General features: G+C 46.4%; 8 protein-coding genes across 10 annotated transcripts; 1 reads left to right on the top strand and 7 right to left on the bottom strand.

The window, feature by feature from the left end:
* Positions 1–1,700: 1,700 nt before the first annotated feature.
* Positions 1,701–10,208, bottom strand: LOC129338688 (sulfotransferase 1C2-like). The gene is made up of 8 exons (XM_054993106.1): positions 10,048–10,208; positions 9,727–9,901; positions 9,447–9,587; positions 8,851–8,948; positions 7,860–7,986; positions 5,855–5,949; positions 5,477–5,657; positions 1,701–1,938 (listed from the first exon to the last, which is right to left on the bottom strand). The coding sequence occupies exons 2-8, from the start codon at positions 9,896–9,898 to the stop codon at positions 1,826–1,828; spliced, it is 927 nt and encodes a 308-aa protein (XP_054849081.1). The 5' UTR covers positions 9,899–9,901; positions 10,048–10,208; the 3' UTR covers positions 1,701–1,825.
* Positions 10,209–13,268: 3,060 nt separating this feature from the next.
* LOC129338686 (sulfotransferase 1C2-like) lies at positions 13,269–19,652 on the bottom strand. Its single transcript, XM_054993105.1, has 8 exons — positions 19,554–19,652; positions 18,956–19,130; positions 18,725–18,847; positions 18,546–18,643; positions 16,871–16,997; positions 16,171–16,265; positions 15,786–15,966; positions 13,269–13,723 (listed from the first exon to the last, which is right to left on the bottom strand). The coding sequence occupies exons 1-8, from the start codon at positions 19,581–19,583 to the stop codon at positions 13,611–13,613; spliced, it is 942 nt and encodes a 313-aa protein (XP_054849080.1). The 5' UTR covers positions 19,584–19,652; the 3' UTR covers positions 13,269–13,610.
* A 3,910-nt stretch (positions 19,653–23,562) lies between these two features.
* LOC129338973 (sulfotransferase 1B1-like) lies at positions 23,563–39,568 on the bottom strand. The gene is made up of 7 exons (XM_054993552.1): positions 39,339–39,568; positions 37,246–37,374; positions 37,051–37,148; positions 36,838–36,964; positions 36,524–36,618; positions 26,340–26,520; positions 23,563–25,680 (listed from the first exon to the last, which is right to left on the bottom strand). The coding sequence occupies exons 1-7, from the start codon at positions 39,517–39,519 to the stop codon at positions 25,568–25,570; spliced, it is 924 nt and encodes a 307-aa protein (XP_054849527.1). The 5' UTR covers positions 39,520–39,568; the 3' UTR covers positions 23,563–25,567.
* A 2,131-nt stretch (positions 39,569–41,699) lies between these two features.
* LOC129338359 (sulfotransferase 1B1-like) lies at positions 41,700–48,889 on the bottom strand. Its single transcript, XM_054992510.1, has 7 exons — positions 48,578–48,889; positions 46,755–46,883; positions 46,572–46,669; positions 46,350–46,476; positions 45,965–46,059; positions 43,973–44,153; positions 41,700–41,917 (listed from the first exon to the last, which is right to left on the bottom strand). The coding sequence occupies exons 1-7, from the start codon at positions 48,753–48,755 to the stop codon at positions 41,805–41,807; spliced, it is 921 nt and encodes a 306-aa protein (XP_054848485.1). The 5' UTR covers positions 48,756–48,889; the 3' UTR covers positions 41,700–41,804.
* A 1,594-nt stretch (positions 48,890–50,483) lies between these two features.
* On the bottom strand, positions 50,484–62,147 carry LOC129338357 (sulfotransferase 1B1-like). Of its 3 annotated transcripts, XM_054992508.1 has the most exons (8): positions 62,064–62,147; positions 58,854–59,469; positions 57,632–57,760; positions 57,450–57,547; positions 57,240–57,366; positions 56,914–57,008; positions 52,957–53,137; positions 50,492–51,136 (listed from the first exon to the last, which is right to left on the bottom strand). In XM_054992508.1, exons 2-8 carry the CDS (start codon positions 59,032–59,034, stop codon positions 51,024–51,026), a joined length of 924 nt encoding a protein of 307 aa, XP_054848483.1. In that variant the 5' UTR covers positions 59,035–59,469; positions 62,064–62,147; the 3' UTR covers positions 50,492–51,023. The 3 variants fall into 3 exon arrangements, with proteins under 3 accessions (XP_054848482.1, XP_054848481.1, XP_054848483.1); XM_054992507.1 differs by having other exon boundaries at positions 50,484–51,136; positions 57,450–57,760; positions 58,854–59,466; XM_054992506.1 differs by having other exon boundaries at positions 50,484–51,136; positions 57,450–57,760.
* LOC129338358 (sulfotransferase 1 family member D1-like) lies at positions 60,391–69,737 on the bottom strand. Its single transcript, XM_054992509.1, has 7 exons — positions 69,353–69,737; positions 67,403–67,531; positions 67,214–67,311; positions 66,983–67,109; positions 66,695–66,789; positions 64,140–64,320; positions 60,391–63,206 (listed from the first exon to the last, which is right to left on the bottom strand). Exons 1-7 carry the CDS (start codon positions 69,531–69,533, stop codon positions 63,094–63,096), a joined length of 924 nt encoding a protein of 307 aa, XP_054848484.1. The 5' UTR covers positions 69,534–69,737; the 3' UTR covers positions 60,391–63,093.
* A 4,767-nt stretch (positions 69,738–74,504) lies between these two features.
* On the bottom strand, positions 74,505–81,630 carry LOC129338577 (sulfotransferase 1 family member D1-like). The gene is made up of 7 exons (XM_054992918.1): positions 81,413–81,630; positions 79,776–79,904; positions 79,587–79,684; positions 79,362–79,488; positions 79,077–79,171; positions 76,401–76,581; positions 74,505–74,712 (listed from the first exon to the last, which is right to left on the bottom strand). Exons 1-7 carry the CDS (start codon positions 81,591–81,593, stop codon positions 74,600–74,602), a joined length of 924 nt encoding a protein of 307 aa, XP_054848893.1. The 5' UTR covers positions 81,594–81,630; the 3' UTR covers positions 74,505–74,599.
* Positions 81,631–88,553: 6,923 nt separating this feature from the next.
* LOC129340618 (phosphatidylinositol transfer protein beta isoform-like) lies at positions 88,554–102,740 on the top strand. The gene is made up of 12 exons (XM_054995514.1): positions 88,554–88,632; positions 90,875–90,905; positions 91,082–91,227; positions 91,316–91,407; positions 93,415–93,422; positions 93,699–93,773; positions 95,754–95,837; positions 97,405–97,482; positions 97,741–97,851; positions 98,113–98,235; positions 100,369–100,461; positions 101,749–102,740. The coding sequence occupies exons 1-11, from the start codon at positions 88,613–88,615 to the stop codon at positions 100,414–100,416; spliced, it is 816 nt and encodes a 271-aa protein (XP_054851489.1). The 5' UTR covers positions 88,554–88,612; the 3' UTR covers positions 100,417–100,461; positions 101,749–102,740.
* The last annotated feature ends 37,675 nt before the right edge of the window (positions 102,741–140,415 follow it).

The raw sequence follows: 140,415 nt of genomic DNA on the forward strand, positions 1-140,415 counted from the left end.
AGACATAAGAGAGAGTTGAAGAGATGAAGGTGAAGGAAACACTGGCCGATTCCCCCTGGAGATAGGAAAAGCCACCCTTGCTCTGGAAGGAGCAGGGAGCAGAAGGGAGCAGGCAAGGTCTGCAAATTGCATCCTTGAGGCACTTGTTGCTGTTCCTGCCCCCACCTTTTCTTCATGCAGTTGCCTGGTATGAATCACTGTGCCAGCACAGCACCACGATGGTTTGGACCAGGGGTCTGCACATTGAGGCTGGGCTTGGTAGCTAACTGCTGTTTTCTCTTGGTGGGGGAAAGTGCCATCGAGTTGCAGGCAACATATGGTGACCCTGTAGGGTTTCCAAGACAAGAGACATTCAGAAGTGGCTTGCCATTGCCTGCCTCTTTGTAGCAACTCAGATGGGCATTTCCTATCCTAGCACCAACCATGGCCGATCCTGCTTAGCTTCTGAGATCTGATGAGATCGGGCTAGCTTGGGCTATCCAGGTCAGGGCACTGTTTTCTATTCAAATAGACAAAAGGGGTAAGAAGTTCAGAGCAAGCTGACACAGGTGGATGTATGAATTGTCACATTTACAACTCTATTTGTTACAGTGCAACCCTAAGCAGAGTTGCACCCTTCTAAGTTCCTTCAAGTAAATGGCTTTAGAAAAGTGAATCTCTGCTTAGGATAGCACCATTAGTTTGTTACTGCTGGGTAAGAAAAAAAAATCCTGTTTGGTCTCTCAAGAAACGCTGCTCTCTCACTAGAGGCATTACATATATTGAGTAGGACCCAACACTAAATTTTCACTTGTGTTTGAGCTCTTGCGCAGCGGAAATGCAAGAAAAAGACCACTGTAGCCACTTGTGCTAAATCAAACTGATTGCATTACTGCTTGTGCTAGATCTTGCGCAACCAATTTCTGGGCCTTATAATATAAAAAGGGAGGAAAGTGCTACGTGTTGTACAAGATCTTGCACAAGTGGAACTGCCCTAAGTCTGTTTATGTTTCTGCTTGTGCATCCTTGGATCCAAGCCATTGCCTTTCTCTTGTCACCTCTGGAGAACTAGTTTGGTGATTATTTCCAAAACCAGCACAGAATAAAGAAGTTATGATATGAGAGGGGCATGAAGCCTCTCTCAGGAACAAACAACATGACAGAGGTGAGGCTGAAGACTTTTCTGCAAACATAGCGGTAGGCCTACGTCTAAGCACATTGTAAGGGGAGTACAATTTAAAATATCCATGGGATCAAGCAACCAAGGGCTGCTGAATCCTTGTTACCCATCTCTCCATAACCTCCGCCTCCACATTTTCTTGTGAAGGTGACACAGTTGCCTGAACAGTGTTTGTATGTTTTCCCCAATTGGGCATAGATTGTACCTAGTGAGACTGTTTGAAGATGAAGAGAAAAGTCAGGAGGAAAGCCTTAACTCCCCTGGGAATGGGTGTGTGTAGATGCTGTTCTGGCACTGCTTGCTGCTGCCGCTGCTGCTGTGACAGGAGTGTGTTTTTGTGCCCCTCTGTGGATGCAGCCCTTGATACAGAGTTTTTTGGAGGATAAAATGGCTGCATATATTACACTAAAGTTTTTGGGCAGAAAAGTATATAGTTTAAGAAACGTGTTTATTAAGAAACGGGCAATAAAATGAAGATAGTGAGCAAGCCTGTTTGTCTCATTAAAATCAATTTGCAAATAAAAAGACAAAACACAATCCATTATAAAGCCACGCCCACAATTTTTTGATGCAGCTGAGACTTTGTAACTTATTTTATTGAACGCAGATTCAGTCACAGTCCTGGCATGTTTGGTGAAAGTTTCCATGAGGGACACAGAGATGCATTTATAGCTGCGTGCGGAAGGTCAAGCTGGTACCCTCCAGTTCTCGAGCACAGACTTTGTCCATGTGTTCACTCTGAGCCACGGTGAAGTGTACCTTCCAGTCTCCCACAGTGCCTGCAGGAATTGAAAACAAACCAAGGAGGAAAAGTCACTGAATGTGTCTACTGTGTTCCTTTCCTACTTTTCAAATCCCGTTAACTTCAACTTCCCTGTCTTCAGAGAGAAACCTGTTCCTTGCAAGCTGGTCTGCGGAAACATCCTCCTCCCACAGAAAAACCTGGCATGCAATCCAGTCAGGCCTTCTCAGCAGCCTAGAGAGACCCAAGCCACTAACAGCTTTTGAAGCCCACTTTTTGCCATGAGGTCACATCCACCTTATGGCAACCCCTGCTGGAGTTTTTAAGGCAAGAGACGTTCAGATGTGGTTTGCCATTACCTGCCTCTGCATAGACTTCCTTGGTGGTCTCCCGTCAAAGTACTAACCATTGCTGACCTTTTTTAAGCTTCCAAGCTCTGATGAGATCAGACTAGCCTGGGCTATCCAAGTCAGGGTATTTGAACCCCCTAGCTGTAGTAAAAATTGCAACCTGTGCTGTACATAAAACGAGTACAAAAGCAGGTTTGGGAAACCAGCAGCAGGGCTGAGGAAAACTTGAAAAGGAGACAACTGCTAGATGGTATCATGTGGAAGCCCCCAAAAGAACCACTACGGTTTGGGAGAGATTGTGGAGGAAGCCTTCTGTGGGAAAGCAGCCAATGTTAACTAGTAGAGTCTAGTCGCCCCTTTAAGACTAACCAACTTTATTGTAGCATAAGCTTTCGAGAGCCACAGCTCTCTTCATCAGATACAACTGATGAAGAGACCTGTGGCAGCATCTGACGAAGAGAGCTGTGATTCTTGAAAGCTTACGCTACAATAAAGTTGGTTAGTCTTAAAGGTGCTACTGGACTCTACTATTTTGCTACTACATACAAACAAGGCTAACTCCTCTGGATCTAATGTCAACTAGTGCACAATGTAAGGCAATGTCTCTCAATTATGAACTCTGTCGGTGCAGAGACAGACCACCCTGAGAAGCTTCCAAGGGACCCACGGGCTTCCTGCAACACTCTTTTGAAAAGCAGAGCTTCAAAAAACAACATAGGCCATGGGATTCAAATCCCATCTCTGGTACATATTCATTGTCTGTCCTTGAGCACATCACTGGCCATTTCCACACGGCTTACCTTATTCTGCAAAATAGCGAAATCTCGTGATAGGACGCTGTGGCCGTTTCCACACGGTCAAAAATCCCGCGAGTCAGGCGCAATGAATCGCTTGTCCACAACCCCACGATTACCCTCCTCATTGCGCCTTCTTCCGCATCGTGCCGCATCGTTCCGCTCACAACAGCCCATACAGGCATTAGAAACTGCAGGGCAGTGGGCGGAGTCCGCCCCCACCATGGTGGACATCGGGCAGCTTGGCCGCCCCCTGTTTCCGCCTTTTTTTTTTGTTTGAGAGCTGAGTTTTGTGTAAGTTCGGGATTTCAATAGATAAATCTGACGCTCCTCCCATGACAGCTTGTGATAGGACTGCTAGTTTGCCCGTGAAAATCTCTCGGGGGCTATTGGTTACACTGGTTTATGGGCAAAAGAATTTCCTGAAGGACTATACTTTCCAAAATGCGTTGCTGAGAAATTGAAATTGACTTGAATCGCACACACAATCTGTCCACTCCGAAAAGTGGTTGCTCTGCCCCAGCCCCCCGAAGCGGGTCGAAGGAGTGGGTGTGGAGGGGGGGGAATGAGAGGGGTGTGGGATGCGACTCAGCCGGCAAGGGCTCAAAGCGCATCACTCAGAAACCCGCGATCTGAAGCCCCCGATTGAAAACTCGCAACTGCGCAAACCATTTCTTTCAAAAGAAAAAACACCGCCAGACTACAGACTGGCATTATGCTACAGTTTACCAGGGCACAAGATAGACAGCAAAGTGTTCATATGGGCTGCATACACACCAGTATTAAATCTAGGGTGTATCTAGCGCCCCAATCATTTCAGAGTTGAATGAAACCCACATTTGACTGGCAAACCCTTTGAAACATTGCAGCAGCGAAAATAGCTTTAACTTTTTTAAAAAATTACCCAGCCATGTCAGCTGTGCACCCACAATTTGCGATGCCCGCCAGGATTGCCAAAACGTGGGTCCAACACATAATATTGCGCCGTTCACCCATTGAAATTATGCAACTGCACAAAACGCACCTTTTAAAAAAAATTAGTTGGGCTGCCTGGCGGTGGGAACAAAAATGGAAAAGGGGGGGGTGGGCTTCCTCAATGGTGGAATGTTCCCAAAAGTTAGGAATCGTCATCAGAAGTTCTCATGGACTGCTCAAAAATCGGAATGACGCAGAATACACAGAGGCGGAACAAGACAGGTAATGTCGGGTATTGGCGGGTTTTGATGGGTTTTGGAGTGAAAGTATGTGAGAGTTTCTCACTAAAACTGGACGGTGTGGAAACGGCCATCACGTGAGAAGACCCTGGCCATTTCCAGATGGCTTACCTGGCTCCGGAACATTGCGCCATCTTGTGGGGAAAACGTGAAATATCGCGTTTTCTTGAGCGAGTTTTGTGCGACGTCATGCTAAACTCGCGCGAGAAAACACGATATTTCGCATTTTCCCCACAAGATGGCGCAACGTTCTGGAGCCAGGTAAGCCGTCTGGAAACGGCCCTTGTTATTGCGTGAGAAGACGCGCTAACAGTGTCTTCTCGCGAGATTTTGCTATTTTGCAGAATAAGGTAAGCTGTGTGGAAACGGCCACTATCTCTTGGCCTCAGTTCTTTAACCATAGACTGGGATTGAGATGGTGCAAGTGAAGCTTCTGTGGAAAGGGGTAGTGATCTCACTCTGGTAGGGTTAGCAGCTCCAGGGTGGGAAATTCCTGGAGATTTGGGGGGTGAACCATGGGAGGGGTGGGGTTTGGCACGGGGAGGGACCTCCGTTTGGTTTAATGCCATAGAATCCACCCACTGAAGATGCCATTTCCTCCAGGAGAAACTGATCTCTGTTGCCTGGAAATTAGTTGTAATTCTGGGATACCTCCAGCCACCTCCTGGAGGTTAGGAACCCGACACACTGGCCTTATAAGGACTCTGGAATAGGACATCTTTGACTCACTCTGACTCCAAACTGTAAGAACAAAGGAGTTGTTTCTTCTGAGCACTTCAGTGGTTTGAATTCCACCCCTGACATGAGCTCTGCAGGTGGCCTTGGGTCAGCCACTCCGCTCAGCCCCAGCTCCCCAGCTGTACTGTAGGGATAATAATTACATTGACTTTATTTACCATTCTGAGTGGGCACTGTCTAGAAGAGTGGTATATAAGTTGTTTTGATTAACTACCTTCTTCCCAAATTGTACTAGAGGCCCACACAAGTCTGAGACCCATCAGCATGAGCATACACATATACTTTCCCTCTGTTCCTGTCCCAAACCCAATAGACCCACAAGGCAGGGCGTATTGAGGGTTCCCCCCCAGTAGGAATACTGAATTGACTTACCTGGAAATGTGGCGACAACATCATGTGAGAATGCTTACAACAGCTGTACTACAGGACCCTTCTAACCCTATTAGAACTGTGGCTGGAACTCAGCCTCTGGCCCCTACCTTTTCTCATGAACGGTAATATGGATTGGTCCAAGATGAAAGAAGGCAGGGTGCTGTAGTTAGCCATTGGGTTTGTTTTCATGCTCTCAAATGTTGTGTGTTGTACAATCTGATTCAAAAGCGGATCTGGAAGCGTTACACCCAGGAACTGAGATACTTTATGGATTTCCCGGGCTAGATCCTAAGAAAAGAGAAAAGACAATTGACAGTGAAGGTTGTGGCTCTTTTTAAATGGGATCCTTCCACAAAAATGCCCATTTCCTCCTTTATTTATGTGTGTGCTTCTGTGAGAAGAGTCATTTCTTAAGAGTATTTCTAGCAGCACAGTTCCTTTGCAACAAAAAGGACTACCTCGAATGATGCAGGTCAGTAGCTCACCTCTTTCATATCTTCATAAAAAAGGTACAGAATTGGGTGACGGTCCTTGGCTTCCCACCAACCACGGACATGGTCAAACCAAGACCCCCAGGCAACTGCAAGGAGATGCAAGGTAGACAATAAACAATGGCTGCAGAATTCCTTCTGCATCTCTTGCCTAGTACAGCGTGTAAGTTTTGTATGGTTGGAAAGAAAATAATGAATTTTTCATTTTACCAAGCTGGTCCATTTCTTATAGTCAGAGTAAGATTTATGAACAGATTTAAGTAAACTACAATTTAGGGCTTCAGATTATAAGCATCCTTTAAATGCAAAAAAAGTTACTAAAAATTACTTAATTACTATTTTTAGTAATCCTTTGCGTGCTGCCTCATCACCTTTTGACTCAACCAAAATAGGGTAGACAACCCGGTTAGTAGGATAGAGCGAAACACAACTTACCAGGAATCTAGCAATATATATCAATTATATTTAAGTGCAAAATGCAAGTGCAAATACAGTGTAAACAGTGTTCAAGAAAATAAATATTCCAGTTAAGATACAAATCCGTCAATGTCCTCATATAGTCCACAATGGGAGATCCGTGGAAGGGGAGGTGGATTTCAAAATGGAAAATAAATATCCGGGGTGATGCATAAATAGTTTAAAAGTCATAGTCCATGCATGATGAAACCATTATTGCCGATGGGCAAATATGTGCATGTGGGTCCGTTTCATCAATTGAATGTATACTGGATCCGGGAGTGTGTTGGACCGGGAATTATTGCTTTCCACGAGATATATGCCTATGAGGAAGTGCCTTTTGGCACGAAACAGGACTTGGAACATCAGTGCACATATTTGCCCGTCGGCAATAATGGTTTCATCATGCATGGACTATGACTTTTAAACTATTTATGCATCACCCCGGATATTCTCCATTTTGAAATCCACCTCCCCTTCCACGGATCTCCCATTGTGGACTACATGCGGACATTGACGGATTTGTATCTTAACTGGAATATTTATTTTCTTGAACACTGTCATCACCTTTTGAGCAGGTTAACAAGAATGTGGATAAGGGGGAAATCTGGTAGACCTTATATACTTGGACGTCCAAAAGGCTTTTGATGAGATTCCTCAACAAAGACACTTGAGTAAGCTTAGCAGTCACGGGATAAGAGGATGAGTCCTTTTATGGATTAAAATTTAGGTAAACCACAGGAAGCAGAGAGTAGGAATAAATGGACAGTTGTTGCAATGGAGGGAAATAAGCAATGGGGTCCCACAAGAATTGGGGCCAGTGCTATTTTATTTGTTCATAAATGATCTAGAGCTGGGGTTGAGCAGTATGGTGGTCAAGTCTGCAGATACCAAATTATCCAGGATGGTGAAAAGCAAAGTGGATTGTGAAGAGCTACAGGAGGATCTGTCTAAATTGGGTGAGCAGGTAACAATATGGCAAATTAATTTGTTTTCTTAAACTTGACAGTCTTAGGGCCTCAACATATCTGAATCCATCCCAGTTTACAGTATCCTACTAATCCTTGTCCCCTTGTACTAATAGATATAGTGGGAGACCTCTCGATGATTCTCCCTCTTCTCGCCAGTGCCTGAAAAGCCAGTGGGAGAAAAATGGGAAGAAATGAGGGGTATGTGCCAGCATTGCACCACTGCATGATACCACTTCTGGCAAAAATGGAGGTGACATCATGATGTTACAGGGGACACTCTAGACAGCACCCAAAAAGTTATGGTTTAACCATAGAGTTTGGGGTGATAACTACAGCATCTCCTGCAAGGGTATCGCATCACTTCTGGGTTCTGTTGGAAGTGACCTTGAGCTGGCGTGACATCAGCATGCTTCTCTTCACCCTCAAAATCCTCCTGAAGCAGGCAACCCTGTGTAGTAGCCTAGTACTCATTTTCAGAGCTGGAGACTGAACTGAGCTGTCAGTCCTGGCCTTCTCCCCTAAACCAGTCACTGTCTCTTCTCTCCTGTTTTTGAGTTCCATTCTCTACTCACCCTTCCCAGCAATGAAATTCTCCAGAAACTGGTCCCAGTTTCCTGGTTCTGGCATCATAGTACTAATGCGATGGAAATGGAAATATGAGACCAAGTTGTCCTTGGCGTTCCTGGCCACATAAATGATCTGCAGAAACAAGGCAAAAAAACAAGGGAGTACAAGAGCTCTAAGTCCTTTGCCTTCCCCAAATGCCAGCAAAAAGATTACCTTCCCCCTTGTTGTAGGAAAACGGAAGGGTTAAAAACATATCTGGAATCCATAAGCTTTTACCTAGCTAGCCCATTTAGGCTTGCCACATCCCAGATGTGTCCTCCTGGAATTACAGCTGATCTCCAGACTACAGTGAGGTCAGTTCCCCTGCTGAGCTCTGTCGCCTCCCCAAAATCAGCCCTCCTAGGCTCCATCCTCAACTCTCCAGGAATTTCATAACCCAGAGTTGGCAACCGTAAAACCACTACTCAGGTATATGAGGGTGAAGACTGAATCAAATTAAGCTGTCCATATACTCATAGTACTCTCTAGTAAGACTTCACATGTTCCAGACTGCAGTCCTGAATATTCAAACATATGTTCTCAGACTGGGCTCCGGTTGCAAAGCCTGGCCTGGCAACCATTGGGAGATTGGGAGCATGGGGACATGGGAGAACATCAGCCAATGACATGATGTCACTCCCAGGAAGCCAGGGTGTGATGTCACAGCTTTCTAGGTATTGACCAAAACTCTGTGGTAAAACCATAGAATTTTCCACAATTGCTAAAAAGAACTGATGTCTCTTCTGGAGAAAACCTGAAAGTGGCACCCATCCTCTAGGAATTGTTGAAAACTCTATGGCTTTACCATAGAGTTTTGGCTAATTCCTAAGGATGTCACAGCGTCTGCTATTTTTAATTTTATTTTTCTTCCAGCATCCTCACCTCCCAACTTGGGGGGCTGGCAGCTCTAAACTTGACCTTGATTCATATTAAGGCTTCCCTTTAAGCTGCTTTTACCTTGCAATTTTGTTCCCAGAAGGAAGGAGGAATAAGCTGAACTGGGAGGTGAGTTTTGAGCATGCGTGGAGAGGACATTGCCTCTGCCTCTTCCAAGCCTGAAAGACAAGGGGACACATTCAGCCTTGCACTAAAAAATCCTTCAGCTACCATTATTATGAGACATTCTCTTAATACATCTTTACCAAGTTTTCCCTGGGAACCCAACATTCCATTTATCTTACTGTTTTTAGGAATTTGGAGCTTGGTTTCGATAAATGCGTCTTTGTTCAAAAGAGAAATTTAAGTGTTGAGTTTGTAGTAGAATTTCACTTTACAGATGCTCAGAGTGGCAAGCAGTGTCTCCCCAAATACTCCTGTCCTCCTGCTACAGCACCACCCTGTGCAAGAGCTGAAGTTACAAAATGGATCTTAAAGCACCTGCACAAACAGAAAACTACACAGAGAAATTCCTCTTTTGAAAGAGAATAAGAGGAATCAATGGCTCTGTCTAAATCATGAATTTTGGAAAAAGAAATCCCACTCCCTGTAACTATTCTTCCTTCAGCCTAAAGAGATACAGATCTTTTTTCCCTGAAGCAAGACCATCTTCTTACCAGAGGGTAAGACATGTTCCAGAGGCTTTGGAAGGAACATGTCTATGAAGGGCATGCGTTTGTGCGTTGGGGCCCGAGCACATTTCTGTGCGTCACCTCCATGCTGAATCATGTCCACAATTTCCTGGATCCAGGTGGTCCCTGGAGGGATGAGAAGGTGGGGGAAGCAGCAGGCAGATACCAGTATTCAGAGACCCACAAGCTTCTGCAGCCCCTTAGCCATGTTGAAATCTCTCCTCATCTTTGCCAAAATCCCTCCATCTCCTGCAACTCTCTTTACCTGCTTTGGGATAAGTACAGATGAGAAGATCATCGGGCCGAGCTTTGAAGTCCCATAAGCTACCCCACTCCTCTGCAATCGCACTGATCAAAGGGACTCCCTCAACCTCCACCAGCAATGAACGCTTGATGAACTTTGGATCCAATGTTTCCAGCCCAACTCCGAGCTCCATCACCTGGCAGGGCAGGAAAACAGAAAGATTATTGCTTGTGACAGTTTTAACTGGACTTTCAGAATTATGAACTCCTTGTGCCCTTTATTCCTGAGCAAATTGTACTCTTGACATCACCTAGGGGCAGAGCAAAAAGCATGTCCACCTACCAGTGTCACTCTCCTGTCCGATGGTCAGGACGGAGTTCTTTCTTGTCTCTCTCTTACTTTGTAAGGTTCCTTGATGGCCCAGAAACTGCAGAGGAAGTGTGTGCTTAGAAAAAAAGCACCAGGGCGTGTGTTTTTCAGCCTGACATTTCTTGTAGAGCAAAGCTTGGGCATGTCTCCAGAACCGTCCCCCACTGACATCACTGGCTAAGTTTTCTAATTGGTGAAACCTCAATGGGACACAGGAATGTTTGTTTAACGATATTGTGTGATAGTTGCTGCCAGAGAACTTTGATTTCTTCTGTACATACTTTTAATGCTTAAAGTTAAAAGCAGGAGTCCTGGAGGAAAGTTTGACCTTTGACTCACCTTAGACCAAGATAATAAGGGCAGAACAAGACCTTTGGTTCAAATAAGAGTCAGGAGACTCAGCAATGTAACCATTTGGGTGCCAAAACAGCTAGCAAGTTTCAAAAGAGATTGAGATCCAGTCCCACCTCTTGTGTGTGTTTGGATGACGTGTGTTGTGCACCTGCAAAGGCAAGTTCTGCCTTTGCTGTTGTACTGACACACAAATCTGGCAGTGATTGGAGTGAAAGCTGATTGTCAGACTGCAGTGCTGCTTTGGGGAGTGTTGTCTTCTTTGATTGTGGGATGAGAGACAGACAAAAGAGCCAGCCCAGCAGCTCTGTGCGCAGCCCTGCTCTGAGAATGACAGGATTTGCACCGGGGTGGGTACAAGCCCAAGTCAATCAGTGCTGTACAAATCTCGCTTCCTGCTCCAAACTAGCATAGGTTCCCGTTGAGCTTAATGCAGGCTGGATGATGTGCTTCCTCAGCAAGCTCATCTGTGTACATCATAACATAAGGAGTCCTTTATTTTGGCAGCTGTGTAAAGCAGGATAGGACAACTGCATGCAGCATGCCTCTAGTCCCCCAGTGGTATTATATGCGTGTAAGTGCCTGTGGAGAAGTGCCCCGCCTCACTTAGGCACAATTGGCAGCCTGTGGAGTCTATGCATGCAGGAAGCGTATGTGCCGAGGTTTATTCCCACCTTTGGGAATACTTGAAAAAGCAGCATTCCCGATCATGTGAATAGAGCCTATATGACACGCTTTATATGTGTGTGTAGACTGCATGCCCATGCGTGTGAAGATACAGTGACATTGCAGCTGTGCTGTGCGTTGGGATGTCTTCTATCCTTTACAGGAGCTTCTGGGATCTCTAAAATATTAATATAGAGTGTGTTCATAGAAAGGAGTGCTTCTGAGGAGAGAGCGCTTCTCCCTGCAACTTCAGGCCCTCTGATCCCTCAGGGGAAATTGTGTCTTTTTTCCTTATAAGGAATACCCCAGCTCTTTAACTCCCTCTCGTGGACTAAGGGTTACACTTGCTCATAAGCAGAGGACAGGGCTGGCATGCTCATACCCACTCCTTTGAAAGGGAGTTCACCCAGCAGTGTGGACATTTCCATTGCACTGTGCATTCTGGCAGAGAACAGCTTGGAATACAAAATCACAGTGATTTCTGTGACAAACTCCCTCTCATTCGGAGAGCCCCTGGCAAGCAGTTGGGGTTCGCTTGGCTTCCATGTGCTGATGTGGGACACAGCCTGTGGACAATATTGGCCCGAGATAGGAGAAACCAGTGTTCAAATCCTTGTTCAGCAATTTTTCTTTTCTGAACGACTCGCATTTTGAAGAGAGCTCCTTAAAGATAAACAATGTGCTTTCTGAGACTGGAAATACACCTTGTGAATTACCTGAGGACGCTGGAGTACAGGATTTTTTGCCTGGTCCTCAATTCACATGCAGGCTCTCTCTTGCTCGGTGAATGTGAATGCTGCTTTCACAGGAGCTCCCTTTGTGTGATTGCATCTGCGAGTGAGACCGGAGGGCAAAGCACCAATACAACTCTGTTTTCACTGTGAGAACCAGTACTGTTGGCTCCTTTGACTTGTCAATTTGCATTTCTTTAAGGTCTGAGGAAGTGTCAAGATCTACATTTCAATGAATAGAAACTGGGATACTTTTAGCAGTTGAGGAGGAACTGATATCAAACCCATGAATGTATTTACAAGGAGCAAATTGAACTGTGACTGTGCGAGCAAGTGCATGGAAAGTTGGAGGGGGGACACATGAAATGAGGTTCACTTGAGCGTCCCTAGTAATACGTATTTCCACCCATAGTTAGACTGGAGCTGGCGAGATCCCAACGATGAAGCTCACTGAGGCCTGTCACTCAGTCTAGCCTACCTCACAATCTTGTCGTGAAGCTAAAATGGAAGTGGTACAATATAAGCCACCCTGAACTCTCTAGAGGAGGGGCAGGAACAGAAAAACAATGCCCCTCAGTCTCCCTAGACACAATTGGGGCAGGCCTTCTTTTGAAAACACAGGTCTACTGCTTTTGAGCACAGTTTGGGACTTAAATAACTTTAAAATCTCTTAAGAACTATTTCTGCTCCACAAGCTGGGCTACTTCCACATAAGGTTTTTTGCCCACATGGAATACAGGAAACCCCCACAGGAAATGTGAATGTCCCTGTGATGTTGGGCTCATTCTTAGCATAACGCATGATGTTGCCAAGACTTTTCTCCTTTAATTTGGGAGGGGGGAGCAGAAATCAAACCTATTTCTCTCCAGATTAAAGTGGAAAATTTAGAATGGCTGGAGAGTGTGTCCATGTGGACGCTCCCTCCATCACCACTACGTGGTAGGAGAGAACAGAGTAAACTCTTTCAACATATGCACGCTTAGCCATTTAACCATCATTTCTTGCCAAGCCTCTCTGTATTACTACAACTCAGCTCAGCAGGGAAAGGAATAGTGAAGAGAAAAAGGGGAGGGTGTTTCCTAGTCACTGACGCACCTGAAGTTTTGCATAGGCACAAGGGAAAGTAAGATGCAGCCTGGGAATGGGTGCATGTGTGGATGCTGTTCCTGTCTTTTCCAGCTCTGTTCACTGCTGCTGTGGAAGAGGCACATTTCTGGAGGATGGCCCAGACAGAGGATAAAATGGCCACCGAGCTCCTTGGACAGAAATGCTTATGATTTAAGAACTGATCAATTTAACAAATGGGCATGGGAAATGGGAATACTATCGAGCGAGCCCCTTTGTTTCATTAACATTGTTTCATTATTTTGCAAGTGAAAATACAAAAGCAATCAGTTTTTAAAAAGCCCCTCCCACACACACACAAAATTTAACGTGGCTCCTCCATACTTGTGGCTTCATAATTTATTTTTTTGAATGTAGGCCGCATCTATAGTGCTGGTGTAACTGATTGTTATCTGTGTCCACTGAACAGACTAAAGATTTTATCTTAAACCCTGAACAGCTTTCAGGCCTTAGATTAAGACCTGAGACAGCTTCACTCCTTTAAGGAGGCTGCTTGTTATTACAAAATTATTTATAGGGTTGTTCTAGAAAAAAATACAAGCAAAATTCATACAGAGTTCACCAGAATACGTATGTATCACTGAACATAATGTGCTGTAATGCATATTTCTGTGACACTGGCATGTTTCGGTGAAAATTTCCATGAGGGACATGGAAATGTGTTTACAGCTGCGTGCGGAAGGTCAGGTTGCTGCCCTCCAGTTCTCGGGCACAGACTTCATCTAGGCACTCACTTTGAGCCACTGTGAAATGTTCCTTCCAGTCTCCCACAGTGCCTGCAGGAAGTAAAAACAAACCCAGAAAAGAAAGTCAGCGAATGTGACTCCTGTGTTCCTTTCCTGCTCTTCAAATCCAGTGAATTTCAAACTTCATGTCTTCAGAGAGAACCCTGTTCCAGCGTGGAATCCCAGTTGCACTGCAGAGGATTCTGGGCTACATTCATGACCAAACAAACTTTTCCACCATTTCTGATTTTCTCACTGTGAAGTTTCAGGCTGCTAGGAACCCCAAGACTCCCTGCAATTATTCAAAAAACCGTGTTCTAAACAGGCACATCCCAAAATGGATCTCTCACAGTTTTTTGGCAGCCTCTTAGGCTATCTTGAATATTAGGAAAGGGTTACCGGGGAGTAGGAGGCGGGCTTTGAGTGGAAATACATGTTGTGAATTTCCTGGGGATGCTCAAGTGCAGGATTTTATTTGTGGTCCTCAATTTACATGTAGGCTGATCTTGCTCAGCGCATATGAATACTGCTTTCACAGGAGCTCCATTTGTGTGATTGCATCTGCAAGTGAGTCCAGAGAGCAAAGCACCAAATCAGCTCTGTTTTCGCTGCAAGAACAAGTACTGTTGGCTCCTTTGACTTGTCAATTTGCATTTCTTTAAGGTGTGAGGAAGTGTCAAGATCTGCATTTCAATGAATGGAGGTGGGGGGAACTGAGATACTTTTAGCAGTTGAGGAGGAACTGATATTGAACGTGTGAGTGTATTCACACAGAACAAATTGAAGTGTGACTGTGTGAGCGAGAGCATGGAAAGTTGGAGGGTGGCCATGTGAAATAAGTTTCACTTGAGCATCCCTAAGTAGTTAGTAACATGTATCTCCAGCCTTAGCCAATGGGTAACAGGGACAGCTGTCTGGGCCCCATGCTGGGTGGGTCCCAGACCACCCATAGCCCCATACTCCCTGAAGAAATAGCACAAAGAAGAGGAGCAGCCTCTTGCCACCACTTGTGCCTGCCTGGTTGGGCTGACTTCCAGCAATGGCTCTAGGTTTTCCCCAGAAGTGATTTCATGCAGTTGCTGACAGAGCCCCCCCAATGTCCCCAACCCCTGGTCTCTCACTGGTTGCTAGGCCTTGCCTGGCAATTCTCCGTTCCTTGCTACCTGAGCCTCAGGTAGTGTGAGGAATCAGTGGCAAATCCACAGCAGTAAGGGCTTCAGGTAGGGTTGCCAGTCTGCAGGTGGTGGCTGGAGATCTTCCGGAATTACCATTGGTCTCCAAGTTACAATAATCAGTTCCCCTGGAGAAAATGGCTGGCTTGGAAGGTGGATTATATAGCATTATACCCAGCTGAGGTTCCTCCCCTCCCCAAACCCTACCCATCCCAGGCTCCACCCCTCAAAATCTCCAGGAATTTCCCAACATGGACCTGGCAGCCCTAGCTTCAGGACAGAAGCTGGCTTCAGGCAGGTGAGAGTTCCAAGCACTGCACAGAGCTCCCCTCTCCAGTACAGACTCCAAAGTCTGCCACAGATATGCATACAGGACACAGAGAATTCTGTGAACAGAGATTCACATGGAGGCCTGACTCAGATCAAAAATATGGCACAAAGAGAAGGGGATTTAAATCCTTCCCTGAAAAGCCCCTTGAGATCATCTATTCACACCATACTGAGGTGTTTATCCCCATCAGTATGATTCTCCAAATAGTTGCTCCATGAGGATGTTTCTGGTCAGGAAAATGGAGTACAGGAAGACTTAATTCTCCTTCCTTTGTTCTTTGCTCCCAATCCCAACCTGAGTCCTCTGCACCTGCTTTTTAAAAGGGGGGGGCACTGGAAAGTTGGAATTCTGAATGTCATGGTTGGTTTGGCTCTTTGTTGGTCCAAAGAATGGTATGGCTCCATTACTGCTTGCTTGCTTGCTTGCTTGCTTGCTTATTAAACGTCTAAAAAACGTATCAGTTATGCAGGTAGCTGTGTATCACTGCTAAACTTTATGCCACTCTTTTGAACATGGCCATACCCCTCTCACTTTTATCACTAGGCCCAAAAGTCCCATAAGGCTCTTGCCGTATTAGAATCAGGGCTGGAACACAGCCATCAGCGCTCACCTTTCCTCATGAACGTTGACACGGTTGGATCCATGAAAGAAGGAGGTATGGTGCTGTAATTAGCCATTGGATTGGTTTTCATGTTGTCAAATGTTGTGTGCTGCACAATCCGGTTCAGGACTGGTTCTGGGAGCTCTATGCCCAGGAATTCGGCCACCTTCCGGATTTCACGGGCTAGATCCTATCAAAGGAGAGAGGTAGGATGGTTGAAGGGGAAGGATTGCACTTTTTCTGACTGGGATACTGCCATAAATTTCTTTTCTTTCTTGTTTGAGGTACTGCCATGAGAAAAGCTCAGAGCTATTGCATGAAGCCTTTCCAGAATATTTCCTTTGTTGTTGAAATACATATCTTGGGGGGGGGGGGCTGTACATCAATTACTCACCTCTTTCATGTCTTCATAAAAGAGATACAGAACCGGATGTCGGTCCTTGGCTTCCCACCAACCTTTGACATGGTCAAACCAAGAGCCCCAACAGACTGCAAAAAGATCCAGAACTGGAATGAATCACGCAATCCTGATTTGTCTTCTTGTTTTCTTCCTACTGCATGCTCTGACCCTCAATAGCATGAAACTTTTCAGGACTGGAAAGACAATTGTGAAAGCCTCGAAGGACAATTATTCCCCACAGCACATCATTCTTATACCTCCCCACCCCGCCAGAAACTGAACCCTGGAATCCTGGTTCTCTACCCTTGACCTGAAAGAGCCCTGTGGCACAGAGTGGTAAGCTGCAGTACTGCAGCCCAAGCTCTGCTCATGACCTGAGTTCAATCCCGGCGGAAGCTGGGTTCAGGTAGCTGGCTCAAGGTTGACTCAGCCTTCCATCCTTCCGAGGTCGATAAAATGAGTACCCAGTTTCTTGGGGGTAAAGTGTAGAGGACTGGGGAAGGCAATGGCAAACCACCCCGTAACAAAAAGTCTGCCAAGAAAACGTCGTGATGTGACATCACCCCATGGGTCAGTAATGACTCAGTGCTTGCACAGGGGACTGACTACCTTTTCCTTACCTACCCTTGACCTAATAGGTACCTTAGTGCAGTGCCTCTCTGTTTTCCTACTTCCAATTCAAGCTTCCACTCACCCTTCCCAGCAATGAAATTCTCTAGAAATTGGTCCCAGGTTCCTGGCTCTGGCATCTCCTGGTCCATGCGGTGGAAGTGGAAGTAGGAGACTGCATTGTCCTTGACATTCCTGGCCACATAAATTATCTGAAGAAATAAAGCAGAAAGAAAAGATAATCCAGCAGTCCTAACATCTAGCCTTTCGTTTTCTACCACTTCAGTCAGCAAGATTCTCTTCCCTTTAATTTTCGCAGAACTTAATTCCCCAAGTTTAAAAAAATAAAAGTGTAGAACCTGGGAGACCCAGGTTCAAATCCCTGCTCTGCCATGGAAGCTCACTGGAGACCTTGGTCCAGTCACTCACTCTTAGCCTTACCTACCTCAGAGGTTGATTGTGGTGCGGATAAATCCAAGGAGGGGAGAATGATATTGTAAGTCAGTTTAAGTCCCCATTAGGGAGAAAGACAGGGTATCAATCAATCAATCAATCAATCAATCAATCACCACACAGCCAAGTGGCCCTGATGTGCATATACTTAAATGTGAGAATCTAGACCACTTGTCTACAAAAAAGAAAGTTCTGCAAACTTGGGGAAATCTCCAGGTTTGCAGAAAAAATCTGAAAACTTGGGGAAAATATATTTTAAAAAACCTAAAACAATAAAGTGTTGTCTGCACTTGAGTGCCTACCTCTTCCCTCTCCTCTGTTGAGGCAGCAGAGAGTGCGGTGGCCTGCAGGCCAGGCTAATTGCCAGTGGTGGCAGCATAGATGTGGGTGGCCTGGGAAAGTTTCTAGGTGGCCAGTCAAAGGCATCCCACTTCAGCTTCCTGCTTGCCACCAGATACAATTAAGAAGGCTGGAGGGGACAGGCAGAGACAGCGCCAGGAATTGGGGCAAGTGGAGGCAACTCTGCCGCAACCGCCTTCTCCAACCTCTCTGTCAGTCAGAAGGCCACAAGTGGTGGGGAGCAACCATGACTTGCCTGGTGGGGGAAGGGGAGCCTGAAATTTCCTGTCCTGTCCCAGGAAGGGAGCCCAAGTCATTGGGCCTGGAAGAAGCTTTGCCTTGGAGTCCTCTGGTCCTTCATTGTGCCCTAGACCAAGGCGCATGTAGAGGTGGCAGAGTTGGCCAGCAGGTAGGACAGGAGCAACCGGGTTGTGGGGGAGGTCTGGGGAGGAGCCCCGCCCCAGTGAAGCATTAATCAGGGGCTGTTTCCACACTACTCACCTTCATCCGGAACACTGCGGAACGTCGCGAAAAAAACTTGGAAGATAGCGTCTTCTCGCGTGAGTTTTGCACAATGTCACGCAAAACTCGTGCGAGAAGATGCTATCTTCTGTGTTTTTTTCGCAACGTTCCGCAGCGTTCCGGATGAAGGTGAGTAGTGTGGAAATGGCCAGGGTGTAGAAAATTGGGGCAGGTAAGGAAAGCCAGCAGTGATAGAGGGGCACAGGAAACCTGGTGAGACTTCCTATATATCTCCCCCACAATTTTTGCACCCCCAAGTAAGTAAGTAAGTAAATTCTGGTAACCTCAAACCTGGCCATGTCAGGTGAGGGATTGCCACGGCCTTCTGCTCATCCGAAGAGACATTCTGTCTATGATGATATTATAAGCTGAAATAGTTAATGTTGGAACTTTGTCTGACATTAAATCATGCCCACATAGTACTCTCCCAGCCCATTTGTCCTGACCTTGCAATTCTGTTCCCAGAAGGAAGGAGGCAGAAGCTGAACCGGAAGGTGAGATTTGAGTGTGCGTGGAGAAGGCATTGCCTCTGCCTCTTTCAAGCCTGAATCATCAGAAAGGAGGAAACATTCAGTGTGGTGCGCAGAAAATTTACCCCCTCCTCACAATTCTGTGCCCTACTCACCTGACAGGACGGGATGAATCATCTCTATAAAGGGTATTCGATTATAGATAGGAGCCTGATCACATTTCTGGGGATCCCCTTCAGACTGAACCATGGCCACAATTTCCTGAAGCCATGTGGTCCCTGGTAAAGGAAAGAGGGAAGAGGCATGGAGATCTTCCATTTCCCTGAATCCATAACCCTCCTCCTGCCTTTTTCCAGGTCCTTCAGTTCTCCTGTTCTCCAGCCTACCTGCTTTTGGGTAAGTGCAGATAAGAAGATCATCAGGCTTGGCTTGAAAATCCCATATGGAACCCCAAATTTCTGAAATTTCGGTGAACAAAGGGACTCCCATAACATCCACTAGTTCGGTGCGCTGGATAGACTTGGGGTCCAAATCTTTCATTCTAGATCCAAGATCCATTATCTGGCAAGGAAACAGATGGGGTAATATAAGAATCTTATGCCCCATCCCATAAATAGTGAGCATTCCTTCTGTTGCCTTCTACTGACATTGTAGTAACAGGCTGTGTCCACCACCTTCCAGTTTCGCTCCCCACTTGGATTCTGGCTCAGAGTTCCTTTCTCAGAGTTCTCTCTCTCATACTTCCTGGGGCTTTCTGCCTCATTCAAGAAATTTGTTGGATGTAAGTATGAACAGAGTGTGTTTTTTCCTCATTCAGGATCCTTACAGGCTAGAGCTGGGAATAATGGCAGCAATTTCCCTGCAAGTCCCCGTATCATTTTTCTAAACTGCTAATCCTCTGTGAGAAGGTAGGTGTAAAGATATTTTGTGACAGCTTGATCTTGATTCCCATCCCATTTTTCTTTAATCCCTTAAAGCATTTACCTTTGCGGCGTGCCCAGGTGTCCTGGCCATCTGTTTTGATGCAATATGACTTTTGTCCCACCATATACTGCATAGTGGAGCAAAAGTAAAACACCCAGTTTCCTTTAACGTAATGGTTTATTTATTAACACTGAAACTTCAGGGCAGATAGCTTGGCTTGAAAAAGGAGACAGAACAATACTTAATTAAAAGCTGTTTCTTGTCCATGAGGCCCAGGATTGTCCTGGCCTCGTTCACAGGACCAGCATTCCTGCAGTTTCCTAGCAAGGAATTGAAACGGTGTCCCTCCTACTTTCCTTCCTGAAATGAGTCCTCCTGGGTTAGCCTCTTAAAGAAGCAACAACAAGGATAGGGCTTATGTTTGATGTCCTTGGATGGTTCAAAGCAGAGCCAGGAACTCTGAATAACCCCATCTACCAGTGGAGTACAAACATTTGGGAACAATTCCAACTTGCCAAATTGAAAAGGTATTTGGGACATAATCTTACCTTTCATACTTGCTGCAGTGTAATGGCTAAGGGCCAAGCTACAAGTGATGCCAGACACATGTTTTTAAACGTGTCCAGGATGCAATGTTACCTGGGAACTGTAGTTGAAAACAGTGTTATGTTCCTACAGGAAGGCAGGGGAGGGGGAGAGCTTTTCAAAGATAAAGACACAACCACGTGGGATCGCTATGGAACTTTTCAATTCTTTTCTTGTAATCTCTATGGAGAGATGAACTTCCAGCTCTTCCCCACCCCTGCTTCTTCAAACTAGGGACAGGGTCCTGTATTCCTCTCTCAAGCTACGAATCAGGACATCCTTGATGGTAATAAGGTTAATGCAACAATTAAGGGGAGAAGAAGGATGTTTGCTGAGTAAAGTTTACTTCTAAACAAACGGAATAAAAAGACCCTTGTTAAAAGATCCTTGCCCTCGGGGTGTGCATACTGCTAGATTTTTAGGGAGAGTATTATGTGGAGTCCCCATTTCAATTCTGCTTGCTTTTCAGTGAGGGAAAAGAGTGGCTCAGCAAGCAATGCAACAAGATCATTGTATGGAGCTAGGTCAGAGAAAGGGTACAGGAGAAAGGGTCAAACACTTTCCCCTCATACCTCCTTACTTATCTTTACAACTGGGTAGTGTGGGTGTATTACAGTGCCTTTCCTCCAAACAGCTCACAAACAGATCTCAGCAGGGGAGTGGTGTAGTTAGATCCTTCTAAGTCATCTGAAATCAATGGGCTTAGAAGGATGTAGCTCTGTTTGGGAAGGCATTGCCAGGACAAAAAATTCCAGGGTCCGAGGAAGTTGGGCAAGGTGCCACTGGGGTATGGTAGCGGCATACCTGTTCTAATCAAACATATTATGCATGTTCTTCTGAACAAGGTAGGAGGCAAGAGGAGCTTTTGTCTTGAGGCCTCTGGTGTTCCTTGGCAGACCTACGCCTCAGTAATCTTTCTTTACCTTCCACTGTATAAGGTGGGTAAGTATTGTCATCCTGCTATGGGACGGGCCCACAAGCCCTTCCCTTTTCCTTCTGATTGGCCCCCCAAAGAGTTCAGAAGAACGCCACAGCTACCGTATTTTCTTGGTGGCGCACCCCTTCTCCTCACTCCCTAAGGTCCCAGTTCCAAAGTGGGTAACCACCAACTGCCACTAATGACTCTAAGAAGTATCTCCAGCCATAACAGGGTGTACATATAGCACTTTGTACTTCTATTGCCACTTAGAGGCCCCGCCTACTCACTGCTACTTCTGCTAGCAAGTGCAGGGGTGATCACAACTTTGCACTTGACTGTCTTGCTCAGGGGAAGGAGAGTTTCTCTGCTGTCCCCCCCTCCTAGTACCACACTTCAGGTAGCAAGCCCAAGGAGGTGTTTCATTTTTCCATACATGGGAGTTTACCACAGGAGTGTTTTCCTGTTAGTTCTGGCTCAGACTGCTTTGACTTATCCCGAATTCCACACCATTTTTTTTGCCTTTAATTTTCACTTCCATCCCCCCCCGCCCCCCCCCCCCCAACTTGGGTTTCTTTCAGTTCTTTTTGAGACTGCTTTTATCCTGATCTTCTGGAAGCTAATTTTGAGTGGATTTTTTTCTTTGAGTGTAATATTTATTTCGGTTTTGTTTGTCCCGCCCACTCTCACCCTCCTCCAACTCACTTTTCAACAACTGGACATTCGTCATTGGTGAACCACTCTTCCCCCCTCACCTTCCTTCCCTCCTCTCATGGTTTTGTTTTATTTATTTTTTTCAATAATAACTTTCATATTCCTATACTGCCCTGCCCTGGAACAAAATTTGGCAGATAACTCCAAGAAACTTTTACAAATTGAGTCTAGATGGATATTTCACCTTAAGACTTTAGTGCCACATGGGCTTAATAATGAATTAGACCTGTCTTGCTTTATTGGTCATTAGAACAGGAGCAGTTGTTAGCTGTGCATGCGACCTCTGATAAATGCGGTGTGTCTCCCTGCAAAACTTAAACAGCAATTAAATGGTTAAATAAGAGATGGTAGGCAGTTGAGTCACATACCACACACCCCTTTGCTACTTGGTAGAGCACAGAGGGAGCTGAAGCGCAGGCGACCAATGTGTGAGTAGTTTATTTGGGAGATGATTATGAATTATGTAAACAGTTATGTAAACATATGTGTACCCACTCAGACCACCAGATATTTGCCTGGAGATGAAGATTTTCGAAACGGGAATTTGATAAAGTTGCTCTGCATCACCATCCCGTCGGCAAATGGCCCAAAAGCATTAGAACCCCTCTTCTGAGGACTGGTGTTTGTCTATACCGGAGGTCACAGCTCTGCGCTCCTCATGCTCTAGTGATGGACTCTGTTTACAAAATTAGTTCATGAAAATTACAAACTGTATTGGATGACTTTGTATTGTGTGGCTTGTGGATATTTGTAAAATTTGAATATTTATTCTGTATTTATTAGCACATTATTTATTAACACTATTGCACTCTGGCACTTTAATATATATAAAAAGTGTAAATTATTGCCTTGAGCATTTATTGTTTTTCCCGGTCTGCATTTGTTCTAGTCAGTTGGTACCGGTGAACTCCCGTGTTTTGTTTCTGGCTGTAGATCTCAGAAGCTAAGCAGGGTTGGTCTTGGTTAGTAATTGGATGGGAGACCTCCAACGAAGACTAGGGTTGCAGAGGCAGGCAATGGCAAACCACCTCTGTTAGTCTTTTGCCATGAAAACCCTGCCGGGGTTGCCATAAATAAGTAAACTATGGGAGCAATCCTAAGCAGGTCTACTCAGAAGTAAGTCCCATGTTATTGAATGGGGCTTACTCCCAGGAAAGCATCCATAGGATTGCAGCCTATGACACACACACATATCAATCTACCATTTTACTAATAGAAGCAGCAGATTCTCTGAATTCTTAGCTTTCCTTTTTTTAAAAACTCTCTAGTTCCTTCCATTGCAGAGATACGTCTTTTCCCTTATATCTTCACAAGGAAAGAGACTAGAGACTTACCTTTTGAAAAATGAAATCTGGAAATTGTTACTATAGTGATATGCAAATGATGACTTTTTAAAAAATTGCAAAAGCCCTGGTGGCCCAGGGGAGGGCAGGTGGCCACTTCTGGCACCCAAAATAGCAGCACAGTTTGAAAAGCACGTAGCTACTCCTGCTCCGGGCTCCATCTCAGCAGAGATCGTTTTGCCTCACTGATGCTGGCCCCAGACTACTGACTCTGAGTAAGGCAGGGCAGGTTCTCTGGTTTGAACTGCGGGGGGCGGGAGGCGCTTAAGTATGAGTGGAGTAATACAGATGAAAAGCTTGGTCCCAATGCTTCCACTTTGCAGCCGGGTTACCTTGCAACATAAATGGAGGTGGAGGGTGAAAAAAATCCATGTCCATCACTTTTGACACCATGTAATGTCATTGTATCAGCTCAGATCATAAAAGATACTCATGAATTCACTCAGACATCCCACATAGTAAATAATTCAGTTTATTGGCATTAAAAAAATGTTCCAAACAAACAGCCACTCCCAAACTCCAAAAACGCCAACAACCATCTTCATCATGTTTTCATTTTAAAAAAATCAGTCCTTATATTGATAGAGTGATATACTCATGCACAAAAAAAAAGCGGGGGGGGGGGGCTGAGGATGTCACTGATGATGACAGCACCCTCCCTTGAAAATCTTGATGACTTAAGTCATGTGAAGAACAAAATAAACCACAACTCTTAAAATTCTGAGAGAGGGCAGACATGTGGAATAACCATACCCAAACTGATCCCAGTGCTTGAGGACTGACTGCTAAGAAAATCAGAATAAGTCAAGTGTGTAGAAAATCCCTTAGAACATTTAAAATATAAGTAAGTTTAATAAATGAATGAAAGTATACACATGTTCTAGTCTGTTCAAGCAATTTGAAAAGAAAAGGAGAAAACATGCAGCCTTCTGTCCCCGTAACAGGCACTTCCTAAATGATGCAGAATATTAGAACAGGCAAGCTTTACTTGAAGTTGCAGTAAGGTAGACTTAATCATTACCTAGCCCTCCAGGTTGGGACTAGAGATGGGCACGAACAGCAATATGAACTAAAAAAAAAGCCACAAACAGCCCAATCAGCTGTTCCCGGACAAGCTGTCCCTGAGGCCCCATTCTAAATGAACAGGCAGTCGTTGCAAGCCTCTTTCGTTGCTGTTCGTCAAGCAAGCCAGTCTGGCACCTGCAATCAATTCCCTTGGCAACTGGAGGCAGAGACTGCCTGAACTCTGTCTGAACTCCTGCTGTTGCCCTGGAAACCCCAATCTAAGCCCAATTTAGCTTGATAGGCAGGTCTTCCTTTCAAGTATGGAGCTCCAAATTTGTTACAAGGAAGCAAAGAGCAGGGGCGGGGGGCTCCCAGCTCTGGTTTTGCAGACGGTGAGGGAGAGACAGTTGCTGTTGGCATTTTGAGAGAGAGACAGGGAGAGTGCATTGGAGCTTGAAATTTCTTTGTGTGTGGTGGGATAGGGATCTACCTCTTCAAGTTCCAGGGCTGCTGCCAGGCTCTAGGCCAAGCTATTATTGCCAAGCTATTATTTATTATTGGTACATTTCCTGCTGCCTGCTCAGGTAGGGTTTCTGGCAGTGGTGTGGTAGGGATCTTGATTGCTGGAGGAGAGCCTGCTGGCCCCTACGAACAACGAACATGTTCGTGAACAGGTCATGAACGTCAATGTTCGTTGTTCATTGTTCGTGGGTGGCAATGAACAACGAACACCATGTTTGTTTTTTGTTCGTGCCCATGTCTAGTTGGGACTCCCCTCCATCATTCCCTTGCCTTGTAGACAAGATGGAATCCCTTGGTAAAAGTGTAGTACATCATGGATTGTGTACATCTGAAGAACTGTCCAAAATGGAAGAGACACCTTTCCCCCGTGTCCAGAGTTTTTATAACCTCTTTTCCCCCTCTCCCTTTTGGGATGGCCCTGCAAAGGAAGAGTTTTCCTCCTATCACTTTAGTTTTCTCACCTTTTTGACTCTGTGTGTGACTTACTAGCAGGGGATGGAGTAGTAAGACATTAACATAAGTAAGAGCGTGAGTGCTCTGTGCTAGGAGTTCAAGGGCTCCTGCCTCCAACCACTCTTCCCTCTGCCCTCTATCATTCTGCAGCAGGGTTCCTGTCTATGGGCAGAGAGCAGCCACAATATTTGAAGCATGGGGATTCATTTTTGGTCGGACGCTGTTTCTCCACATATTCCAATACATACTGCAGGTCAGGTGCGGCTGAGAAACAATTTAAAGGTATGCTTAAGGTTGCCTAGCAAGTTCAGGGTTCCGCTAAGATGAATTCATGGTAGACTTCAAGGTCACGGCGCTGTACCAAGATACCCTGTATTTCAGAATCAGAACTCATTTTTTAAAAATCACTGTTCCAATGTACACAAGACATTTCATGTTTTTAAAAGTACCTGCATCTCTCTTAACAAAAGTGCAAAGTGAGGAGAAACATCTTTGCCCTGGACAGAAAAAATCCCTGAAGAGGTAAGTTTCTGAGCCTATAATACATCTCTGAAACGCAGGGTTGTTCCTTCCATCTTTCGCTGGTAATCAGCATCAAACGCCTCTCTTTGAGCCACCGTAAAATAATTCTTCCAGTCACCAACTTCACCTGGGGAGAGGGGGCGGGGGATGCAAGAGAGGAAGAGGAAAGAGCTGAGGATTATGGGTAACTGCAGAATCCCTTTGTCAATGCTTTGGTGATGAATGTCACTACAGCCCCCTTGTTGCTAGAAAGCAGGGTGGCTAACCATTCTCTGTTATAGACAACTCTATTTTGTGTGTCGTCCAAAGGATATGGGGTTTGCCCTTTACTTGGAATGGGTTCCGGTTCAGGATAGTGATAAGAGTGGCACCATATTGCCAAGAGGAGGATTGCCAAAGAGCCAGTTTGGTGTAGTGGTTAAGAGCACGGGACTCTAATCTGGAGAGCCGGGTTTGATTCCCCACTCCTCCACTTGAAGCTAGCTGGGTGACCTTGGACTAGTCACAGCTCTCTGGAGCTCTCTCAGCCCCACCCACCTCACAGGGTGTTTTGTTGTGGGGATAATGATAACATACTTTGTAAACCGCTCTGAGTGGGTGTTGAGTCATTCTGAAGGGCGGTATATAAATCTAATATTATTATTATTATAAAAGGGAATATGAGGACTTCTAAGGCTTACTCCCGTGGCTGAATGTAAGTCATATCCTCTGTTTGAAAGATTACCTTGCTGGAAGGTAGTGGGGGAGGATAAGCAGCTGCCAGGAGGACCCGTGTCATTCAATTACCTTTTCTCATAAAGGAACTTTTTGTCCTATCCAAGAAGGTGCTGGGGAGAGTGTCATAATTTGCCATCGGATTGTCCTTCATGATCTGGAAGGAGGTATGGTGGGCAATCTTCTGAACAATGTCTTCAGACAGTTCTACCTCCAGGAAATCCTTCACTCGCCGGATTTCATGTGCCAGGTCCTGTTGGAGACCCATTTGGTGTCAGGTCCAGTGTATATCTAAACTGTACTGACTCCATTTTCTAATGCTTCTAGTGTTTAAGTGCTTTCTTCCCAGGTGCACCAGTTCCCAGGCAGCATTCCCACCGGAGGAGACTGTTTTGTCTAACACCGTTCCACCAAGCATTGGCCTTGAAGAGAGCAGCTTCCCAGGACTGAGCGATGTTGTTTTGAGAACTGTGGGGGGAGGCTAATCCAGATGGGTATTGTTACTCTGTACCTTATGCTTGCCCTTCATTGGTAACAATGATCATGTACCATCCTGAGTCTCCTATTCAGGACAGTGGACTGTAATGGACCTTTTCTGCAGTAAAGTTTCCTTTCTCAAACAATGGACTTGTGTTTGCTTCTAAAGGGAATTCTGTAGTGAGAGCCTTATTTAGCCACAGTCTGACATTTTGTTACCAATCATGTCTGAGTCGGGCCCATCGGAATCCAAGGTTGTCCCGGACAGGGATCCTTTGTTTGATCCGTATGCGTCTCCCGACAATCAACCAGTACCAGCCCAAGACTCCCAGGAGCTGGGAGCAACCGGGAACGGGACCGGAGCCTCCACTTCCACCCCGCCTCTCATCGATCTCGGTGCTGAAGGGGCAAGGCCGAAGGCGACCGCTCTCCCCTTGATCTCGGTACCCACCCCGTCGGAGTGGGGAGCCAGACCCCGGGAAACGAGAGAGCGCCGGGCCGGTGGACTCCATCCACGAGTTTCGATGGAAGGGCGCCGAAGCCTAGACACCGTCCCTGAGCTAGACAGCAGCCAACCATGGCGATATTGGAACAGGACGCTCGAGCAGACGGAGGGGGACACGTCCCACCGCGGCGCCCTGAGTTGGGATTATTCCGAACTTGCTCCGTGGAAAGAGCCAACGGAAGTTCCTGAACAAAGTTGGGAGCAGCTGCAAGGTCGCACCCATGCTGTAGATACCGGCATCTCGGCAGTGACGGGCCTGGCCAAGGGTATTCTAGCAGCGAGATCGCGAGTCGTTCAGGGAGACCCTCCGCCTTGGGGCCCCTTTTCCCCGGTGAGTGCAACGATTGAAGGTTCCGTGAGGGAGCAACCGGGGCCAAGTCGAATGCAACAGTTAGAAGCTAAACTGATGGATATGGAAGAAAGTTTGGCTCATGCCATTCATCTAATCTCAGCAATGGGAGCAGGAGAGAGACTGTCCCCAGAAGAGATGGCGGTGCAGATAGCTACACTCCAAAGTGTCATCTCCTATCCGGTGGAGGGAGTCCAGCAACAGTCGTCACCTACGGGAGAGGGGGACGCCTGCCCTGGCGAATCGGGAGAACAACCCAAGGAATTTCCCAAACTGCACGAAATTCCACCGAGAGGGGATAACCCGGTTGAGCCACCCGGAGAAACTCCCACCGAACCTCCTAACTCGGGAGGGGATTTACCGCCAGACGAGACTCCAGTTGAGCGGCCTACGGAAGGGGAGGAAAAGCCAAGTGGGACACCGGTGATACCCCCTCATACTTCTCCAATAACGGTCCGGCCGGACCAATCGGGAGAACACCCGGCTCCATCCGAGGCGGGAGCCCCTCGTCAACCGCGGGAAACTGTTCCCATCGGGCAAACTTCAGGGGACAGTCTACCAGCGCCACGAGGCCAGCCTTTGCTTCCCAGAATAACGACGCCTGGAGGGGCAAGCCCGCGCGGCCTTCCACCCATCCGGCCTTCGCCGCTGCGGCCCCTCCCGCCTCGACCGCAGCTCACACCGTTGCAGCAGCCACAGGACCAGCCCGTCTTACCACCCCCGAATCAACCGGGAAGGCCCGCACCACTACGACATCTCCAACCCCCTCCTCCGCGGCCGACCCCCACTCAACCACACCAGCCTCCTCCACCTCGACAGTTACCGCCGACGCCTCCCGTGTTACCAGCCAGACCAAGACTGCCACCACCTGCTCGCCCACCACTGCAGCCTCCGGCCCAACCGAGACCACCCCCGGCAGCCCAACCATGGCAACCTCTGCCAGCACCGCCGGTGTTGCCGCCGCCAGTACAACCGCCACCGTTGCCCCAACCGGGGCCCCAGTTACCTCCTCCCGCGCCCCAGGCGCAATTAAGACTGCCAATGGACTTCTACCCAGCGCCTGCTCCGAGACAAGAACTCCCGATGGGCTGGGTGAAACTGGAAGCCACTTTCGATGGGGATCCCTCCAAACTAGGATTTTTCCTGGTGCAAGTGGTACAATTTTTCAACCGGTGGGGACACCTCTTCGGCAGCGAGGCCAGTCAAATTGAACATCTTGGATCCCGCTTACAAGGCAAGGCAGCGGACTGGTATGTAGGACTATACAATGTTGGGGCCCCAGAACTCGATACTCTCCAGGGGTTGGTGGATGCTATCCGAGCGCAATATGAAGACCCCTTAGAGGAAACCAGGGCCAGAACAGAATTGCAAGCCATTAAACAAGGCAGCATGTCAGCAAGAGACTATGTCACAAAATTCCGGCAATTGGCAGCCAAGTGCCCTAGGTGTGAGGAGTCCACCAAGATTATTCTGTTCAAGCAAGGACTAAACCCGAGACTTTTGGACAGAGCCCTTATGCAGGACAATCCCCCTACGTTGTTAGGTTGGATTCAACTTGCATGCGAAGTGGAGAACCGCATTCTGGAAGTCCGTTTGGTTGAACAACAACAACAAACGGGACAGAGAAGACCATTGACTTTACAGAAGGGAGGACGGGGAACTGGCTACGCCACCCGTGGAGCGAGAGATGCTAGATGGCAACAAGGGCTGTGTTTGCAATGCGGACAAGCAGGTCACTTTGCAGCACAATGCCCCTACCGGCCTGTGCAAAGACCTCCGCTTCAACTACGGCGTCCAACCCTTGCTCCGTTTCCTACTCTCCAACGCCCAATTCCCGCGCCACGAGCAAATAGAGGCCGCGGCGCTTCCCAAAGGCCTGCCTCAGAGAGAGGGCTGGAAGCGGAAGAAGTTATGGAATACGACCCCGCTTCCCCAACCGCAGAAGTCAATCCAGAAAGCCCCCAGTCGGGAAACGAGATGGATCTGTCGTAAAAGGGCCCAAACGACAGATCCGCCCCAAGCCAGTCCCTGCACGGAACCGGCCACCTGGGTCCATCTTATTCATGCCAGTGACTCTAATCAACCCAGAGAGACAAATGCATATTCGGGTGCAAGCCCTTATCGACTCGGGCTGTTCGAGAGACATCATCGCCCCAGCTTTAGTCAATGGACTGGTCTTACCAACTCGGGAATTACAAAATCCAGTAATCTTTGAACAAATGGACGGCACCAATATGAACCCTGTCACAACTGAGACCATCCCAGTGATCACAGGCATGGGACAACATTGGGAAAAGAGGTCTTTTGTCATCAGCTCTACTGCCAAGTACCCGTTAATTCTAGGCAGCGTGGCTATGTGATCACAATCCCTACATAGACTGGGCACAAGGATGTATCACCTTCAGTCATGCCAACTGTAAAAATCACCGTTGGAACCAAAACTGGGGCGATGATCCAACTCATACTGAAAAGGCCCTTCTCACTCAAGAAGAAGTCAACCAAATACCCGAACCGTATTGGCCTTTTCTAAATGCTTTTTCTGAGGAGGAAGCTGATACTCTACCCCCGCACCGACGAACGGATTGCGCGGTGGAAATTTTACCCGGAGCCTCACTGCCCAAAGGACGACTCTATCCCATGAGTCTCCATGAACGAGAAGAGCTCCGGAAATTCATCGACACCAACCTCCAACGAGGGTTCATCCGCCCAGCCAATAGTCCCCACGCCGCTCCGGTCCTCTTCGTGAAAAAGAAGGATGGGGGACTCCGACTGTGCACAGATTTCCGAGGACTGAATGCAGTGTCCACCAACAACGCCTATCCTATACCACTCATCCGAGACCTTCTCAACGTCGTGGCTCAAGGTAAGATCTTTACGAAATTAGATCTAAAAGATGCTTACTTCCACGTTCGTATCAAAGCAGGGGATGAGTGGAAAACCGCGTTTAATACGCCCCTCGGACAATATGAATACCTTGTTATGCCTTTTGGATTGACGGGAGCCCCGTCTGTATTCATGTCCATGATAAACGAAGTTCTACATGAATTTTTGTACAAAGGGGTGGTGGTGTACCTTGATGATGTTTTAATTTATTCAGACACCGAGGAAGAACATATTCAAATGGTACAAAAGGTCCTGGCCACCTTGATGAATAATAAACTGCCCATCAAGTTGTCCAAATGTGAATTCCATAAAACCGAACTCACTTACCTTGGGTATTGCATCTCCCCAGAGGGTTTAAAAATGGATCCAGCCAAAATACAAGCGATCCAAGAGTGGCAAACACCCACCACCCGTAAAGAACTGCAATCCTTCCTGGGTTTTGCCAACTTCTACAGAGACTTTATAGCAAATTTCGCCCAAATCACGCTCCCCTTAACAGAACTGCTGAAAACAAAAGATAAAGGGGACCAAGCTAAAAGACCCTCCTCCAAACTACAATGGACCCCCGATTGCCAAACTGCTTTCGAATGCCTAAAAAAGCAATTTGTAACGGAACCCATCCTCTCCCACCCCAACGAACAATCCCCTTTCATAGTGCAAGTCGACGCCAGCGATACGGCAATAGGGGGAGTTTTACTGCAGAAGGGGGAGGATGGAAGATTGCGGCCTTGTGCGTTCTTGTCTAGAAAGTTTTCGGAGGCGGAAAGGAATTGGAATGTGTGGGAGAAGGAGGCTTTTGCAGTAAAAGCAGCTCTTACTAACTGGAGGCATTGGCTGGAGGGGGCGCGATACCCTTTCGAGGTCTGGACAGATCATAAAAATCTGGAGGCCCTCCGAAGCCCACGCAGACTGAATGCCAAGCAATTGCGATGGGCGGAATTCTTTTCCAAATTCAACTTCACTCTAAATTATCTCCCGGGCAAAACTAACTTTTTGGCGGACGCCCTATCGCGCATGCCCCAACATAAGAGCAAACGGGAGGAGACTATCGACACGGTCTTCTCGCCTACGCAACTTGGGGGCGTGGTAACTACTCGCAGTCGTGCCAAGCCGCCCCTCCCGGCCAACCAAGAGTGGAAATCGAAACTTAAAACTGAAGTGGAAAGGGAGGGGGATAAAGCTCCGCGAAACAAACTGACCCAATCCCCACAAGGGGATTGGCTAGCGGGGAACAAGTTTTATGTCCCTGACAGCCTCAGGCTGGAGGTCTTGCAACGCTGTCATGATGCTCCCACTGCTGGTCATTATGGGTATTTGAAAACATTGCACCTAGTCCAAAGGCAATTCTGGTGGCCGGGCATGCGCAAAGACATTTCCCAATATGTTAGTTCCTGCCCCGTTTGCCTCAGCGCCAAAACCAGAAAAGGAAAACCTCCGGGTCTCCTGCAACCATTGGAAACGCCAAACAGACCTTGGGAAATAATATCTATGGACTTTATCACTGATCTACCTATTTCAAAAGGACATAATTGTATTTTAGTCGTGGTAGATCTGTTCTCCAAACAAGCTCATTTTATTCCCTGTACTGCTATACCCTCCGCTCGGAAACTAGCGGATTTGTTTTTGAAACACATCGTAAAATTACATTCTTTTCCGTCCAAGGTGATTTCGGATCGCGGCGGACAGTTCGTTGCCAACTTCTGGCGGGAGCTTTTGAAAATGTTGAATATTGAGCAAGGAATCAGTTCAAGCCACCACCCACAAACCGACGGACAATCCGAAAAAACAAACCAAATACTAGAACAGTTCCTTCGTTGCTACATTAATTTTCAACAAGATAATTGGGTGGACCTTCTCCCTCTAGCCGAATTCTCATATAACAACAGTGTACACGCTTCAACCGGAGAGGCCCCTTTCAAAATTGTCTATGGAGCTCACTTCAATCCCTTCCCGTTGGACGCTCCCCCTCTCCATTCCTCTAAATTGCCAGATGTATCTTCATGGTGGGGGGAGGCGGCGCAACAGTGGACTCTTATTAAGAAACACCTTGAAAAAGCCAAACTGGATTACAAAAAATACGCAGATCGCCATCGTGTGGCCGAATGGGATTTACAACCTGGAGATCATGTGTATATTTCCACAAAGAACCTGAAACTAGCTCAAACAAGCCGCAAACTCGCTCTAAAATTTCTGGGACCTTTTCCTGTGCGCAAAATAATAAATAAAGTGACTGTTGCTGTAACTTTGCCCAAGAACTTGCGCCATGTTCATGACACGTTCCATGTCAGTCTTTTAAAGAGAGCTCCCACCGATGACAAATGGCACATCAGAGCTCCACCCATTCCAACTTTAATTGACGATCAAATACACTATGAGGTACAACAAATTTTGGACTCTAAACTTAAGCGAAATCAGCTTTTTTACCTCATTAGATGGAAGGACTTTGATTCTGGTTACGATGAATGGGTGAACTCTGCACATGTTCATGCTCCTAGATTAACCAAAGCTTTTCATACTCGCTACCCATATAAGCCAGGGGGGGATCTGTTTTAAGGGGGGCAGAATGTCAGGTCCAGTGTATATCTAAACTGTACTGACTCCATTTTCTAATGCTTCTAGTGTTTAAGTGCTTTCTTCCCAGGTGCACCAGTTCCCAGGCAGCATTCCCACCGGAGGAGACTGTTTTGTCTAACACCGTTCCACCAAGCATTGGCCTTGAAGAGAGCAGCTTCCCAGGACTGAGCGATGTTGTTTTGAGAACTGTGGGGGGAGGCTAATCCAGATGGGTATTGTTACTCTGTACCTTATGCTTGCCCTTCATTGGTAACAATGATCATGTACCATCCTGAGTCTCCTATTCAGGACAGTGGACTATAATGGACCTTTTCTGCAGTAAAGTTTCCTTTCTCAAACAATGGACTTGTGTTTGCTTCTAAAGGGAATTCTGTAGTGAGAGCCTTATTTAGCCACAGTCTGACATTTGGGATGGCATTGCCAAGAGAGAGGACAGGATACTTTGAGAACAGAATAAGAACTGACTAGGAAGCACAGATCATGCAAATTTGTGACAGATTAATAAAAGATGCGGTATGATTAAAAGAGAAAAACATATCAAGCACATTGATCTATTTATATATAACTAAATGGGTTTGATGACTATGGAAAGGCAGTGCTACAGCCAGTCAAAGCAGTGTTGGTGATTCAGGCTGTATCCACACAGTGAAGATTCTCCATTTCTCTGTCATCACTGCTGTGAATTCAGAGGCACTATCAATGAAGTATCCAACCACAGGAGTTTTGCGCACCCTTTCCTCCATCAGCTACAATTTCATGTCATAATGATCTATTTCCATTGTCTCCGAGTTCCTCTGAATTCCCTCAGCTTTCATAAGTAAAAGAAAAAGTAAATCTCTAGTCCTTTTTGTTGTGGACAGAAGTGCTAAACTACACCAAATCAACTATACCCAACGGACAAAATATTCAAAATGGATCTTTAATTGGAAAACTGTTGTAACTGTGGGTGTATTTGCAGATCCATCTGTACTCTTTTACATGCCCATGACCTGGCCATGCTGATCCATACTTTTGTAATGGTGCATTGGACTACTGTAACATACTTAGCATGGGGCCACCCTTAATGGCAATTCAGAAACTACAAACAGTATGAATGCAGCAACCTGATTGCAATTCAGGACAGAGGGGGTTAGCTAATATGAGCACATTACACCTTGCAGAATCAGCTACACTAGTTGCCAGAAAAAGGTTGTAACAGAGATCAGTTTCATTGGGGGAAATCAAAAAGAGTCTAGTACTACCTTTAAGACTAACCAACTTTACTGTAGCATAAGCTTTCGAGAATCACAGTTGGTTAGTCTTAAAGGTGCTACTGGACTCTTTTCAATTTTGGTACTACAGACTAACACGGCTAACTCCTCTGGATCTATGACCACTGGGGGAAATGGCTGCTTTAGCAGGTGGACTCCACAAAGCATTACCCTCTGCTCAGATCCATCCCCTCCCCAGACCCTGCCTTCTTCAGGCTCCACCTCCAAGTCTCCAGGAATTTCCCAACCCAGAGTTGGCAACTCCCTGTTTCTGAGCTCCATTTTAAGGGGCTACTTCTCACTTTGCACCAGTTAAAGATCATTAAAGCAGTTACTTGCCTATTTCCCCCTATCTCCAGGCTGTGCATTCCTCCACTGCTGAGATCTGGGATTTCTCAACTGTGGCTCCTACTTTGTGCAACAGATTACCAGAGGAAGTAAGGAAGATTTCATTCTTGCAGATGTTCAGAAAGAGGTTCAAGGTGGTTTTATTTTCTAGGGCTTTTAACGGATGGCTGTTTTGTTGAATTGTATTATTGGGTGCATTAACTGGAAGGGAATTTGGGGGATTCATTTGGTTTGGGATATTTTTAGTGTAGAGTTTTATAGTATTTGGATTCAAGCTGCCTTGAGTCTCTTTGTGGGGGAAAAAGATGGGATGTCACTATTTTAAATGAATCAGATAATATCCACATTGTTTATACAAACAGGTATTTATGGTCGACCTATTGTTCTGTTTTTGTTATATTAAATATTGCTATTGTTGATGCTGTCTGCACTACACAAACTGTTTTTTGTTCTAATTGCCAGCTTTCTTCTTGCTGCTATTATAAATATGAACACAATCTGCCTAGAGTGAGCCCCTTTCTGCTTGAAGTTCCTGGGAGAATGCAAGAAACTACGGCTGGATACTTTGGAGAGCAGAATTAGAGGGCCTTTACAATCCTCCCATATTTCTACAATTCTGCTGACATCTATTACACATCCCTTTGTGTCTCAAACGTGCCTATTTTGAAGTTGTCCCTCACATTTCTTGACCTGGAGAAATTATTGAGGGCACATCGAGAGATAAATAACTCTTGTGGGCACTCTCATTAAATCACATGGCCAAATTTCGGCTTTTAAAACAGGTTCAGGGAATACTCTGCTGAATTTATAGTAAATCCTTTCCCTTTTTTGTCTCCCATATGGAGGACCATGACCCTTTTCAAGCCGCTCCGAGTCTGGCACACCACGCATGATTCTCTCAATGCACATGTACAACATTCCATTTTACTAGGGCAGTACATTTATTTTCCAGCTTCAGGAACACATACTCCCAAAAAATCTGGATTTCCAGCTACATGTACTGAAGTTGGGGAAAAAGTATGTTGCCTATGCACACAAAATGACAAATATATGTATATATTCAGAAAATCTCATGTAATGTGCCCTCCTGGTATATAAGGTAGGAGTGCCACAGTTGTAATGACTGAAAAGAGTTTTTGTAATTCAGCACAGAAAGCCTACAGAGTTGGGAAAACACATCTCAGGAGGCATCTCCCACCCTGCCCGTCCTTTCAAGTTGGAAAAAATGGTGCAAGAGGAAGAGTCAGGAGCCCCTCCTCCCCCTGCACCTCAGTCCCAAATAGAATTGGGACCCCATAGCAATTTTAGAGGGAGTTTTCCATGACACTGTTGTATTGCCGCCCATCTCCATCAAAAACACGTGACAAACATTGTGTCTAGTTCGGCCCTAATAAAGGAGTTCCCAGATTGATCCTAGTGGAATTTTTTAGAAAATAATGTAGCACTTCTAGGCAAGGATTCTGCTTAAAAGTGTCCGCCCTCCCCTACCCGCCAGCAAAAAAAAATCCTGCACAATTGACCCCCTAGCTTGACTTTCACCCCAGTCACAGGCAGGTTAATATTCCCTGTCCACTCATGTAGCTCAATTCTATTCATTCCTCAGACAATTGTTGACTCTTTTCCGCACTCCTGTTCCTAGAAAATTTTGAAATGTGTTACTCAACAACTCTCCAACTTTTAAATAACCAAACAAGCATCTTTAGCAGAAATCATTACGATATTAAATACAAATCTTGATTATGGGTGACTTGCTTATTACAATAGCGCAGCCACAGTGAAGAAGGAAATCCAGAACCTATGTATTGCTTAATTTTGCATGAAAAGCAGTACCAACATCTCTTAAAATGAATGAACAAATAACCTGACTCACTTCTTTCATGTCCTCATAGAAAACGTACAGGATGCGGTGGTTTGCTCTCTCATCCCAGCAACGCCGAACATGATCGTACCAAGAGCCCCATGCAACTGAGTAATGAAGAAGATGAGATGGCACAAAAAATAGGTACCTCGCTCCCTGAACCCATTATACCTCCTCCATTTCCAGAGAGTTTGGGAATCCCTAATTCAATATATTTTGTCTCAAATATAAACCATTAGACCCGCCGTGAATCTAGCATGTTCCTTGTTTATCCACAATATCGAGGTGTTAAGCAAGAGTTGAGTATTCCCTGCCCTAGAACTGACCTTTGCCCTCCATGAATTTCTTAACATAACCATCCCAGGGCCCTGGATCTGGCTGTGTCCGGTTCATCAGATCATAGAAGTAATAGGAAACCAGGTTATCCTTGGCATTACGAGCAACATAAATAATCTGTAAGAGTCAAAAGACAGGCCTTTAATGTGGCTGCTGATCGTCAGCACCGACCATGTGATGAGGCACACAGTAGCATCACTTACTTTGCAATTCTTTTCCAAAAAGGATTTAGGAAGAAGCTGAAAGGGCAAGTGGCTTTTGATCACACGAGGAGATGGTGCATTCACCAGCCTATCGACCCCTGGGGAGAGCAGTAGAACCAGAAATGAGGTGGAAGCGTTAGCCTGGCGTCTGTATGTTAAAGCTAAAGTCAGAATGCCCGAGTTCTCTGCGCTCACCTGAAGGCACAGGGGGTGGGGAACAGATTTCTAGGCATGGGATACGGACGTATACGGGTGCCCGCCGAGCTTTTTCCACATCACCAGTAGCAAAAATCAAATCAACAATCTCTTGCATCCAGGTGGTACCTGAAGGTACAGAGAGAGAGAGAGAGAGAACAGCAGAGCTTTTTTTGAGCAGGAACAAGGTGGAATGGAGTTCCGGCACCTCTTGAAAATGGTCGCATGGCTGGTGGCCCCGCCCTCTGATTTCCAGACAGAGGGGAGTTAAACTCCCCTTTGTCTGGAGATCAGGGGGTGGGGCCACCAGCCATGTGACCATTTTCTCCGAGAGCAACCCACTAAGTTCTACCACCTTTTTCCCAGAAAAAAAGCCCTGGAGAACAGATTTATAAATGACCAATGACTTTGACTGCAAAAAGAAAAGCTGTACTTAAGACATCCTTATGCAGAAAATGATGATTAATAATTGATAGATGAATACTGCTGCAACCAAAAGTTAAGAGGAAGTAAATAATTAGACCGTATCACAAAACAGCAAAAAGAAGACTGAAGGGGAGAGGCAGATTCTTTGCTGAACGTAACTTACTGACAAGTGAACTTACGCTAGGGGCTTGTCCACGAGGAAGGCTCTGCTAGATTTTTAAGAGGAATATAGAACTATATTATGTGTCATATGAAACTCCTGTTTCTAAACTGATAACTGATTGCAAATGGGAAACACAAAAGCCGTCCAGGATACTAATATCTAGTGGCCATCACAGCCCCATTTTATCCTACACTTCTATTAACATTTCAAGAGTAGGTACAAAACAACACTGCCATGCACTGTATTTCTGTAAAACAATGGACTGTTTAGCATATTTGCATATTTAGCATATTTACCTCCAAGCTGTGCATTCCTCCACTACCAAGATCTGGGATTTCTCAACTGTGGCTCCTACTCTGTGCAACAGATTACCAGAGGAGGTAAGGAAGATTTCGTTCTTGCAGATGTTCAGAAAGAGGTTCAAGGTGGTTTTATTTTCTAGGGCTTTTAACAGATGGCTGGTTTGTTGAATTGTATTATTGGAGATGGCTGTGTTTTGTTGAATCGTATTACAGTAGAGTTGCCAGGTGTCCAGTTTTCCCCCAGACCGTCTGGTTTTTTATCGGATTGTCTGGGGGAGAAAGCGATTAAAATACTGGACATATAAATGTCTGGTATTTTTGTGCGTGGAGGAGGAGTGGCTGGCCGCTGGCCTGCAGGAGCTGGCAGCAGCACCCAAAGGCCTTCCTGTGGTGCTTCCCCCTCCTTGCTGCTCTCCTGAGGGAGAGGCTGGTGGGCCCACCCAGCCTCCTATGCTGCCTGTGCCACCTCACCACTGTTTCCAGCCCCCTCCCCTGCCTGAGCGCCAGAGGAGTGACCAGCCAGCCAAGCCGCCTTCTGTGTGCCTGGGAAGTGACAGGCCCGCTTACTTGGCCTCCTGAGCAGCAGGGGGGTGGCCACCGATGACATCACTCTGGAATGATGTCATCACACTGGGCCTGGGAGTCCATCTAAAGCACATGCGTGAAAAACTCCAGAGTCCAGTTTACTTTTTAATGCGATCTGGCAGCCCCAATTTGTAGTTTGGTGCCTTACATTTCTATGAAACTCAAAAACAGGAGGGCTGCTAGTAGGCTATTTGAATGCAGAAACTTGCCTTGGCAAAAAATTTAGACATACATTAGTACATTTTCTATAGATTATGGTCTAGAAACATTTCTAGGATTATATATTAGAGGACTAGGAATATTCACCAAAAGTACAAATGGTGGGGCAGCAGCCCTATCTTACCTATCTACATTTTCATCACCGGTCTTTCCACTAAGAAGCTCAGGGTGGTATTCAAAGATATCTCCCCCTTCATCTGATCTTCAAAACAACCCTGCAAGGTAGGTTATACTAAGAGAGGAAGGAGTCGATTGTCATCCACTGAGTTTTCTGTCTGTATGGCTTTAGAAGCTAAGTCTCCCTGGCCCTGGTCTAATATTCTAACCACTATACTCCACTGGCTCCCAACCTTATTAACAACACAACTTCCATTCCATAGACCCTATTGATGTCTCACCTGATTTGGGGTAGGTCGAGATGAGCAAGTCATCCACTCGTGCTTCAAAATTTTCAATAGGAGCCCATTGATGAGCAATGGGTTCCATCAATGGGATCCCATAAACTGGCACCAGTGGAAACCTCTGGAACAGCCCCTTGAATTCATGTAGAGCTTCGTTGTAGTCCTTCTGGCTAGCCATGGTGTCCCCTTCAGGATGTAAGAACAGTGTAACAGGCCAGTAACAGCAGCGTGATCCTTCCCAGAGGAAGCAGAGACCTCCCCAGTTCTTAAATTTTGGTGTATCTTCTAAGGTGATTTTCTTGGAAAGCCTTCACCCCTCCCCCACCCCCCAATTTTAGATGTAAGCACTTCAAAGCCCACCGATCACTGTACTGGTTAACTACGATTTCATCACACAGTCAAGTCAAACCCTGTTTAAGCTTTGACAAGGCCTTTACGCAATTATTGATTTATTAACCATGTACCCTGCCCTTCTTCTTGGGGAATTCAAGGTGGAGTTCATGGAGTCCCATGCAGTCTCTTATCCATGTACTGATTCAGACCCAGCTGCAGAAAGGTTGCTATATTACCAGTATGTGAATTCAGACCAAGATCTGGGATATGCTCTTTCACCTATACTTCTAGAGCGGAGAAAAGCTCCACAAACAGCAAATGTTTGGTTTCCAGTCTCAAGATTTTACTCTTGATAAAAGCTAAAAACAAAACAAAACCTTGAACCGCAGTAGGAAAACTGCAAAGCACAAAAATGCAAACACCTAAGAAAATAAGCTAAACCGAAGCAGAAGTATTCTTTGGGGGAAACCACTCTGCCATGAGAAGATGTGCAAAAGTAAAGTAAGCTCTCATCAAACATGAAGTTAATGGCTGTTAAATGCCAGGCAAAAAGAAGTACAAAGACAAGAAGAAATATTTAAAATTACTGTGGGTTGGTGTAGATGAAGCAGAGCTCTCTGTGCATGCATGTGCTTTTGCACTACCGCACTATGTGGTATTTTTAAAAATGCAAGATGATCATCCAGCTTTATAATTCTGTGATTGCATAATAATTCAAAAGTCTTTCCAGTTAAATAATTGGGATGATAATAGCAACCCCAGCAGTAACACTTGTCATTATAATTTTAAACATACGGAAGCTTAAAGAACAAGCACTGCCAGGGATATTGCATCCATCAAATACTTCCAACATTCCCTTTCCCACTGCATAATGACCTTTTCAAATGACATCACTGTGTGCAGCAAGCAACAGGTGCAAACTGATTTTGACCCCTTAAGCGGTTAATTGCTCAGGCCAGGACTGCTAATCATAATGGTTAACAACTGCTAATCAGGCAATACAAATCTCCTTGTATAACAAATAATCTTAGGAGAATAAGAGACCTTTTGTCTGCCTTTCCTGGGACCTGCATTAGCAATTTTTATAAGTCCTTTTAAATATAATTTAATCATTTTAATGTATGTGTAGCTCTGTAGTCAATGAAAAGCTTTTCAAATGGATTAACCATTTAATCGACGAAATGCTGCAGTCGTAGCATTAAAAGCGTTTTTTTAATGGTGTTTTGAGATGGTTGCAAAGAGGTTTCTGGCTGGCAGAAGCACTTTGTAATAACTACACTACTAGAACAGACCTTTTCCCTGAGTCCTCCTGGGTCCAGCTATCAAGTAAGTTGTTGTGAGCTCTGCGCTAGTCTGATGTCTGTTTGTGCACTGAGGGCCAAGCTACTCATGACGAATGACACTTGAACGGCAAGTGGATTGAGTGGAGGGCAAGTGAACAGGGAGAAATACACTTGCCGTTCAAGTGTCATTCGTCACGTGTAGCTTGGCCCTCAGATGCAACAGCACCTAGCTCGACTTAGGAATTTTCCAAAACAATAATTTCATTTTCTTCTCCTCCTTCCTCATTAAGTTAGTTTCCAGCTGACCAGGAAAAAAACATCTGGCCTATTCTTATTCCTTCAAAAGCAACTTGCCTTTCAGGAATCATGAGGTGAGATAATACAGGTTCAGCTTATGTGTGAGACTTGTGTGCTTCCAAGTCTCTTCCAACTTGTGGCAAAACTTTGAATTAACAACCTCTAAAACATCTTATCATGAACAACCTTGCTCAGGTCTTGCTAACTGGAGATCGTGGCTTCTTTTATTGAGTTAATCCATCTCATGTTGGGTTCAGCTGATAACTGCTGATAAAGGTACCAGAGCAGAGCCTCGGACCGAAGTTGCCAACCCTATTTTACATGCGTTTACTTTTCTTGTACTATTTAGGCTCCAACCCTTCTATTTTAGGCTCCCAACTTTCACTCACTCCTCTTAGAACTCCTTTTTATCATTTTCCCAGTGCATCCAAGACATTTCACACTCTGTTTTCAAAAACACCCATATTTATTGTAATAAAGCCACAAAGCAAGGGGAAACATTTGGGTCCTTCACAGAAAAAGTCCAAAGAGGTTATTTTTTGAGTTCATACTATAATACATCTCTGAAATGCAAGGTTGTTCCTTCCATCTTGAGCAGGTAATCGGCATCAAAGGCTTCTTTTTGAGCTACTGTAAAATAATTTTTCCAGTCGCCAACTTCACCTGAAGGAAGGGGGATGCAGAAGAGGGAAATGAAAGAGCAGAGGATTGTGAGTAACTGGAAAATCCTAATGAGGAGAAACCCGAGAAGTTCTCTAACCACCTTGTACACCTTGTAGGTGTTCCTCTCTCCACCAACTCTGGGAGGTAGTGTGGCTGCCCATTCTGCAGCCATGGAGGAATATGTTGTTGGTTAACCCATCTCAAGAAATGAGATTTCTTGAGATGGGTTCATTTTGCACAGCCCTTTGAAAACAAAGTAGCAGGGAACAGCCCTTTGGAAACAAAGTGTCAGGGAACAGCCCTTTGGAAACAAAGTGGCAGGGAACTAGTTTCCAAAGGGCTGTGCAAAACGCTTGGTTTTTATTCCCTTTGACAAAGCCTGAAACATGCCTGGGAGGGAGGGGAAAGCAGCTATTTAATTCTTTCCTGGCTTTTAAAGCCAGGAGGAAAGTGCAGTAATGTTACAATGTTGCCATGTTACCATGTTACAACATTGCAACACTTTCTTGCCTTTTAAAAAAAGAGGCAGAGAGAGTGTGCATACCCCAAAGGAGGAAGGGAAAACCAGCCATTTAGCCCTTTCTTGGCTTTTAAAGCCAGCAGGGAATAAGCAAACTCCTGCAAACATGAGAAGCAGAACAGCTGGCAGGCAGCAGCAGGGAAAGGGGCATTTAAACCCTGAATCAGCTGCTTGTCAGGGGTGAAATGCCCCTTTCTGTGCCGCTGTGTAGCAGCAGGGAAAGGGGCATTTCAACCCCCATCAGTTGTTTGTTGGGGATCTCCCTGATAACCAGGTGACCCAAGCCCATCTCTGGTTGCCTAGGAAACTGATTTATTGGTGCCAGGCTGTCTGCAGTGACAAACCGAAAATGAACCAGCCTAAAGTTCGTCTGGGTTCGTGAGAAATGGGCTCTGAGGAACTGCTGGATCGCGAACCATGAACCAGCCCAGTTCATGACGAACTTTGGTTCGTATTTCAATTCTTGCTCATCTCTCATCATGACTAGTAACCATTGATAGCCCCCTTCTCTGCGAATTTGTCCCCTTCCCTTTTAATACCTCCCAAATTGGCAGCCATCAACACATCCTGTGGCAGCAAGTTCTTACCCACTCTGTGAAGAAGTATTTCCTTTTGTCTGACTTGAGTCTCCCATCCCTCAGCTTCAGTGGATGATCCTTGGATTCTACTATTATAAGAAAAGCTTCTCTCTGTCCACTCTCTCCACACCATGCATAATTTTATAGGCCTCTATCATGTCTCCCTTTTTTTCTACGCTAAACAGCCCTAAGTGTTTTACAGCAGTTGCTTTAGTCCTCTGGTCATTTTGGTGGCTCTTTTCTACACCTTTTCAAGCTCTACAAGAATCTTTTTCAGGTATGGTGACCAGTAATATACAGAATATTACAAGCATGGTCTCACCATAGATTTGTATAAGGACAGTATGATAGTGGCAGTCAGGACAGTCATTTCGTAGAAAAAGAGCTGGAGGAACTCATTAGCATATGTCATGCCCCTTGACATCATTGGAAGTGTGTCATTAACATAACTGATTTGCATATGCCACACTCTCTGACATCACCTATCCTTGCTGTTTTGGACCCAATCCTGGCCATTCTGGGCTGAAATTGGGCCCAAAATTGCAAAAAGTGACTGAAAATGGCCCCAAAGTGGCCCAAAATGGTCAGAATTGGGCCGCTGCTGAGCAGGAGAGTGATCCACCACCCATCAGACACCTGATCTGGGCCGTTTCAGCCCCAATCCAGGCTGAAACGGGCCCAACATGGCTGAGAGTCAGGTGGGTGGGGGCACCTGACATGTGACCTCTTTGGGGAACTGCCGGAACTGTGTTCCTGCGCGTTCCCCCTTGAAATGAGCCCCGGTGGCAGTTTTATTCGCTTCCTTTTCTAATTCTGATCAGCTTGGAATTTTCCTTTTTCACAGCGGCCAGACACAGTGTTGCTATTATCCTGTTTTGGAAATGAACCTACTGGAAGAGAACACCAGCAGCTGGAAACAATCTTTCCTGGGTTTCTCAGAGGGCTTGCATCATTTACCTTTCCTCATAAAGGAACTTTTTGTCCTGTCAAAGATGATGCTGGGAACACTGTCATAATTTGCCATTGGATTGTCCTTCATGACCTGGAAGGAGGTGTGATGAGCAATTTTCTGAATAATGTCCTCAGGCAAGTCAACCTCCAGGAAATCCTTTACACGCCTGATCTCACGGGCCAGGTCCTGGTGGAGAAAGGAAGCATGTAGTACATTAAAGCCTGACTGGTTTTTTTGTAACGTTAGCCTTTTTTGGCTAGAGCTTATCTGATAAAAATGATGCAATAACAACATTCGATTTATATACCGCCCTTCAGGATGACTTAACGCCCACTCAGAGCAGTTTACAAAGTATGCTATAATTATCCTAACAACAAACACCCTGTGAGGTGGATGGGGCTGAGAGCTCCCAGAAGCTGTGACTGACCCAAGGTCACCCACCTGGCTTCAAGTGGAGGAGTGAGGAATCAAACCTGGTTCTCCAGATTAGAGTCCTGCACTCTTAACCACTACACCAAACTGGCTCATCTTTATTGGTTCATCTTTAAATTGTCACCAAGTTCCTGTTTAAATAAGGCAATGTAGAAAGTTGCCCAATGCCACAAGAAGTGTGGTCACCAGGAAAGAAGTAGGAAATGGACCCTTTCAGAGCAGTCTAGAAAATTACTAGCCTACACAGGATTTTACTCACGCGTATGGATACCAATGCTTGAATGAAAAAAAGACCAATTCTCTTAGAGAACTTTCACAGCCTGGATACTTAAAGATGCAACTTAAAGTTACCACGGGTGATTGATCAGATGAGTGGCTAGTTCTATGCATGAAGAGAGCAGAATCCACCCTCCAAAGCAGTCATTTCCTCTAGGGAACTGATCTCCGTCACTTGGAGATCAGTTGTAAATCTGGGAGATCTCAAGGCACCACCTGGGGATTAGCAATCCTAGGTCAGACCCATGGATGACAATGCCATTTTAGAGGTGAAATTTCTGTTCAGCTGCAGAAGCCTGCTAGCAACAATAGCTGCATGCAATCCCGCATGTGCAAAGTAAACAAACATTTTTAAGGGGAACAGGCACTTTTCGTCTATGAAGATGAAAGTGCCCAACCTCCCCTCCAACCCCTCTTTTTTGGACTGTTTGGAGGTTTTCCTGTGATCTCACAACCAAACGTAAGCACTTGTGGATACCGCATGTGGAGTATGAGTTGTCCGGGCAACTAAGAGCCAAGCTACAAGTGACACCCGACACAGGTTGGACACTTGTCAGCTTCCCTCAAGTTTTGATGGGAAATGTAGGCATCCTGGTCTTACAGCTGTAATGGAGAGCCAAGCTATAAAACCAGGACGCCTACATTTCCCATCAAAACTTGAGGGAAGCTGGCAAGTGTCCAACCTGTGTCAGGCGTCACTTGTAGCTTGGCTCTCAGCAAAACACAGACCTAAAGCAGGAAAAGGGCAGGAACAACGGACTGTGCAGAAACGGCCAGAGTATCAAATTGTGGCATGGGAAAGAAGGGAAAGTGTTTGTTTTTTCATTTCTCAGAGCAAATTAAAACAAATATGATTGTGTCTATATACATTCTTCCCCATGCCACTTTTCCCCTCCACTTATTTATTTTACTTCACTTGTTTTCTACATTTCTCCCCAACGGGGTCCTTAAGCAGCTTTACCTACTTCATTCTCCTTTCCTCCATTTTATCCTTACCATGTGAGTTAGGTTAGGCTGAGAGTGTGTGACTGGCCCAAAGTCACCCAAAAACCTTCCAAGGAGAGTAGAGATTCAAACTTGGTCTCCCGGATCCTAGTCCTACATTCTAACCATTACACTACTTGTTCTTTCTCCTGTAGTAGAAATCAAGACTGTAAGATGTTTGAGGACAGCTCCCCCCCCTTTTGCTTAGGATACTCCTTAAAATGATGCTTTACAACAAGGATGGAAATGAAGGGCTTGTGTACTCTTCTAAATAGTCTCTAACAAGTTACAGTGCTCAGACTAACCTCTTTCATGTCCTCATAGAAGAGATAGAGAATACGGTGGTTTTCTCTTTCATCCCAGTAGCGCCGAACGTGGTCATACCAAGATCCCCATGGAACTGAGTGGTGAATAAGGCATGGTTAAAATCCTAAGGGATGCATCCAGCCAGCTTTTGCGTTGAATCCTACCCGATTCGTCCTCTTACTATAGTTCCCATCCAACGTGGTATTTGCCCCTGAGACCATTATACCTCCTCTTGTTACAGTGAATGCTGCAGTTACGGTGGCCAGTATTTTCCCTCTAGCCATGGATGGGGTCTCCTAACTTATTTTTGGCTTTATTCACAATACATGAATGTTAAACAAGGGTTGATTCCTCAAGATTTGGAGACGGTGCCCTGGAACTGACCTGTGCCTGACATGAATTTTTTAACATAGCCATCCCATGGCCCTGGGTCTGGCTGCATCAAATGCATCTGGTCAAAGAAGAAATAGGAGACCAAGTTGTCTTTGGCATTGCGAGCGACGTAGATAATCTGTAAGGACCAAGAGAAAACCTTATATAGTGCTATGGATCAGGACTGAGGAGGGTGGGTTGGGGCAGGGGGTAGACAATACAGCCATGCTTTACCTTGCAATTCTTTTCCAAAAAGCTTTTAGGAAGAAGTTGGAATGGTAAGTGAGTTTTCATCACACGAGGAGATGGTGCATTCACTAGTTTATCAACCCCTGGGGGAGAACCAGGAAAAAAAATTGAGGAGTTAATCTAGAAGCAAGGCAAGACTGGAGGCAACAAGTAGTTCTCTGGACTTACCTGAAGGCAAAGGTGGTGGAACACAGATTTCTAAAAATGGGATTCGGACTTGTGTTGGGGCCCGCCGAGCTTTTTCTGTGTCGCCACCAACAAGAATAAGATCAACAATCTCCTGCATCCATGTGGTACCTGAAGGTACAGAGGGAAAGACATCATAAGCAGCCAACAGTTAAGTCTGTCAACTTTTCACCTAGCATAGGGATGGACAGTTCATCCACTATATCAATGGGTAAAGTTAGAACAACATCCAAAGAGTTAGTACAACCATCATATGACACACCCACCAAAATGTCACAGTTGAAAATATGGACATTATACCCCCATCCAAGGATGATTGCCTTCTTGTTATTTCACATATGTCATAAGCATTTTTCCCCCTGTAACTGCTGATTAAAGTTTTCTTTAACACGCACATGCACACGCACGCACACAGATACACAAAGTTACACTTTTCTTTGGTATACGTTGTTCCATCACAGCTTCCTTTTAAAAACAAAAACAAAAAGTTCTCTGATGTGTTTAATCTGTACAATGAATCTAATTGCTGTTGTTATTTGAATAGCTGCAGGATTTGAATCCAATAGCACCGTAGAGACCAACAAAATTTTCAGAGTCAAAATTTCAAGAGTCATTGCTCCCTTCTTTAGATACCAACTTTTAGAAAAGCAGGAACTAAACACATTTAGTAACTTTGCTATCCAGATAACCCTGACCTGATAGCCCAGGGGAGCCTGATCTCATCAGATCTTGGAAGCTAAGCTGGGTTGGCCTCGGCTAGTAATTGGATGGGAGACTTCCAGTGAAGACCAGGGCTGCAGAGGCAGGCAGTGGCAAATCATCTCTGTTAGGGCGAAGCCACAAGTGACGAATGACACTTGAACGGCAAGCGTATTTCTCCCTGTTCACTTGCGCTCCACTCAATCCACTTGCTGTTCGAGTGTCATTTGTCACTTGTAGCTTGGCCCTCAGTCTCTTGCCATGAAAACTCCACCAAGGGTCACCAGAAGACACCTATAACTTGACAGTAGTCTCTACTCTTTACTACTATACAGATAGGCAATCCCCTCCCTGCAAAAAAGAGGACCTCTCCAGATTCAGTGAAGAGGGTTGAGAACTCAAATATAGAAACTTGAACCAAAAAAAACCCCTCCCTCCAAAAAATGTGTCTGACAGCCAAAATCCAGACAAAATTGGGATTTATTAGGGGCAGGGACTATAAAACATACCAGGAACATTTGGAAACAGGAACATTTGGAGCATTTAGTATTATGGTTTTATTATATGGTGATATGGTGGTATTATACAGTGTTGCCACCAGGGGAGAAGTTTGGGGCTCCAGTCTAAACAGGTGAACCCCAAAAGTAAGCTGTAGATTCACATTTCAAGGAGACATTGTCATCTGCAGGGGGACATAAGACCATAAGGAGCTGGATCTAAAATTACCTAATTACAACATTAATTATATCACATGGATATATAAGGAGATTGCTATGGTGTTATAATATGGGGGGGGGGGATCTAATGGCCATAATAGCCCTGTATTATGTCACACCTCTAATTTTTTGAGCAGTTACAACAAACAAACCAATAGTTCCATTCCATGTGTTCCAGCCTTCTTGAAAACATACTTGCCAGTCCGCTTTCCTTCCAAATTTAAAAACAAAACTCAACACCTACAGCTTACAGATAAAAAATATGGACGTAGTCTCTAGTAAGTTTAGTATGGATGACTGACAGAGCTCCAGACATGCTCACAAACATTCCAAGTGGATCAGCAACCCTACAACTGCCATTTCTTACGTTGACCCCTGCTGATAACTCACCTCCTTTGGGGTAGGTAGAGATAATCAAGTCATCTGGTCTTGCTTCAAAATTTTCAATACGAGCCCACTGTTGAGCAATGGGTTCCATTAAGGGGATCCCATGGACTGGCACAAGTGGAAATCTCCGAAGGACTTCCTTAAGTTGCAGAAGATTTTCGCTGTTCTTACAGGTAGCCATACTGCCTGCTCCAAGCTCGTCTGTTAAGTGGAGTAGTGTTTGGGGTTCTCTGACAGAGAAGTCTTTTTTATTTTTCAGGAAGTGGGTTACAAAGCCCAGTTATGAGCTCATATGTTTCCTTAACAAAGAAAGAGACTTGCTTCAGTAGGATTTTCTCTTATGTTGCAATGTTATACACCAGGAAATAGAATTGCTTTGCTGCCACTTCGGCCCTGCCCATAGCTCACCAGCTTGATGAAGCAATAGCAAGGCAAAACCACAGCCAGATTGGACAGTCTGTTCTCTTTCTGGACACTCCCAAGCTGCTTTTGATGGTTTGATATTTCTTGACCTTACAGAAATCATCTTCATATAGAATCCAGGGACCTTGGCTTCTTCCCCTGGCCTAGAAAAAAAAGTCGGTTGCCCTCACAAAAAATCTAGAGGTCACAAAAGCAAAGAACATGAAGAATCCTCTCTTCCTCTTCTAGAACTGACAACACAGCTTCAGGGAGAAATCCTAAATAAATCTACTCAGAAGTGTCCCATGTTTATTCAGAGGTGCTTACTCTAAGAAAAGTATCGTTAGGATTGCAGACTACCTAATTCAGGGTCTTCCATTTCAGCGACAACTCATCAGGATTCAACCCAAGGACCTAGTCTCAGCACTGGAATGTATGAAGGGGTATCTCTGAGTATGTGCAAAGTTCATTTTTCTCTCATTGAGGAATCACAATCCACCCATCCTCATAAATGCTTCAAGTAGCAGGACTTGCAAGTCAGAAAAGGAAGATTCAGGATAGCATGAATTCCAGCACTTCTCCTTTTAGTAATCAGCTGTCAGGACAGTCGTAGACATGGGCATCTGGTGCAGCTGCCCCAGGCCCTGTGCTGAGGGAGGTCAAGCAGGGAGTTCCCACCACCCTGCAGTCAGTTCCCCAAGCCGCTTCCCTGAAGCCCCCACCGCCACAGAGTTGCCACTGATGCCCCAAGCTGCTGAGACTCCGGCATGGCGGAGGCCAATCAGTTGTAGAGAGTTTGGGCCCCCAAACACGCTATAGCTGGTCCCTGCACTACTTGAGACTCAGACAGTGGAGGTGGGGAGGTCAATTAACTGTAGGACATTCATAGGGACCCAATACCCTCTAGAAGATTCCTGCCCATGTTACCTGAGGGATTCTGGGTCCCCGCCCTCAAGTTTTGCTAAGGGCATCAGAATCACTAAGACTGTTCCTGTGAGCTACCAAATTCTCCACACTCAAGTTTCCTATACTAGAACAGATTGAGGGAGGGACAGTGGGTGGGCATTTATGGGTGGGAATGATGCTCAATTCTCACTCCAGAATTCTGGCAAGGTGCATAACCAACGGGGCCCTTAACCTAAGTGATGTGGCATCTAGCCAAAAATTCTCTTACTGTGCCTGTGTCTGATCTTCTTGGTTGCTGTGTGCAAAATTTAAAATGGCAAGTCTCTTGAGCCAGTAGATCTGTTGCTGGTCTTGAAGCCACACACGGGAGACAGATCTGTTGGCACCAAGTTCTCCAAAGCAGAAATAGGCAGTGCAAGAACAATTTAAACCACAAACCAGAAGCCGCACAGGTTGTTGCTACACACTCGATACATCCCACAGTTGTTTACTGATTTAAGGCTCTCTGCCCTGCTATTCTAGCCCCCCAGTCCTGCCCAAAGAATCCAGACATCTTGGTTGCTGTCTTTCTCTCATTCTTCTCTGAATCTACTTTTATTGGTCCTCCAATGCCTCCAATATAATTCACACTCAGTTTTTAAAAGTACACACATTTATTGTAACGGAAGTGAAAACTGAATGCGGAGGAATAACCCTTCTATTGGGAGAGAGTTTGCACAATGTTTGCCACACAATTTGATTAAAGAGTAAAGAAAGTTTATTAGGAACTAACATACTTGACAGTAAAGTGGAGAGATAGAGACAGGCGTCTAGCTATCTAGCTGACTAAGAGAGAGAGGTTCCAAGAAGAAACAGGATATTGCCCTAACAGCGCATAAGAAGAGTTCCTTCAGTCTATGCTGATTGAAATCAATGGGTTTAGACTGGCATAACTCTGCTTAGGACTGTACTGTAAGAGTATCAATCTGTAGACATGACAAGGAAATAACACTCAATAGAAAGAGCAGTGCTGTCCTCACATTCCTATCTGACTAGCCCTTGCTGCCCCCGTAGGGTCGTCTTCTCTCTCTCTTTGTACACCAAACATTGCTTCTTCCAACATCTTGATGGTAGAAGTCCCCAAAGAGGTACATTTATGAGTCTATAATACATCTCGGAGATGCAGTGTTGTTCCTTCCATCTTTTGCTGGTAATGAGCATCAAATGCCTCCCTTTGAGCCACCGTAAAATAATTCTTCCAGTCACCAACTTCACCTGGGGAGAAGAATGCAGGAGAGGAAGAGGAAAGGGTTATGGGTAAATGCAGACTCCCTCTGTCAAGGGACTTTGTTGGCAGGGAGGTGATCTGTTCTCTTTTATAGAAGGACAAATGGCCCATAAAGAATCCTGCAGTTCATCAATCACGTACCCTTTATTTGTTCCACCACACCCAATCGCTTTTTTAAAACTATAAAATACTTTGTTTAATGTAAATACTGATGAGGAGACATGTTTCTTACCTTATGACATATTAGTCCCTCTTTTCAAAAAGGATATTCCTGGTGGAATATTTAAATGGATTCCCAACAATAAATATATAAAGTTTGTTATGAAACACTTAAGTGATTTTGTGAAAGTCACAGGCAGTCTATTGAAGGGAATGCAATCCTTCCATTTTGATCATATATTAAGGAATGATGATGATCACCACTTTTCTCACTCCCAAAATATATGGATGAACAATATAGATAAAAGTATCAAAGCTCCTGAATAAAAAATGCTGCTTTGTATGGCTCTCTGGAGGTCTTTGGGTTCTGAGAACGTTACTGGGGTTGCCGGCTACGGACTGGAAGATCCCTGAAGGTTCTGGGGTAGTGTCTTGAGATGGGGGGAGAGATCAGCAGAGATACGAGGTCACCCTAGGACCCTAGGTCACCCATTTTTCTTAGACTGCATCCAAAGCTGCCATCTTCTCCAGATGAATGGATCTCTTCAGTATGGAGAGCAGTTGTAATTCTGGGAGAACTCTAGGCCCCACGTTGAGGTGGGTAACCCCAACCATTAACGGAGGCTTAATAGGTGATTATTTGCCAAGTGATGTTATTTATCTCGGTGCCATAAAAAAATTCAACCGCCCAGTTCCACATATGAAGCCTCTGTTGATGGGGCAAGACATTTATTCTCCAGCTTGTTGGCAACCCTAGCTATTGGACCGCTGACTGGAGAATGTGGTGGTCTCTGATAATTTAGCAGTTGGGTATCCCTGGGCTGCACAGCGCTCCGCTTCCTTCTTCCTTTCTGTTTCCAGCTTTTCCTCATGAGCAGCCTTCCCATCCTACCTACCTCTTTATATCCAGGGTATGACAAAAGAAATCCAGGGTACGACAAGAAATTTATTTAGTTCATTGTGTTTGCTTTAAGAAATAGTCTCTACGTTCAAATGTTTTCACGTCTGTTGCCTTGGAGACTCTATTTGGGTGGAAAGGTAGTAGAAAAACGTTTTAATGATAGTATCTGTGCTTATATACCACTCTTCTAGACAGATGAGTGCCCCACTCAGAGTGGTGAACAAAGTCAGCATTATCATTATCCCAACAATACAGCGGGGGAGCTGGGGTTGAGAGGAGTGGCTTATCCAAGGCCACGTGCTGAGCTCATGGCAGGAGTACGATTCCAACCAGCAGAGTGCTGATTTGCAACCCAACCACTACACTACAGCAACCTGAACAGGATCTATAAGGCAGCTTGCAACATGAGTTGCGACAATATGCAACAGAACAGGTGTAGTGGTTAGAGTGCAGGACTAGGATCTGGGAAACCTGGGTTCAAATCCACACTCTGCTATGGAAGGTTGCTGGATTACCTGGGCCAGACACATACTCTTAGACTAACGTACAAATGACAGAACACAGAGGGGAAAAATACCATAAGTTTCTTTGGGGAAAAAGTGGGATTATCAATGTTTAAATAAATAATACATTTAAACATGAACAGCAGCCATTCGATATAAACAGCAGTAAGGTGGACCCAACTGTTCTCCAGCAAGAGAGACCTGTCTCTCCTTGGTTCTCCAAAGGCCGACATCATTTACTTACCTTTCCTCATAAAGGAGCTTTTTGTCCTGTCAAAAATTGTGCTGGGGACATTTTCAAAATTCGTCATTGGATTGTCCTTCATAACCTGGAAGGAGGTGTGATGGGCAATTTTCTGAACAATAGCCTCAGGCAGATCAACCTCCAGGAAATCCTTCACACGCCGGATCTCACGGGCCAGGTCCTGGTGGAGACAGATGGCATGAATGGGAGAGATGGCAGAATGTTACAATCTGCCTAGAATTTTGCCTGTGCAAACTGCTCTGCTGCACTGGAGAATTTTGGGGACAGTGCAAGAAACAGTGGATGGCCGGTTCTGTTAGCAGCGTTGTATAGTATGCAGAGAAGCGTGCATGTGTGAGAGTGCGTGCATGGGAAATAAACTTAGACTCAGAGCCTTGGTTAAGCTCTAGAAAAGAAATATGAGTTCATTTATTGTTGGAACTCCATACAGGATAGGAAAGGGAAGGGACAGGATTCCATCTATCTAGTCTAAGGATGCTATTTGATGGCAGGATGGCTGTACTGTGTCCATGGTATCAAGACAGAGAAGTGTGAGGGAGAATAACACAGGAGGAAGAAGTGGTGTAAGTAGGAGGAAGTCCCTGCGAATACAATCAGCACAGTGAAGGATAACGGCAGGACAGTAGAAAACAAGGATAAACAGAACCCTGACCTTTCTATGGGTAGAAATACATGTTATGAAGTATCTAGGGATGCTCATGTGAACCTCATTTCACATGTCCCCCCTCCAACTTTCCATGCACTCACTCACACAGTCACAATTCAATTTGCTCAGTGTGAATACATTCACACATTCAATATCAGTTCCTCCTCAACTGCTAAAAGTATCCCAGTTTCCCCCACCTCCATTCATTGAAATGCAGATCTTGACAGTTTCTCACACCTTAAAATGCAAATTGGCAAGTCAGAGGAGTCTAAAGTACTTGTTCTACGGTGTCCATCTCTGAGAGTTCTCACTGTGAAAACAGAGCTGAGACTCGGTGATGGCGTTCATACTCACTTGGAAATGCAGTCACACAAAGGGAGCTCCCATGAAAGCTGCATTCACGTGTGCCTTGCAAGAGACGGTGTGCACATGAATAGAAGACAACACATAAAATCCTGCACTTGAGCATCCCCAGGTAATTCGCAATGGGTATTTCCACTCTGTCACTAACTCTTTGATTGTCCCCCTCTGAACTCTGAGAAAGGGACAATGTAAGGGTTCTTCTCACTGGGTTCTACTCCAGTGGATTGATCTAGTCCCTTTCAAGTTTCTGCAATTCTGCCCATTAACATATGAAGCCACCTTATACTGTCATGCCATTGGTTTATTAAGGTCGGCATTGGTTTATTTTGCCTGACAGAAGCTCTCCAGGGTCTCAGGCAGAGGTTTCTCTCATCTTCTACTTCCTGAAACTGTTTTTCAGTTGGAGATGCTCGGACTTGAAACTGGGACTTTCTGTCCTGAAAGCAGGTGCTCTCCCACTGAGCCGTAGCCCCTATCCAGCCAGGGTCTCACAGCATCTCTCATTTGCTTTTTGTTGTCTCGTACAAGCCCTGCCTTGGAGACAGAAGGCTTTAATCCCAGACTGAGGCCACATTGTGGCATAGGTACTCTGTGTGTGCTTGGAAACCCTGATTAGAACACACAGCAGAACTTCAGCTGTTAAAACAGGTTCAAGGAAATCATCTGTTGAAGTTTGACTTACAGTAAAGCTCTCCTTTTGTTTATCTCTGGTATGAAGGACTTTGCTATCATTCAGCACAGAGGCTGGAGGGTCCAGAGGGCGCTGCATCACAAGCACTAGTGCGGAAGCATTTCTCAGCTCCACAATGGTGTAGTAGATTTTATTACTAAAGATTAGGAGCTCTGCCACTGCTCCCTCCGCTCTCTAACCCTGTAGCTCACTACATTTGCAATATTTAAGGGTATTTGAAATACTGAATGAGCAGTTCTGCCTCCTGCGCAAAGAGTTGCAGCAATGACAGATGAAGCAACAGCCAGAGTGATCATCTTTTGTTGGCGAGTTTATAACAAATGCCATGCTCTGTGTTTCTTCCCAATGGCAACACAAAGTGGCATACATTGTTTTCCTATCCTCCATCTCATCCTCACAATAATGCTGCAAGTAGGTAAGGGTGAGAGTGGAGGACTGGCCCAAGGTCAGCCAGCAACCTTCCAGGACCCAGGATTCAAACCTGGATCTCCTAGATCCTAGTCAGCCACACTAAATCACAGCTTTTCCAGAGCTCTCTCAGCCCCACACTCCTCACAGGATTGTTTGTAAACTGCTCTGACTGGGTGTTAAGTTGTCCGGAAGAGTGGTATATAAATTGAATGTTGTTGTTGTTGTACCGCACTGGCTGTGATAGTTCAGGGAAGTTCTTAAACTCCCTTTGTTTTCTAAAGGAGAGACGATGTTCCAGCCTTCCTGTGTGAGCTGCTTTCTCCTCAATGGGGACTGAAAGCAGCTTACATCTTTCTTTTCTCATTCATTTTATCCTCACAACAGCCCTGTGAGGTAGATCCTGCTGATCCAACTAGTCCAAAGACAGCAAGCAACCTTCCATGTCAGAGTGAGGATTCAAACCTGGATCTCTGTGATCCTAGTACAGCATTTTACTCGCTAAACCCTATTCCCCTCCTTATTTTGGACCCTTACTATAGCCCATGTACAACATAGTACATTGGAGAGACTACAATTGCATAGTGAGATCTTAAGAACTGATTATGTTTTGCTTCAGTATCTCTACTATATCTTGGATCCTTGCTAATGCTATGTCTTTAAACTTGTATATGTTTACCTTATGGTACTGCATTGAAATGTACTTACTTGATACTGATTGTATTAACCTCATTCTGGCCGTCGTCACACGGCCATAAATTTAGCGCCAAACTAGCGCCATCTCCCACTGAATTCTCACCTTATTCTGTCTCTCTTGCAATTTCGCCATTCTCCCCAATTCATGCTTTGTGACTCTTTATGTCGTCTTTATCCACTTCCATATGAATGCCCTGGATCGACTGTGAATGCTTTGCAACACCAAAACGCTCACTCTCCCTGATCATCTGTCTCACCTAACACTGATTCTCCTGCCCTACACTCCCACAAGCCCCAGTGCAACCCGCAATTATGCCTCAAAGTAATTTTTTTTAAAAACGTCAGCCTTATAGCGCTATAACACTATAGTGCTATTCTGCCATGGGTGGGAAACCTCTGCTACCTATCACGGTTGGCTTTTGGGTTGGCCCAGCACAACATTATAATAGAAGAGTGATATAACGCAAATATGCGGAAATTTTTTTTTTAAAGGGGGCGGGATTTTTAGGGCCCCGTTTCTGGAGGCACTTTGACTGACCATCGAATTGCGCTTTTCCCTTTTAATGTGACTGACTGGAAGCGCAAGCAGTCGTCAAAAAATGGGAGAATTCATTCTAATAACGATAACAGAAGAAACGATTTCTTGTGCAAAAATGACGAAATAAGGGCCCGTGTGACGACGGCCACTGTGTAATCCACCTTGAGTCCCAGTGAGAAAGGTGGACTATAAACGACGTAAATAAAATAAAATATATATTACAGACTTTACAGAGTAACTGTGGCAACAAGTGAGTGGAATATGAACAATGTTTTCTCATTCTTCACCCCCAGTCAAAATAATGCAGGATTTTCTTGGGTATGTATCTTCTCTTCCTCTCCTCTTTCCCTCTCTTGTCTTCCCCACAGGGGAAACTGAAATTGTATATTCCTTGGGGCTGGCTATTGGGGTTTTTTTGGCTTACAACCCGAACAGTGTAATTCTATGCCAAGTTACTGTAGTCTAAGCCCGTTGATTTAAATGGTCTTAGACCGGAGTAACTCTGCATAGGATTGCTCTATAAGATGGCTAACACAATCGCCACCACAACATCCTTTTAAATAGTCCCCAGCATGCTACAGCCCTCATACTAACCTCTTTCATGTCCTCATAGAAAAGATACAGGATACGGTGGTTTTCTTTCTCATCCCAATAACGTCGGACATGGTCATACCAAGGGCCCCATGGAACTGAGTGATGCATAAGACAGGAGAGAATGAGGACTGGGAAATCCTGTCTCTAAAACCCTCTTCCCCTGGAGCCTATTCCAGAAAACCCAAGAACTTGTTCCCACAGACTTGCCCTCTACTCCATCAGACCATCCAATAGCTCCCCTGGGATCCTGGAGCCCTCCCTGATTGCTCCACAATGTCCCAGTGCCTAAACAGGGATTGAGTACTTCTGATAACCCTGAAACTGACCTGTGCCCTCCATGAATTTTTTAACATAGCCATCCCATGGCCCCGGATCTGGCTGTGTTAAGTTCATCTGGTCAAAGAAGTAATAGGAGACCAGGTTGTCCTTGGCATTGCGAGCTACGTAGATAATCTATAAGGACCAAAAGAAAATCTTATGTAGTGTTGTGAATTAGGATGTAGGGGAGCAAGAGGGACAATACAGCCTTGCTTTACCTTGCAGTCCTTTTCCAAAAAACTTTTAGGGAGAAGTTGGAATGGTAAGTGAGTTTTCATCACCCGAGGAGATGGTGAATTCACTAGTTGATCAACCCCTGGCAGAGAACCAGAAAAAACATGGAAGAGTTCATCTGGAAGCAGGGCAAGAATTAAGGCAACAAGTGGTTCTCTGGACTCACCTGAAGGACAAGGGGGTACGGAGCAGATTTCTAGAAATGGGATCCGGTCCGGCATTGGGGCCCGGCGAGCTTTTTCCACATCACCGCCAACAAGAATCAGATCTACAATTTCCTGCATCCATGTGGTACCTGAAGGTACAGAACAATAAAGGGGGGAATAGATGCTGAGGGGAGCTGATTTTTATGCACTGCTCAAGCATTCATCATTTCAGTGAAGTTAAATTAATACAATATTTACAAGATTTAAGACAAGTGCTGTATGACACACCTCCTCTCACAACAGTTCACAGTGATATAAATAGCGGGACATGATTCTCCCACCATGGATCACTGTCTTGGTACTACCATACTCAGCCCATCATAAGCATTTTCTCCTCCTGTAAATGCTGATTATGGTTTGATTTTTAAACACACAGGTACAAAATACAGTTCTCTGTTGGAGGACTAGTAAAATAATTATAGTAGTTTCCTTTTTAAAAAACTTTAAAATGTTTAATCTCACACTAGAATGCCTGAAAGTTGAACACACTCTGTAGTTTTTGCTATCAGGAGAGACACACTCCCACAAAGGGGGGAGCTCTCAAGACTCGGGATTTTCCTAATGACACTTTTTAAAATGTAGTCACCATAATCTTACAAAAACTCAAACAGCAACCCATGGGAGCTTTTAGAGGTAGAGGAGGGAGAGAGAGCATTGCTGACACTGTGAGATCACTTCCAGAGGTTCGCCAGGAAGTGACATCACAACATCAGCAACACTAGGAATTTCCCCATATGATATAGCAAAGATCATAGAGATTAGGGAAATTCCTAAGGCCTAGCACGTGTGGCAACCAGAAGTGATGATGCTGTGTCTGCAGCATCATCCCCTCCCCAAATTTTTTCCTGCTGCTCAATTGCCCAAGAGCGGGTGAGAGCAGCTGAGAGTGGGCAACTGGCAGCCCTAATTAAAACAAAACTCATAATCGTTTTCTTGTGAGCATACTAGCAGTTTGGTGCCTTCGGAAGCCCCCTTCCCCCAAAATCTTTCTCTATGAAACTCAAAAGCAGGACCACCACCTGTAGTTTACTGGGATACAAAATTTGGCCTTGACAAATGATGCAGACACCCTCAGTCCCTCTACTGATTGGGGACAAACATCGCAAAATGTTCAGAAATATTACAGATAGGTGGACAATATACAGTCTTCATTCCCTAAAGTGACCTCTGTTGGTATCTCACCTGCTTTGGGGTAGGTGGCGATGATTAAGTCATCTGGCCGGGCTTCAAAATTTTCAATAGGGGCCCACAGTTGCACAATGGGCTCCATTAGGGGAATTCCCTGAACCAGCACCAGTGGAAACCTTTGGAAGGCTGTTGGGTGTTCCTGCAGAGCTTCTCCGTTGTCCTTGTGGCTTGCCATGGTGTCCCTTCAAGCTGGGCTATGAATATTATGTGATCTACCCCAAAGAAAATAGTAGCCTTCTCAGTCCTTAGTTCTGGAGTATTTTCTGGGCTGTCTCTTAAAAGGAAAGCTTTTGTTTTCTCTTTTCTGATAGGTGCAGTTCAAACCCTTCTGTCTCCACATCAGCAGAAACACGACTGTCTCTGCAGAGTGATTCTTTATGAGGCAAAGTTAAACACCCGGAAATAGCCTTGCATTTTCCTTTCATCCCTGCCCATATTTCGCAAGCCTTTTGAAGCAAGGCAAAAGCAGAACTGGACTGTGAACACACTGTTCTCTGTATAGGAGCTCCTGGCGTTCTTATTTATTTGTCCTTGGATTGTTTCCAGAATTCCTCACAGAGAATCTAAGAATCTTGGCTGCCACTCTGACACCAGGAAACTTCAGCTGCTGCTACAAAGGATATTCAGAGATTCACAAGTTTTAAAACACAAAAACACACATTTCCCTGTCAAACTGCAACAGAGCTTAATGAGTCTAGATAAGCCACAGCCTGACAATGTTCAACCACAGGACTTCAGCTCAGCACCAGAATATCATGGTTATTATCCGTATATTTCAAAGGTAAATTGATGGGTCATGCCAATTACAAAAACAACAGAAACGAGCAACTCAGAGTGGAAATACACATTGCAAATTACCTGGGGATGCTCAAGGGCAAGATTTTGTGTGGGGTCCTCAATTCATGTGCAGGCTGTGTCTTGCTCAGCACACATGCATGCTGCTTTCACGGGAGCTCCCTTTGTGTGATTGCATTTGCAAGTGAATTCCTGAGGGCAGAGCGCCAATTCAGCTCTGTTTTCACTGTGAGAACAAGTACTATGGGCTTCTTTGACTTGCCCATTTGCATTTCTTTAAGGTGTGAGAAACTGTCAAGATCTGCATTTCAATGAATGGACACAGGAGGTGGGGGAAACTGGGAATTTGGCAGTTGTAAACAGCCTGGGATACTTTTGATAGTTGAGGAGGAAATTATATTAAAGGCATATTGTGACTGTGCGAGTGAGTGAATGGGAAGTTGGGGGGGGGACACGTGAAACACGGTTCACTTGAGCATCCCTAGGTACTTTGTAACATGTGTTTCCACCCTCATTCTGTAGGGTTTATTATATACTCAAGGGACTTTCTCAAGTATATGAAGAACTATGGCCCAAACTACAACTGACGAATGACACTTGCCTGGCAAGTGAACAGACTCAAGTGTATTCCTCCCTGTTCACTTGCCATTCACTTGCACTCCACTTGTTGATTCGGGACAACCGGTGTCCCGAATGTCCCTTTAGCTGATCATAATAAGAGACAGACACGGCGTCCTGCAGATGAAGCAATCTATAACCATTTATTAAACAATGGAGGGACGGCAGTTACACAAAGAGTAAAATGTCCCCTCATGCCCAACGCTCATCAAAGCTACAATAGCAGTACAAAGCAATTAATACCTTTTGGTTAATTATAATATTTGTTATTCTGTTGGCTCAGAAAACACAGTGGCCCCCATTGGCTCAAGTGAGCGACCACCTTTCATGATACAAGTGTCTAAGGGTATTCTGATTGGAAGAAACCACTTAGGTCAACAGCATAGTTACAGCATTACCTGATTGCTATTTCTTTATCTTATCTGTCTTTGGTTTTATCTCTGAAAGGAACATCTTCCTTCCTTTCTCACACATCTCTTTCATAGGCTTCTCATTCATGCCCATTCCTTTGGTCTATGTAACATTTAATAGCGGTGCCCCTATGTCGCTTCTTGCAACCTTGTGGGCTTCAAGTGGAGAATATTTCTCTGGGTTCCGTGGGAGAGAAACGCTCCCCTTCCCCTGGAATGTGCTTATAATTACATTCAGTTCCCCTTCTCCACTTTGTGGTTTTCTCTCTCAGCCTTGAGAGGTTTTGCTAATCTAGCTAGCTTTCATTGCAACATTTTGCATGGACAGTTTCACAAAGGGGTTTCTGTATCAAGGAAAGAACAGGTGTCAGGAAACAAGCAGGTGCTTATTAAGCTTATTGAGCTCAATCTACCTGGTGGCAAGCTTCACAGTACTTTGATCTTACTTCTAACACTGATTAACATGTATAACATACATTCTGCTTTGGTCTTTTGTTTCAAGTCTCATTTTCTTGCAAGTTGCGTTACAAATACTACATTAGCTCCTGAGAATAGTAAGAGTGCATAACACCGATAGAAGGCACATAAAAGTACATAAAAATCTCTTTCATTAAATCCATTTCCCACACTTTTAACAGCAAATTTCATAGGTGACTTTCTATCACTCAGTCAGACATAGGAATAATTTTGGTGTTTCTGCATCCTTGGGAATGCTTTAAATATGAGGACAAATTTTACAAATATGAGGACAAATTTTACAAATTAAAAAGACACCCTGCCCTCCAAAAAAGAGTCTATGAGGACTGAACTTTTTCACTGTCCTTGAAAAATTAAGAATAGTTGAGAAATCAGAGCACAAACAGAGGACAACCTGCAAAAGAAAAAATGTACCCTCATACCGCCCCCGCCCCCAATTTGGATTAGTGTTGAACACTGTACTGAGGGGGTTTAAGCCTTCAACCCCAGTGCAGTCGAAAAGGAAAAATGAGAACCGTGAGGAGAGAAAAGTTTACTGTGATTCAAGTTTCCACTTCTTGTGTTGAGGAATGGCTTTTCTGATACTCTAAGAAATGTGTGAAGGCTTTTAGGAAGCTATATACAACCAAAATCGCAAAAGATAACAGCTATCACTGCTGCTTCATTGTTCTTTGTTGAGTTTCAAAAGTTATTTTCTGATTTTATTGTCATATTTGGTGGTTCTTAGCCACATTTTGGAAGCTGTCATGGGTCCCATTTGTTCATGAGAAAGCCATGCTACAAACGTTTAAATTAATTGATTAATGGTAATCCTCGTGGTCCAATACCTATCAGAAGGGCAGTAAAACAGCACTAGCTATAAACAATTTTTAAAAATGTATCGCATTAAAACATTATATGCTACCTCTTCAGAGAAGCTGCTCAAGGCCCCTCAAAAGTAGGGGATTTTCTGCATGTTCAGGGGCCTCCTGAAGAATCTGTGTCTGTGGCTTGTAAACTTAAAAAAGAAGAATGAGAATAAGAAGATTCAAAAACATCCTGATGAGGACTGAATGTGCCTTGGATCTGCAGACCATTCTTAAGCTTATTGTTAGTTAAAGAGAGAGGGGGAGGGGGAGGAAAATAAAGCGAGGAGAAGGAATTTGTCTGATCAACTTCTCAAGAGTTTGTAGTGTCCTGGAAGGGGAGAGCTGAGTTGGGAGAAATTTCCCAATCGTTCCCCCCCCCCACGCCGATGCCTCGCTGATCCCTAACTTCCCCGAAGCAACACGAGGGTTCATCTGAGAGTGTACTAAGAAAATTTCCCCTCAGTGAGGAATTACAATCAATCTTCGTTCTGTGATTAAGAAGCAGGACTTGCAAGACAGAGAGGGCTGTTCCAAGCAGACAAGAATTTGAGCACTTCTCTTTTTAGAAGATACCATAACATAGATCTCAGTAAGGTTGCCAAAAGGCCTGGATAAAAATGCCCTATCCTTTTAACACATGCTTAAAGGGATGTTATTGATCAGGTGAGTTTATTTCCCTTCACACTATGAAAAGTTTCAGCTGCCCATTTCCATATTAAGCCTCTGTTTAAGGGATGGGACAGTTCACAGTTCCCTAACAGGAGGGCTGTTACTAATCTAACAGTACAGCCCTAAACAGAGCTGCACCTTTCTAAGCCCATTTGCTTCAGTAGACTTGCAAAGGTGTACCTCTGCTTAGGACTGCACTGGGCACCACCGGACACACTCAGAGAACCAGGTATCCCGGTTCCCAGCTTTCTCAGTCTTCTCAGAACCAATTTTTATCGTTCCTCTGAAGTATCAAAGATGTTTCATTCATCAAAGATACAACATTTAATGGCATCCACATTTATTATTGCAAAACTGCAATGCAAAGAAAGCATCTGTCCTTTAACAGAACAATCCCAGGAAAGATATTCTCTGATTCTATAATACATCACGAAAACGCAGAGTTGTTCCTTCCATCTTATGCTGGTAATCAGCATCAAACGCTTCATTTTGAGCCACTGTAAAATAATTCTTCCAGTCACCGACTTCACCTGGGGGGAGATTGCAATAGAGGAAGAGGAAAGAAGAGGATTATGAGTAATTGTGAAATCCTAGTACTGTAATTCCAGTTTCACTGCATTAGTGTCCTTCTAGGTTGCTCTCCTCTGGATGTAGGGTTTTTTTTAATAGATGGTAATTGGAGACTCATGTTTGCTTCTTCTCACTTGCCCTTTTCTACCAGAGTCTGGTGGCAAGATTTTGTTTCCGCATAAACCTGCATGGACTACAGCCCACTTTGCCATATTAATGTAGAAAGTCTTCCAGAAAAGTACAGAGGCTGTTCACAAGAGCATTAAATGGCAAACACCTTAGTTTTGTTACGCCACTTGACACTGAAACTGACCTTATCCAGATGGCATTAATGGTTGCTTCCACATGAATGTCCACCTCTTGCTTTCAAATGCAAAGGTAATCACAATAGCAACAGAACTTCCTCAGAGAACTTTCTCCATGGTTTCCCAGCACCCACCAGTCTCCCCCCACACAACTGGAGGGCTTTTTAAAAAAAAATCAGCAATTGACATAGCCCTATAGCATTATAATTACCTATCTACGAAGTCCCTTGAATCCCCAGCTTTAATTACAAACATAAAATCTGTTTTAATAAAAACATAGAATTCAGAGGACCTTGCAGAGTGTGTTATAATGCTATAGCAGCATGTCAACTGCCATTAAAAAAAAGAAAAAAACCTTGATGCAAAGCAGGGGAAAACATGGAAAGCTGCTCAAAAGAACCCTGCTCTGGTTTGGGCACCAAATTACAGCAACACTAAGGTACAGAAGCACATTACCATAACAGGGAAGAAGGGGGCTGCAACAGCTGGGGACTTGGATTTTTAAAAGCTTACATCATTCACTTTTAAGCAACCTTGGGCAGGTTTCCTGGGGGACACTGCATAGTCATTTTTCAAATAAATGTTCACCTTTCCTCATAAAAGTTCCTATCTTCTTGTCAAAGATGGCATTGGGCAAAGTGCTGTAATTGCTCATCGGATTGTCCCTCATGACCTGGAAGGAGGTGTGATGGGTGATCTTCTGCACTATGTCCTCAGGCAAGTCAATCTCCAGGAAATCCTTTATTCGGTGGATCTCACGGGCTGGGTCCTGATGAAGACATACAGAATGGTTTGAGTGGGAGGGCCTACCTAGACCCCTTCTTGATACACAGTTTAACGCAGTGAGGGGGTTTGATTACAGCAAAGCTTTTGACTGTGTAGATCATGAAAAGCTATGGAGCACCTTAAAAGAAATGGGGGTGTCACAGCATCTGATTGTTCTGATGCGCAACCTGTACTCTGGACAAGAGGCTACTGTTAGGACAGAATATGGAGAAACAGAATGGTTTCCAATTGGCAAGGGTGTCAGACAAGGATGCATATTATCTCCCTACCTGTTCAATCTCTATGCAGAGTATATCATAAGGAAAGATGGATTAGATCTAGAAGAAGGCGGAGTGAAAATTGGTGGGAGGAACATTAATGATTTGAGATATGCAGGTGACACCTCATTACTAGCAGAAAATAGTGAAGACTTGAAACGACTACTTATGAAGGTTAAAGGAGAAAATGCCAAAGCAGGATTACAACTGAACATCAAGAAGACAAAAGTAATGACTACCGAGGAATTACACAATTTTAAAGTTGACAATGAGGAAATTGAAATTGTTCAAGATTTTCTATTCCTTGGCTCAATCATTAAATTATGGTGACATGCATTTAGATGCATAGGGGGCATGTTGGATCCCTTGTATATTTCTGTACTTGTACCTATATCAATTCTATCTAACTCTGAGTCAAAATACTCCTTGTTTGATATTCAAATTGTCCCTTACCGCCCCTGACCTGAAGACAGAGTCTTTCAAGGGGGCAGCCATGTTGGTCTGTAGTAGAAGAACAAGATTCAGGTCCAGTAGCAGCTTAAATACTAAGCAGATGAGCCTTCAGGAGTCAAATCTTAGCTGATCTTTAAGGCACTGCTGGACTCAAACCTTACCCTTTTAATCCCAGATTAGTGAGGTCCACCTATGCTTGCTCTGTAAAAAAGAATATGCATTCTATCCATGCTCAGAACCGCTTATTACTCCATGGGTTCAGTGGCTGAATCCTGTCTTTTAAATGTGTTCAGGGCATACCCCATGGAGTCTCATACATAGATTATTCATTGTTATTCAGCTCAGAAAGAAGCCAGGGGCGTCCAATGGCAGAGCATGAACAATGTGTGTCTACAACTGAGCTCTGTTTGCAAATAATGACTGACAGAGATATTTCTTATCCTCAAAATAATGAAATGGATTTTGTTACTACAAAAACAACAAAGAGAACCAGTTTGGTGTAGTGGTTAAGAGCGGCAGGACTCTAATCTGGAGAACCAGGTTTGATTCCCCACTCCTCTGCTTGAAGCCAGCTGGGTGACATCACTTATGGGAAAACCCAGATGTGATGACATGCCTCTGTAGGAATTGCTGAAAACTCTATAGTTTTACCACAGAGTCTCTGGTGATTCCTAGAAAGGTGTGATCTCATTTCCAGGTTTGCACTGTCACTAATTGTCTTTTTAGGGCACACAGGGGCCTATTTCTTATGTATGAATGACATATGAGGCAGCACCTAGAGGATGGAAAAAGATTACTGAGAATGTTAGTAATGTTTTATTTGCAGCTTGTATCTTTTTTTTTGTCCTACACCTGGTCACCTCATGGATCAGTTGATCCAGCAATGCAGCTTATCTGCCTAAGTAGTCTACACTGTGCTCTGGCCAGAGTCCTGCAAGGAGGTATCACATTCAGTGTAAGATTCTGAGTACGCAAGGAAGTAGTGAGCTGCTAGCCTGGCACTTTGCCTCCTTGGTGCCACCTCTGCTTGAGCCTCCTGCTGCCGCTGCTCCTGTGGTGTGGGAGGGCATCCTGAGGGGCTATGGACCAGGTTCATGTCTTACCTGGTGAAGGCCTAGTTGTGATCTCTGAGGCAGACCACAAGGTCTCACTTGCCAGCTCTGGCAGGGTTAGGGTTGCCGGGTCCCTCTATCCTCCCGCCGGGAGGTTTGGGACCTGGCACTTAACTTCTCCTGGGACGTTTCCATTCCTCATGCATGTGCTCTCCAGCAGCGATGCGATGTCACTACCATAAGTGATGTTACCATGCCAACTGCATAGCAACATCACTTCTGTAAGTGATGTAATTGCACCGGCCGCATGTGCGCTTTCACACTTCACACGGAGACAATTCTGCAGGTTTGGGATCCAAATCAACCCCAAACGAAGTGCGGAAATGCTCCTGTGGGCGGCGGGATGATGTCACAGAAGTGATGTCACTGTGCTGGTAGGGAGTGCGTGCACATTACGCTCCTGAGGTGTCTGCCGGTGGTGGACAAACTCCTGAGAATTTGCCCCCTCATCTGCCAATCACTGGGCAATAGTCAGGAGGGGGCAAGCTGCTAACCTTTTGACAATCTACAACAAACTAACCAGATTTGGACTTACCTCTTTCATGTCTTCATAGAAAACATACAGGATGCGGTGGTTTGCTCTCTCATCCCAGTAGCGCCGAACGTGATCATACCAAGAGCCCCATGCAACTGTGTGATGAATAAAGACTGAATGAGGATGGTGGAAACCTGTACCAGCATGTGTTTCGCAAAGCTCAGAGTCTGTTCCCACACATTTTCCTTCTAATCCACAAGACCCACCCAGTGGCTTGAAACCCTGAAAACACTGCTGCTTTATCCACAACATGCCAGTCCATAAGCACCCATGCGCCCTGAAACTGACCTTTGCCCTCCATGAATTTCTTAACATAGCTGTCCCATGGCCCTGGGTCTGGCTGTGTCAAATTCATCCGATCGAAGAAATAATAGGAGACCAAATTATCCTTGGCGTTGCGAGCAACATAGATAATCTGTAAGGATCAAAAGACAAGCCTTGTATGGAGCAGCTAACCAGAATTATGGAGTTGACAGGAAATAAGTACAAATCCAAGAAAAGTAATACACTTTTACTTACTTTGCAATTGTTTTCAAAAAAGCTTTTCGGGACTAGCTGGAAGGGGAGGTGTGTTTTGATAACACGAGGAGACGGCACATCCACCAATGTATCAACCCCTGGAGGGACACCAGAGACAAGAATGGTGGGTTAGTCTTGGAACAGGGAGCTCAGAAGCAGGACACCAGATGCCTGGTCCCCTTTGCTTACCCGAAGGGACAGGAGGCGGGGAGCAGATTTCTAGAAATGGGATCCGAACATATGTGGGCGCTCGACGTGCTTTTTCTACATCACCACCAGAACGAATCAGATCAACAATCTCCTGCATCCAGGTGGTACCTGAAGGCAAAGAGAGAGAGACAGAGAGACAAGAGAGAGACCAGCCAATGCTGAGGACTTCTTACTGTTGACTTAGTATAATTAAGAACAATCCAAGCATATCCACATCAGTGGGTAAAATCAGTAAAGTATGATATTTAAAAGAATTAGTTCAAGCACAATATAACACATCACCCAGACAGTTCACAGATAAAAAACAGGGACATTCTATTTTCACACCCATGGATAACTGCCTCTGTGTTGTCTTACTCTAGCTAACACACATCACGAGCAGTTTCTCTTCCTGTAACTGCAGTTTATGGTTTGGTTTAAACACACACTCACAAATAAACGTCTTATCTTTAGTATGCTATGCAAGAAAACTCATTCATTAGGGGGGGGGGGCAAAGAAGCCCCATGGCACAGGGCACTGCAGTCCAAGCTCTGCTCACAACCTGAGTTCGATCCTGGTAGAAACCAGGTTCAGGTAGCTGGCTCAAGGTTGACGCAGCCATCCATCCTTCAGAGGTTGGTAAAATGAATACCCAGTTTCCTGGGGATAAAGTGTAGTTGACTGGCGAAGGCAATGGCAAACCACCCCGTAACAAAAGTCTGCCAAGAAAACACCATGATGTGATGTCCTCGGTGCTTGCACAGGGGACTACCTTTACCTTTTTTATGGGGGGGCACCTTTAAAAGAGACTTTTTATCATTACCCTCTCCTAAACAGACTTTTTTTCTCAATCTCCCTTCCCCAATAATTTTTTGGCTTCTATATTACATGCTTTAACTGAGGTCCTGGGGTTTCCCCCTTTAAACTGGAGCAAAAACAAATTTTGCTGTAGAGTGGCTGTGAGTAAGTTTCTGTGTGAAAATTCTGCCTGCACATAAAGAATTGTCACGCTGCCTGAACACAAAGTTTAACGATAGAATCCTGATCATTTTAAAACAGGTTTACCAGTGTTTGTTATCAGGAGATGCCCCCCTCTCCCAAAGAAGGGAGCACTCAGAACGGGCAATTCTAACAACAAATTTTAAATGTGCATCATCTACCATGGTACTAAAACTCAAAATTATAGACTTATCAAGACAATGTTTTTCTAAGGATACCTCGGAAGCTACTGTTCCAGGAAAATAAGGGTAATTGGACAATAGGGTATAATTATCTAATTGTGCATGTATATGATTATTTCTTACAGAGCTGGAATACAGGATGCTATTCTCTAATGGTCATAATAATATCCCTCTCTTATACCAAAATCTACATTCACTTTTCAGAGAAGATGCATACCAAATGACAATGCTGTGCAGGATATATTGACAAAACAACATAAGCTTATTTCATTTTTATTTATGTTATTTATAGTCCGCCTTTCTGAGATTCAAGGCAGATTACACAGAGCAGTTCAGTACAATCAATAAACAATATAGGTTACAGAAACAAGCAGAAATCTGATACAGAAACAATGTTGAAACAAACAAACAATTTGACATTACATAATAAATGACAGTAACAGACATTGCATGGTAGTATAGTCTATAGTCCTTTTTTCTTTTTTCAAAGCATCTCTTTGAAGCATTTATTTAAGCACACTTGCAGACTGGTGCCTTCAGAAGCCCCCTTTCCCCCAAATCTCTATGAAACTAAAAACAGAAAGGCTGACTATAGGTTATTTGGACACACAGTTTGCCTTTCACAAAGGGTACAGGCAACCTCCATCCCTCCCCAGTAAGCTTTCTGATTATTATGGACAGAGCTCCTGAAATGTTCAGAAATATTACAGATGAGTGGACAACCTTACAGCCACCATTCCACTAAAATTATCCCTCGTGGTGTCTCACCTGCTTTGGGGTAGGTGGAGATGAGCAGGTCATCTGGCCGTGCTTCAAAATTTTCAATAGGAGCCCATTGTTGAGCAATGGGTTCCATCAGGGGAATTCCATGTACTGGCACGAGTGGATACCTTCGGAAGACCTCGGGGTGTTCATGCAGAGCTTCAGTATAGTCCTTGTGGCTCTCCATGGTGCTCCTCTGGGCTAGGCTATGAATATTCTGTAATCTACACCAAAGGATATAGTGGCCTCCTCAGTCTTGTGTCCTGGGATATCTTCTGGGGTGGATTTTTTATGCTTTCATATGCGAGTAGTTCAAATTCCACTTGTCTGCATACCAACTGAAGGACAACTCTCACTTCAATGAGATTTCTCCAGGCAGTAACATTATACACCAGGAAATAGCATGACCTTATCATTTCAGCCCTGCCTTTAGTTTTGTCAGCCAACTGGAACAAAAAGCAAAGTGAAAACAGAGTTTGATTGGACATTCTGCTCTTTCCTGGACACTCCTATTTATTTGTTTTTGCCTTACTTATGTAAGTTTTCCTCACAGAGAATTCAAGAATATTACATCCCACTCTTCACATGAAATGCTTCTACTCCCCTTACACAGGAACCGGAAGTCTCGCAAGTTTTTTTCTCTAGGGGCCAAGCTACAAGTGACGAATGACACTTGAACAGCAAGTGTATTTCTCCCTGTTCACTTGCCCTCCACTCAATCCACTTGCCGTTCAAGTGTCATTCGTAGCTTGGCCCTAAGTCTAACTTTCCTCTTTCAGAACTGGGTATGGGTGTTTAAGGGCTTTAATTTAATCCACAGCTCATCAGATTTTAGTAACAGGATTTTGATTCAGCAAGCAAAATATGAGCACTATTTTATTTCAGCCCTGCATCTAATTGTAAAGAGACCACCCACCCTTACTAAAATTGCGTAATAAGGCTACCCACAGATAAGCCAGTGATTTCTATTTACTCAGGGGATTCTCCTGTTATGCTGAAAACAATGACTTTGTGAATTAACCAAAAGCAAAAGGAGTCCCCCCCCCACCCTCCAAAATAAAGCTGGATATGGACTATGTTCCAGAAATACAGTTAGAAGGGGAAAAATGGGGGGCAGCAGAAAGGACTTTTGTTTGCTCAAGTCCTGGGAGTTTGTCTTCACACAGGGAAGATATACTGAAAGGGGTTGCCAAATTGTTTCTTCCCTTAGGTAATTCCTCAAAAATCTCAAAAGTTTTTATTCTCCAGCACTGAGTAATGATTAGAGGACCAAGGTGGGGGAGACCCAAGTTCATATCTCCACTCTTCATGAAATTTACTGGGTGACCTTTAGACAGTCATTCTCTCTCAGCCCAGTCAACTTCACAGGTTGCAAGGATAAAATAAAGGAAGAGAGGACTATGTATACTGACTTGACAGGGCTGCCAACCTCCTGGCTGGGACTGGAGTTCTCTAGGAATGACAACTGATCCCCAGACTGCAAAGATCAGTTCCCTTAGAGGAAATGGCAGCTTTGGAAGGTAGACTCTATAGCATCCTATAGCTGCTGAGATCCATCCCCTCCCCAAACTCTGCCCTCCTCAGGCTCCACCCCAAAATCTCCTGAAATTGCCCAACCCAGAGATAACAACTCTACAGTTAGAAGAGGAGGACATGGCATTGTTCCTTTCCTCAGGTTTCAGAGAGCGACAAACTAAAGAGTTAGAAAGTTCGTTAGGTAAGGGCATCTGTTTACTGTTTACTGTTCTGACTATCCTTTGATGTCTAGGTTGCTATTCTCAGGACTTGCTCCTCATGACATCCTTCTCTTCCTGGCTTTGTCACACACACTGCTGTCCCTTCTCTTCATCTTGCAACCAGGGGTGCAGGACTTGTCCTGCCATCCATGTCCATCCCTAGATTAGATAGGTAGATAGGAATCTATCTCTCCTTTCCTATCAGAGTATGGTGTTCCTCTCTTATTTCCTTTCTAAATATAACTAAGTGTAAGTTTGTTATCTTCCCTCTCACACTCGCACCAGCCAGCATACAAGCTCTAATGACCCATCATGCTTATTCTGCAATCGATATTACTCTGCTAAAGGCCCAACCATGGATTTCTTTAAATAGGTTTTTGGGGACAACTTATTGGCTCTTGCTTTTAATATCTACACTCTGAACACTTGTGATATAACCATCTTGGGCCACCACACATAACTGCATGAGAGCTTTCATCTGCACAATTCTTGGGTGTCCAATGTGGAGCGCTTCCAACACATGATGCCTCAAAGCTGTAAGAATAACTACTCTTATTTCTCCACAAGAGGCAGACTCTTTCTTTGATCATTCATGTTGTCTCATCACAAATGGTACAAATTTCTCCACAAGCTTCCCCACTGGCTACCCCCTCCACATCCAGGTGAGAACACAAGCAAGAACTGATGAAGCTGCAATATCACTTGCATGAATGGGTGGTTCAGGTAAGGACTCTAACATCAAAACCTCCAATGGAGGAGGAGGATCCAACTCAACCAATGGCAGGGGAAGACGGCGAAGAGCATTGACATGGGCAATGCCCTTACCTGGCCTACGCAACAGGGTATAATCATAAGCATTAAAGAAAATTGCCCACCAAAGCACATATGACGACAAAATCTGTGGTGTCTGTTGATTAGGGACAAACAGACCATAAACGGTTTATCGTCAGTAAGTATAATGAACGGTCGACCATAAACATAATCATGGGATTTTTTCACACTTGTTACAATTGCTAGTACTTCCTTATCAATTTGTGCATAATTCCGTTCAGTTGGAGTCATTGTTGGAGCCTCACGAGAATCTGTAAGTCGATAACTTAAAATAGCCCTGATACCATATCGGGAAGCATCACATGTAGGAATTACTGGCTTTTCTTCATCATAATGGATGAAGAAACACTATCAGATTATAACAACTTTTTTACATCACGGAAAGCATCATGCTGAGCTGTTCATTGCCACTTAGATGTCTTATCCAAAAGGTGATGCAAGAGTTCTGCTCCTGTTTCCTTATGCCACAAGAACATATGATACGGCTAACTCCTCTGGATCTAAAAGTCCCCAAAATGCTTGAAGTTCCTGCTTAGTCTGAGGCAATGGGGCATCGTGAACTGCTTTAACCTTAGCTGGGGTAGGATGAATACCATCTGCATCAATAAGATAGCCAAGGAATTCAGTTCTGAGACACACCAAAGACACGCTTCTCACATTTGACATGTAGACCAGCCAGGGTCGGATCGATAGGGGGAGGGCAGCGGGGGTAGTCTGCCCCCGGCACCGCCAAAGAGAGGTGCCAGCCACCAGGAGTGTGGTGGAGCTGGTGGCGGCAGCGCAGACAGCTGAGCGGAGGGCTGGGAGGCCGCCTGCGCCATTTGCCTGCCCCACTGATGGGGCAGCTGGCTTGTCACGCGTGCAGGACAGGGAGTGCGTGGCAAGCCTGCCACCCCATCAGCGAAGCAGGTGGATGGTGTGAGTGTCTTCCCAGCCCTCCGCTCAGCTGCCCGCGCTACTGCTGCCAGCTCCGCGGCGCACCGTGCCCCAGGGCACCAGCTTGCTGTGTGGCCGGCATGCCTCTGGCCCCTGTCACATCACGGACGTGACATCATCACACAGTGCCAGAAGCGCATGTGCGCTGCATGCACACGCAGAGGAAATGCCAGTCTTGGGTTGCCCTTGGCACTGGCAACCCTAGATCTGGCCCTGAGACCAGCATCTGCAAATGGATGCAACACCTCATGTTCCTGTGTTGCAGGTTCCTCAAAGGATACCTCCGCAATCAGGACATCATCAAAATATGGTAACAAACCCAGTATTCCCTTAAGGAATGTTTTCTGATTTTATTGTCATGTTTGGTGGTTCTTAGCCACATTTTGGAAGCTGTCTTGGCTCCCATTTGTTCATGAGAAAGCCATGCTACAAGCATTTAAAATAATTCATTAATGGCAAGCTTCATAGTCCAATACCTATTACTAGGGCAGTAAAACAGGACTACCTAAAAAAAAAATTTAAAAATGTATCTGCATTAAAATATTATATGCTACCTCTTCAGGGAAGCTGCTCAAGGCCCCTCAAAAGTGGGGAGTTTTCTGCATGTTCAGGGGCCTCCTGCAGAATCTGTATCTGTGGCTTGTAAATTTTAAAAAGAATGAGAACAAGAAGATTCAAAAATATCCTAATGAAAAATGAACGTGCCCTGGATCCACAGACTAAAGTTAAGCTGATTGTCAGTTAAGGGGTGGAGTAGGGGGTGAAAAATAAAGCGAGGAGAGGGAATTTGTCTAATCATCTTCCTAAGAGTTTGTAGTATCCTGGAAGGGGAGATCTGAGTTGGGAGAAATTTCCCAATCGTTCACCCCCACCCCGATGCCTTGCTGATCCCTAACTTCCCCGAAGTAACACAAGGGTTCATCTGAGTGCATACTGAGAAAATTTCCACTCATTGAGAAATCACAATCAGTTTATCTTCATTCTGTGATTAAGAAGCAGGACTTGCAAGACAGAGAGGGCTGTTCCAAGCAGACAAGAATCTGAGCACCTCTCTTTTTAGACGATACCACAACTTGGTTCTCAGCAAGGCTGCCAAAAGGCCTGGATAAAAATGCCCTATCCCTTTAAGACAGGTTTAAAGGGATGTTATTAACCAGGTGAGGTCAATAACATCCCTTTAAGCCATTTAACATCCCTTCACACCATGAAAAGCTTCAACTGCCCATTTCTACATTAAGCCTCTGTTTTAAGGGATGGGACATTTTTTCCCAGGCCTGCTGGCAATTCTCAGCCTGACAGTTCATAATTCCCTAACAGGAGGGCTCTTAGTACTGCTAATCTAACAGCACAGTCCTAAACAGAGCAGGGACCTCTAGGGTCATCTAGTCCAACCCTCTGCAGAATGCAGGAAATGCACAAATACCTCCCTCCCTAAACAAACACAGTGACCCTTACACCATGCCCCAAAGATGGCAAAACACCTTATAAACCCATTTGCTTCTGTGGACTTAAAAAGGTGTACCTTTGCTTAGGTCTACACTGTGTGCCACTGGACTCAGAGAACCCAAGTGTCTGGGTTCCCAGTTTTCTCTTACTCTTTTCAGAACCCATTTTCATTGTTCTTCCAAAGAATCAAAGATGTTTCACATACAACGTTCAATAGCATCCACATTTAATATTGCAAAACTGTAGTGCAAGGAAAACATTTGCCCGTTATCAGAACATTCCCAGGGAAGACGATTTTCTACGTCTATAATACATCGCGGAAGCGCAGAGTTGTTCCTTCCATCTTACGCTGGTAATCAGCATCAAACGCTTCATTTTGAGCCACTGTAAAATAATTCTTCCAGTCACCAACTTCACCTGGGGAAAGATTGCAGGAGAGGAACAGGAAAGAGAAGAGGATTATGGAAACTGCAAAATCCTACTGCTGTTATTCCAGTTTCACTGCATTAGTACCCTTCGGGGTTGCTCTCCCCTGGGTGTAGGGTTTTTTTTTTATAGATGATAATCGGAGACCCATGAAGTGCTTCTCAGTTTGCTCCTTCTTCACTTGCCCTTTTCTTTTGTTAAAGCAAACCAGAGTCTGATGGCAAGATTTTTGTTTCCGCATAAACCTGCATGGACTACAGCCCACTTTGCCACATGAATGTAGAAAGTCTTCCGGAAAAGTACAGAGGCTGTTCACAAGAGCATTAAATGGCAAACACCTTAGTTTTGTTAAGCCACTTGACACTGAAACTGACCTTATCCAGATGGCATTAATGGTTGCTTCCCGTCCACCTTCTGCTTTCAAATGCAAAGGTAATCACAATAGCAACAGAACTTCCTCAGAGAACTTTCTCCATGGTTTCCCCAACACCCACCAGTCTCCCCCCACACAACTGGAGGGCTTTATTTTTTTTAAAAAGTCAGCAATTGACATAGCCCTATAGCATTATAATTATCTATCTACTAAGTCCCTTGAATCCCCAGCTTTAATTGAAAACAAAGTCTGTTTTGTCAAACAATTCAGAGGACCCAGCAAAGAGATCGTTACAGCAACATGTCAACTGCCATTAAAAAAAGACAAAAAACCCTGGTGGTGGAAGGCGATCGGGACTACGGAGATGAGACAAGGAAAATGTGGACAGGACCTGCAAAAATGCACAACTTTCTGTGCACATGACAGAGAAACACACTTTCACTGCAATCTTTCAAAAAAGATATTACCAAATAGGGTTGCCTGTGCTGGTAACCACTGGGGGATTTGGGGGGATGCAGTGTGGCAAGGGGGAGCTTTGCTGGTGCGGCAGTGTCACTTCCAGGTGATCACCTGGAAATGACATCACTGCGTCTGTGACATTCTAGCAATCCCCCAGTCACTATGGTAAAGACCCCAGAGATTGAAGGAGTCCTAGAACATTGCAGGCATGCCTCCTGTAAGTGATGTCACACTGCATCTGTGACATCATCCGCTCCTGGAAGTGATGGCACCATATCCACTCTACCACCACGCCATTTTCTCCTACCATTCAGTTGCCTGAGAGCAGGAAGGGACAAAAGGTTGCCCTCCATGGGCTGGCAACTGGGAACCCTAGTACCAATCCAAGGCTGAATCAACAAGTACCAGCATAGCGCTAAACTGTCGGAATGCCAGCATCTTCCTAGCTCTATTTCTGATGTCATCGTGCCATGATGCTGCTCTCGTGGTGTGATGACATCAGAAATTGCACCAGGAAAACGACGGCAGTCTGACAGTTTAGCGCTATGCAGGTTTGTGTGGATTCAGCCCAGGTTTGGGAAAGATTGTAGCAAAGCAATGGAAAACATGGAACGCTGCTCAAAAGAACCCTGTCCTGGTTTGGACACCAAAGCAGAGCAACACATGGGCAGAAGCAAGCCCTCTCTGGTTTTCAAAATCACATTGCATAATGGAGGGGGCTCCAACAACTAGCAACTGTTTCCTGGGATCTTGAAACGCTTACATCATTCACTTTTAACTTAAGCAACCTTGGGCAAGTTTCCTATGGGAGACCGCATAGAAATTTTCCAAATAAATAGATGTTCACCTTTCCTCATAAAAGAGCCTATCCTCTTGTCAAAAATGGTTTCGGGAAAAGTGCTGTAATTGCTCATCGGATTCTCCTTCATGACCTGGAAGGAGGTGTGATGGGTGATCTTCTGCACTATGTCCTCAGGCAAGTCAATCTCCAGGAAATCCTTTACTCGGCAGATCTCACGGGCTGGGTCCTGATGAAGACATCCAGAATGGTTTGAGTGGGAGAGAAAGAAAAAAGTAGCAGCCTGCCTAGGATTTCTTCTGTACAAGATCCTTTGGCTTGTAGAAGTTTCTGGGAGAATGCAGGAAATTGTGGAGGCACACACTTTTGGGTGCATGGGGGGCCTACAACTGATCTGTGTTTGAAGATAGTGGCTGACAGAGATATTTCTTATCCTCAAAATAAAAGAGAAATGCTCACTGAGCCTACATGACTGGCCTCTCTAATCTGCCTGTCCAGCAACATTCCTATTTTTATTCTTTCCACCACACCCTACAAGTATAGTGATACTGACTTCAAAGCTGTGTTCCTGAAAATAGAGTTCTAAGTGAAATAGCTCTATAAGAGGTATTGATAATTGCTTCTAATGGGGATGTGTTGTGGTCACGGGATCTGTTATTTCTAGGGTTGCCAGGTCCAGGCTAGTACCAAGCAGGAGACCAGGTGGGGCAAGGACATGGGGAGCGGCCATCTGTGAAGATGTGACATTACTTATGGGAAAACCCAGATGTGATGACACGCCTATGTAGGAATTGCCAAACGCTCTATAGGTTTACCACAGAGTTTCTGGTAATTCCCAGAGAGGCATGACATCATTTCCCGGTTTGCACTGCCACCAATGGTCTTTTTAGGGCACATGGAACCCTGTTTCTTATGTATGAATGACATATGAGGCAGCAACAAGAGGAGGGAGAAAGATTACTGAGAATGTTAATCATGTCTTATCTGCAGCGTGTATCTCTTCTATTGTCCTACACCTGGTTGGCTGGACTCCTTGGGAGTCAAGCAGTCACTTGGTCAGCTGGTTTGTGAGGCAAGAGCAACTGGACCTGGCACTGGCACTAAAGCACAGAACTTGCACCTTGTTGATCAGTTGATCCAGCAATGCAGCTTCTCTGCCTAAGTAGGCTACAGTGTTCTCTGGCCATGATCCTACAAGGAGGTATCACACTCATTGTAAGGTTCTGAGCAGGGCTTTTTTTTCTGGGAAAAGAGGTGGTGGAACTCAGTGGGTTGCCCTCGGCGAAAATGGTCACATGGCTGGTGGCCCCGCCCCCTGATCTCCAGACAGAGGGGAGTTTAGATTGCCCTCCGTGCCGCTCCAGTGGCACGAAGGGCGATCTAAACTCCCCTCTGTCTGGAGATCAGGGGGCGGGGCCACCAGCATGTGACCGTTTTCCAAAGGTTCCGGAACTCCGTTCCACTGCATTCCTGCTGAAGAAAAGCCCTGGTTCTGAGTATGCAAGGCAGTGGAGAGCTTCCAGCCTGGCACTTTGCCTCCTTAGTGCCACCTCTGCTTGGGCCATCTGCTGCCACCATTTCTGTGGGATGGAAGGTCAACCTGAGGGGCTATTGGCCAGGTTCACGGCCTGCCTGGCAGGGTCCTAGTTGTGATTTCTCATGCAGGCCACACGGACCAGCTCTGGCAGGGTGGTCTCTCACACTTGAGGGCATGATTGGCCAGTACCTCGCTTGCAAGTTCTGGCAGAGTGGACTCTGGTGCTGCTGGTCCTCAAACTGCTCCTCTGAGCCTTCCCGGTCTTAATCACTGGCCTGGTCAGAGAGAGTCATGACATTTATGTTTCTTCGTTGTTTAATCTGCCCTGACCTGGGTAGCCCAGGTGAGCCTGATCTTGTCAGATCTCAGAAGGGCTGGCCTTGGTTACTAAATGAATGGGAGACCTCCACGAAGATCAGGGTTGCAGCAGCAGGCAATGCCAAACCACCTCTGTTAGTCTCTTGCCATGAAAACACCACCAAGGTCCCCATAAGTCAGCTAGAGAGCACTCTCCACTACCACCGTTGCTTAATCTATTGAACATTTCCTACTTTCTCCACTTCTGTATAAAGCAATTTTTGACACTAAAGTAAATGCTAAACTGATGGTTGTTGTGGGTTTTCCGGGCTGTATTGCCGTGGTCTTGGCATTGTAGTTCCTGAAATTTCGCCAGCAGCTGTGGCTGGCATCTTCAGAAGTGTAGCACCAAAAGACAAAGATCTCTCAGAGATCTCAGGTGACACTGAGAGATCTCTGTCTTTTGGAGCTACACCTCTGAAGATGCCAGCCACAGCTGCTGGCGAAACGTCAGGAACTACAATGCCAAGACCACGGCGATACAGCCCGGAAAACCCACAACCACCATCGTTCTCCGGCCGTGAAAGCCTTCGACAATACATAAATGCTAAACTGTTGTCGAATCTTAGAAGCTAAGCAGGATCAGCATTTGTTAGTACTTGGATGGAAGACCTTCAAAGAAGGCCAAGGTTCCTATGCAGAGGCAGGCAATGGCAAGTCACCTCTGTTAGTCTTTTGCATTGAGAATCCCAGCAAAGGTCACTAATAAGTCAGCTATAACTTAATGGTACTTTCCACAACCCAAACAGTATATAAATAAATAAAGACGGTATCATTGCACTATAAACCCATTTGGACAATGTACAACATGCAACCAAATTTGGACTAACCTCTTTTACATCCTCATAGAAAACATACAGGATGCGGTGGTTTGCTCTCTCATCCCAGTAGCGCCGAACATGATCATACCAAGAGCCCCATGCAACTGTGTGATGAATAAAGACTGAATGAGGATGGTGGAATCCTGTACCAGCATGTGTTTCGCAAAGCTCAGAGTCTGTTCCCATGCATTTCCCTTCTAATCCACTAACTAGACCCACCCAGAAACCCTGAAAACATTGCTGCTTTATCCACAACATGCCAGTGCATAAGCACCCATGCACCCTGAAACTGACCTTTGCCCTCCATGAATTTCTTAACATAGCTGTCCCATGGCCCTGGGTCTGGCTGTGTCAAATTCATCCGATCGAAGAAATAGTAGGAGACCAAATTATCCTTGGCGTTGCGAGCAACATAGATAATCTGTAAGGATCAAAAGACAAGCCTTGTATGGAACAGCTAACCAGAATTATGGAGTTGACAGGAAATAAGTACAAATCCAAGAAAAGTAATACACTTACTTTGCAATTGTTTTCAAAAAAGCTTTTAGGGACAAGCTGGAAGGGGAGGTGTGTTTTGATAACACGAGGAGACGGCACATCCACCAATGTATCAACCCCTGGAGGGACACCAGAGACAAGAATGAGGGGTTAGTCTTGGAACAGGGAGCTCAGAAGCAGGACACCAGATGCCTGGTCCCCTTTGCTTACCCGAAGGGACAGGAGGCGGGGAGCAGATTTCTAGAAATGGGATCCGAACATACGTGGGCGCTCGACGTGCTTTTTCCACATCACCACCAGAACGAATCAGATCAACAATCTCTTGCATCCAGGTGGTACCTGAAGGCAAAGAGAGAGAGAGGGAGAGAGACCAGCCAATGTTGAGGGCTGCTTACTGTTGACTTAGAACAATCCAAGCATATCCACATCAGTGGGTAAAATCAGTAAAGTATGATATTTCAAAGAATTAGTTCAAGCACAATACAACATATCACCCGGAGGGTTCACAGATAAAAATTAGGGACATTCTGTTTTCATGCCTACTCTAGCCAATATATATCACAAACATTTTCTCTACTTAACTGCAGTTTATGGTTTGATTTAATCTTCTTATCTTCAGTACGCTGTGCTAGAAAATTCATTCATTTGGGGGAACGGACCTTTAAGAGAGATTTTGTCTCATTACCACCTTCCACACTGAGTTTTTGCTCAGTCTCCCTTCCCCAATAATTTTTCGGCTTCCATATGACATGCTCTGACTGAAGTCCTGGGGTTTCCCCCTTTAAACTGGAGCAAAAACAAGTTTTGCTGTAGAGTGGCTGTGAGTAAGTTTCTGTGTGAAAATTCTGCCTGCATATAAAGAATTGTCATGCTGCCTGAACACAAAGTTTAACGATGGTCATTTTTAAACAGGTATACCAGTGTTTGTTATCTGGAGAGGCCCCCCTCTCCCAAAGAAGGGACCACTCAGAACTGACAATTCTAACAACAAATTTTAAATATGTATCATCTACCATGGTACTAAAACACAAAATTATAGACTTATCAAGACAATGTTTTTCTAAGGATACCTCAGCAACTACCATCCCAGGAAAATAAGGGTAATTGGACCATAGGGTATAATTATCTAATTGTGCATGTATATGATTATTTCTTAAATAGCTGGAATATAGGATGCTATTCTTACCTATATCCCCATTCAATTGTCAGAGAAGGTTTCCTAACAAATAACAATGCCATGCAGGATGTTTTGACAAAACTACATACACTTTATTTTATTTTTATTTAAGTTATTTATAGTCCGCCTTTCTAATTGAGACTCAAGGCAGATTACACAGTGCAATTCAGTACAATCAACAGCTATGACATTCAATAAACAATACAAAAGGCTACAGGTTACAGAGATTTGAAAGCAAGCAGCAATCTGAAACAATGCTGAAACAAACATAAGCAATTTAATATTACATAATATACAACATTAATAGATGTTGCACAGTAGTATAGTCTATGGTCCCTTTCCCTTTAGCAAAGCATCTCTTTGAAGCATTTATTTAAGCACACTTGCAGACTGGTGCCTTCAGAAGTCCCCTTTCCTCAAAATCTCTATGAAACTAGAAACAGAAAAGGCTGGCTGTAGGTTGTATTGTCGACCTATTGTCAACCTATTGGCTGTAGGTTATTTGGACACACAGTTTGCCTTTCACAAAGGGTACAGGCACTCTCCATCCCTCCCCAGTAAGCTTCCTGATCATTATGGACAGACCTCCTGAAATGTTCAGAAATATTATAGACTGGCGGACAACCTTACAGCCACCGTTCCACTAAAATTATCTTTCGTGGTGTCTCACCTGCTTTGGGGTAGGTGGAGATGAGCAGGTCATCTGGCCGTGCTTCAAAATTTTCAATAGGAGCCCATTGTTGAGCAATGGGTTCCATCAGGGGGATTCCATGTACTGGCACCAGTGGATACCTTCGGAAGACCTCGGGGTGTTCATGCAGATTTTCTCTGTAGCCTTTGCGGCTCTTCATGGTGCTCCTCTGAACTATGAATATTTTGTAATCTACCCCAAACAATATAGTGGCCTCCTCAGTCTTGTGTCCTGGAATATTCTCTGGAGTGGATTTTTTATGCTTTCATATGTGGGTGGTTCAAATTCCATTTGTCTCTATACCGCTGAAGGACAACAATGAGATTTCTCCAGGCAGTAATGTTATACACCAGAAAATACCATGGCCTTATAATTTTAGCCCTGCCTCTTGTTTTGTCAGCCAACTGGAACAAAAAGCAAGGTGAAAACAGAACTCGATTGGACATTCTACTCTTCCCTTGGCATTCTTGTTTATTTGTTTTTGTTTTACTTATATAAGTTTTCCTCACAGAGAATTCAAGAACATTATATTCTACTCTTGGCATGAAAAGCTTCTACTCCCCTTACACAAAACCCGGAAGTCTTACAAGTTTTTTCTCACAAGAATCTAACTTTCCTCTTTCAAAACTGGGAATGAATGTTTAAGGGCTTTAATTTAATCCACAGCTCATCAGATTTTAGTCACAGGATTTTGATTCAACAACCATAATATGAGCACTATTTTATTTCAGCCCTGCATCTAATTGTAAGAGACCATCCACCCCTGCTAAAATTGCACAACAGGGCTATCCACAGACAAGCCAGTGATTTTGATTTATTCAGGGGATTCTCCTGGTATGCCGAAAACAATGACTTGGTGAATTAACTAGAAGCGAAGGGGGGCGCAAATAAAGCTGGACATGGACTTGTTCCAGAAATAACTTGAGAAGGGAAAAAATGGGGGCAGCAGAAGGGACATATGTTTGCTCAAGCTCCTGGACATTTGTATCTTTCTCCACAGGGAAGATATACTGAAATGGAATGCCAAATTGTTTCCTCCCCTGTGTAATCCCTCAAAAATCTCAAAGGTTGTTACTCTCTAGCATTGAGTAATACTTAGAGCACTGAACTAAGGTGGCGGAGACCCGAGTTCCTATCTCCACTCACCATGAAATTTACTGGATGACCTTTAGTCACTCATTCTCTCTCAGCCCAGTCAACTTCACAGGTTGCAAGGATAAAATAAAGGAAGAGAGGACTATGTATACTGACTTGACAGGGCTGCCAACCTCCTGGCTGGGGCTGGAGTTCTCCCAGAATGACAACTAATCCCTAGATTGCAGAGATCAGTTCCCTTAGAGGAAACGGCAGCTTTGGAAGGTGGACTCTATAGCATCCTATAGCTGCTAAGATCCATCCCCTCCCCAAACTCTGCCCTCTTCAGGCTCCACCCCAAAATCTCCTGAAATCCTCGAATCCAGAGATGACAACCCCTTGCCCTGAATGCTTGGAAGAAAGGCAATATAACAAATGGTAAAGAAGTAAATTCATCTATTAGTTGCATGGACTGCTCGTGCTGGTCTTATGCTTCTGTGATGATGACGGTTCCAGGTTCTTCTCAGTGACAATAGCAATCAGAGATGTAATTATCATCATTATAATTGTAAACAGCATCAGTTTTGCAAAATGATCACCACCTAGCCAGGCATGAAACAGTTCCAATTATGCCTTTCCTGCTGAATACCATCTTTTTCAAAAGACGTCAAAGTCCGTACCAAACAACAGACTGTAATTCGTTTTTGACCTCTTAGCAGCTAATGAATCTGGCTACTAATGATGATTATGATTATTGTTAATGACTCCCACTGAGGGTTAGGGTACAAGCACCTATAATCTCCTTGCATAAGAGATAATCACATCTGCTGATAAGATACTTTTCATCAGACTCCTTTCATTCTTGTTCCGAACAAACATTGATAGACTTGAGTCTCGGCGCAATGGATCAAGAAACAGAACATGCCCAAGGGCATTTGAAGTTTTTGTTGGATTTCGTTAAGGATGGCTGGACCAGTCAGACAGCCCTTCCTTTCTTTATTAACAGAGTGCTTCTCCTGAGCTGCAGTGCAGCAGCGTGGACTAAACTAATATTTACCATACTATCTTACAAATTGCACACAGAGAGCCTCTCCTTTGAGTTATAGAACCAATAATAGTCTATTTATTTAGAGAAGTACATTAACTTAAGTATAGCGGAGAGAAAAAGTGACTAGCTAACTAAGATGGCTTCAGATTGATAACAGGCCATCTGCTTCATTTGTCCCAGGAGGAGATACCATGTTGCTTCTCTTGGTGCATGCAGGGAAAAGGAAGAAGAAGAGCGAGGAAGGAAGGAAGTTCCCTTGGACTACATTCTACCAATCAGGGAAAGTGAGTGATAGTAGAGTAGCCAGGAAGGATACTGATAGTAGTCTGTCTACCTTTCTAACTCTATGGTACTTGTCTTCCTTTTGTTTTATTTGTAGCCTTGAAGATCTGAGCCAGAGACATTGCCAGTCCCTTTTTCTAACAGTTTTTAACCAACAACAGTGGACCACCAAACAAACACAGGTATCAAGAAACAAGAGGCTAGCTTTGCCCCACAGGCCATACTAATACACAACTGAATAGCTTCAGTAAGAGCCACCAAGCCTTCCTTTAATGAGAGCTACTTCTGAGTAGAGATGGGCACAAACAGCAATACGAACAAAAAAACCCCATGAACAGCCCAATCTGCTGTTCGCGAACAAGCTGTTTGTGAGGCCCCATTCTAAATGAACAGGTGGTCGTTGCAAGCCTCATTCGTTGCTGTTCATTGCTGTTCGTCAAGCCAGACAGTCTGGCACCTGCAATCAATTCCCTTGGCAACTTAGGCAGGGATTGTCTGAACTCTGTCTGAACTCCTGCTGTTGCCCTGGAAACCCCAATCTAAGCCCAATTTAGCTTGATAGGCAGGTCTTCCTTTCAAGTGTGGAGCTCCAAATTTGTTAAAAGGGAGCAAAGACCAAGAGGGAGGGGGGCTCCCAGCTCTGGCTTAGTTTGCAGACACTGGAGAGGGAGAGAGTTGCTGTTGGAATTTTGATAGAGTGCATTGGAGCTTGAATTTTCTTTGTGTGTGGTGAGATAGGAACCCCTTCAAGTTCCAGGGCTGCTGCCAGGCTCTGGGCCAAGCTATTATTTATTATTGGTACCTTTCCTGCTGCCTGCTCAGGTAAGGTTTCTAGGAGTGGTGCAGTAGGGACCTTGACTTGGATGATGGCTGGCGGAGAGCCTGCTGGCCCCCACAAACAGCCAACCACAAACATGTTCGTGAACAGGGCCATGTTTGTGGTTGTTCATGAGTCTCTGTTCATGGATGGCAATGAACAACAAACGTCATGTTCAGGTTTTTTCTGTTCGTGCCCATCTCTACTTCTGAGTAACAAAAAAGATCCCGAGCTACATTCCCCCCCACACCCATTATGTTACCATATTTTCTTCCAACTTACAAACAGAACATGGACTAGGAAGAATACCAAAAATCAAACTCTCAGCCAAGCATCCCAGAAAGAGAATCCTATGAAATAAAAAGTTTTATTTCATCAGATCTTTCCACAGTCTTTTCTTGGGACTTCTATGGCTACATGAGCTACTCTTCAGGTACTTTTTGGCAACCCCTACGATATATCCTCTTGGGCCGATTCACTTATTTATCCTCCTGTGTGATATATGGCATCATGTCAGCAATGCTCTTCTACTCTCTATGTAGTGAAAGAATGTGCAGAAGAATGTAAAAGAATAAACAGACACAATTTGGACTTTAAAATCACACCATTTAGAAACTAGTGAGAAAACATTTCAGTTGAAGAGGACACATTTCTGACTAGAGAGTCCCAATTCTTCAACAAAAGAGCTTCAAATGGCTCCCCCACCCCACCAAACTGGAATTTAGGATTTTTATCTTAACCTGTGACTCCCCATTCATTACAGGTGTTAACTAGTTTAGCATAACTAACATACAATCTATCTCTGATTTTAATTTTATATAATTACTAGCAGCTCTGCACCTGCTTGTTCTGCTCACCAATCCTGTAGCTTGTGGTGTTCAAGGTATTTAACAATAGTTTAAATACTGAATGAGCAGTTTGGACTCCTGCTTTAAAGAGATGCAGTAATACCTGACGAAGCAACAGACAGAGCGACTGTTTGCTGGGGAACTGCGGGCAACATTAGATTCATAAAAATGTGATCATCTTTCTCCGTAATGGGGACCCAAAGTGACTTACACCATTCTCCTCTATTTTACTGTGACCATTTCTGAGAGGGTGTGACTGGCTGAAAGTCAGCAACCTTCAGTGCCAGAGTAGGGATTCCTGGATCTCTGTGATCCTGGCCCAATGTTCTAACCACCGTTGCACACACAAGCTCTGATAAGTCAGAGAATTAATTAACCCCTCCCCCCATTGTTTAGCCATAGAGGGGATATTTTCCACCCTCGCTGCCTGCGCTGCCTGCCATTGCTGGCTTCTCATAAGTAAACCTTTGCTTCCATTGCAAACACCAGAGGGATGTGATTGACCTAATCTGTGCCAGGATGGTCCAATTGCCTTCATTTTTTGCACTGCAAGTCCCCCTAACATCCTGAGGCTGGTGGCCAATTTTTAGACTCCTAGTTTTATTTTCTGATGAGTCATGCCAGCCAGAGGCAACCACAGCTTCCCATGTCAGAAACCATATGGGTGGGGTTTTCTGGAGATTACATGGGCCCGGATGTTCCCATTTTCTTCATGTCTGGCACTGCAAACTGCTTGATCATCTTGAAGCTGGAGGCCAGTTCTGAACCACCGAGCTTTATTTGCCTCACCTGCCACTGAAGGACAGTCATATGAATCTGTTTATTGTTGTATATTATGTACTTCACTCTATACATACTGCATTTCATGACCCTTTGACTCTGCCGTCTAGCTTTTTTCAAACCTCCTATGTGAAATGGCCACACAGACGAAGCAGCCACTGTGTCTGAAGAAGTGTGTTCCAGCCCCTGGCCTGAAAGTTTATTCTTGAATAGAACTGTGTTCGTCTTTAAGGTGCCATGAGACTCGCTTATTTCTCCAAAAATCCAGCAGTTCTGTTACTAACATACTAGATACACTTCTCATACCGTATAAAGTCACCTTTTCTGGCATGATGGGCAAAAAGGCAAGAGCTGCGTAATATCTCCATGCTGCAGAAAGCTTCATCTCCATCCTCTCACCTCAACAGGGCCTTCTGCACATGCCACATGGCGCACAGGCAAAATCAACAGCTGCCTGTAAACACGCATTCTCTGTGATGGCCCAGATCTTATGGAATGCTCCCCCTTTCCTGGCTTTCCACAAACTATGAAAAACTGAATTATTCAGGGGGCAGGACTGGGGCTGCCCCGTGCTGCAGAGAGGTAAGCTGCAGTACTGCAGCGCAAAGATCTGCTCATGACCCGAGTTCAATCCTGGTGGAAGCCGGGTTCAGGTAGCTGGCTCAAGGTTGACTCAGCCTTCCATCCTTCCGAGGTCGGTAAAATGAATACCCAGTTTCCTGAGGGTAAAGTGTAGATGACTGGGGAAGGCAATGGCAAACCTCCCTGTAAAAAGTTTGCCAAGAAACTGACGTGATGTGACATCCTCAGTGGATCAGTAATGACTTGGTGCTTGCACAGGGACTACCTTTACCTTCTTTCTTTTTTTTTTACACCAGACTGTGCTTTTAAGAAATGGTTCTGAGAGGTGTGTGGGAAAGGGACAGGGACTGTAAACTATAGTACTGTGTACTGTCTGTTGCTGCAACTATGCTCCTACCGGGTAGTTCCTCATCAGGTAATGTCATGTCAACTTGCTTATGTTTTGTTTTCAACATTGTTTCCAGCTCTGTATCAGATTCTCATTGGGTTTCAAATTTTTGCAATCCTTACCCTATTGTATTTTTTATCAAATGTGCCAACCATTGATTGTATTGACCTACACCGTGTAATCCACCTTAGGTCTCAGTGAGGAAAGTGGACTATAAATAGCACAAAAAAATAAACACTAACGAGAAAAGAAAAATAGCAATCCTGTATTAATCATATCTGAAGAAGGAAGCATTGACTCTGGAAAGCTTATACCTTAAAAATCTTGTTGCTCTCTCAGGCCCTAGACTCAGATACTTCAGGCTAAACTGGTAATAATGCTATCGCTCTATGCATGCACAGGATAGATCTACTTCTGAGTGGCAATGCCCGGAATATGGGGTGAGGCAGTGTGGTGCAGTGGTTCACTAAGATCTAGGGAGACCAAGGTTCAAACTTTCAAAGCTAATAAGAGGATAAAATAAGGAAAGGAAAACGTGCACCCCTAGGAAGAAGAGGGGAATAAAACCGAAAGAAGATTCCAAAAAGAAACCCCTGGGTATTCTAGAGGTGTGTTTATCTCAGCCCCTCAGCTCACTTCCGGTGAGAAGGTTGCTATGCTAATTCACTGCAGCAAAATGAGACCGGAGCGCAGCCGCGCGTTCAAGGGTAACGAACAGTGCGATCCTATGCAGTTATTCCAGTATAAGCCCATAGCTTTCAATGAATTTACACGGGAGTAACTCTGCATAGGATTACACTGCCAGTGCATGCCCTTCGTTCAAGCTCAGGCACTGCCAAACCCACTGATAACTGTTTCGGATGGCACCGTGCCTTGCTCGGACTGCGTGACGCAACAATATCTGCTGAGAAATTCATTGCACTGAAAAGCTTACTGGAAGCCCCATCTTCCTCCCGCAGATTCGCAGCGGGGGAACTACCCGTGACGCAAAAAGCGCTTTTGCAACGCTGCCTCCTTTCTCGAAAGGGCGGGATAGCGCCTCTCCACGCCCGCCCCCTAGCGGCCTTTGGCTTCCAACGCAGCTTCTGCCTTGCCGGCTTCCGCGCTTCGGGCTGGCACTGCTGTCAATCAAAGGACCAGGGCCAGCGAGTGGCCACGCCCCCGCCCCGCTCCTCCCCCACGTGGCACGGCCGCCGGCAAAGTTCGAGTGTGGGCGGAAGTGGCGTCGCGAGAGGAAGGCCTGGGCGAGCGGGAGCTGGAGAGAGGGCGGAAATGGCGTCAAAGGTCCGGGTGGGGGGAAGACGAGGAAGAGGAGAGGGGTTGGTGCTTGGGGCGTGCGGGGCGCTGGAGGGACGGGAGGATGGTGCTCATCAAAGAGTTGTGAGTATGGGGAGGGTGGGGGGTGGGTGGGAGGAAAGGAAAGGAGAGCCCGGGGGTGGGAAGGGTTAACTGGGAGGGAGGGGGGCTTTCCCCAAACGAGTGGGCGGAGGAGATCTCTGCATATGGCTGCCCCTCTCCTCTTATTTTCTGAATTCTTCCCCTCTGTTTTTACATAGAGCTGCGCAAGTGTTAGGCTCTGTGCTTTAAAAAAGAAAAAAAATAAACTGCTATTGTTGCTGGGGCTGCTTTTGTGATGGGGGGTCGCTTTGAGAAAGGGAGAAGCACTTTCAGTAAACAGTAGGATCTGAGTCCAGGATTTGGTCTGCCCCCATTTCCAATGGGGTTTACCATTGTGCATTGACGGACAATGCCTCATTAGAGACCCACAAGATTTCCAAGGTATGAGCTTTGTCAGAGCTCCCTTCTTCAGATACAGTGGAGATGTCTGAAGCCCTTATATCCTAGTCATCTCCCACCTGGCTGTATCGGAAAAAGGGACCTCTGACTCTGGGAAACTGTGGGTCTTTAAAGTGCCACTGACTCAAATCCTGCTGTTCTACTGCAGACCAACAGGGCTACCCACCTGAAACCGCTTTCAGTAAGTGCTTTTTGGGCCATCTGTTTTATCCTGTCAAGGAGCTTTACCTGGCCAATAGGCTCACCCGGCAGGAGGCAAAGCTTGGCCCACACACCCATGAGAGTGTCCGAGCCTGATCCCAAATCTCTGTACCTAACACTGCCAATCATCTGGATGCTTACTCCCAAGTCAGCCCTGTTTCACTCGGTGGGACTCGACTTCCTAAACTAGTGTAGGTGATTGCAGTGCCAGAGGGATTGCCACAAATCAAGTTTGGGCACTGCTTTTTGGGGAAGTCTGCAGCAACAGATTTCTCTTTGGCAAGAAGCTGGGCCATTTGGTGTCTCACTGAGGGGGAGACTCTTGAGAGAAAATTCCCAGAGTGGGATTGGGGTCTGTCACTGATTTCTACTGGGGTTTATCAGCATGCATTGAAGGCCAATGTCCCCTTAAGTACAGTGGTGTTTTCTAGCAAGCTGTGTGTCTGTCACTGCTTCCTTGGCTCTGTATGTTACCAGTGTGTTTCACTTTCGAGAGGCTGCTGTTTCATGAGTTATTTTAGGATTTGAATGGGCTTTTGTACTTGCTTTATTGCACTTATTGATTGCTTTTGGTAATGAGCTTTATTAGTTGCGTTCTTAGCTGCCAAAAGCGGTTGGATATGTTTGACGAAAAGGCAGGCTGTACATTTTCTGAAATGAACGTTCGTGTGCCAAATAGAGGAATGATTCATATTTGGGTGGGGAGACAGAAACTAATCCAGGAAGCAAGTAGGGCAACAGGCTCAAGTTTGTCCTTGCTATCCAATTAATAGCTGGACCTGCAGACAGGGTACTTGGTAGGTTAAATGGGTGGGGGAGGAATGTATTACGCTACCCTTGCCAAAGGGACACACCCAATTTCTCCTGTATATTATAAATCAACTCATCAGCAGCCTGGTGGGAAAGCCTTGAGCCATTCCCCCTGCCCCCCATTTACTAAAACATCCCATCTGTTCATCTGGAGAGAGTTTTAACTCACTACAACCGAGTAGCTAAGCGGCCATTTGCAAGTGACTAGTGAGTGTAGCACAGGAAGGGTGGGATGCCTTATTGGGAGGACCGGATTCATGCTGCAGCCTCCAACAAAGGTTGATATGTAGTCTCCATGGAAATAGGAGATCTCTGGTAACCACTGCTCTGCTAGGACTGGCATGTGTTATCAGCAGCTCTCTGTCTCTTCTGAAGGTTATTGTTGGTAAATATAGCTCTTGGCTAATAAAAGGGTATTTTGTCCAATAAATACGGTAGTACTATTTAGCTCTGATTTATGATGTCTTTTGGCATAGAAATTGTAAACATGGCCATGCTTTACCATCTTGGGTCATATACATTTCAGGCTTAAAAAGAAGTCGAAAAGTTCCCTTTCAGTCCCACTGAACTGACCGTTAATCTAATCAGTATACAATAGCTGTCTTGCTTAATAAACACAAGAGTTACAAAATGATCCTGTTCGGATAGCACAGTAGGGTTTTTACGTGATACTAATAGAGCTGACCTTCAAATGTATTAGAATATCAGTACTGTGTGTAAACTCCTTTTTAATTTACTAATTGAGATTGGGAGGAGGGGATTAAACTTTGGCAAGACCCTTTTCTTATCACTGTTCTTTTTCTCCCCCATCTAGCCGAGTAGTGCTGCCTTGCTCTGTGGAGGAGGTAAGTTGAATTTTAAAGCACTGCTGTTAAGAAATTTACATTCCCTTGACTAAGGAAGAAGCTACTAAAGGATTGGCATAAAATCTGACAAGGTGGGGGGCTTAACCAGCTATCTTCTTACATGAGTGGGAGCAGGTTTTTATGGCTGCCCGTTTAACTTTTTCTCTTGCCCTTAGTATCAGGTGGGGCAGTTGTTCTCTGTAGCTGAGGCCAGCAAGAACAACACCGGCGGAGGTGAAGGAATCGAGGTCCTCCAAAACGAACCCTATGAACGTGAGGGGGAGCGGGGACAGTACACCCACAAGATCTATCACCTCCAGAGGTAAGCACGACCCTGAGGGGGAGGGTGCACAGAAGCACGCGGAAGATTTTGCTTGGTTTGATACCTCCTCTGCTTCTCTCCCTTGCAGTAAAGTTCCAGGATTCATTAAGATGTTTGCCCCTGAAGGGTCACTAGTGGTTCATGAAAGAGCATGGAATGCCTATCCCTATTGCCGAACAGGTGAGCCCAGGGGAAGGAGGTTATGGTGGAGGGGGAGATGTCAGTACTCCTGCACCAGTGCAGTATAATGGTAGTGGAAAATGGAAACGTGGCATAAAAGGGATAAAAAGTGTTTACGTTGATGGCAGCCCATAGGGTAGTAGCAAAGTGTTGGGTATCTGCAGAATTTTTAACATTATATGATTGGAATTCTGAGCTATGGCAAATAACTATAGCAGAAAAATTGCTTAGAGTAATTAAAGAGGAGAGACACTGAAGTTAAACACATCAGGCTGCTTTATACTAGCTGTGTACACACAATCCTCCTATCGTCCATGTGTTAGCTGAACGAGCAGAGGCAGAGAGCGTGCACGAATGCACTGGCCCCTCCCCTGATGCTCTGAGATCATGTACTTGTGAGTGCTATGCCTGTGCATGCCCATGCGTGTTCTCCCTCACCATTATTGGGGAAGCTGTTTTTGAACAATACCAGTTACGAGGCAGGTGCGTGTGCGTGGATGTAGGCACTGTGCTCATGAGTTGGCGATCATGTAGAGGTGGGAGACAGGGCCAATATGCTCATGGCTCCACTGGTTCAGTCGATGCACAGAGAGGTCATGTGTCAGACCCTTGGTCAGTTCTGTCTGTGTTGCCTGGCAGTGACTCTCTGGCTGTTTCCTATCTCCTGCTCCTTGGTCCTTTCAAAAGGAGATTACACCTGGGACCTTGTGTGTGCAGAGCAGGTGCACTGCCACTGGACTCTGCCATGCAGTTCACTGAGCAACCTTGGACCAGTCATGTGCTGGCAGCACAACCCACCAAACAGGATAGTTAATGGGGAAAGAAGACCAATGAAAACCAGTTCAAGGAAGGGCAGGATGAAATGTTCTCTGGCAAGGAATGGTGTTGCCTAGAGCAAACTGTTTTCTTTCTAGGAATTCCCCCCCACCCCCGCCCCCCATGTCAGGCTGTTTGCCATTTCGGTGAGCTTCTTCTCTAGAGTCATGATGTGTCGCAGAGGATTCTGGGATGAGTCCTAGAGCAAACATGTGTCATGTCCAGCACCACTCTGGTCTTTTGAGCCTCACTGTTGCCATGCCTAAACAGAGTGTGTGACCTCATGGAATGCACCCCTTTCTTCCCTTTAATAAAGCCCATCTTCTAATATGGATCTTTTCAGCAAGGAGCCCTGGATGGGCTTCTGAAGAACAGCAAGGCTCTCAAGGAAATTGCAGATCTGTAGGGTGGGAGAGGGAAGGAACCCCAGTCTTCTGAGTTCCCAAGAAAGGGAAGTGAGGGCTGGTTTTGCTATCTCTGTTGTAACACAAAGCGTGGGCTTTACGTAGGTAAAATCTAATGTTTTGGATATACTGGGGAAATCCTGTGGTGTGGCAGTAAAGCACATGTTTTGTGTGCGGAAGGCCTTAAATGAAATCCCTGGTATGTCTTAACTGAACAAGTACCTCAGGTGACAAGTGTTTGGAAAGACCCTCCTCTTCCTGAAGACCCCAGAGAGATGCTACTAGGTAGAATCAACAACATGGAGGTCTGATTCAGTACAAGGCAGCTTCATAGATGTTCATACTTTTGGAGGTTAGAATAGTGCTGTGTGATTTGAAGGATTTGAAGGGATTCTGTTTCTAGTTAGGAAAGAATTTTCTCAAGGTCTAGTTAAGAGAAATGTTTTCTTTCACTGCAGATTCTAGAGGGATAGCCCTAGGCATATTAGTCCATTGCGGCAAACATAATAAGGAGTCTTGTGGGGCTTTAAGAGAGTCTGGGATTTCCTACAGCATCATCTGATGAAGTGAAAGATTATGGCAGCTCATGATGGTTTTGAAGGGGACCAGAAGTCTCCTTTTCATGTTTGTTGCAACGGACCAACACAACTGCTCTTCTAGAATGTGTTAGTATAGAAGGTGTTGAATTTAGTTATGTGGAAGGGGAAGCCTTATCAGTTTTGTGAAGGAAAATTCTAACTCTCCCCCTCTTTTTCTCTCTCTCTCTCTGCGGTCGTGCTTGCTGCAGTTATTACGGTGAGTGACATGGGGAAGGGGAGAACGTGGGCAGGCAGGCAATGCTTCTCATCCCCGCTACCTCAGCCATGTCTGGCTACCTAGGTTTCTCCGTGCCCCCTTTCTGCCTCCCCCAAGCCTTGATGAAAGCCCTGTGAAGTTCACATGTTGTTATGAGTCACTCCCAGGGATTTCCTAGTGCAATTCTGTTGGAGTGGGCTGTGTGGCTTAGGGTTTGAGGAACTCAGCATTGCAACAAGGACTTCTAGGTAACCATTTTCCTCCTTTTTTGGACAGAATGAATATATGAAGGATGATTTCTTCATCAAAATTGAAACGTGGCACAAACCGGATTTAGGTGACCAAGACAATGTAAGTGAGAGGCAAACATGTGTGTACAAACCTTCCCTATTTGTCCTGTAAAACCTAGGTGCCTGTTGAATCCTCATTAATTAGAAGACCCCAGATCTCCAGCTTCATTATTCGGGGGGGGGGAGGCATTAATTTAATTAGCATTATTTTTATGCAAGGATAAACCCACAGAAGAGAGAATTAAAGCTGTGTTGCTCTTATATTGAGGAAACAATTTTTTTTACTATTGCCAAGTGACCAAAACCTAAGATTTTTAAGCACTTTGTGGGTGGGAGGTTGTGGAAGAATATTTCACTTTGATAAATCTCACTGTAATAGAATAATAATAATAACATTCGATTTATATACTGCCCTTCAGGACAACTTAATGCCCACTCAGAGGGGTTTACAAAGTTACATTAGTTACATATCTGAAACTATTCTCAAGAAAGACACACTGAGAGTCTGAATGTTTCAGAAAGGGTTTAGCTGAGAAAGGGAGTATTCTGGGCTCTGGGAAAGAGCCATTGAAAATAGGCTAGGAAGATGTTGGAACAGACATTGAAGCAATGTGAGGGAAAGCAAGGAAGATGGTATGAAGAGTGTAGCGCAGAAGGAGGAGAATGAGTTTGGTCTTCTGCTTGAGTCTTGAAAGTGTTTATGATGCTCAGCCCTCCTTGTATAGGGCCGGATTTGAAGGCAGTGCTGCTGCCAGGCAGGTCTGGATCTGGTTAGTGCCCGACAGGAGACCTCCTGGTAACCCTGCTGTCCTGAGTAGGGCTCACTAGCACTTTGGCTTACTAGGAAGTTTCGGGATGGGCCGTTCCCTTGGATGGTGGTTGGCTGGTCAGAGTAAGCCAGGGTACATCCTTGTGGCACCAGTACAGCTGCAAGGCCAACCCAGCCAATATCAGTGCCAATGGGATTTGGCATCTCCTTCACCTCTTCTTGTGTTGGTGCTGGCCTAGCCTGAGCCAAGAGGAGGTGAAGGGCAAGCCCCCTCCTGTCATCACTGGTGGCCTGCTCAGATGGCCTCTCTGCTCAGCTTGGCCCTAGATCGTTTTTAACAGCGGAATTCACCAATGCCCTTGAGTTCAGTGGGGGGAGGGGGGAAAGAGTGGGATCCAGATATAATAAAATCTGTCCTGCTTGATTGTACAGTTGGGACCGATCTTCAGCTTTCTTGCTGCGTGCAGCCCGGGTATAACCTGGGGCCAGGTGACAAAGTGCATGGCCTGGCTACATTGCTCCTTCTCACACAGCTGTGACTGGCGGGTCGGGGGATCAGTTCCAACTGTCCATAGCACCATTATTTCCTGAGACTGCTGGGGTTGGTCAGGTGGGCCACAGTGGACTTCTGCGCTTGGAATTCAGCACCAAGAGCTCGGATGAGTACTGTTGAAACTGTTTGTCACCTGTCACATAGCAGCCTTGTTGGAAGGTGGGTGTGGCTTGGAATGTTAAGATGTTAGCACCATCCCCCAGAGCGTATTTTATGGGAGCCCCTGATTTCATGGCATGTCTTTCCACGTGAGGTATTTGGATTCAGAAGGCTGGATCCAACCAGGTTTTCTGGTGGAACAGAAGGAAGCAGGGGATCCCCTTTAACTAGGCTGGGGGTTATCGTGGAACCTGCAAGGGCAAAAGCCAGATTAAACAGGGGCGGCAATAATATGACGAGAATAGGGCAATATTGGGTTTTAAAAGCTGGCTGGATTCAACTCAGAGTGCTTGATTTCTCTTTAACATCGACTTGGGTAAGCGGGTTAAGGCTGATAGTGCAGAGGAGGGGCTACTGTGCCAACAAGAACTGAATTGCTTGCCCTTGTGTTGTTTTGCCTTTTGACTGTTGTGTTTCCCTGACCTTTTTTCTTAAGCTTAACTTTTTTCATGTCTGTAAGGTGTGAAGGGATCTCACAGGGTTGCTATGATTCTGGCTGTCGCATCCCGAGTTTAAATGAAAAGAAACTTGAGTCAGGTGGACTACCATCTCTTTCGTAGGTCCATGGGCTTGATGCAGAGACCTGGAAAGATGTTGAGGTTGTCCACATAGACATTGCTGACAGGACGCAGGTGTCAGACCAGGTGAGGATGCGACCTCGACTCTCTTTCACTTGGTAGGAGAGCGCTCAGCAAAAGGTCTGGAATCAGGACTGGAATTCTGGAGGGGATTCTGCCTGTTTTCAGTCCTGCCTTCTGGTAGGAAAAGGAGGATCCATTCACAGCTTCTGAGTGTTAAAGCCATAAGTTCAGGCCAGACTTAAAGGTATTACAGAGGTTGTGATCTAAAATTCCCACAATGCTCAAGCCAGCCTTTTCTGTTCCTTTTTCCTGACCCTTGCAATGAGGTTCACTTAATTATTTGGGGAACATATCGCTGAATTTTCAGTACAGAGGTTCTCAAAGTGACCAGCAAATTACGTTCTAAAATCACTTTTAAAAGGCAAGCCAGTTATGCCACAGGTAAAAAATGACTATGTAAGATCAATAAGGCCTTAGATCCCATTTAAAAGATCCTGAATCCACAGGTTGTTAGTTCTTTACTTCGGGGTTGCTAACCTAACTAATGCAGGATTAGTTGATCTTGGGTGGGAAAACAAACCTAGCAGTGCTCAGCTGCAGGATTTTTCTGGCTGCTGGAAAAGAACAGTCCTCTTAAATGAGGGATCCTTGAATGGGGAAGAAAACGTGTTCATCTGGGGGTTCAGTGCTAAAATTACCACTGTAATCATGGCCAGCCTGAGAGAGAACCAGGCTCACCAATGACCTGCTGGAGAAGATGGTGGGGGTGAACTTTCTCCCCTTCCAACCCAGAATGCCTGTGATTTGTTGTTAAGCAGCAACAAGGGAAGCGTTCATGTCATAAATCCTGAAGGTCAAGGGTGCAAAGAGAGTTTCTTTGCTGTCAACTAGGAGTGCTTTTAAGCAAGTATCTTCCAATATGAAATCTGAGGCGGTATCACACCAGTTTCCTGAGATCTGGCTCTTGTTTAGTGGCTTCAGGATAAGCTTGATCTTCTCCCTCTCTTTGATTTGGCTTTTTTTCTTCCCCAGTTGTTGTTTATTCAGCTTTCAGTACTGAAAACATAGTTTTAATAGTGCTGTGAGAAGAAATGTCTCTCTGGTATTATCCAGTTTGCAGATGCTAATTTTCTCTTCTTCCAAACTTCCCAGTTAACACCCAGCTGCAGAGAAAATGGTGCTCTGCTTGTAGCATCCTTGGAGAAGCCAAGAAACCTATTTTCCATGCTAGGGGTTGAGTCTTTTGAAGAAAGATGCCTCTGGGCATATGCAGAGTGCCGATCTAACACCATTGAATTTCTGCAGTCTGTCTCCATTGAACACCCTTAGACTGAAGGCAACTGTGGAGGCGGCAGCACCTTATAAAAATATTCCCATAGAGCTGCTAAAGCTTCACATTGTTGCTCAGTACGGTATAATAACTCTAGAGCTTCACTCCCAGTTCTGAGGACGGGAGCTTTCACTCTCGAAAGTCCATATCCTGGGAATCTAGTTGGTCTTTAAGGTGATGCTGAACCCAAATCTTGCTCCCAGTTCTCAGGGTTAAAGAGGCTTTCCAGCAGGAATTCTGGCTTCTGCTGGGGTCTCTTGTCCCATCGTGCAGCCTTGTGTTATTTCTGCTCTCTCTCAGGATTACAAGCCAGATGAAGACCCATCTATTTTCAAATCAGTGAAGACAAACAGAGGGCCTCTTGGTCCAGACTGGAAGGTACGTCAGTCCAGCAAAATGTGAGAACTGGTCCTTGGTGAGCTCAACATCCCCACCCCGCCCCAGAGCAGCTTAAATGCCTGGTGGACAATCAGGTGAACTTCAGGGGTGGCAGGATAACTTGAACCCATTCTCCTGATGGAAACACTGAGCTGATTTGGACTCCCTTCAAACTCTTTCTCCCCTGACCCTTCCCATTAGAAGCAACAACTCCCAGTCTAACACTCCTCTGGCTTTTTCTCCCCTTCTTTGCATTAGCGGGAACTAGCCAATAATGAAGATTGCCCTCACATGTGTGCCTACAAACTTGTGACGGTGAAGTTCCGCTGGTGGGGCCTTCAAGGTCGAGTGGAAAAATTTATCCAGAAGGTGAGCTCGTGCTGGGGTCACTAGGTTTGAACTGGGGGAGGGGCTGGCTTGGATAATCACGGTTGGTGGGCCACCGTTCGGTGAGAGGCTCTGTAGCTGCCTCATCTTTTCGGGGTGGGGAGGGTGAAAGCCGAGGCCTAGCTAGTTCAGGAGCATGCAGTGTGAAACCAGGCACTCTGTTCTCTCCCAAGAGAAGGCTGTTTTGGGTTCCCTGCTTGTGTTTCCAGAGTCCTCAAATTCTTCAAACTTCTCCTCTTACAGCAAGAAAGACGCCTCTTTACCAACTTCCACAGGCAACTCTTTTGCTGGTTGGATAAGTGGGTGGATTTAAGCATGGCTGACATTCGACGGATGGAGGAGGAGACTCAGAGGGAACTTGACGAGGTATTTTGGAGAAGGGGGAACAGGCCAGGGGTGTCACTTTCAAAAGGTTTGGAAGTAGGGTGTGGTAGGGCTCAGCAGGTGTGGCGCTCTCTGTCGCTGCACTTGAGAGAATGCTTTCGTCTGTCATGAGCAGAAAGAATCTGATGGGAGGTCCTCCTCCCAACTCCCTCACATATTATTAATATATTTTTATCCTGCCCTTCCCTTAAAGCTCGGGATGGTTTACAACAGAGTAAAATTCAAAATCCACTTTGCACAGTGAGCTGCACTCAGGACTAACACGCTCGGTTGGTTCCTATGACTCTCTTCCACCAAGTCTCCTTCAAAGCAAAACGCTTTGTGCAAAAAAGAGCTTTCTCCATTAGAGGAAGCCTTACGTGAATTCATGTATCATAGTCAGAAACCTGGTCTATGTGTGTATCAGAAGTGGCAAAAGGAAGTGATGGAGCAAAGTAGACCGCACCATGTCAGGTTGCAGGTCGAATATACCACTGCTCCCCACATCAAGTTTAAAAAAAAAACTTCCTACAAGCTTTTAAAAAGTAGCACATCAGCAGGAAAAGCTCTAGGCTGACCCTCTTGTTACTGTGCCCGTTTCTTTTTCCTTGCAAGGAATCTTACATGTAGGCAGTTTCAGGCAGGTGGTCTCTGATGTGCCACTGGACTCAAATCCTGTTGCATGTAGGGAGCAGATTACAGTATTTACTCAAATGCAAGGCTAAGGTTTTGGGGTTTTTTTTCCAGATAGGTAGCCGTATTGGTCTGCAGTAGCTGAGCAAGGTTCAAATCCAGTAGCACCTTAAAGACTGAGAATGAGTTTCCAGGGTTTAAGCTTTTAAGAGTCAAGCTCCCTTTGTCAGATTGAAGGGAGCCTGACTCCTGAAAGTGTATACTCTGGGGAAAAAATCAGACATAAATCATCAAAAAAGCAGAGGAGGGTCTTCTTACATTCACACGGAAGTTAGTTGTGTCCAAAAATAATTTTTTGTGCGTGATAACATTTTTAAGTGGGTCATCTTTCATTAAGGGCCACCTTCCTTTTGAGTGAATACAGTGTATATAAAACACACACACACCTCTCTCTATAAAATTTAACACCGTCTGTAGTCTGAAGTGGTACAGTCCATTCTCCCACTTCAGGATTCTGCTGCATGTATAGACCAGGTCTCAAGATGACAGGAAGCAGGGCCTTCGCTTTGGTGGTGCCCTCATCGTGGAACTTCCTCCCGCAAAAGTCCAACCAGGCCAGCTCAGTTCTTTTTTTTCCCTCAGGCTGGAGGGATTCTTATATCCCTATTTGACTTTCAAGTTCCTGGGGTGATCTTAGATCTTAGGCAAGTCTTGGCAACAGCTAGAAGTCTCTCTAGGAATTCATGATCACTCATTCCGCTTTCTTGCTTGCCTTGGTGTCATGGCAAGTGCTCTCCTGCAGCAGGACAGGATATGCCAGATTTTTTAGTCAACAAAAGGGTTAAAGGCAAATAATGTAGATTCCTAGAGGGGCTGTTTCCTTCATACGGGAGGGGGGGTTGTGTTTGGTTTGCCAGGCTGAAACAATGCAGGAGTTAGAAATAAATCCCACTTTGGTCAGTGGGGCTTATTTTTCCTTTCGTTTTTCCCTTTCTTCCCTCCTTAATTTTGAGTTCCTTTAAATGTGGGTGGTAGGCAGAGGAAATGTTTGGTGACCTGTCATTTGCTTGGTGGCCCCAGCAACAAGGCGCCAAGGCAAAGTACTCTATAGGTTCCAGAGTAGGAATATTAAAACCTAGATACTTTGATAAAAATATTGCCTGCCACTAGGCTAATTTATTATCAGCAGTAGTCAGCTGAGGTCTGGACTTCTGTTGTCCCCTGTGTACTTCACCCAGGGGGGTGTTGTTCCAAATCATTCTGAACACAGCCTTTTTTAAAAATCCAGAACAAAAGTTTGAAGAGCGTGCCTTCACCTGAGCCTACTCTTCCCTTTTAAACACTTCCTTCCAATTACTGGCCTGACTTGGGGCAGGGAGGGGGAAGGCTTGCTTTGGTTGACAGCCCTAGTGGCAAGTCTCTGCGGCAGTGAACAGGGTCAGGATTGCCAGCAAGTCTGGCTTGAATGCTGCCCATCTGCTGAGAAACTCCATCTTGTTGCAGATGCGCCAGAAGGGCACAGTGAGAGGGATGACAGCTGGGGATGAATGAATATACCCCCTCACCCACCCACTGCCTGGGCCAAGAAGTGACAAGGTGAGTGAGCTGGGAATAAATTTGAATGGATATGGATGGGAAAGCTGGGGTGGGGGAAATGGAGGAAGGGCATGGGAAAACATAATGGAGATCTGAAATGAACTAGTTAACAGCAGGGAGTGGGGATCGGAAAGAGGCTACGGTTTATTGTTGGAATGCAAGCTTTGCACGTAGAAGGTCCCAAGTTTAGTCCCTGTCATCTTGAGTTAGGGGATCTCAGACAGCAGATGAGAGGACGTTCAGATGTTAGAAAATCCAGATTTACGATTCAGATAGGGGAGGGGCCATGGCTCAGTGGAAGAGCCTCTGCTTCACATGCAGAAAGTCCCCGGTTCAATCCTTGGCATCTCCGGTTAAAAAGATTAGGTAGTAGGTGATATGAAAGACGTCATCCTGAGACCCCAGAGAGCTGCTGCCAGTCTGAGCAGACAGTACTGAACCTGATGATCTGATTCAGTGTAATGCAGCTTCATGCACATTTGGGTATTCGGTCTCTGAGACTCTGAGGAGCCACCATCAGTCATAATAGGTAGTTGTGAGCTAGAAGGACCAATGGTTGGAGTCAGTGAAAGGCAGCTCCATAGGTTCATAAGCCAATTCTTATTTGCTCACATATACTTGCAGCTATCATGATGATTCAGAGCTAGGGACTTTAAAAAGAACAAAAATTTCAAAGCAAGCAAAGAGTCCAGTAGCACCTTTAAGACTAACCAACTTTACTACAGCATAAGCTTTCGAGAATCACAGTTCTCTTCATCAGATGCGCATCTGACGAAGAGAACTGTTGATTCTCAAAAGCTTATGCTGTAGTAAAGTTGGTTAGTCTTAAAGGTGCTACTGGACTCTTTTTGACTGAGCAAGTTGAAACCCAAAATAATTTAATAACAAGTGCACTTATATACTGCTCTTCTGGACAGATTAGTGCCTCATCCAGAGTGGTGCACAAGTGAGTGTTGTTATTATCCCCACAATAGAGCTGGGGAGTTGGGGCGGAGAAGAGTGGCTTACCCAAGGCTACCTACTGAGCTCATGGTAGTAGTGGGATTTGAACCAGCAGAGTGCTGATTCACAGCCGAACCACTTAACCACTGTGCTACAGCAGCTGTCTTGAAGTTTCTCGCCTTGAAGTTTCTCAACCAGGCTTACATCTTTAACTTGCGTACCCCCAAAATCTAATGAGAGAGTTTCAAAAACGGTCATCAAAATTTGGCTGAATTTTCAAAAGCATTAGACACTGGGCAAAACATGGCTTCTTTGGCTAATTCTCTCTTTGTCTTTCCGCTCCAGGTGCAGTGCCCTTTCTGATCTGAGCCTGGACCTCTCTTTTTGGGATTCCACTTGTCTTCCCACTCCTCGTCACCTGGGAGGGAGAAGATGGACTCCCATTTTCTTTCCGTCCCACTGGTTTAAAAATACTTCAGAACCGCCCCTGCTTCAGCCAACCTGGGGGATCCCTTTGAACTGCTGCTCCATTTTTTTTTTTACTGATCATGAATTAATAGGTTCTTCCCATTCTTCCCCCCCACCCCTTCTTACCCACACACAACTTGTGGCTGTATGAAAGAGGATGTTAAGGACCTTTCATAGTGAGAGTGGGGGAGTATTTGCAGGGGCCAGGGATGCATGATTATAATAACATTATAATAACATTAATATTAATAATCTTTAGAATTGTGTTTCCATCAGGGGACAAGGTCAGGAATCATTAAACTTGGAGATGGGGGTGGGTGGGGGGTTGTTGGGAAAGAACAAGTTAAAATTTTACCTTGGGTTTTGCCTTCACTGTGGAGGGTTAGAATTGCCTGTTCAAAGGACAGGTGTTAACCAGTACCCAAAACTATTTCCCACTTTTGTGTGGGAAATGGCAACAGCAGTAATTTTCTCCTCAGTAGTCCTGTGGAGTTACTGTATGCCCTTGGCCTGCCTCAGTTTAGCAAGGGCTCTTCCCTCACCCCCACTCTGGGGTGCCTCCAGTTTTCTAATCTAGCTGCTTATACTCGTTTTGGCTTGAGGGCAGCTGAGCTACTCCTAAATTTAAAATTCTACCTTCTCTTTCTGTCCCTCAGATCCCCGTTCTGGGGGCAGAGCGGGGGGATAGTTTCCTCTGTTTGTGAGAAGATTCAAAAACATTTCAGCCACCCTCTGGGATATAGGAGGGGAAGACTGTAAGGCCCAGTGCTGCGTTACTAAGGATCTGAACAGTATTTTTTTTAAAAAAGAAAAACACTGAAATCTTTTTTTAAAAAGTAAAACAATAAATAAACTTGAAGCTGAATTCATGTCTGGTTTCCTATGGTGGAGGTTGAATCATTGGCTTTTGTGTGGTGTAACTCCAGTTGAATTTTGTTCCTTCTGCATTTTATCCTCTCCTGGCTTGGCTGAAGTTTTTTTTTTCTCTTAGAGAGGCTGGATGACAGAGATTGGGTGACATAAACAAAAGAACCAACAACAGGAAAAACTCAACTAGTCACAAAATAACAAGGTTTTAGGCTAGAATCTAAATGCCAACCACGAAATTGCCAGGTTGATCTCTTGGGACAGAGTGTTCAAGAAAGGTAGCAACACCTCTGCAAAAAGCCCTTTATGGGGTGGTTGCTTTCCTTCGCAGGGATGCCTGGAAAAGGGCCTTTAAGGTGCACTGGCAACAGCAGTTGCATTGATAACACACTTGTGCTGCACCTGCATGGAACGGGAAACATTGTCTCAAACCAAAACTAGAAAAAATGGGAGGGTGACATGGAAAACTGTAGAATGAAAGCAGCAGTGATGCTGCCTTGATTGTCTCTTTTAAGAGCCGAGTTAGCTGATTATGTCAGTTGCAGATAAAAGGGCAGTTTTGTCTATATGATTCACTATTCTGCCCCCGCTTCCCTTCCATCAGCTGTCCCAAAGGAAAGTAATTGTGTTGAGTCTGCATCAGATGTGATTGAATGATAAAATTGCTGCCAATGAGAAATTTGGCAGAATCATGCTGTAGCAGAGGAAACTGTGTGGGGGCAATTCTGCAGAATGTCGCTCTAATCCAATGACACATCCCAGTCGGTGCGTTGTGTGAGAATGCATTCGAACAGTAAACATTTTTTGTGATGTTGAGGGCTTTCCAGTCTTAATTCAGAATAATGTCTCAGCTGAAGGCTGGAGGAAACACAGGAGGAAGTATTACAACCTTAAACTCCATGCCTCTTGCATGATTTAAGTAGCCCCATCTGAAACTGCAACTATAAGGGTTGAAGGAGGCAGGTACAGCTCTTGTACATGTTTTCCTTACCCAGATTTAATTACATTCAGGAAAGGGGGAAGAAAAGGTGTTGCCAAGTAGGCCCCCTCCCCTGCTTTGAAGCCTGCTATGAACTGTGCTAAAGTTTCCTGCGTTGCTGTTTTACTGCTACACCAAAGACTGCTTTGCACGTGTGTGTTCTGATACACGTGTCAGTTTCCTGCCTGCGTGTCAATTACCTTGCTGCTGTTATAGACTGTGTAGTTTACTGACTCCATGTTTGGTTAACTGCACAAAGGACTCTCTTTCTGGGCAGCCCTGCCCTGACCTATATCTGGAGTTCCCTGTGTGCGTTTGGACTCTGTTACAAGTGTGCCCCGTGCCTGCTTTGCCATCTGCCACGGACCGTGCCTGTTCCCTGCCTTGGACTGTGTTTTAAAGTGTTGTTCCCGCTGCCTCCATGGAAGCCTGCCTCATATGGGCCCAAGCCGCTGCTAGCAGCCGGGCGCCTGCCGGGGAAACCTCCAGCGAGCCTGGCTAGGCGCTCCCTGGTCAGTTCCCGCCTGGAGCCTCCCGCGGGCCGGTCCCCGAGCTTGCCCTCGCTACCGGGCAGCCTGCTATCCAGCCCCAGCTATGCCCAGCCGGCATCCATGTTCTCAGGCACCCAGAAGACCCAGAGGAAAAGACTGCTTTGAGAAGCCATTTCGGCGAAGCGGGCACACCACGTCCGCAGCAAGAGCCCCTCGCCACGCTCTGCATATCTTAGGAGCCGCCCCGGAGAAGAGCTAAGTGCTGACCATCCCAAGCACTTAAAGAATGCATCTCAAAGAAACCTCCGCATTCCAAAGCTGATGACATCAGGACAAGCCCTGTCCGCTGGAACATCCTTTCAGCCCACTTGGATTTCCCCCTCCCTCTTTTGTCCCCTCTTCCTGAGGTGTCACTTATCACAATCTGATTACCAAAGTGGCCCATCCAAGCCATTCAGTGACCCATTAGACCCTTTGTTTTAATCTGTGAGAACCACCAAGTACAGCACCAGCCCCAGGGTACGTTTTGGGGTATTTAAGCTGGTCTCCCAGACCACTCGGTGCTCAGGCCATTCCTATCCAGACTTCCTTGCTGTCCGTCTGTGGTTCCAGTGCTGGCATTGGGCCACCTCGCTGTTGTGTCTCTGCTTCGCTTCAGGATAAGTGAGTATTCCCCCTATCATCGTTGGGAACCAGCTAATGCGAACGTCTCTGTATTTCCTACTCTATATTTCTTAGACCTTGTATGTTCTTTGTATGATTGTGCAAGCTAGGCTTACGCTACACTCAATACACGTGTTTGGAACTTATTCGTTGTCTGCCTCTTTGTCACTAGAGTGTCTGGGATCGGGACCTCCGTAAACATAGGTTCATCTTCGTTCTTCTGTGCCTCCACACATGGGGACTGCGCAGGCGCAGGCCAGCCGCCGGAGAATTTTCTAGAGCTTCCATGGCTCCGAAGGGGCCGTTTGTCGCGCGCCTCAGCGACCGTTTTCCCGCCCAAACGGTCACGTGATCCTCCAGCGACCAACGGCCCCTTCCCTCAGTTCTCTTCTTGCCGCCGCTTGGAGAGAACGTGAGCTTCGTTGCTCTGTGCTTTTGTGCTTCGTGCTTTATTCTGACTGATTGCTTGGCTTTTGAACTTCGGACTTCGTGACCTCGACTATTCTTCGGATCTCGTTTGGACTTTGTTGTGGACTCGGTAATTTGACTCGGACTGTTTGTTGACCTTCCTTTTGCGTGCCCCTGAAGATGGCCTCAAAGGCTCTCTTCAAGCATTGCCTCCAATGCCACACTAAAATGGCCAAGACCGATGGCCATGAACTGTGCCTGTTCTGTTTGGGGGAGACCCATAATGTAACGGCCTGTAAGATTTGCCAGGGCTTCACCAGCAAGGCCCGACAGGAGCGCAAGGCCCGTCTTAACTCCTCCCTGTGGCAGAAGGTCATGTCCGGAGGCGCCCCGTTGCCCTCCTCCAAGGCCGGCCCTAGCCCCTCTGCCGAACGGCATTCCGGAGCTGGCTCAGTGGCCTCCGCGAGGTCGGGGTCGAAACCGCGTCCCCCGAGTGCCTCGGCGTCGAGAGCGGCCTCTCCAGCGCAGGGACCGGTGCGGCCGCCCCGTAGCGCATCTTCCACCAGGTCGGATCCGAGACCGACATCGGAACCGAGGATCCGTCTACCGAGTCCCCGATCGGAACCGACGACCGGGTCGATTCCGGTGAAACCTAAGAGATCGAGGCCGAGGTCCCCTTCGAAGGCGAGGAGCGCGTCGGTTCCGAGGTCTTCTTCGGAACCGGCGAAGAAGAAGAAGAAGACCAAACATCACCGGTCGTCGCATCCCGCTCCCCAGGAAGAGGTCATCGTGCTTCCTCACACGCCTTCCCCTCATCTGGATTCCCCGGAGCCAGAGGACATCTCCGTGCCGGTGCCGGATCCGATGGCCTTCGAGACGGTGCCCGCAGAATTCTCTTCGGGACCGGAGCCGAGCCCGCGCCGTCGGATCCGAACATCGCCTGCTCTTCGGTCGCCGAGGCTGGAACCGAGCCCGTCTCCTCGTCGGAGCCGTCCGTCGCCTGCCCGTCCGTCTCCACCAGCTGCCGGTCGTGAGCGACGTCGGTCTGGGGACAGTGTCCGATCGGTCTGGTCCACTGCGTCCCGACATCGACAGGCCTCCTACCTCCCCTCGCCATACCATTGCCAGTGGGAAGGGGCACCTGCAGGTTTCTCCGTGTCGGAACCGAGGCCTTCGACATCGAGGTCGACGTGGGCTCCCCCTCCGCACCAGGTTCCGGAATCCCAGCTCGGTTCCGATGAGGAGGATGTGGAGAGCTTTGGCGGCTACCAGTCGGAGTCCTGGTCCGAACCATCGCCAGCTGAAGAGCTTGTACCATCTGCGGACTCGCCATTCGAGGACCTCCGCATCTACGCCGACCAGATGGCGAGGATGGCCAAGGCTCTCGAGATGGACATCTCCTCGGCGGTTCCCCAGACCAAGGACAAGCTCCTCAAGCGCATTTATGGAGACAACCCGGCATATGTTGGCTTCCCCATGCTCGAGGGTCTTGAGGAAATCGTGGAGAAGGTGTGGCAGGTGCCCTGCGATCAACCTCCAACATCCAAGAGGATTGAGCAGCTCTACAAGATCAAGCAGGGTACCTGGCCGGCGCTGGTGAAACACCCTCCGCCTTCCTCCTTGGTCACAGAGGAGTTCAACCCCAGGCGATCGGGTCACTCCTCGGTACCTGCCGATAAGGAGGGCAAGAAACTGGATGCCATGGGCAGGCGCCAATACATTGTTTCTTCCCTAGGTCTGAGGATTGCCAACTATCAGACCATCATGGCAGGGTACCAGCTGTACCTCTGGGAGAAGTTGGCATCCTATACACGAGACCTCCCTCCTGAGCAGAAGGCTGTGGTGTCCCTGCTGCAGACAGAGGCTGTGAGGCTGTCTAAGCAGCAGATGAACGCTGGAAGCCACGCTGCTGACACTGCTGCTAGAGGAATGGCTTCGGCGGTGGTCCTCAGGCGCCACTCCTGGTTGCGGTCTACGGCCCTGTCCCAAGAGGTGCGTTCCAGAGTGGAGAGCATGCCATTTGAGGGGGACTCGCTCTTTTCCAAAGCGACCGACGAGACCCTGAAGAAAAAGAAAGAGGACCGGCAGACGGCGCGGTCTTTGGGCCTGGCTCCAGCGGACAAGCCCTCCTCCAGGTCACGGTACGCTCCCTGATCTGGTCCTTACCATTACCAGGGCAGATACCATCAACAGCGGCCAGGCTACCAGCAGTATCCTGCCTACCAACAGCGGCCTTACCCTCCCGCACAACAGCAGAGGAGGCGTCGGCCCTTCAAGCCTCGTCCGGCACAACAACCGGCCCAGCAGAAGGATCAGCAGGGCACCGGGAGGCAGTACTGACGGGTCACGCCAGCCGTATCCCCGAACTTTTCGGACAGACTTAGTCCACTCCTCTCTGAGTGGGAGTCAATAACATCTGACTCATGGGTCTTAACTATTGTTGAACTGGGATACGGGCTGGAGTTCGTTGAGCTGCCTAGATGCAGTTCACCCCTGACAGCTGTCAATAACACTATGGCCGAGCTGGATGCGGAGATCGTGTCGCTCTTGGCCAAAGGTGCTGTGGAAGAATTGCCCTATGAGGACTCTGTAAAGGGATTCTTCTCTAGGTTCTTCCTGGTCCCTAAGAAGGATGGGGGCTTACGTCCCATCTTGGATCTGAGGGGCCTTAATGCCTTCCTCAAGGTGACCAAATTCAAAATGGTAACGTTGGCGGCTGTGATCGCCTTGCTGAAACAGGGGGATTGGTTTGCGGTTCTTGACTTAAAAGACGCATACTTTCACGTGGGCATACGGAAGGAGCACAGGAAGTACCTGAGCTTTGTTTACCGGCAACGGGTTTTCCGGTATAAGGTGCTCCCCTTTGGCCTGTCCACTGCCCCACGAGTGTTCACTAAATGTGTGGCCCCTGTGGTTTCCTTCCTACGGGAAGAAGGCTGTACCATCTTTCCGTACCTCGATGACTGGCTCATCGTGGCTGAATCAGAGTCTAGGCTGGTGCAGGACATTGGCTTGGTACTTAGCACTTGCCAACGCCTGGGGCTCCTGGTGAACTTGGAGAAATCCAAACTGGTGCCCAACTGCAAGGTGTCCTACATTGGTGCACTGTTAGACTCTGTGGAGGGTAAGGCCCTGCTCCCCTTGGAGAGGGCTCGGTCCCTAAGGGGTCTAGTGGCCGTGTTTAAAAGGAACCGGTTCCAGTCTGTGCGCACTATCCAGTGCTTACTAGGGCATATGGCAGCGGCCACCTCTGTGGTGCCTTTCGCTAGGCTGCGTATGCGCCCTCTACAGAACTGGTTTGTGCGGAGGTATGATGCTCTACTGCACCCTCCGTCCCTCAAATTCTCTATCCCGAGGGTCATCCTCTCCTCCTTGGACTGGTGGCTGTCTGACGACAACTTGTTTAGAGGGACCCCTTTCGGGTATCAACACCATGACATCACGGTTACCACTGATGCCTCTCTGTTGGGATGGGGGGCTTACTGTGGTGATGTGTCGGTGCAAGATGTCTGGTCTGACAGGGAAAAGACCCTCCATATCAATGTGCTTGAACTAAGGGCCATTCGTTTCGCACTTGTGTCTCTTACAGCACTGCTGAGAAATCGTCATGTCTTGGTGCAGACGGACAACACGACTGCCATGTACTACGTGAATCAGCAGGGGGGCACAGTGTCCATGGCCCTGTGCCGGGAAGCCACACTCACTTGGCAGTGGGCTATCAAGAACGGCGTGTCGCTCCGTGCTATACACGTGGCTGGGTCGGACAATGCCCGGGCAGATGCCCTCAGCAGGGTCCCTTTACTGGAACACGAGTGGGAACTGAACGTAGAGTGCGTTGGGCCGATCTTCCAGATGTGGGGTCATCCAGTGATAGATGTGTTCGCCACTGCGGCGACCACCAAGGCCCACACGTTCTGTTCCAGGGCAGGGAGCGACCCCCTCTCTATTGGGGATGCCTTCCAGTTTACGTGGACGCAGGGCTTGCACTACATGTTTCCTCCGTTCCCCTTGATTCCCAGGGTCCTGTGCAAGATAGAGGAGGACGGGACGGACTGCATCCTAGTGGCCCCCTTCTGGCCACGGCAGGTTTGGTTCCCGAAGCTCCTGCGGATGTCCCAACGGACGTATGTGAGTCTGCCCCCTCGGCAAGACCTTCTCCTGAACGGGAGCCTAGTCCACCACGATCCCAGGAAGCTGCATCTAACGGCTTGGCGGATCGTTCCTCCCCGATAGGCTTTACTGACGAGGTACAGAGGGTCCTCCTGAATGCTCGTCGGCCATCCACTAGGCGCGCTTATGCGGCCAAGTGGCGCAGGTTTGAGCTCTGGGCACTTGCCAGAGGAGTGGTGCCTGACATCAGTCCCTTGGGGGTGGTGTTCGAGTATTTGTGCCACTTGCGTGGCCTGGGCTTGAAGGCTTCCTCCCTCAAGGTCCACCTGGCAGCGATATCAGCTGCTCACACCCGAGTTGAGGGTGCTACGGTGTTTTCTCACCCACAATCCCGCCAGTTCCTTAAGGGCATGTACAATCTTTACCCACCTGTGTCAGCGCCAGTGCCTCAGTGGTCGCTGTCCTTGGTGCTCTCACGTCTCATGTTGCCTCCATTTGAACCGATGGCTACATGCCCCTTGGATATGCTATCCTATAAGGTAGCATTCTTGGTGGCCGTCACATCGGCCAGAAGGGTCAGTGAGCTGTCTGCACTGAGGTCTGACCCTCCCTTTCTTGTGTTTCACCCCAACAAGGTGGTCCTGCGTCCCTGCCTTGGGTTCCTGCCTAAGGTGGTGTCCGCCTTCCACCTCTCGCAGGATATCTCACTGCCTGCATTCTTTCCTCAACCCTCCTCTAAGGGGGAAAAGGCCCTCCATACCCTAGACTTGAAGAGGGCCCTAGCCTATTACCTGGATAGGACGAAGGGATTCCGCTCCAGTCCTCACCTGTTTGTATGTTTTGGGGCCAAGGACAAGGGTAACAGGGCTTCCTCACAGACCCTGTCTAGGTGGATTGTGACGGCCATTAGCAAGGCCTATTCCCTAGCAGGGGTGGCTTGCCCGCTTCATGTCAGAGCCCACTCCACGCGGTCCCAAGCATCCTCTTCGGCACTCCTCAGGGGGGTGCCCCTGGTTAACATTTGTAAAGCAGCCACATGGTCCTCTGCAGACACCTTTGTCAGGCATTACGCCGTTGATGTCAATGCGGAGCAGGATGTATCTGTGGCCAAGGCTGTCTTACACTCCCTTTTTTCCTGAGGGAGTTTTGGAATGACTTTCTTGGCGTACCTGTTGGGTACCCTTGAGTGAAAGTGTGTATATATGTACCTGGGGGTGTGTATATATGTAAATATTGAATATTTATGTGTCCTTACACAGTATTTTTTACATAGATGTATATATGCATATCTATTTATTGTTGATCTTGTTTGCTTAATAAAATTGTGTTGGACTTCACCCCCGCCTTCCTTATTGTGTGAAGCTTGGTACACTCCCATGTGTGGAGGCACAGAAGAACGAAGATGAAAACAGGGTTAACATACCTGTAACTTATGTTCATCGAGTTCTTCTGTGCTGACACACAACCCTCCCTCCTACCCCGCTGTGAACTCCAATGCACAATACTGTGATGGCTGTAACGGATATTGGTGTTTTTAAGGTGTTACGGCTGAAGTGTGTTGGTCAAGCGGCGGCAAGGGAGAACTGAGGGAAGGGGCCGTTGGTCGCTGGAGGATCACGTGACCGTTTGGGCGGGAAAACGGTCGCTGAGGCGCGCGACAAACGGCCCCTTCGGAGCCATGGAAGCTCTAGAAAATTCTCCGGCGGCTGGCCTGCGCCTGCGCAGTCCCCATGTGTGTCAGCACAGAAGAACTCGATGAACATAAGTTACAGGTATGTTAACCCTGTTTTATGATCCTCGCTTAATATTAATAGTTACAGACTGCTGCAGCTAATTCCCCATTATAATAAAGAGCAGTTCTGGTAACAGTTTACTGGTGGAGAATGTGGGCATAACCCGGTTCGTGTGAATACACGTGAGTCGACACGCGTGTTTTCAGCGAACTGACTTAGAGGAAAATTTTCCAGACCTCAGTGCAAAGAGCGCAATTTAGCTCAGGGAATTAAAAGTGTGAGTGTGTGTGGCTCTAGCGAGCATTTCTATCTTGTGGGTTGGCTTTTCCCCATTTCCTCCTTCAGCCAGCTTTGGACTACTTGCCTTTTGTGGTGCACCGCGAGGCCCTCCAGCCGTTATAACCGGTGTACTGTGGGTGAGGACCTCTGAACTGGTGAAGTTCCTGGCCACCTTCCGGGCCGCCTAAACGCGTCTATGTGGGTGGGATCCCAGAAGTAGGCTCTATAGATTTATATATATTTCCTGAAGCAGCACATATAAAATTCTCTTCAGCCCTCCCCCGTCTCTCCTAAGTCCGTCCAAACCCCGTTCCTGCCAGCACTTAGGCTTCAATCCCCGCTCCGGAGGAAACGTGAAGGGATCGATAGTCCGTTCGTTCAGTCAGTTTAGCTTTGGGAATCTAAAGCCAGGTTCCTGAAGCCCCGCGGCAGCCGGCCGCACCGTGCTTAAGAGTTTTAAGTTAGACTCTTGGGCGCCTTTCCGCTTGCGAGTTTTAAGTCAGACTCGTGGGCGCACCTCGCTTGGGAGTCAGTGGGACTCTTGGGCACACTTTTGCTTGGGAATTCGTAGAACTCTTGAGCGCACCTCGCTTGGGAGTACAGTAAGCTTTACTCCTGAGCACTTTCGCTTGGGGACTTGCAGAGGCAGTCCTTGAGCTCTTTTAGTCTTTTGGTCGAGGCTTGGAGACAGTTTAACCGTTTGTCTCTGAGCACGAGGCCTGGGGACACTTTGAGTTTAGTTCTTGGGCAGAGAGCTTGAGAGCATTTTGGCTTCTGAGCAGAGGCTTGGGAGCATTTCGGGTTGCCTGAGCAGAGGCTTGGGAGACCCCCTTAGTAGCAGTTCCTGAGCAGAGGCTTGGGGACACTTTTTGGTTTTCCGAGTATAGGCTTGGGAGACCCCTGAGCTTTAGCTTCTGAGCAGAGGCTTGGAAGCACTGAGCGTTTTTGGTTCTTGGGCTTAGAGAGCTTGAGAGCACCCTCTGAGCCAGTAAGCTTTTCCTGGTCCCGTGGCTTGTAGGCAAGCTTAAAACGGGAATAGGAATTTTCCTTCTCCCCCGGTGGAGAAGAGCCGAGTGTAGAACCCTTAAAAATCCCCTTGTGAACCTAAAAGTAGAACCTTAAAACCCCCTGGTAAAAACCCTTGAGGACCTGAGGGAAGGATAAACCTCCCGAAAGGAACATAGAGAGGAAGAAGTTGTTAAAACCCTTGAGCAGCTTTAATCGCCCCACCCCTGGTGTCGCTGATCTACTCTTTAACCTCCCCCGAGATCAGCCTTAAACTAAAAAATAAAATGTACCGGGCAAACCCCACCGTGCCCCGCCTGGAGAAGTGGCTAGTGAAGAAGGGAGATTGCCCTTGGGAAGCCGGTTCCTTCAAGGGACCCGACCCACTCCAGATAGTTAGAAGCGCCTTCCAGGACTTCTGTGACAAGGAGAAACCTAGGTCTAGCAAGAAAGATAGATATGGAGCCTGGGCACTTTTCACCGCCCTGCAGGACAGTGTGTCCCTAATTAGCAAGTTGCAAACAGCACAGGAGGAGTTAGAGGAGAGGTCAAAACGAGAGCAGGACGCCCTGCGTCTAGAAATCCAGAGCCTCAGGACCAAACTAGTCGAACAGGAAAGAGACCATGAGGAGAAAGCAGTTGAGTGGCGCGCCGAACGCATCAATTTCATACTAGAGAAGCAAGGACTAACTACCGCCCTCCAGGACGCTCAGCACAAGGCTGAAGCGGCCACCGCTCGTGCCGACATGGCTGAGCATGCAGTAATCGAGGGACAGGAAAGAATCGCTAAGCTAACCCATGCCGCCCAGTTCATGGCAGAGCATAACCACTCCAAGGTAACCTCCGCTGACCACTCCGCTTGTAAGAGGGAGCTAGAGGCCCTAAAGCAGCACCTGGGAATGCAGCAGGCCGTAATTTCCGCCGTGCATCCCGCAGCCCTCTTGGCCCTCCCCGAAGGTAGTACCGACAACTGGTCACCCCCTTCGCCCCAGCCTGCGGAAGCCCCACAGCCCCTCCACCCAATAGCTACTAAGGAAATTGTATCCATGGACGAGGATGGCAGGAAGACAGACCGGGTCGTTAAGGAAACCCGCAATTGGAGGCCTGATGAGCTCCAAGCCATAGCCGATCGTATGGGACCCCTAAACCGAGACACAGCCATCCAGTGGTTCACCCATGTGACCACCTCTCAGCCTTCCGCTAGTGGTTCCGATGTAGCCCAATTGGCTCGCCAATGCGCTGCCCCTGAAATAGTCTCGGCCCTGAATGCCTATATCTCTAACCGAAGGTTAGCCACACGCAGCCAGTATGGAGCAATTAAAGAGATCTGTGCATTCCTGTGGCCCACCAAAAGCTTGAAAGCCCTGTACATTGCAGAGTCTCAAAAACCCGGAGAGGATCCAGAGGCATATTTAGCTAGGAAACAGCTTCTTGCAGAGCTAGCAGATGAAGTAGATTTAGATGCGAGCGATGTACCCGACTTTGACGAGTTAGAATTCAGGAGAGCAGTCTTAGATGGACTCAATAGTACCACCCGCCTAGCACTAGCAGGAGTGGAGCCCGGGAGCATCTCATGGGGAGACCTGGAAGCTCGCATCAGAAGCATTGCTGGCCTGTTGCGAGAAACCGGCGCCATCCGCCATGTGAAGCCCCCGGCCTCTCGTAGGAAGGAGAGCGAGCCGATAAGTGCAGTCACCTATGCCAATCATGGCCCCCACTCTCAATACCGACCACAGGGACGCAGCCCGTATCCGGAGGCAAGGGGAGGAATCCTGAGGGGAAGGAGCGGCAGCTTTAACCGGGGAAGGGGACCGAGGGACTACCGCCCGGGAGTCTCCTTTGCGCCCGCCCCGAGTTACAGTTCCTCCTCCTCCCAGCAAGGACCCCACGAGCCCCGACTACAGGATGCACCCATAGCCCCTTCTCACTCGCGAGCATCGCACCCGTACCACCATCAGGTCTACCCGCCTCCAGATCAGTCTAACGCTTGGGGAGCACCGCAGGGCGACCACGAGGGCTACCGGGACCGCGGCAGCACGCCCCAGTCCAGGGACTCCCTCCGTTGGGAACTTTGGATGCGCCTCAAAAACATTGGAGCGAACATGGAGCTCTTCGACGGAAAGCCCACGTCTGTTCTAATGAAGGCGATCATGGAGTGGGAAGACCAGCAGCAGCCCCCAGTACCTCCGTCGGCGCCCCCGTTACCGCCAGACCCTCCCTTCTCGAGTCCCCCGATAGCTGCGGTCCGGGAGCGCCCGAGCCCCAACAACCCCTTTAGAGGAAGCGCCGCTTCCACCGACCAGAGTGCAGGATCAGAATAGGGTTGCCCCGAGTCCCAGTCTCCCTCCGTGGGCATAGTTGCCAAACTAAAGCCGGACACATGGGGGAGACCGACAGTGAAGGCAGGGATCGGGACTCCCGGGGAAAAGAAGAAGCCTGCCACCCTCCTCATAGATACCGGAGCTTCACTTAATATACTCCGGCCCACCTTAGTCACAAAGGGCACCCAGACCCCCACTACCATGCAGCTCGCCGGTTTTGGAGGCGGCACGCAGAAATCCCCGGTCTGGCAGGATATCCCCCTCTCCGTTGGGAACCTGGCCACCCGGATTTCGGCATGCGCAAACCGGGGAGAAGATGATGGACTTTTGGGCATGCCATTTTTCCGTGCCGAGGGACTGACCATTGACCTAGCGAACGGGCTCCTGTGGCGCATCCCGGGAGGCCCAGACTTTGTTAATGCAGTCCATCAATGCGCAGCCCTCAAGGCCCCCCTTCCTCTCGCTCCCATCACAGGAGACCCCTGGGTTCAGGACTTTCCCGAAGTGTGGGTGACAGATAAGGCCGAGTGTGGGATAGTGAAGGGCGCCTGCGTCCTGATTGAAGGAAAGGACCCCCCTCCCCAAAGACAGTACAAGTACCCAGCAGAAGCTGAGGCAGGGATAGCCAAGACCATAGAAGGACTCCTTGAGTGGGACGTCATACTCCCGATGCAGTCCATCTGCAACGCCCCATTGTGGCCAGTTCTGAAAGCAGATGGAGTGACCTGGAGAATGACGGTCGACTTCCGTGCCCTGAATGCCACCACCCCTCCAGTTGCCCCGGTTGTGGCCAAGTATAATGAGATCCTAATGGCCATTGCCGCTGGGTCCCGGTTCTACTCGGTCATAGACCTGGCCAATGCTTTCCATTCTATCCGGTTGCATGAGTCTTGCTGGTACAAGTTCGCGTTCACTTTCCGCGGCCAGCAATACGCATTCAAGCGGACACCCCAGGGATTCCACTCCAGCCCCAGTATCTGTCATGCCCATGTAGTTCAGATGTGGGAACACCTCCAACCCTCCTCGAGGCCCCACGTACTGAGCTACGTGGATGACATTTTAGTCCACGCCCCCACGGAAGAATTAGCCCGCCAAATCACCAGGGAAGTCCTGGAACTCCTCCGCGAGACTGGGTTCAAGGCAAGCAGGGAAAAGGCCCAATTGGTTCAGACCAGCGTCAAGTACCTGGGTCTGACCCTGGGACCCGAGGGTCGCACCCCGGACGCCCAGCGAATGGAGGTCATTTCCAAGCTGCCTGCACCCACCGATGTCCCCTCCCTCAGAGCCCTTCTAGGAACTTTTAACTTTTCCCGAGACTTCATCGAGTCCTTTGCAGACAAAGCTCGCCCCCTTTATGCTCTCCTCAAGAAGAATACTCCCTGGGAGTGGGGACCGGAGCAACAGACAGCCTTAGCCGAGCTAAAGCGCAGCCTGGCCGCAGCCCCGGCCCTAGCCCATCCAGATGTCACTCAGCCATTCTTTATCCAGTTAGCAGTATCAGACAAGAGCATAGGAGCCACGCTCACCCAGCAGCAAGCAGGAACCGCTAGAGTAGTAGCCTATGCCTCTCGCAACCTAACCGCAGTAGAAACTAAGTTTAGCCCATGCGAGAAGACATGCCTTGCTCTAGTTTGGAGTCTGACCCATTGGGAATTTATCATAGGAGGCTCCCGCACAATAGTTCAAACTACTCACACGCCCCTCAAATATATTCTGTCTGGCAAGATACAAGACGGACAAGTTTCAAACGCCCGCATAGCCCAGTGGACCCTGGCCCTGGTCAACCGCGGAGTAGAATTCAAAAAGGAGACCGCTGAGCCACCAGCCCCATATGGCCTATTGGTGACCGGGACCGAGCACGAGTGCCCCCTGGACCCGCCACCACAGGTTGTCTGGCCAGTCACTTGGGGAGTCCCGCTAGAGGAAGCCCGACAGAACGGCTTCACATGCTGGTTCTGTGACGGCTCCTCCTTTCACGTTGGAGGCTCCCCTCGGACAGGCTACGGCGCCGTGCGAGTGAGCGACGCCCATACTCTCAAAGGTCCAGCCCGCCCCCATTCCAGCCAAGCGGCTGAGGTGCAAGCGCTTCTGGCAGTGCTTGAGTTTGAGCCCCCAGAAAGCCCACTTGCCATTTATACAGACTCGGATTGGACGGCCAAAGCCGCCACAGTCTGGCTCCCGGTATGGCAGAATCAGGGGTGGAGAGCTAGCGATGGGAAACCCGTAGCCCACCTACAGCTATGGCAGCAGGTAGCAGCACTCCTCCAGTCCCGCTCAGGCCCAACGCAGGTGACCCATGTCAAGGGACACCAGAAGACAAATTCAGAGACCGCTTATTGGAATGACCAGGCAGACCTTGCAGCCAAGGCAGCCGCCACTGAAAATGCTCCCCTACCGGAACCAGCCACCGATTGTCCCCTCCGCCCTGTCACCACTCGGGCACAAGCCCGCAGCCAAGCTCAGGGAACCGCAGGAACACTAGACCTAGCACAACTGCAGCAATCTGACCCAGAAATAACTGACCTCCTAGCCGCAGGAAGGGATCAGACAGGGAGACTCATGGTCAGAGAAGAGGAAGGCATAGTTTGGGCAGTAGATGCAGCCAGCGAACGCCATTGGGTAGTGCCATTAGAAGTTAGGGCTGACTTAATTCAGTTTGTCCACGAGCAGGGACACCGAGGCAAGGATCTGACTCTGGAAAGGGTAAAAGAGGTTGGTTGGTGGCCTGGCATGCGCACCGAAGTAGCGCAATGGGTAGACAACTGTCTGTCCTGCGCTATGGTCAATGCAGACCCCACCGGACCTAGAGCTCCCCTCCAGCATCAGAGAATCGATGGACCCTGGGCTCGCATACAGATTGACTTTATCGGCCCCCTTCCCCCCACTGCTCGCGGCAATCGCTACTGCCTCACTGTCATAGACCCCTTTAGCAAATGGGTCGAAGCGTTTCCGTGCAAGCGCAACAATGCAGCCACCACTGCCAAACTACTATTCAACAATGTCTTTTCAAGATGGGGCATTGTGCGAGTCATGGACTCCGATTTAGGCTCACACTTCATCGGAGAAGTTACACAGGAGCTTTGTAAAGCACTGGGCATCCAGCAACGTTTCCACATAGCCGGCCACCCTCAAGCTTCAGGCGCCATAGAAAGAACCAACCGGACCCTCAAGGAGGCTCTCCGCAAGATGGTTCGCTCCTCCGGGAGAGACTGGGATGAAAAACTCCCCATAATCCTAATGGCCATTAGAGGCACTACCGCAGTTCACGGGCTCACACCCCATATGGTAATGACAGGGCGAAGAATGCAGCTCCCGGAAGCCTTCTGGCTAGATACGCAGCTCCCTTCTGATATGCAGCCCGTAGTGATTAATGATGCTTGGGTCCAAGACCTGCTCTCATCCATACACGCCGTCCACATGCAAGTGGCCCAGAAGTTGGGCACAGCTCAGAAGGATATGGACCGCAAATTAGGATGGGTCAGGAACCCCAGGCAGTGGGAGGAAGGACAGCTCGTTCTGTACAGGAAGTTTTCGCAAAAGGCGCACTCACTAGCAGCCAAGTGGCAAGGCCCAGTCCCTATCACAAAAAGAGTCTCCCCAGCTGTCTATCAGGTAGCCATCCAGAGAAGGACAGGAGGAACGTGGCTAAAATACTTTCACGCCTCTCAATTAAAAGAATGGAAAGGGAAGCCGCTGCAAAACGCCCCTCCTGTGTATGACCCTGGGGGAACCTCCACCAGTCCAGCCCCCCTCTGCCCAGTGATTCGCCAGATATCCCTCCACCCTGGGCCAGAGATACCGTGTGTCCCCTTAGACCAGACCTTTGTAGCTTTAGAATAAAAGAAATAGTAGAATATGTAGATATCGGTGTAAATGTTAAAAGTTTTTCCAGTTCTATTCTTTGACCTCATTAGGCGGGCCCCACAGTTGGGACCCTTAGGAGAAGACACGGCAATCAAAGCCAAATAGGACCACCACCGAAAGTGATTCTTAATTGGATTGTAAGCCGCATGTTCGGGAAAAAATTGCACAGGCAAAAGAGATTTGCTGTGTGTGAAAGTGTTTGGAGAGGCTTTAGCCCAGAGGTGACTGCATTCTTTCGAACATGGTGGAATCACCAAATAAGGTGATCCCTGTATTCGAAAATATATCACCCGCCGTGCTGGTGAAGATCCCGCATCTACGTAGATCCGGGGTCTCACCTGCCAGACCCACGCTTTCGCATGATGGTCGGCTTTGGCTTTGAGGGCCGTGCCTCCCCTGGAAAAGGTCCCCCAGATAGCCCAACACCTCTCTTTTACTAATATTCATATTCGTCATGGTGAGTTGCTGTACGGCGCCACCAGTTAGTACGCTTTAGTGCAAAGGTAAAAGACCCGCCAGTATTTTGTAAATATGTTACCTCTGGAATATGTTATTGAGGTGCGTTTGCTACGCACAAGGGGCAGCGTGCCTCATTTACATAGCCAGAATCCCCCGCGCCAAGATGACCCCCGAATAACCCAGACCCAGTGGCGCCGACAGATCTTGGCCGCCTCCGCCGCTTTTCGATAAACGCCGCCGAGCGCCCTCGGCTCCACTTCGGCCCTTTCCGCCAGCAGCCGCCCGCCCCACGTAATCTTTTCCCTTGCCCGTACCGCACAAGGGAAAAGAAGGGGGGGAGACATGTTGAAGTTTTAATGAAGCCCTGCCAGGCCTTCCAAGTGAGGGCAACCCAAAAGTACCCCACACCCGTATGCCTCTTGCTCCGTGTATTTTTCTTTTTGCTCAGTGCATTTTTCTTTTGCTCAGTGTATTTTTCCTTTTTGCCCGGTGTATCGTTTTTTTTCCTTAACTAGAAGATGGGGCCTCCCGAGGGAGTCCCCCCCAAAAATTGGTTGTCCTGCAAACATATGACGAAGGCCTATTTTTTAAAAATTAAAACGAGGGCCCCCGTCTGCAGCAACCCTTATAGTTAATGGAAGCCACTCTTTAGTTTTTTTCCATTTTAAAGCGGCAAGGCCAGGCCGAGCCGGACCGACAGCTCTCAGCCCGCAAAGTAAAAGTAGCCCGCCACCGAGCAAGGGGCACCTGAAGGCCACATAGTCTAGGCACCCAGGGACCCCTGGGGCGAGTTTGCATAACCCCGCCTAACGTTCAGCCAACCCTTGCCCGACGCAAAGACGTCCCCCCTGAAATATACACGCTTTAGAAAGAAACCTTCGCACAGGAGTTCCCCAGAGCAACAAGCTGGAAGGCTCGCTTAGTGCTCCGGGACTTCTCGCTCGAGCCCCAATCAGTAAGAGTGCTGGCAGAAAAACGCCCTCCTTCTTTTTCCCTGCTTTACTTCATTCATTTTGCTGCAATAAACTCAGGGAACCTGTACTTATATCCGCAGGTCTCCCCAGGATATTTTCACTACAGAAAGGAAAAGAAGGCCAGGAGATGAGGCACCTGGCTACTCTGTGTTTGCTCGTGCTGGCAGGCACCCTAACAGAGGGACGCCCGTCCAAATTAATGCCCTACCCCCACTGGAGATGTATTAATACACTGGCAGGGAACGAAATGATGGTCTGCAAAGTTGTGCAGCAGAGCAATATGACCACCCCCATGGATCGCACTAACTTCCGCAGTTGCGAAGAACAGTGGATCCGGCCCCCAGAGCTTGTCATTTTATGTGTGGGAGTAAAAACTGTCTCAAGAACTAGTATGCTACTCGCCTACTGACACAGTTTCACCACTTGCTCCGATTCCTTGTATGTTTCTTCCCCGTATCAGGCCAGCCCCCACCGCAGTCCCGGTGGTAGACAAATATACCACCCCTGCCAATTTCGAAACCTCGCCATTTGTCACTGAGGCTTTCGGACCATACTGTGAAGTTATTCTAGTGTCGGCCGCAGTATGGAAGGCAGGAGACCCCTTTAGAATGACCATCCTACTAGGCACCACTGCCACTGAGTCTGCATCTGTCACTATCACGCCCCCTTCAGGTGCAGTTCTCTCCTTTGCTATAGAGCGCTGGGAGAACCTGACCTGGATTGTAAAAGAGGAAGACCTAGCCAAACACGGCCCACCCGATTGGACACTGGTTCAACAGACGCCCGAATGCCAAACCAAGCCCCTAGTAGAGAAATTTCACCGGCTTGGGCTGCTCTTTGTAAATTTGACTCACGAACCAGGCAATTATTCTCTGCTGATCCGGACCCAGGAGACCCACACCATCCAAATTGACCCTTTGATTGCTAGCAATAAGCAATTAAGCCAAGGCGGCACGCATATAGTGGGCTCCCATGTTTTGAAAACTGACATTCGAGAGAGAGTTCTAGTCCGCCCGCAAATGTCTTTAAAAGAGATCCGCATAGACTTAGCTGAGCTAAATGTAACCCAGAGGCTGCCGCAGTGCGCTCCCTATCTGGAGGCCGGTAGCAAGGGTTGGAATGCATGGCTACAACTGTGGATCGATCCCTCCCCCTCTCTCTCGCGTGCCAGACGAAGCATTGCTGACTGGACTGCTCCTGCAGCCGGAGGCTTAGCAATCATGGATTCGGTCAATATTGAGACTCTCGCTAATAAGTTTGCCCATGTCACGACTAGCATCTCTGACTTAGGTAAACCAGTGGTGCAGTCCCTAAATTCCATTTCAAATGGGCAACACGAGATCAGCTCCATTTTAGTTAACTGGGAGAGTCAAATTGAAAGAGATTTTTCTCTGCTGCTCAAAGGGACACAGTCTTTTGAACGCAACGTGTCAATAGCCATGGCATGTATGCAAGCCCAACAATTAAATCAGGCTGTGGCCATGGGGCTAATTCGGCAAGCCACGGACGGGCATTTGCCCCTGGAAATTAAAAGATTGATTATGCCCAAATTGTCACCCATAGAACTGGAGCTTGAATCCTGGTGGTCTCTCGTAAATTCCTCATTCTCACCGACCACCCAGGAGCTTAAATTATTTTTATTAACGGCCAGTGCGCACGAGTCATTCCATGTGTACCCAGTCGTGCCTCTGGGACTCCAAGTCAGCGATACCGAGGTCCTCTACGCCCGCCACCCCGACCATTGGGCCCGCTTCACCCCGACCGGATGGCAGCTCGTCAGCCTCCAAGGGTGCCAGCATCGAGACCAGACCGGCTTCATTTGCCAAGACCAAGCCTTTGCACCTCATCACCCCTGTGTAGCCCCGCAAGTCGACGCCCTCAACGAGTGCTCTTTTGAGGTCGTCCGGGAGAACAGCTCCGCCGTGGTCTACCTTGGGAAAGGATGTGCCTGCGTGCGAACGGCCTGCGACTTCGTGGTCCTGAATTCGTTCCAGCTGAAGCCCGTGATCCCGGGAGTCAACCGCTGCTTCTGTAACCTGTCTTCGGTAGCAGCCTGCGACTTCACCTACACGGTACCGGTCTGGACCCAAGAAGAGATCCTGGTGACACCCTCCATCTATCGACATGTGAAGCCCATCTCCCTCGGCATCGGTCTGGAGCTAATCCACGAGCTCCTGACCCACCCCCAGCTCCACCGCACCCTCCAGAGCATCCAGAGGGACGGGGATACCACTGCTTTGGTTGTGTCCCACAACGGCAAGGAAATTTTGGACCTTGCCCAGCGGATTAAGACCACCGGAGAGCACTCGTGGTGGGAAACCCTCTTTGGCTGGAGCCCCACTGCCACTGGAATTTACAATTTGGCTTTGCACCCGATCGTTGTTATTTTGGCCTTTCAAGTTTTATTATGTGCCTCATTACTTTATTTGGGCTGTTGGAGCCGCCGACAGCTCCAGCAACTCCAACTGTCCTACCGTCTGGTCCATTACAATCCAGACCTCCTCTTGCCCTAAGGGTTGTTCTTGGCGCCCCGTTTAGCCTTTGTTTGTTTTATTGCTTGTGTTGTTATGATCATATGTACGGATCCTGAACCAGCCCCATGGACGCTCTGCTGCCGGACACCGCTCCGAGGCCCTCTTGTGGACTAGGGGGGGGGGCTATTACTCTGCCTCCCAGCCCACGGCCCGTCTCCAAACGACCGCCAGCAGCGCCACCTCCATGAGGACTAGAACTGTGTGCCTGGAGCCCTTCTCGCCGCTCATCGACCCTGCTCTGCGGATTGTCGCAGACAGCAAGGGGGGGTGGAAGTGTGTTCTGGAGCACATGAACTAAGTTTGCTTGTTCTTGTATATATGCAACCCAGTCCAGCAGCTGTACTGCGGACTGAGCCGTCTGTGATCTTTGTAGCTCTATTGTTTTATGAATTTCTTCTCATTGCTTTTATGAATTTTAACTCCCATGAATTTAGCCCCGAACTAGTCCCTCTCTCTATCTATTGCAAGTGCGCCCATGAACTTTATCCCTATGAATTTGATTTTAACCTTAGGAATTGCCTTTTTAACCTGACTCCCTCCGCCGAGGTAATTCTAGCATATCTATTATTTTATGAATTTGGTTTTAACCAGGACCCCTCCTGAACGGTCTCTTTTAAAGGTTATTTTATTTCTAATTTTAAGCTCGATGAATTTGGTTTTAATCTGACTATATGAGTTGGTCTTTTACTTGCAGAGTGTATTTTTCTGCCCCCATGAGCCCTTCCGCCGCCTACCCCTCATGAATTGTTTCCACGCACTTGCTTTTATTCTTGCTGCTTTTGACTTCATGAACTATTGCTTTTAATCACATATATGTATTTATGATTTTAGCCATGTATGAATTACTCTACCCTTGATGAATTATGCCATGCTTGCACATTTCACTTTACCTTGTATGAATTGCTTTTAATCCTACATTCATGAATTGAACCATGAATTGTCCTTGCTTTTAAATCTTATGCTTATGAATTAATCCATGTATATGAATTGCTCCTGGTTTTTAATGCTTTTAACCCACCATGAATTCCGTATGAATTACCTCCCGCCATGAATTGATCAATGTACCCAAATATGAATTGTTGTTGTTTATGTGCATGAATTGATCATTGCTGCCTATTACTATGAATTGCTATCACTTATGAATTATTGCTATTTATTCTGACGATTGCACTTAGCACACCCCCTGGTGTGAACCCACAGACCTGCAGCCCATTGGCTGATCTAAATTGCACTTATTCGGTTAGGTGGTTCTCCAAACTAAATTTTTGAGTGACGCCTCCTCCCCCTTCCCTTCCCACTCCTTCTTCGCTCGAAGCTCAACCACTGGACATTGCCAACCACCTCGCCTTTGAAGCCAAGTTCGGAGACCCGCGCGCCTGACGTCCCGGGGTCTCCGAGGGGGGGAATTGTTGCCAAGTAGGCCCCCTCCCCTGCTTTGAAGCCTGCTATGAACTGTGCTAAAGTTTCCTGCGTTGCTGTTTTACTGCTACACCAAAGACTGCTTTGCACGTGTGTGTTCTGATACACGTGTCAGTTTCCTGCCTGCGTGTCAATTACCTTGCTGCTGTTATAGACTGTGTAGTTTACTGACTCCATGTTTGGTTAACTGCACAAAGGACTCTCTTTCTGGGCAGCCCTGCCCTGACCTATATCTGGAGTTCCCTGTGTGCGTTTGGACTCTGTTACAAGTGTGCCCCGTGCCTGCTTTGCCATCTGCCACGGACCGTGCCTGTTCCCTGCCTTGGACTGTGTTTTAAAGTGTTGTTCCCGCTGCCTCCATGGAAGCCTGCCTCATATGGGCCCAAGCCGCTGCTAGCAGCCGGGCGCCTGCCGGGGAAACCTCCAGCGAGCCTGGCTAGGCGCTCCCTGGTCAGTTCCCGCCTGGAGCCTCCCGCGGGCCGGTCCCCGAGCTTGCCCTCGCTACCGGGCAGCCTGCTATCCAGCCCCAGCTATGCCCAGCCGGCATCCATGTTCTCAGGCACCCAGAAGACCCAGAGGAAAAGACTGCTTTGAGAAGCCATTTCGGCGAAGCGGGCACACCACGTCCGCAGCGAGAGCCCCTCGCCACGCTCTGCATATCTTAGGAGCCGCCCCGGAGAAGAGCTAAGTGCTGACCATCCCAAGCACTTAAAGAATGCATCTCAAAGAAACCTCCGCATTCCAAAGCTGATGACATCAGGACAAGCCCTGTCCGCTGGAACATCCTTTCAGCCCACTTGGATTTCCCCCTCCCTCTTTTGTCCCCTCTTCCTGAGGTGTCACTTATCACAATCTGATTACCAAAGTGGCCCATCCAAGCCATTCAGTGACCCATTAGACCCTTTGTTTTAATCTGTGAGAACCACCAAGTACAGCACCAGCCCCAGGGTACGTTTTGGGGTATTTAAGCTGGTCTCCCAGACCACTCGGTGCTCAGGCCATTCCTATCCAGACTTCCTTGCTGTCCGTCTGTGGTTCCAGTGCTGGCATTGGGCCACCTCGCTGTTGTGTCTCTGCTTCGCTTCAGGATAAGTGAGTATTCCCCCTATCATCGTTGGGAACCAGCTAATGCGAACGTCTCTGTATTTCCTACTCTATATTTCTTAGACCTTGTATGTTCTTTGTATGATTGTGCAAGCTAGGCTTACGCTACACTCAATACACGTGTTTGGAACTTATTCGTTGTCTGCCTCTTTGTCACTAGAGTGTCTGGGATCGGGACCTCCGTAAACATAGGTTATGATCCTCGCTTAATATTAATAGTTACAGACTGCTGCAGCTAATTCCCCATTATAATAAAGAGCAGTTCTGGTAACAAAGGTTGAATGCTCCCTGGCTCCAACGACACTTCCCCTATTAAGTAATTCTTGCCACAGATCTCTAGTTTGGGCCTCCATATTTCTTATTTGAGATGTAGTTTGTTAATTATAAAAGCAGACTGATAGACCCCCTACCCTACCACACACACCCCAAACATTGGTATTCAGAGGAACTATAGAGGTTTCATTTAATTATCCTTGCTAATATTCATTGATGGATCTATTCTCCATTCATTTAATTCCTCTTTGAAGCTACACTAGCGGCCATTGCTACATCCTGTGACAGCAAATTCCATAAGTTCAATTACTGGTTGTGAGAAGAAGTACCTTACCAGGAATGCCCATCAACTTAGTTGGGTATTTTGGAAGAAAAAATTATCTCCACTTCCTCCAGACTCATTGTGCTTAGTTTATAAATCACTGTTACAGCTGCTTCCCCACCCCATCATCTTTTTGTCTAAACCAAAAAGTCCCAAATGGGCCTTTCCTTGAAAGGAAGGTGCATCTAGTTCCTTGATCATTTTGGTTATACATTTTCCACCCCTACAGTATACTTTCCCCCTCTGAATAGTAACGGTTCCTAACATCTTGGAATGTTGATAATTAAAAACCTAGCACTTGGGTGCCTTTTGAACAGCCCGATATATGCTGTGGAACAAAGGGGGTGGGGACTAGGATGACGCTAGGGTGGGCAACAACCTGGAGAGAAAAATTCCCTGTCCATTTAATAGAGGGCTAATGTGATGGCATTGACCAGGCGATGTGATTTACCTCTATGCCATGAAAACCTTCAGCTGCCCATTTCCACGCACTGAGCTTCTATTAAAAGGACATTTTTTTCCTTCAGATTTTTGGCATCCATAGATGAAGCTCAAACTTCCAGTTCAAAACATGTGGTAGTTGAGGACTCTAGACAATTTTCTCACATGCTATTTACCTTGCATGGCTTGTACCCAGTTTTATTTCTGATCTGGAATCTGTTAAAGGTCCTTCAACCAAACCAAGGATAAAAAAGGGCTATGTGCCACTCCCAGCTTTATTGTTTTGGGGCCAATGAGGTGCAGTCTGATCTTAAGACTTGTTGCCTTTTCCCCCTTCTGCTCAAGCAAGTGAGCCCAGCCACAAGATAACAAAATTCAGGCAGCTCAATCATATTTCTATACTGTTTTCTCTCTGAGAAGCTTAAGAATGGTATACTTGGGGTTATCCCATTTTACCCTTCTATGAAAACATGTGAGGTAAGTTAGTCTGAGAGATGATCATTTACCGAAGGCAAGTGAACTTTGAGGAAGAGGAGAGATTGGAATCCAGATCTCCTGGATGTGTATGTGTTCTTCATTTTTTCTAATTCATGCTAGGGAAGGGGAAATTCAAATCCACTTGAATGAATTCTGTTCTGCTGATTGGCGCTGCTGGTTTGGGAACAATATATTTCTGTCTCTTTTTAATCATTGTGGATGCTGTGTGTATATAGTATTGTTATGGTTTACATGGATTTTATTGCATTGTCCAAGAATCTCCTTTGTGCGGGGAAAAAGCAGTTTATAAGGTTTCTAATAAAGTCAATGAGTAACAAACCAAGGTAGACCATCCTTTTGGGTTAATACATTTTGTCATAAAGGGAAATCCCACACACCTTTCCTGAGGTGACTCTAGCTGACCTAATCTGAGTCCCAACTACTTTCTGTTCCCCCATCATGACTAGTTGGGTGTAGCTAATTACTAGATTTGTCAACCTCCAGGTGGGGTCTGGAGATCTCCCCCAAATTACAACTGTTCTCCAAATGATAGAGAAAATGGCTCCTCTGGACTCTATGGTATCATATCCTGCTGAAATTCCTCCAGTCTCCACTCCCAAAATCTCAAGGAATTTCCCAACCTGCAGTTGGCAACCCTATTAATTCCAGAAGGGTAGCCTTGTTAGTTGGCAGCAAAATTAAACATTCTTGCAACACTTTAAAGACTAAAACTCTGATTCCACTTTTGTGGACTAGAAGCTGCTTCTTCAAATGCTACTGTAACTTATATGCATCTGACGAAGAGAACTGTGAGTCTTGAAAGCTTATGCTACAATAAAATTGGTTAGTCTTAAAGGTGCTACTGGACTCTTTTTGATTTTGCCACTACAGACTAACACGGCTAACTCCTTTGGTTCTTTTATATGGGTTCTATGGGGCTAATTAGGAAGCAAACTTTCAACACTAATGTAAGTTAAGACAATTTCTTTACATCAAACCTTTCAACAAATCAGAACAATACAACTATTTTTTCCTAGCCAAACTCATAGGTACAACAACCACCACAAAACTCGCAGCCAACAATGTATTTTAAGTTCAATCAAGTAACTGGTTGTCTTTGAAACCACTCATGGTAAGCAGGTTCAACTACAGATGCAATGAAGTGAGTCCTTTGCCACAATCCTCGTGGTTATGAAGCAACTGGAACCCAGGCTTCTGTCCTCTTCAGAAGCCAGGAATTACAGCCCTGAAATAATAATATGATTCCAACAATAATATTATAATACATATACACCACTTTTAGTCACTATTGTTCACATACCATGTGTTACAGATTACCTTATTCATAATGATAAGAAGGGCTTTTTTTCTGGGAAAAGAGGTGGTGGAACTCAGTGGGTTGCCCTCAGAGAAAATGGTCACATGGCTGGTGGCCATGTGACCATTTTCAAGAGGTTCCTGAACTCCGTTTCACCGCATTCTCACTGAAAAAAAGCCCTGGTGATAAGAGCACATTAATTATCAAGCACTCCAGCAACTGGCCTCTTCCTTAATTGCTTGGCTCTAGATACTGACTCTGCCCTACTGGGCTAAACCAATCACCTCATGAGGATTACACTAGCACAAAAGTTTATGTTGGAATAATATTGTATTAGCCTGGAAAGTATCATAGGACTCATGTACTGAACAATCATATAGAGGCATCCATTGACCTGGCATTAGTTTGGCTTTCTCCAACACAGTACCCTGCCTATGGCTGTTAGGGTTGCCAGATGGGGTCAGGAATAATCCAGACCCCATGAAGGGGGGGTGGCACTTACCTTTCTCCCCTTATTTTCCCAGTCTGCGTGATGATGTCACTAAAGAAGTGACGTCATCATGCCAGCCTCACGTCCAGGCACCAAAGCTGACTGGCTGCTAATGCCAGAGCTGGGCAGTCACAGGAGACCAGCAGGAGCACTGCAGAGGCCGCCCGGGCTGGCTGACCAGCTACCCCTGTAGGTGTGCACACTTGTAGGACACCAGCAGGAGTGCTGCAGAGGCTACCCCGGGCTAGTTGGCCACTCCTACAGGCATGTGGAGTTACAGGAGGTTGCCCAGGCTGGCTGGCCACCCCTGCAGGCACGAACAGCCTCACGAGGCTGCCCAGGTGCCTGGCCGCTTCTGCCAGGTCCGCGCAGCCGCAGGAGGCTGGCGGGAGCACTGTGGAGGCTGCAGAGAATCAGAGAGGAGGTGTTCAGTACTTTCACAATCTTTTCCCCAGACAGTTCCATAAAATACTGAACTGTCCAGTGAATACTGGACACCTTGCTACCTTAATGGCTGTAACATAGTGATATCCAAAGCAACAGGGCTTTTTTTCAGCAGGAACGCGGTGGAATGGAGTTCCGGCACCTCTTGAAAATGGTCACATGGCCGGGGGCTCCACCCTGTGATCTCCAGACAGAGAGGAGTTTAGATTGCCAATGGCAATCTAAACTCCTCTCTGTCTGGAGATCACGGGGTGGAGCCCCCGGCCATGTGACCATTTTCGCCGAGAGTGATTTAAACTTTAAAAAACTCCCCCCTTGTTCCAGCTGAACCAAAGTGATGTCATTGTGCGATCCTGAGTTCCACCACCTCTTTCCCCAGAAAAACGCCCTGCAAAGCAATGAGCAAAAAGATGAACAAACTTATGGAGTAGACTCAACAGCAATTCTGCTTGTGAAAAAGGAAGGATCCCCTATGACCACCCAAAAAGACTATGCTGGGGCTCATGGGAGCTGTGTGTACAGGGTGGGGACTGTAGTAAGGAGTGGGTGGGGGGTTGGTTAACTGGGTGAGGTTGAGGTGTGTGTGTGGGGGGGGAAACCTAGTTAGATCCAACCCAGTGTTTCCTGACCCCAGTGAGACTTGCTCTAAACCTTACGTTTACTTCCCTCCCAAAGTGTCAAAGCCTCACAGCAAGGTCTTTCCCTCCCACCCCACACCTCTGTTTCCTGTCTTTGGTACACTGAGCCTTGGCCTAGAGAAACTCAGCTCCTTGCTGCCCTTCCTGGACTGGGTGATTGCCAACAGTGGTGTTTGATTGCTGAATCTCTGCCAGGCCAAGGGTCCTTGGCTGGAAGCCTGCCTACAGTGTGGTAGACCATCAGTTGCACAAGCCTGCCTTCGATGCATTTCCAGAGCTAGCAGGGAGAATCCAGGAACCCCAATTCCCATTCACACTCCTGTTGATGGTAATACTCAAGGGAATCTTCTCTGCTCAGAAAGAGCAGCTGTCCCAAGAAACAGATTTTGCTTTCTGTTTCTACAGAGGAGGGGACGGCATGGAGAGCACATTGGCTTACTACTAGCAAAGAATCCTTCCTCTCTATTCCTTTGCAGAGGCAGTGACTGTCTTCCGGGTGCCAGTGGGAGGAAAAGGCAGTTGCTGATCAGCTGGCCCTTCTGCTGAGTCAGAAGGAGCAACAACCACCCTCGGGCTTCTGTCCAGTGCCTGGGTTTCCCTTTTTGCATTGGCTAAAATCCCCTCTCTTTTCTGCCATGTCATCTCTCACTCCCCTGAAGGCTCCTCACTGGTCCAACATCTCCTAGCCTCTACGGCCAGCATTGCCAGCATTTTTTTTTCAGGTGTTCATCACATTTTAAGTTCCCGTTGCCTTAGTTATCTTCTTAGTCTCTGTTCTTTTTCTCAAGAAAACCACATTCTGTGCCAGAAGCTTCCAGGCAGTCGACGAAGGGCAGCTCCCTTCCACAGTATGTTTATCTCTAATGTCATTTGTAAAAATATAGTAGGATATTTGTTGAAATACCAATAATGTCTTCGGGCCAAAACAAACCTCACACTTGGACATCCATGTTTAGATATTTCCAGTCTTTTAAAAGGCTAATCACTGCAATGGAGGGGGGTGGGTGGGATTCAGGTTGGAGTTATGGCAGAGAGGAGGGTAAGGGAAGAGGTCAACTTTTCTGCCACCACCATTCCCCCAACTGAAAGTGACACATGCACCCATTTTTATTACCTCTGGAAAGGAAAAAGAGGCAGACTGTCTTTTTCCCTTTCTAGTCCTAACAGCCCAGGGAAGGGAGTTAGATTCACTTAACAAAAGCATGCAAAGGCAAATCCGTTTCCCCCCATCCCACCCCGTGTTATGCCTTCCATCCATATCAGAGCCTACCAAGCCCCTCCCCTAAAGATGAAATAGAAATATTTTAAATAAAATAAATAACCCTTAAGATAGAAGTTTGGGCCGTCATCACACAGGCTTTTATTTAGCACTAAAATGGCGCTATTTCCCGGCAAACACCCACCTTATTCCAACACTGTAGCGATTTTCTCTCTTCTGCTTTGTGCTTGACAGTCGCGCTATTTTGTGCCTCAGTGTGAATGCCTCACATCGATGTATTTCGCCTCGCAACGTCCTATGCCCTCCCTTCAATCCCAGAATCCATTTCTTCCTGCGACTCCCCTTTTTTAATTTTATTATGTCCTTATAACGCCATAACGACATAACACAATGCAAACTTTCTGCTGAAGTAAAAATGACTCAGTCGCCATGGCAGAGTCTTCAGCGATGGGGATCACGTCAGACAGGGAGTTTTCTGCGGGCAAAGGGCTATTTATATAATTTCAAAGTTGGAAAAACAAAAGGGTCGTAATGTTTTGCTCTAACGGAATATTTATATGCTGTTATTCCATTATAGCGGAATTAAATGCCAGAATAATTTTAAAAAGGGGGAGGAGCTGCTTCTGCGCGGTTAGAGAGAACAGAACAGAGTGCTTCGGTGTGGACAGCTGGTGGCGTGAAGAGCCATTAGGTGACCCAAAGAAACGTTACTGTGCCGATAACAGGTAGGACACTATATGCTGTAAATTTAACAGAAGAGATGCCCGTGTGACGATGGCCTTGGTCTCAAAATCTGCATCTCAGTGAACAAGTTGGGGCTTTCTTATCATAAGGTAATGTTGGGAAGCAGGGTTTTTTTTCTGGGAAAAGAGGTGGTGGAACTCAGTGGTGGAACTCAGGACCGCACAATGACATCATTTTGGATCAGCTGGAACAGGGAGGGAGTTTTTTAAAGTTTAAATCGCCCTCGGCGAAAATGGTCACATGGCTGGTGGCCCCGCCCCTTGATCTCCAGACAGAGGGGAGTTTAGATTTCCCTCCGTGCCACTCCAGTGGCATGGAGGGCAATCTAAACTCCACTCTGTCTGGAGATCAGGGGGCGGGGCCACCGTCCATGTGACCATTTTCAAGAGGTGCCGGAACTCTGTTCCACCGCGTTCCCACTGAAAAAAAGCCCTGTTTGGAAGTATTAAAATATAATGCTATAATAGCTGTTAGCCTACTGTCATATCTTTTTTTGGCCCTCTTCCTTCTCAAATTCCTCAGAGATGTGGGTGGGAGGGGGGTTCTTAAAGCATTGTCTGTCATTTCTAGTTTCGGACTCACAACCCCTCCCTCACTTTCTCCTGCTGCAACCATCAGTATCAGCTCAGCAGGCAAGTGAGCAAATTAGCCAGGGAATGTCCACTGGGGGCAGGAAAATGGCAACCCTGTGCAATGCCCACCTCCCTCCACCAGGTGGGGGGCTCATTAGAATGGTCTGCTCCAGAGACTGATGGGTCCAATGGGTTTCCAGGTGCCTCTTGGGGATTTGGTTGACGCGTATGGTTGATGCCTCTGGGCCTCCCTGCCGGTCACCTAGAGGAAGCTGTGCCCATACCACCTAGCCTTTGCCAAATATTTCTGGAGGTGGTTAGGCGGTGGTCGCTGGAGAAATCTGCTGCTATATGTCCTTAAAATCTGCTGCTGCATTGTTTTGTTGTGTGTTTTTTAAATATTTTAAGTTTTACTGATTTTAAAGTTATATGTATTTTACACTACTGCATTAATTGTAGTCCGCCCTGAGCCTGCGGATGTGGGGAGGGTGGAATATAAATCGAATAAAATAAATAAATACATTTGAGAGCCTGGATGGTAACTCCGTAGAAACACTTGCATCTTGCTCCTTGCCATCCTTTCTATCCTGAGTAGACACAGCTAGAGAACCACAGGTGGAAAACTCATACCAGATCAGATAGAACACACTATTCATCTCAGTGGAAGGTCTTCTGTTTTGCATGCAGAAGGCCCCAGGTCCAATCCTCAGCTTCTCCAGTTAAGAGGACGAAGCAGTAGGTGATGTGAAAGAACTCTGCTGGAGACTCTAAAGATCCTCTGCTTTGCATGCAGATGCCTCCCAGGTATAACCCCTGGCATCTCCAGTTGAAAAGTGCAGGAAGGAAGTGATGTGTGAAAGACCTTTACACAAGACCCTGGAGAGCTGCTGTCAGTCTGAGTAGACAATACTGACCTTCTTGCACCAATGATCTGATTCAGGATCATAAGGCAGCTTCATACGCTATGCGTTATTTTATTCCCATAAATGCAAGGCGGCTAACAGCAATAGGAAGTTGTAAACACATAAAACAATATAACAGTCAATCAACAGAATAAAAACCACAAAAGATACATCCGAACATCAAGAAGAATAAGTAATGACTCCTGAGGAATTACACAATTTTAAAGTTGACAATGAAGACATTGAAATTAAGATTTTCTTTTGCTCGTCTCAAAAGGGAGACTGCCATGAAGAAATCAGAAGAATATTGAGACTTGGAAGAGCAGCTGTGAGGGAGCTAGATAAGATCCTTAAAGATAAAGATGTCTCTCTGGGAACCAAGATCAAGATAATCCAAACTATGGTATTTCCCATTACTATGTACGAATGTGAAAGTTGGACAGCGAAGAAAGCTGAGAGGAAGAAAATTAATTCATTTGAAATGTGGTGCTGGAGGAGAGTTTTGTGGATACCATGGATGGCCAAAAAGACAAATAAGTGGGTACTAGATCAAATCAAGCCTAAATTCTCCTTAGAAGCTAAAATGACAAGACTAAGGCTATCGTACTTTGATCACATCACGGGAAGACAAGATTCTCTGGAAAAGTCAATAATGTTAGGAAAAGTGGAAGGCAGGAAGAAAAGAGGAAGACCTAAAATGAGATGGCTTGACTCAATAAAAGAAGCCATGGCCTCCATTTTGCAGGATCTGAGCAAGTCTGTTAAAGATAGGACGTTTTGGAGGTATTTCATTCATAGGGTCGCCATAGGTCGGAAGCGACTTGACAGCACATGAGGGCTTTTTTTGAGCTGGAATGCCCCGGAACGGCGTTCTGGCACCTCTTTAAAATACCCACTCCCCCATAGGACTGAGCTGTTAAGAAGGTATTCCTCAGTCTAATTGATTCAGGAGATAATGTGCACCTCTGAAGAAAATAAATAAAAGAACATTTTTGTCTACATTATTCTATTGTCAATACAAAATAATGCAAATTGCAGTTTGCTTATATTGATTGATCTTCATTGTTCAGTTATGGCTACTGTTTCTCTCAATGGCTACTGTTTCTCTCAATCTGAAGAAAGGTATTATTGTGTAAGCTGCCAGAAGAAGCAGACAAAACATGTGACTAGAACAATAGGCCAGAGCAAGTCATGTAACAATTATAAACCCAAAAAAACCACGTCCAGACCCAGACTTTCTTTTTGGTCTTTGCGACAAGGAAACCCAAACTCAAACTAATTACTCCATAGGCCCGCGATCTGGGATCTGGTAGTCATACAGTAGCTTGGATCCAAAGTAGCATAAACAGAAATCAGCAAGAAGAATGGACGTTTCTTGCTTTCCCGTTTCCACTATGATCCCCAGGTAGGGTTGCCAATCTCTAGGTGGGGGCTGGCGATCTCCCGGAATTACAACTGATCTCCAGGCCACAAAGATCAGTTCCCCTGGAGAAAATGGCTTCTTTGGAGGGTGGACTCTGGGATTTTATACCCTGTTGATGTCCCTCCCGTCTCCAAACTCCACCCTCTCCAGGCTCCACTCCCCCCAGATCTCCAGGAGTTTCCCAACCTGGAGCTGGAAACTCTAGTCCCCCCCACCCCTCCATGTCCACATGATGTCCTCCATTCCTGCACATATTGTGAACCACCCGTTCTTTCCACACAAAACCCCCCCTCTGTTTAAAAAGAAATAGGAAAAAATGTGTTTCGTAGCATGTTGTTGTCAGGATGATCTTTTCCTTGTATCCAAAAAGGAAGGTGCACCTTCTGTTTGAATGAAATGAAACACCTCTTTCCTTTGCATTTTCACAGTAAATTGCCTAAACTGAAGATCAGGTAGGGTTGCCCACCTTCGTGGGGCCTGGGAATCTTGAATCACAACTGATCTCCAGGCTCAAAGATCAGTTCCCCCAGCAGCTTTGGAGGGTGGCTTTATGGTATTATGCCCCACTGAAGCCCCTTCCCAGGCTTTTCCCCTCCCCAAGTCTCCAAAAATTTCCCAGCCCAAAGTTGGCAACTGTAGGGTCAGGGCTATATCATACTACAGCTATATACAACCAGTGAGATTGGTGGGGAGGGGACTAGCTAGTATCTTGGCTAGGGCAGAGCTGAAAGGGTGCTCAGATATAGGGAGAAACATATTCATTACACAAAAAGATTAAGGGGAGGGGAACTGACCCCAGTGTCTTATTCTGTGCTGCAGTGTATAATTGCACTATTCTCAAACATTGCTACGCATGCGCTGATTTTTTTTAAAGGATGGGCAGAATATCATGGTAGCAGCATGACAACAGTGTGTGTGTGTGTGTGTGTGTGCAATGTACATCTGGTATGAAAGGGAAACCTTGGTTAATAATGGTAAAAAAACAGATTATCTTGTGCTCTACAGAATTTCCATTGCATGTGTGAATTGACCATCACACCAACAACATGACCGCCATGTAAACCCTGGCCGCCCCCCACCTTGGTTGAATCAGCCTTTGCCTATAACTCTCTATTTTGGGAAATGCATTTGTGAAGCACAGGATGTTTATGCAAGCTGCATCTAGCCACAGAGCCAACCAACCTCAGATATTGATCTATTGCAGAGCAGATCGGTTCATGATCATGAACCAATTTTTCCATGTTAAATGGAGAGCTTGTGTGTGTGAGCATGTGCATGCTTGCACACTCAGGTACGCAATGTTTCTCACAGGTGTGTCATCCAAGAAGATGTGATGCTAGGTTCATGTCAGTGTTAAGCACAAATACATTGTTTAAGCACACATTTTTATCGTCAGCCTCCTAAGTAAATAGGCACCATGCCAATTAAAGAGGTCTTGTTTCTTGAAAATGCACATATTCTGCCTTATGCACAGTTGCTGTAAGCACCTAGTAAGGAGATGGCCTCATGAACTTGTTTGGGGGGTGGGAGGGCTCTACAAATTTTCAAGTGACCTGTTGTTTCTGAGTAACCTCAGAAACCATATATTAGAAAGTTTCTTTATCTCTGAAATAGGTTGGATCCAATACGCCACTCAGCTAAATATAGGCCCTTCCTTCCTCTCGTTGAAGGAACTTTCCTCTAAAGGAAGAGCTTCTTTCCTGGGAGGAAGGCCCTGCATGTAGCTGAGCAGAATGGTAGAATCCAACCCCTCCCACACACACACACACACACACACACCGCCGTCTCTAGCTAGTAACGATGGCTACTAGGGATGAGAGCAAATTTTGCAAGCTTGCTGGTTTGAATTAAATATCCCCATTCTGATTTTGCTTCTCTCTTCTGAGAAATTATTCCATGACTTTCACACTTTCTCTGTTTGTTCTCACCCAATTTTCCCCCATTAAAATGCAGCTGCTTTTCAACTTTATGAATGACTTTAAAATTGCATTAAAATGGTCTATGAATGGCATGAAAAGAGCATGGAAAAGAGGCAAAGGACTCCTCAACAGCAGGATCAAAAATGAAGCCTTCCAAAACCAGCAATAATGGTGGCACACAAAACCAAAAAGAAACAAAAAAGCCCGTATAGGTTATCCCTTGCGATAGGAGAGTGTCTCAAAAATGGTGTTCAGCATGCACGTGGTACCCTGACCTGATAGCCCAAAAGAGCCAAATCTTATCAGATCTCAGAAGCTAAGAAGGGTCGGCATTGGTTAATAATTGGATAGGAGACCTCCAACGAAGACCAAGGTGGCAGAGTAGGGGTGCCAGCCTCCAGGTGGTAGCAGGAGAGCTGGAATTACAACTGATCTCCAGGCCACAGAGATCAGTTCACCTGGAGAAAAGGGCTGCTTTGGAGGGTGGACTCTGTGGCATTATACCATGTTGAAGTCTCTTCCCTCCCCAAACCCTGCACTCTCCAGGCTTCACCACCAAAATCTCCAGGTATTTTCCAACCTGGATCTGGCAACCCTATTGCAGAGGCAGGCAATGGCAAAACACCTCTGATAGTTTCTTGAGGATACAGAGGCACTTCGTTCTGAGGTGTGGTGGCTTGGTTACTTCCGTTTTCTTACTCAACGGCTCAGTTCCGACTGATTGGGTTGACTCACCTGTCGGGAGGGAGGTAGATTCAGCAGCTGCCTTGTCTTTCTTAGACATATGGCGTTTCTTCCCTTTCTTGGGGGCCACTGGTAGTGGTCCGTTCCGACGTTCTCTCTGGGTCCTTCAGATCCGAAGGATGGTTGACTCGGATCCAAGGTGACTGAGCAATGGAATGAGTTGGGGTCGGAAAGGCAGGTGTTTCACGGGCCACCAAAGATGTTCAACTTCTAGGATTCTTAGAACCTGATGGGGTCAGATCCGAAGCTCCCGTTGGAACCAATGGTTCTGAGGCACTGCGGTTCTGAGTATCCCTAGGTTCCGAGGGTGATGGTTTCAATTGAGGTTGGCCCTCTGAAGTGGATAGGGAAGAACAGCGGGGAGTCTTCGGCCTACCCGTTTTCGGATCCACGTGGTAAAGAACACTGGACGAGGCAGGTGTTTCTGCCTTTGCTGGGAGGTCCATAGCCACTTAGTTTTCTGCCACAAAGAGGCCTGTAATCTGCCTGATCTCTCTGCCCTCTCCTTGGGCGTAAACATTCAGCAGTATTGTCTGGGTATTGTGGGTTTCACCCAGACAAAAAAGGCAGTTTGAATGACCGTCAGAACAAGTCATTTTTCTAGTGCAGGTGACACGTCACTTAAATAAAGCTTTTTCGGACATTATTTTTCAGTAAGAAGAAAGAGTACTTATCCAAGTCGAAAGATGAAGACAATCTAGAACCTCCTGCGACGGTGGCAAAAGAGGAACTGAGGGTAGCCGGGGGTGCCCCACCGCCTTAGGTGCCATTTTGGCAGGAAATGGCTGCACATGCGTGCTGGGAGGAGAGGGTGCCCCTAGAAAATCTCTGGTATCGGCAGGCCTGCACACGTACAGTCCCATGTGGGACTGCACAGGAAGACCAATGATGAACATAAGCTTAAGTGATTGTTGTATTATGAAACCATCTTCTACAAGATGGCTTCCTGCTACAGCAGCTGCTTTAAGAAGCCTAAACAAAACTCTGATGCCGATTGTCCTCTTGAAGCCCCCCCCCCCAAAAATCAGGCAACATCCCAACACTCTGATGTCAACATCCCAACACTCTGATGTCAATTCCTGTGTGCCCAGAAGTGATATCAGCATATCACCAGGGAAGCTCTTGCATTTGGTTAAACCATAGAGTTGTGACCAAATGCTAAAGCATCCCCGGTGACACACTGACATCATTTCTGGGTACATGGGTAGTAATGTCAACACATTGTTAATGACATCATTACATCATCTGTGAAGGCCGGCCCCAGCACGGTAAGTTTCTCACTGGTTGCCAGGGGCCTGACACCCCTAGTGACTGCGGAGAAAGCCAGCTCGGTGAAAGGCCAATAGTAAGCATAGCAACTTAACCTTTATAGCTGCAGCAGAAGTGGGTTCAGACATTAAAACAACCCAGGAGCAAGGAGTTTTGAGCAGGTAGGGTAAAAGAAAACTACTCTGTGACAGACTAATTAAAGCAAATATCAAAGGGAATAAATAAAATATAGATCAATGAAATACAAATGAAATACAACAACAAAGTAAATGTGTAATACAATTATACTCCAAATGTTATTTAATGCAAGTAGTGAAAATATGGTAATGAGGCCATCCTGGTCTGACAATGAGGGCAGACAATCAAAAATATATAGTACACAATTCAAACATCAGTTTCAAAGCACATGATACTAGTAAACATTGTAATTACTTATTCCTATAACACATGGTATATTATATGGTATCTAATATATGGTATAATATATTATACCCAGGGCTCATTTTGAGGGGGAACGCGCCGGAACGCCGTTCCAGCGGAACCTCTGAAAAGAGATCACGTGGGTGGTGGCCCTGCCCACGTGATTCCTTTTCCTCCCTCCAGCAGGCAGCAGCGGCAGCAGCAGCACCCCATCACCACCCGGAGCAGGCCCCGTGGTCAGCCGCCGCCACTGCGGCCTGCACGGCCCGTCCTCCTGGCCTGCAGGGCGGTTGAGGTAGTGTGCGGCCGCCGCTGGCCTCTGGAGCAGGCCTCACGATCAGCCACTAGCACTGCAGCCTGCGTGGCCCATCCTCCTGGCCTGCAGTCTGGTTGAGGCGGCCTGCAGCCAGCCACCACCGCTGCACTGGCATTCCTGTGGGCCTCCAAACGGTGGTGAGTATATCTCCCCACCTCCCCAGTATGTGTTTTGCTGGCTTTGTGAGCTCTAATCTGTCTAGAAAAGCACTCCTGTTCTTGTTACTGTATGTTCCCCCTCCCCAGAAGTAAAGTGTGCACTTGCAACATTTATTTTTAAAAATCTGTGTTTTGCTGGCATCACTTCCAGTGATGTCAAGGGGCGTGGCATATGCTACTGAGTTATGCTACTGAGTTATGCTAATGAGTTCCTGTAGCTCTTTTTCTATGAAATGACCCCTGATTATACTATAGTACTATGGAGGCATTGCAACAACTTAAGCAGAGCCATAAAACTGCAATCACATTTAAAAAAAAAACATGCCAGCAAACGTCACCAACCATTCTCCATTTAAATCACTACTAAACTATGTAAAACGTGACTGTTTACAATTTTTATATAGTAATAGAGCTGCATTATAACAGAATGATTCAGGCAGATGTTTTGGCGGAGGTGACAGAACTGCGTATTATCTGTTGCTGTATGTTTTTATCTTGCTCTCACTGTATTATATTACTCCTTGTGGAGGAGAGTGCTGTCAAGTCATAGCTGACTTATGGCAACCCCTGGTGGGGTCTTCATGGTAAGAGACTAACAGAGGTGGTTTGCCATTGCCTGTCTCTGCCACTCTGGTCTCCATTGGAAGTCTCCCATCCAATTACTAACCTATGCTTGACCCTGCTTTGCTTGTGATCTGATGAGATAAGGCTCACCTGGGCTATCTAGGTCAGGGCGTATTTCTACTTCGGTGATACCATTTCTTGTATTGTTTAGCATGTCATGTTTAATATTTATGCCTTGTTTCAGATTTCTGCAATCCTAGTCTTACTACATTGTTTATTAGACGTTTCCTCATCCTATTGATTGTACTGATTTACATGATCTAATCCGTCTTGAGTCTCAGTGAGAAAGGTGGACAATAAATAAATAACCACTATCATCAAAAGACATAAAAACTAGCCTCAAGTACTATACCACAGTATCACCAGTAGATAGATAGATAGGTTTATTGTATACAGCCATAGGCCATTACAAGTCACAAACAACAAACAGAACAGAAACACAAGTTTGAATAAAATTGATGTGACATGGTCAAAAGCATTAAAATTTAAAACTAGATACATGGTCAAATCGTTAAAATTTAAAACTAGATACAGCCATTAAACCGTTTCCAGTTGTCAAGTTCATATAGGGCAATAAAAGTACCAGTAAAAGTCCTATTTTATTTTATTTTATTATTATTT

The sequence above is a fragment of the Eublepharis macularius genome, chromosome 12 (assembly GCF_028583425.1).
Source record: "Eublepharis macularius isolate TG4126 chromosome 12, MPM_Emac_v1.0, whole genome shotgun sequence".
Classification (NCBI taxonomy): Eukaryota; Metazoa; Chordata; class Lepidosauria; order Squamata; family Eublepharidae; genus Eublepharis; species Eublepharis macularius.

Coding starts and splice junctions, on each gene's coding strand:
- LOC129340618 (XM_054995514.1), top strand. CDS start 88,613: ATGGTGCTCATCAAAGAGTT. Junction 91,228..91,315: donor AAGATCTATCACCTCCAGAG/GTAAGCACGACC, acceptor TCTCCCTTGCAG/TAAAGTTCCAGGATTCATTA. Junction 97,852..98,112: donor TGGAAAAATTTATCCAGAAG/GTGAGCTCGTGC, acceptor CTCCTCTTACAG/CAAGAAAGACGCCTCTTTAC.
- LOC129338357 (XM_054992507.1), bottom strand. CDS start 59,034: ATGGCAAGCCACAAGGACAACGGAGAAGCTCTGCAGGAACACCCAACA. Junction 57,009..57,239: donor AAAATTCATGGAGGGCACAG/GTCAGTTTCAGG, acceptor TGCATCACTCAG/TTCCATGGGGCCCTTGGTAT. Junction 53,138..56,913: donor TCTATGAGGACATGAAAGAG/GTTAGTATGAGG, acceptor TGTCTCCACCAG/GACCTGGCCCGTGAGATCCG.
- LOC129338358 (XM_054992509.1), bottom strand. CDS start 69,533: ATGGAGAGCCACAAGGACTATACTGAAGCTCTGCATGAACACCCCGAG. Junction 67,312..67,402: donor CCCGCCTCCTGTCCCTTCGG/GTAAGCAAAGGG, acceptor GTGTCCCTCCAG/GGGTTGATACATTGGTGGAT. Junction 64,321..66,694: donor TCTATGAAGACATGAAAGAG/GTAAGTCCAAAT, acceptor TGTCTTCATCAG/GACCCAGCCCGTGAGATCCA.
- LOC129338359 (XM_054992510.1), bottom strand. CDS start 48,755: ATGGCTACCTGTAAGAACAGCGAAAATCTTCTGCAACTTAAGGAAGTC. Junction 46,884..48,577: donor CTCTACCTACCCCAAAGGAG/GTGAGTTATCAG, acceptor CTGTACCTTCAG/GTACCACATGGATGCAGGAG. Junction 46,477..46,571: donor TTTTGGAAAAGAATTGCAAG/GTAAAGCATGGC, acceptor TGGTCCTTACAG/ATTATCTACGTCGCTCGCAA.
- LOC129338577 (XM_054992918.1), bottom strand. CDS start 81,593: ATGAAGAGCCGCAAAGGCTACAGAGAAAATCTGCATGAACACCCCGAG. Junction 79,489..79,586: donor TTTTTGAAAACAATTGCAAA/GTAAGTGTATTA, acceptor TGATCCTTACAG/ATTATCTATGTTGCTCGCAA. Junction 76,582..79,076: donor TCTATGAGGATGTAAAAGAG/GTTAGTCCAAAT, acceptor TGTCTTCATCAG/GACCCAGCCCGTGAGATCTG.
- LOC129338686 (XM_054993105.1), bottom strand. CDS start 19,583: ATGGCCAGGACACCTGGGCACGCCGCAAAG. Junction 19,131..19,553: donor CACCTGGGCACGCCGCAAAG/GTAAATGCTTTA, acceptor TTTCCTTGCCAG/ATAATGGATCTTGGATCTAG. Junction 18,644..18,724: donor GATTCATCCCGTCCTGTCAG/GTGAGTAGGGCA, acceptor CTGATGATTCAG/GCTTGAAAGAGGCAGAGGCA.
- LOC129338688 (XM_054993106.1), bottom strand. CDS start 9,898: ATGGAGCTCGGAGTTGGGCTGGAAACATTGGATCCAAAGTTCATCAAG. Junction 8,949..9,446: donor GGAACATGTCTTACCCTCTG/GTAAGAAGATGG, acceptor CTTGTCTTTCAG/GCTTGGAAGAGGCAGAGGCA. Junction 5,950..7,859: donor GAATTTCATTGCTGGGAAGG/GTGAGTAGAGAA, acceptor ATCTCCTTGCAG/TTGCCTGGGGGTCTTGGTTT.
- LOC129338973 (XM_054993552.1), bottom strand. CDS start 39,519: ATGGCTAGCCAGAAGGACTACAACGAAGCTCTACATGAATTCAAGGGG. Junction 36,619..36,837: donor GAAATTCATGGAGGGCAAAG/GTCAGTTCTAGG, acceptor TTCATTACTCAG/TTGCATGGGGCTCTTGGTAC. Junction 26,521..36,523: donor TCTATGAGGACATGAAAGAA/GTGAGTCAGGTT, acceptor GGTCTCCAACAG/GACCTGGCACATGAAATCCG.